Genomic DNA, 144,179 nt, shown 5'->3' on the forward strand with positions numbered 1-144,179 from the left:
ACATTTTGTGGATGTCCCTTTTGACCGGTGGGAAATGATACTTCTTTGTAGTGCAGATTTGCATTGCCCGCTTGCTTGCTTGGCCAAAAAAGGGCGTATGCGTTTTCTCCTGAATATATTCAGGAGAAAACGCATACGCCCTTTTTTGGCCAAGTGCACCATTGTCCAAGTTGTGCCCCTATTCCTGTGCTTTACAGGCGATTCCAAGGTACCTCTTGAAATCTGTTTCCTGCTATTTTGCCTCGCTTTCAAGTCCGCCTCGTTGACTTCCCTCAACAGATTTTTGGACGATAGTTGTCCTTTATCACTCTGCCAGTTTGTGAATTGCTGTGCCCCTGAGCTCCATTTCTCAACTCGTTTTTTGTGAGCTGAACGCAAGTCCAAAATTTTCGATCATGTCCTATACTGGTTCCCGGTGGGTGGCTGAGACTTTGGTTAATTCTTCTTCCTGCCGGGAAATTAGAGTGACATGTGCCCGTCCAAATGCCTAACAGCTACTCTCTCATGGGTTCTCCCTCGTCCCTTTCATCCTCTGCCAAATTGGGAATCTGTGCAAACCAGGAGGTTAAAGGGCCTGTCTCTCCAAATTGGGAGATTGATAGTAAGGCAGTTGGAAAGTCAAACTGGAGCACCAGGAGAGGGACTATTCGTTGAGTTTTAGAAACCTTTCGTATTCACAGTGTGTCCATTCTCTAGGTTTCCTGTACATGTTATAGCTGTAGTGATATTCCCTTGAACATGGAGAGTTGGGACCCATGGAATGGGGGCCATGCATTATTGCTTGAAAGGGTCTGCATTTGCTCACCCAATCTCACCAATCCTCTCAGTCCCAAGTGTCCAGCCTTATGCCACATCCAGCTGTCATTGTAGATAGGGTCTTTCCAGGTTTCCTCAGACACCCTGAAGGAATTGTAAAGAATTTCCCTGTTTTTTGGTTTTGCTTTTGAAATTCCTTTTTATAGTGGGTTTGAGCTGATTCTCGCTGCCATGTTTATGCCACTCTAGACACACTTGATTCCCTTATGGAGTCATATCAATACATAGGTTTTAAGATTCTTACTAGTCAGATATATTCCTCTGTGGGAAATATGGGGTTTTGAGTCTCTTTCACTGAGGAAGGTGTAGGTCTTGTCTATTCCAAAGTTGGTTTTTGGAACGGTCCCTGTGCTTATATCAAACTCTGGTTTTATGCATCACCCCACCTCTCCTTCCCCTTTAAGCAGGCATAAGAGTGTTTTCTAAATGTGAGACTCTGTTCTCTTTCCTAACTCAGTTCACGTGTAGCCATGTTCACAGGATCTTCATAACTGATATCTTATGATAAGTTTCTTTTTCTGTGTGACTTATTTCACTTAGAATCATCGTACCTGAATCCACTCACTTTGCTGCTACTGGTCTTATGACATTGATTTCATGGCTGAGGGATATTCCATCGTACGTAAGTACCACAATGTTTTGAACCATTTTTATATTTCCTGGGATATTTAAGGTGTACCCATGTTGAGGTTCTTGTAGTCAGTGCAGCCTTAAATTTGGAGGTGGCACTTTCTTATTGATTTTCAGTTTTCCCAAGGTATATTCCCTAGACTGGAAGTGGCCTTGGCTCTGTAGCTCTGTTGTTTACTTGTTTTAGGGAACACAATGCACTCCTCCAGTGAGGCAGTTGGCAATTGACATCCCACCCATCAGCATGACAAGGCTCCCTGTTCTCCAGGGCCTGTCTTGCCTTTCTGGTTTTTACACATTTTGTGGATATCCCTTTTGACCGGTGGGAAGTGATACATCTTTGTAGTGCAGATTTGCATTGCCCACTTGCTTGCTTGTCCAAAAAGGGCGTATGCTTTTTCTCCTGAATATATTCAGGAGAAAACGCATACGCCCTTTTTGGCCAAGTGCACCATTGTCCAAGTTGTGCCCCTCTTCCTGTGCTTTACAGGAGATTCCAAGGTACCTCTTGAAATCTGTTTCCTGCTATTTTGCCTCACTTTCAAGTCCGCTCGTTGTCTTCCCTCAACAGATTTTTGGACGATAGTTGTCCTTTATCACTCTGCCAGTTTGTGAATTGCTGTGCCCCTGAGCTCCATTTCTCAACTCGTTTTTTGTGAGCTGAACGCAAGTCCAAAATTTTGGATCATGTCCTATACTGGTTCCCGGTGGGTGGCTGAGACTTTGGTTAATTCTTCTTCCTGCCGGGAAATTAAAGTGACATGTGCCCGTCCAAATGCCTAACAGCTACTCTCTCATGGGTTCTCCCTCGTCCCTTCCATCCTCTGCCAAATTGGGAACCTGTGCAAACCAGGAGGTTAAAGGGCCTGTCTCTCCAAGTTGGGAGATTGATAGTAAGGCAGTTGGAAAGTCAAACTGGAGCACCAGGAGAGGGACTATTCGTTGAGTTTTAGAAACCTTTCGTATTCACAGTGTGTCCATTCTCTAGGTTTCCTGTACATGTTATAGCTGTAGTAATATTCCCTTGAACCTGGAGAGTTGGGACCCATGGAATGGGGGCCATGCATTATTGCTTGAAAGGGTCTGCATTTGGTCACCCAATCTCACCAATCCTCTCAGTCCCAAGTGTCCAGCCTTGTGCCACATCCAGCTGTCATTGTAGATAGGGTCTTTCCAGGTTTCCTCAGACACCCTGAAGGAATTGTAAAGAATTTCCCTGTTTTTTGGTTTTGCTTTTGAAATTCCTTTTTATAGTGGGTTTGAGCTGATTCTCGCTGCCATGTTTATGCCACTCTAGATACACTTGATTCCCTTATGGAGACATATCAATACATAGGTTTTAAGATTCTTTCTAGTCAGATATATTCCTCTGTGGGAAATATGGGGTTTTGAGTCTCTTTCACTGAGGAAGGTGTAGGTCTTGTCTATTCCAAAGTTGGTTTTTGAAACGGTCCCTGTGCTTATATCAAACTCTGGTTTTATGCATCACCCCACCTCTCCTTCCCCTTTATGCAGGCATAAGAGTGTTTTCTAAATGTGAGACTCTGTTCTCTTTCCTAACTCAGTTCACGTGTAGCCATGTTTACAGGATCTTCCTAAGTGATATCTTATGATAAGTTTCTTTTTCTGTGTGACTTATTTCACTTAGAATCATCGTACCTGAATCCACTCACTTTGCTGCTACTGGTCTTATGACATTGATTTCATGGCTGAGGGATATTCCATCGTACGTAAGTACCACAATGTTTTGAACCATTTTTATATTTCCTGGGATATTTAAGGTGTACCCAAGTTGAGGTTCTTGTAGCCAGTGCAGCCCTAAATTTGGAGGTGGCTCTTTCTTATTGATTTTCAGTTTTTCCAAGGTATATTCCCTAGACTGGATGTGGCCTTGGCTCTGTAGCTCTGTTGTTTACTTGTTTTAGGGAACACAATGCACTCCTCCAGTGAGGCAGTTGGCAGTTTACATCCCTCCCATCAGCATAACAAGGCTTCCAGTTCTCCAGGGCCTGTCTTGCCTTTCTGGTTTTTACACATTTTGTGGATGTCCCTTTTGACCGGTGGGAAATGATACTTCTTTGTAGTGCAGATTTGCATTGCCCGCTTGCTTGCTTGGCCAAAAAAGGGCGTATGCGTTTTCTCCTGAATATATTCAGGAGAAAACGCATACGCCCTTTTTTGGCCAAGTGCACCATTGTCCAAGTTGTGCCCCTATTCCTGTGCTTTACAGGCGATTCCAAGGTACCTCTTGAAATCTGTTTCCTGCTATTTTGCCTCACTTTCAAGTCCGCTCGTTGACTTCCCTCAACAGATTTTTGGACGATAGTTGTCCTTTATCACTCTGCCAGTTTGTGAATTGCTGTGCCCCTGAGCTCCATTTCTCAACTCGTTTTTTGTGAGCTGAACGCAAGTCCAAAATTTTGGATCATGTCCTATACTGGTTCCCGGTGGGTGGCTGAGACTTTGGTTAATTCTTCTTCCTGCCGGGAAATTAGAGTGACATGTGCCCGTCCAAATGCCTAACAGCTACTCTCTCATGGGTTCTCCCTCGTCCCTTCCATCCTCTGCCAAATTGGGAACCTGTGCAAACCAGGAGGTTAAAGGGCCTGTCTCTCCAAGTTGGGAGATTGATAGTAAGGCAGTTGGAAAGTCAAACTGGAGCACCAGGAGAGGGACTATTCGTTGAGTTTTAGAAACCTTTCGTATTCACAGTGTGTCCATTCTCTAGGTTTCCTGTACATGTTATAGCTGTAGTAATATACCCTTGAACATGGAGAGTTGGGACCCATGGAATGGGGGCCATGCATTATTGCTTGAAAGGGTCTGCATTTGCTCACCCAATCTCACCAATCCTCTCAGTCCCAAGTGTCCAGCCTTATGCCACATCCAGCTGTCATTGTAGATAGGGTCTTTCCAGGTTTCCTCAGACACCCTGAAGGAATTGTAAAGAATTTCCCTGTTTTTTGGTTTTGCTTTTGAAATTCCTTTTTATAGTGGGTTTGAGCTGATTCTCGCTGCCATGTTTATGCCACTCTAGACACACTTGATTCGCTTATGGAGACATATCAATACATAGGTTTTAAGATTCTTACTAGTCAGATATATTCCTCTGTGGGAAATATGGGGTTTTGAGTCTCTTTCACTGAGGAAGGTGTCGGTTTTGTCAATTCCAAAGTTGGTTTTTGGAACGGTCCCTGTGCTTATATCAAACTCTGCTTTTATGCATCACCCCACCTCTCCATCCCCTTTATGCAGGCATAAGAGTGTTTTCTAAATGTGAGACTCTGTTCTCTTTCCTAACTCAGTTCACGTGTAGCCATGTTTACAGGATCTTCATAAGTGATATCTTATGATAAGTTTCTTTATCTGTGTGACTTATTTCACTTAGAATCATCTTACCTGAATCCACTCACTTTGCTGCTACTGGTCTTATGACATTGATTTCATGGCTGAGGAATATTCCATCGTACGTAAGTACCACAATGTTTTGAACTATTTTTATATTTCCTGGTATATTTAAGGTGTACCCAAGTTTAGGTTCTTGTAGTCAGTGCAGCCCTAAATTTGGAGGTGGCTCTTTCTTATTGATTTTCAGTTTTCCCAAGGTATATTCCCTAGACTGGAAGTGGCCTTGGCTCTGTAGCTCTGTTGTTTACTTGTTTTAGGGAACACAATGCACTCCTCCAGTGAGGCAGTTGGCAATTGACATCCCGCCCATCAGCATGACAAGGCTCCCTGTTCTCCAGGGCCTGTCTTGCCTTTCTGGTTTTTACACATTTTGTGGATATCCCTTTTGACCGGTGGGAAGTGATACTTCTTTGTAGTGCAGATTTGCATTGCCCACTTGCTTGCTTGGCCAAAAAGGGCGTATGCTTTTTCTCCTGAATATATTCAGGAGAAAACGCATACGCCCTTTTTGGCCAAGTGCACCATTGTCCAAGTTGTGCCCCTCTTCCTGTGCTTTACAGGCGATTCCAACGTACCTCTTGAAATCTGTTTCCTGCTATTTTGCCTCACTTTCAAGTCCACCTCGTTGAATTCCCTCAACAGATTTTTGGACGATAGTTGATCTTTATCACTCTGCCAGTTTGTGAATTGCTGTGCCCCTGAGCTCCATTTCTCAACTCGTTTTTTGTGAGCTGAACGCAAGTCCAAAATTTTGGATCATGTCCTATACTGGTTCCCGGTGGGTGGCTGAGACTTTGGTTAATTCTTCTTCCTGCCGGGAAAATAGAGTGACATGCGCCCGTCCAAATGCCTAACAGCTACTCTCTCATGGGTTCTCCCTCGTCCCTTCCATCCTCTGCCAAATTGGGAACCTGTGCAAACCAGGAGGTTAAAGGGCCTGTCTCTCCAAGTTGGGAGATTGATAGTAAGGCAGTTGGAAAGTCAAACTGGAGCACCAGGAGAGGGACTATTCGTTGAGTTTTAGAAACCTTTCGTATTCACAGTGTGTCCATTCTCTAGGTTTCCTGTACATGTTATAGCTGTAGTAATATTCCCTTGAACCTGGAGAGTTGGGACCCATGGAATGGGGGCCATGCATTATTGCTTGAAAGGGTCTGCATTTGCTCACCCAATCTCACCAATCCTCTCAGTCCCAAGTGTCCAGCCTTATGCCACATCCAGCTGTCATGGTAGATAGGGTCTTTCCAGGTTTCCTCAGACACCCTGAAGGAATTGTAAAGAATTTCCCTGTTTTTTGGTTTTGCTTTTGAAATTCCTTTTTATAGTGGGTTTGAGCTGATTCTCGCTGCCATGTTTATGCCACTCTAGACACACTTGATTCCCTTATGGAGACATATCAATACATAGGTTTTAAGATTCTTACTAGTCAGATATATTCCTCTGTGGGAAATATGGGGTTTTGAGTCTCTTTCACTGAGGAAGGTTTCGGTTTTGTCAATTCCAAAGTTGGTTTTTGGAACGGTCCCTGTGCTTATATCAAACTCTGGTTTTATGCATCACCCCACCTCTCCATCCCCTTTATGCAGGCATAAGAGTGTTTTCTAAATGTGAGACTCTGTTCTCTTTCCTAACTCAGTTCACGTGTAGCCATGTTTACAGGATCTTCATAAGTGATATCTTATGATAAGTTTCTTTATCTGTGTGACTTATTTCACTTAGAATCATCGTACCTGAATCCACTCACTTTGCTGCTACTGGTCTTATGACATTGATTTCATGGCTGAGGAATATTCCATCGTACGTAAGTACCACAATGTTTTGAACCATTTTTATATTTCCTGGGATATTTAAGGTGTACCCAAGTTTAGGTTCTTGTAGTCAGTGCAGCCCTAATTTTGGAGGTGGCTCTTTCTTATTGATTTTCAGTTTTCCCAAGGTATATTCCCTAGACTGGAAGTGGCCTTGGCTCTGTAGCTCTGTTGTTTACTTGTTTTAGGGAACACAATGCACTCCTCCAGTGAGGCAGTTGGCAATTTACATCCCGCCCATCAGCATAACAAGGCTCCCTGTTCTCCAGGGCCTGTCTTGCCTTTCTGGATTTTACACATTTTGTGGATGTCCCTTTTGACCGGTGGGAAGTGATACTTCTTTGTAGTGCAGATTTGCATTGCCCGCTTGCTTGCTTGGCCAAAAAGGGCGTATGCGTTTTCTCCTGAATATATTCAGGAGAAAACGCATACGCCCTTTTTGGCCAAGTGCACCATTGTCCAAGTTGTGCCCCTCTTCCTGTGCTTTACAGGCGATTCCAACGTACCTCTTGAAATCTGTTTCCTGCTATTTTGCCTCACTTTCAAGTCCACCTCGTTGAATTCCCTCAACAGATTTTTGGACGATAGTTGATCTTTATCACTCTGCCAGTTTGTGAATTGCTGTGCCCCTGAGCTCCATTTCTCAACTCGTTTTTTGTGAGCTGAACGCAAGTCCAAAATTTTGGATCATGTCCTATAGTGGTTCCCGGTGGGTGGCTGAGACTTTGGTTAATTCTTCTTCCTGCCGGGAAATTAGAGTGACATGTGCCCGTCCAAATGCCTAACAGCTACTCTCTCATGGGTTCTCCCTCGTCCCTTCCATCCTCTGCCAAATTGGGAACCTGTGCAAACCAGGAGGTTAAAGGGCCTGTCTCTCCAAGTTGGGAGATTGATAGTAAGGCAGTTGGAAAGTCAAACTGGAGCACCAGGAGAGGGACTATTCGTTGAGTTTTAGAAACCTTTCGTATTCACAGTGTGTCCATTCTCTAGGTTTCCTGTACATGTTATAGCTGTAGTAATATTCCCTTGAACCTGGAGAGTTGGGACCCATGGAATGGGGGCCATGCATTATTGCTTGAAAGGGTCTGCATTTGCTCACCCAATCTCACCAATCCTCTCAGTCCCAAGTGTCCAGCCTTATGCCACATCCAGCTGTCATTGTAGATAGGGTCTTTCCAGGTTTCCTCAGACACCCTGAAGGAATTGTAAAGAATTTCCCTGTTTTTTGGTTTTGCTTTTGAAATTCCTTTTTATAGTGGGTTTGAGCTGATTCTCGCTGCCATGTTTATTCCACTCTAGACACACTTGATTCCCTTATGGAGTCATATCAATACATAGGTTTTAAGATTCTTACTAGTCAGATATATTCCTCTGTGGGAAATATGGGGTTTTGAGTCTCTTTCACTGAGGAATGTGTAGGTCTTGTCTATTCCAAAGTTGGTTTTTGGAACGGTCCCTGTGCTTATATCAAACTCTGGTTTTATGCATCACCCCACCTCTCCATCCCCTTTATGCAGGCATAAGAGTGTTTTCTAAATGTGAGACTCTGTTCTCTTTCCTAACTCAGTTCACGTGTAGCCATGTTTACAGGATCTTCATAAGTGATATCTTATGATAAGTTCGTTTTTCTGTGTGACTTATTTCACTTAGAATCATCGTACCTGAATCCACTCACTTTGCTGCTTCTGGTCTTATGACATTGATTTCATGGCTGAGGGATATTCCATCGTACGTAAGTACCACAATGTTTTGAACCATTTTTATATTTCCTGGGATATTTAAGGTGTACCCAAGTTGAGGTTCTTGTAGTCAGTGCAGCCTTAAATTTGGAGGTGGCACTTTCTTATTGATTTTCAGTTTTCCCAAGGTATATTCCCTAGACTGGAAGTGGCCTTGGCTCTGTAGCTCTGTTGTTTACTTGTTTTAGGGAACACAATGCACTGCTCCAGTGAGGCAGTTGGCAATTTACATCCCGCCCATCAGCATAACAAGGCTCCCTGTTCTCCAGGGCCTGTCTTGCCTTTCTGAATTTTACACATTTTGTGGATGTCCCTTTTGACCGGTGGGAAGTGATACTTCTTTGTAGTGCAGATTTGCATTGCCCACTTGCTTGCTTGGCCAAAAAGGGCGTATGCTTTTTCTCCTGAATATATTCAGGAGAAAACGCATACGCCCTTTTTGGCCAAGTGCACCATTGTCCAAGTTGTGCCCCTCTTCCTGTGCTTTACAGCCGAATCCAAGGTACCTCTTGAAATCTGTTTCCTGCTATTTTGCCTCACTTTCAAGTCCGCCTCGTTGACTTCCCTCAACAGATTTTTGGACGATAGTTGTCCTTTATCACTGTGCCAGTTTGTGAATTGCTGTGCCCCTGAGCTCCATTTCTCAACTCGTTTTTTGTGAGCTGAACGCAAGTCCAAAATTTTGGATCATGTCCTATACTGGTTCCCGGTGGGTGGCTGAGACTTTGGTTAATTCTTCTTCCTGCCGGGAAATTAGAGTGACATGTGCCCATCCAAATGCCTAACAGCTACTCTCACATGGGTTCTCCCTTGTCCCTTCCATCCTCTGCCAAATTGGGAACCTGTGCAAACCAGGAGGTTAAAGGGCCTGTCTCTCCAAGTTGGGAGATTGATAGTAAGGCAGTTGGAAAGTCAAACTGGAGCACCAGGAGAGGGACTATTCGTTGAGTTTTAGAAACCTTTTGTATTCACAGTGTGTCCATTCTCTAGGTTTCCTGTACATGTTATAGCTGTAGTAATATTCCCTTGAACCTGGAGAGTTGGGACCCATGGAATGGGGGCCATGCATTATTGCTTGAAAGGGTCTGCATTTGCTCACCCAATCTCAACAATCCTCTCAGTCCCAAGTGTCCAGCCTTATGCCACATCCAGCTGTCATTGTAGATAGGGTCTTTCCAGGTTTCCTCAGACACCCTGGAGGAATTGTAAAGAATTTCCCTGTTTTTTTTGGTTTTGCTTTTGAAATTCCTTTTTATAGTGGGTTTGAACTGATTCTCGCTGCCATGTTTATGCCACTCTAGACACACTTGATTCCCTTATGGAGACATATCAATACATAGGTTTTAAGATTCTTACTAGTCAGATATATTCCTCTGTGGGAAATATGGGGTTTTGAGTCTCTTTCACTGAGGAAGGTGTCGGTTTTGTCAATTCCAAAGTTGGTTTTTGGAACGGTCCCTGTGCTTATATCAAACTCTGGTTTTATGCATCACCCCACCTCTCCATCCCCTTTATGCAGGCATAAGAGTGTTTTCTAAATGTGAGACTCTGTTCTCTTTCCTAACTCAGTTCACGTGTAGCCATGTTTACAGGATCTTCATAAGTGATATCTTATGATAAGTTTCTTTATCTGTGTGACTTATTTCACTTAGAATCATCGTACCTGAATCCACTCACTTTGCTGCTACTGGTCTTATGACATTGATTTCATGGCTGAGGAATATTCCATCGTACGTAAGTACCACAATGTTTTGAACTATTTTTATATTTCCTGGGATATTTAAGGTGTACCCAAGTTTAGGTTCTTGTAGTCAGTGCAGCCCTAAATATGGAGGTGGCTCTTTCTTATTGATTTTCAGTTTTCCCAAGGTATATTCCCTAGACTGGAAGTGGCCTTGGCTCTGTAGCTCTGTTGTTTACTTGTTTTAGGGAACACAATGCACTCCTCCAGTGAGGCAGTTGGCAATTGACATCCCGCCCATCAGCATGACAAGGCTCCCTGTTCTCCAGGGCCTGTCTTGCCTTTCTGGTTTTTACACATTTTGTGGATATCCCTTTTGACCGGTGGGAAGTGATACTTCTTTGTAGTGCAGATTTGCATTGCCCACTTGCTTGCTTGGCCAAAAAGGGCGTATGCTTTTTCTCCTGAATATATTCAGGAGAAAACGCATACGCCCTTTTTGGCCAAGTGCACCATTGTCCAAGTTGTGCCCCTCTTCCTGTGCTTTACAGGCGATTCCAAGGTACCTCTTGAAATCTGTTTCCTGCTATTTTGCCTCACTTTCAAGTCCACCTCGTTGAATTCCCTCAACAGATTTTTGGACGATAGTTGATCTTTATCACTCTGCCAGTTTGTGAATTGCTGTGCCCCTGAGCTCCATTTCTCAACTCGTTTTTTGTGAGCTGAACGCAAGTCCAAAATTTTGGATCATGTCCTATACTGGTTCCCGGTGGGTGGCTGAGACTTTGGTTAATTCTTCTTCCTGCCGGGAAATTAGAGTGACATGTGCCCGTCCAAATGCCTAACAGCTACTCTCTCATGGGTTCTCCCTCGTCCCTTCCATCCTCTGCCAAATTGGGAACCTGTGCAAACTAGGAGGTTAAAGGGCCTGTCTCTCCAAGTTGGGAGATTGATAGTAAGGCAGTTGGAAAGTCAAACTGGAGCACCAGGAGAGGGACTATTCGTTGAGTTTTAGAAACCTTTCGTATTCACAGTGTGTCCATTCTCTAGGTTTCCTGTACATGTTATAGCTGTAGTGATATTCCCTTGAACCTGGAGAGTTGGGACCCATGGAATGGGGGCCATGCATTATTGCTTGAAAGGGTCTGCATTTGCTCACCCAATCTCACCAATCCTCTCAGTCCCAAGTGTCCAGCCTTATGCCACATCCAGCTGTCATTGTAGATAGGGTCTTTCCAGGTTACCTCAGACACCCTGAAGGAATTGTAAAGAATTTCCCTGTTTTTTGGTTTTGCTTTTGAAATTCCTTTTTATAGTGGGTTTGAGCTGATTCTCGCTGCCATGTTTATGCCACTCTAGACACACTTGATTCCCTTATGGAGTCATATCAATACATAGGTTTTAAGATTCTTACTAGTCAGATATATTCCTCTGTGGGAAATATGGGGTTTTGAGTCTCTATCACTGAGGAAGGTGTAGGTCTTGTCTATTCCAAAGTTGGTTTTTGGAACGGTCCCTGTGCTTATATCAAACTCTGGTTTTATGCATCACCCCACCTCTCCATCCCCTTTATGCAGGCATAAGAGTGTTTTCTAAATGTGAGACTCTGTTCTCTTTCCTAACTCAGTTCACATGTAGCCATGTTTACAGGATCTTCATAAGTGATATCTTATGATAAGTTTCTTTTTCTGTGTGACTTATTTCACTTAGAATCATCGTACCTGAATCCACTCACTTTGCTGCTACTGGTCTTATGACATTGATTTCATGGCTGAGGAATATTCCATCGTACGTAAGTACCACAATGTTTTGAACCATTTTTATATTTCCTGGGATATTTAAGGTGTACCCAAGTTGAGGTTCTTGTAGTCAGTGCAGCCCTAAATTTGGAGGTGGCTCTTTCTTATTGATTTTCAGTTTTCCCAAGGTATATTCCCTAGACTGGAAGTGGCCTTGGCTCTGTAGCTCTGTTGTTTACTTGTTTTAGGGAACACAATGCACTCCTCCAGTGAGGCAGTTGGCAATTGACATCCCGCCCATCAGCATAACAAGGCTTCCAGTTCTCCAGGGCCTGTGTTGCCTTTCTGGTTTTTACACATTTTGTGGATGTCCCTTTTGACCGGTGGGAAGTGATACTTCTTTGTAGTGCAGATTTGCATTGCCCGCTTGCTTGCTTGGCCAAAAAGGGCGTATGCGTTTTCTCCTGAATATATTCAAGAGAAAACGCATACGCCCTTTTTGGCCAAGTGCATCATTGTCCAAGTTGTGCCCCTCTTCCTGTGCTTTACAGGCGATTCCAACGTACCTCTTGAAATCTGTTTCCTGCTATTTTGCCTCGCTTTCAAGTCCACCTCGTTGACTTCCCTCAACAGATTTTTGGACGATAGTTGTCCTTTATCACTCTGCCAGTTTGTGAATTGCTGTGCCCCTGAGCTCCATTTCTCAACTCGTTTTTTGTGAGCTGAACGCAAGTCCAAAATTTTGGATCATGTCCTATACTGGTTCCTGGTGGGTGGCTGAGACTTTGGTTAATTCTTCTTCCTGCCGGGAAATTAGAGTGACATGTGCCCGTCCAAATGCCTAACAGCTACTCTCTCATGGGTTCTCCCTCGTCCCTTCCATCCTCTGCCAAATTGGGAACCTGTGCAAACCAGGAGGTTAAAGGGCCTGTCTCTCCAAGTTGGGAGATTGATAGTAAGGCAGTTGGAAAGTCAAACTGGAGCACCAGGAGAGGGACTATTCGTTGAGTTTTAGAAACCTTTCGTATTCACAGTGTGTCCATTCTCTAGGTTTCCTGTACATGTTATAGCTGTAGTAATATTCCCTTGAACCTGGAGAGTTGGGACCCATGGAATGGGGGCCATGCATTATTGCTTGAAAGGGTCTGCATTTGCTCACCCAATCTCACCAATCCTCTCAGTCCCAAGTGTCCAGCCTTATGCCACATCCAGCTGTCATTGTAGATAGGGTCTTTCCAGGTTTCCTCAGACACCCTGAAGGAATTGTAAAGTATTTCCCTGTTTTTTGGTTTTGCTTTTGAAATTCCTTTTTATAGTGGGTTTGAGCTGATTCTCGCTGCCATGTTTATGCCACTCTAGACACACTTGATTCCCTTATGGAGTCATATCAATACATAGGTTTTAAGATTCTTACTAGTCAGATATATTCCTCTGCGGGAAATATGGGGTTTTGAGTCTCTTTCACTGAGGAAGGTGTAGGTCTTGTCTATTCCAAAGTTGGTTTTTGAAACGGTCCCTGTGCTTATATCAAACTCTGGTTTTATGCATCACCCCACCTCTCCTTCCCGTTTATGCAGGCATAAGAGTGTTTTCTAAATGTGAGACTCTGTTCTCTTTCCTAACTCAGTTCACGTGTAGCCATGTTTACAGGATCTTCATAAGTGATAACTTATGATAAGTTTCTTTATCTGTGTGACTTATTTCACTTAGAATCATCGTACCTGAATCCACTCACTTTGCTGCTACTGGTCTTATGACATTGATTTCATGGCTGAGGAATATTCCATCGTACGTAAGTACCACAATGTTTTGAACCATTTTTATATTTCCTGGGATATTTAAGGTGTACCCAAGTTGAGGTTCTTGTAGTCAGTGCAGCCCTAAATTTGGAGGTGGCACTTTCTTATTGATTTTCAGTTTTCCCAAGGTATATTCCCTAGACTGGAAGTGGCCTTGGCTCTGTAGCTCTGTTGTTTACTTGTTTTAGGGAACACAATGCACTCCTCCAGTGAGGCAGTTGGCAATTTACATCCCGATCATCAGCATAACAAGGCTCCCTGTTCTTCAGGGCCTGTCTTGCCTTTCTGGTTTTTACACATTTTGTGGATGTCCCTTTTGACCGGTGGGAAATGATACTTCTTTGTAGTGCAGATTTGCATTGCTCGCTTGCTTGCTTGGCCAAAAAGGGCGTATGCGTTTTCTCCTGAATATATTCAGGAGAAAACGCATACGCCCTTTTTGGCCAAGTGCACCATTGTCCAAGTTGTGCCCCTCTTCCTGTGCTTTACAGGCGATTCCAACGTACCTCTTGAAATCTGTTTCCTGCTATTTTGCCTCGCTTTCAAGTCCGCCTCGTTGACTTCCCTCAACAGATTTTTGGACGATAGTTGTCCTTTATCACTCTGCCAGTTTGTGAATTGCTGTGCCCTTGAGCTCCATTTCTCAACTCGTTTTTTGTGAGCTGAACGCAAGTCCAAAATTTTGGATCATGTCCTATACTGGTTTCCGGTGGGTTGCTGAGACTTTGGTTAATTCTTCTTCCTGCCGGGAAATTAGAGTGACATGTGTCCGTCCAAATGCCTAACAGCTACTCTCTCATGGGTTCTCCCTCGTCCCTTCCATCCTCTGCCAAATTGGGAACCTGTGCAAACCAGGAGGTTAAAGGGCCTGTCTCTCCAAGTTGGGAGATTGATAGTAAGGCAGTTGGAAAGTCAAACTGAAGCACCAGGAGAGGGACTATTCGTTGAGTTTTAGAAACTTTTCGTATTCACAGTGTGTCCATTCTCTAGGTTTCCTGTACATGTTATAGCTGTAGTAATATTCCCTTGAACCTGGAGAGTTGGGACCCATGGAATGGGGGCCATGCATTATTGCTTGAAAGGGTCTGCATTTGCTCACCCAATCTCACCAATCCTCTCAGTCCCAAGTGTCCAGCCTTATGCCACATCCAGCTGTCATTGTAGATAGGGTCTTTCCAGGTTTCCTCAGACACCCTGAAGGAATTGTAAAGAATTTCCCTGTTTTTTGGTTTTGCTTTTGAAATTCCTTTTTATAGTGGGTTTGAGCTGATTCTCGCTGCCATGTTTATGCCACTCTAGACACACTTGCTTCCCTTATGGAGTCATATCAATACATAGGTTTTAAGATTCTTATTAGTCAGATATATTCCTCTGTGGGAAATATGGGGTTTTGAGTCTCTTTCACTGAGGATGGTGTCGGTCTTGTCTATTCCAAAGTTGGTTTTTGGAACGGTCCCTGTGCTTATATCAAACTCTGGTTTTATGCATCACCCCACCGCTCCATCCTCTTTATGCAGGCATAAGAGTGTTTTCTAAATGTGAGACTCTGTTCTCTTTCCTAACTCAGTTCACGTGTAGCCATGTTTACAGGATCTTCATAAGTGATATCTTATGATAAGTTTCTTTTTCTGTGTGACTTATTTCACTTAGAATCATCGTACCTGAATCCACTCACTTTGCTGCTACTGGTCTTATGACATTGATTTCATGGCTGAGGAATATTCCATCGTACGTAAGTACCACAATGTTTTGAACCATTTTTATATTTCCTGGGATATTTAAGGTGTACCCAAGTTTAGGTTCTTGTAGTCAGTGCATCCCTAAATTTGGAGGTGGCTCTTTCTTATTGATTTTCAGTTTTCCCAAGGTATATTCCCTAGACTGGAAGTGGCCTTGGCTCTGTAGCTCTGTTGTTTACTTGTTTTAGGGAACACAATGCACTCCTCCAGTGAGGCAGTTGGCAATTGACATCCCGCCCATCAGCATAACAAGGCCCCCTGTTTTCCAGGGCCTGTCTTGCCTTTCTGGTTTTTACACATTTTGTGGATGTCCCTTTTGACCGGTGGGAAGTGATACTTCTTTGTAGTGCAGATTTGCATTGCCCGCTTGCTTGCTTGGCCAAAAAGGGCGTATGCGTTTTCTCCTGAATATATTCAGGGAAAAACGCATACGCCCTTTTTGGCCAAGTGCATCATTGTCGAACTTGTGCCCCTCTTCCTGTGCTTTACAGGTGATTCCAACGTACCTCTTTAAATCTGTTTCCTGCTATTCTGCATCGCATTAAAGTCCGCCTCGTTGCCTTCCCTCAACAGATTTTTGGACGATAGTTGTCCTTTATCACTCTGCCAGTTTGTGAATTGCTGTGCCCCTGAGCTCCATTTTTCAACTCGTTTTTAGTGAGCTGAACGCAAGTCCAAAATTTTGGTTCAGGACCTATACTGGTTCCCGGTGGGTGGCTGAGACTTTGGTTAATTCTTCTTCCTACCGGTATATTAGAGTGACACGTGCCCGTCCAAATGCCTAACAGCTACTCTCTCATTGGTTCTCCCTCTTCCCTTTCATCCTCTGCCAAATTGGCAACCTATTCGAACCAGGAGGTAAATGGCGCTGTGTCTCCAAGTTTGGAGATTTATAGTAAAGCAGTTGGAAAGTCAAACCAGAGCACCAGGAGAGGGACTATTCATTGAGATTTAGAAACATTTCGTATTCACAGTGTGTCCATTCTCTAGGTTTCCTGTACCAGTTCTTGCTGTATTAATATTCCCTTCAACCTCGAGAGTTGGGACCCATGGAATGGGGGCCACGCATTCTTGCTTTAATGGGTCTGCATTTGCTCACCCAATCTCACCAATCCTCTCAGTCCCAAGTGTCCAGCCTTATGCCATATCCAGCTGTCATTGTAGATAGGTTCATTCCACGTTTCATCAGAGACCCTGAAGGAATTGTAAAGACTTTCCCTGTTTTTTTGTTTTGTTTTTGAAATTCCTTTTTATAGTGTGTTTGAGCTGATTCTCGCTGCCATGTTTATGCCAGTCAAGACACACTTGATAACCTTATGGAGACATATCAATACATAGGTTTTAAGATTCTTACTAGTCAGATCTATTCCTCTGCGGGAAATATGTGGTTTTGAGTCCCTTTCACTGAGGAAGGTGTAGGTCTTATCTATTCCATATTAAGTTTTTGGAACGTTCCCTGTGATTATATCAAACTCTGGTTTTATGCATTACCCCACCTCTCTTTCTCCCTTAAGCATGCATACGAGTTTTTTTCTAATTGTGAGACACTGTTCTCTTGCCTAACTCAGTTCATATGTAGCCATGTTTACAGGATCTGCAAAAGTCATATCTTATGATAAGTTTCTTTTTCTGTGTGACTTATTTCACTTAGAATCATCGTACCTGAATCGACTCATTTTGCTGCTACTGGTCTTATGACATTGATTTCATGGATGAGGGATATTACATCTTTCGTATGTACCACAATTTTTTGAATCCATTTTATATTTCCTGGGATATTTAAGGTGTACCCAAGTTGAGGTTCTTGTAAGCAGTGCAGGCCTAAATTTTGGGGTGACTCTGTCTTATTGATTTTTAGTTTTCCCAAGATATATTCCCTAGACTGAAAGTTTCCTTGGCTCTGTAGCTCTGTTGTTTACTTGTTTTAGGGAACACAGTGCACTCCTCCAGAGAGGCAGTTGGCAATTTACATCCGGACCATCAGCATAAAAAGGCTCCGTGTTCTCCAGGCCCTGTCATACCTTTCTGGTTTTTACACATTTTGTGGATGTCCCTTTTGACCGGTGGGAAGTGACACTTCTTTGTAGTGCAAATTTGCATTGCCCGCTTGCTTGCTTGGCCAAAAAGGGCGTATGCATTTTCTCCTGAATATATTCAGGAGAAAACGCATACGCCCTTTTTCTCCAATTGCAACAGTGTCAAAGTTGTGCCTCTCTTCCTGTGCTTTAAAGGCGATTCCAACGTACCTCTTGAAATCTGTTTCCTGCTATTCGGCATCGCTTTCAAGTCCGCCTCGTTTCCTTCCCTCAACAGATTTATGGACGATAGATGTCCTGTATTACTCTGCCAGTTTGTGAATTGCTGTCCCCCTGAGCTCCATTTAACAACTCGATTTTTGTGAGCTGAACGCAATTCCAAAATTTTGATTCAGGATCTATACTGGTTCCCGGTGGGTGGCTCAGACTTTGGTTAATTCTTCTTCCTGCCGGGAAATTAGTATGAAATGTGCCTGTCCAAATGCCTAACAGCTACTCTCTCATTGTTTCTTCCTCTTCCCTTTCATCCTCTGCCAAATTGACAACCTGTGCGAACCAGGAGGTTAAAGGGCCTGTCTCTCCTAGTTGGTTGATTGATAGTAAAGCAGTTGGAAAGTCAAACCAAAGCAGCAGTAGAGGGACTATTCGTTGAGTTTTAGAAATCTTTCATAATCACAGTGTGTCTATTCTCTAGGTTTCACGTACATGTTATAGCTGTAGTAATATTCCCTTCAACATGAAGAGTTGGGACCCATGGAAGAGGTGGCATGCATTATTGCTTTAAAGGGACTGCCTTTGCTCACCCAATCTCACCAATTTTCTCAGTCCCAAGTGTCCAGCCTTATGCCACATCCAGCTGTCATTGTAGATAGGGTCATTCCAGGTTTCATCAGAGACCCCGAAGGAATTTTAAAGAATTTCCCGTTTTTTTTGTTTTGTTTTTGTAATTCCTTTTTATTGTGTGTTTGAGCTGATTCTCGCTGCCATGTTTATGCCATTCTAGACTCAGTAGATTCCCTTATGGATACATATCAATAAATAAGTTTTATGATTCTTACTCGTGAGAAATATTCATCTGTGGGAAATATGGGGTTTTGAGTCCATTTCACTGAGGAAGGTGTAGGTCTTGTCTATTCCATAGTTGGTTTTTGGAATGGTACCTGTGCTTATATCAAACTCTGGTTTTATGCATCACCACACCTCTCCTTCCCCCTTAAGAAGGCATAAGAGTGTTTTCTAAATGTGAGACTCTGTTCTCTTTCCTAACTCAGTTCATGTGTAGCCATGTTTACAGGATCTTCATAAGTGATATCTTATGATAAGTTTCATTTTCTGTGTGACATATTTCACTTAGAATCATCGTACCTGAATCCACTCATTTTGGTGCAACTGGTCTTATGACATTGATTTCATGGCTGAGGGATATTCCATCGTACGTAAGTACCACAATTTTTTGAACCAATTTTATATTTCCTAGGATATTTAAGGTGTACCCATGTTGAGGTTCTTGTAAGCAGTGCAGCCCTAAATTTTGGGGTGGCTCTGTCTTATTGATTTTCAGTTTTCCCAAGGTATATTCCCTAGACTGGAAGCGCCCTTGGCTCTGTAGCTCTGTTGTTTACTTGTTTTAGGGAACACAATGCACTCTTACAGAGAGGCAGTTGGCAATTTACATCCCGCCAATCAGCATAACAAGGCTCCTTGTTCTCCAGGGCCTGTCTTGCCTTTCAGGCTTTTACACATTTTGTGGATGTCCCTTTTTACCGTTGGGAAGTGATACTTCTTTGTAGTGCAGATTTGCATTGCCCGCTTGCTTGCTTGGCCAAAAAGGGCGTATGCGTTTTCTCCTGAATATATTCAGGAGAAAACGCATACGCCCTTTTTGGCCAAGTGCATCATTGTCCAAGTTGTGCCCCTCTTCCTGTGCTTTAAAGGTGATTCCAACGTACCTCTTGAAATCTGTTTCCTGCCATTCTGTCTCACATTCAAGACCGCCTCGTTGCCTTCCCTCAAAAGATTTTTGGACGATAGTTGTCCTTTATTACTCTGCCAGTTTGTGAATTGCTGTGCCCCTGAGCTCCATTTTTCAACTCGTTTTTTGTGAGCTGAACGCAAGTCCAAAATTTTGGTTCAGGACTTATACTGGTTCCCGGTGGGTGGGAGAGATTTTGGTTAATTCTTCTTCCTGCCGGGAAATTAGAGTGACATGTGCCCGTCCAAATGCCTAACAGCTACTCTCTCATTGGATCTCCCTCTTCCATTCCTCCTCAGCCAAATTGGCAAGCTGTGCAAACCAGGAGGTAAAAGGGGCTGTCTCTCCATGTTGGGAGATTGATAGTAAATCAGTTGGAAAGTCAAACCAGAGCACCAGGAGAGGGACAATTCATTGAGTTTTAGTAACCTTTCGTATTCCCAGTGTGTCCATTCTCTAGGTTTCCCGTACATGTTATAGCTGTCGTAATATTCACTTCAATCTGAAGAGTTGGGACCCATGGAATGGGTCCATGCATTATTGCTTTAAAGGGTCTGCTTTTGCTCACCCAATCTCACCAGTCCTCTCAGTCCCAAGTGTCCAGCCTTATGCCACATCCAGCTGTCATTGTAGATAGAGTCATATAAGGGTTCATCAGAGACCCTGAGGGAATTATAAAGAATTTCCCTGTTTTTTTCTTTTGTTTTTGAAATTACTTTTTATAGTGGGTTTGAGCTGATTCTCGCTGCCATGTTTATGCCACTCTAGACACACTTGTTTCCCTTATGCAGATATATCAATAGATTGGTTTTAATATTCTTACAAGTGAAATATATTCCTCTGCAGGAAATATGGGGTTTTGATTCCCTTTCACTGAGGAAGGTGTAGGTCTTGTCTATTCAAGAGTTGGTTTTTGGAACGTCGCCTGAGCTTATATCAAACTCTGGTTTTATTCGTCACCCCACCTCTCCTTCCCCTTTATGCAGGCATAAGAGTGCTTTCTAAATGTGAGACTCTGTTCTCTTTCCCAACTCAGTTCACGTGTAGCCATGTTTACAGGATCTTCCTAAGTGATATCTTATGATAAGTTTCTTTTTCTGTGTGACTTATTTCACTTAGAATCATCGTACCTGAATCCACTCACTTTGCTGCTACTGGTCTTATGACATTGATTTCATGGCTTAGGGGTATTCCATCGTACGTAAATACCACAATGTTTTGAACCATTTTTATATTTCCTGGGATATTTAAGGTGTACCCAAGTTGAGGTTCTTGTAGCCAGTGCAGCCCGAAATTTGGAGGTGGCTCTTTCTTATTGATTTTCAGTTTTCCCAAGGTATATTCCCTAGACTAGAAGTGGCCTTGGCTCTGTAGCTCTGTTGTTTACTTGTTTTAGGGAACACAATGCACTCCTCCAGTGAGGGAGTTGGCAATTGACATCCCGCCCATTAGCATAACAAGGCTCCCTGTTCTCCAGGGCCTGTCTTGCCTTTCTGGTATTTACACATTTTGTGGATGTCCCTTTTGACCGGTGGGAAGTGATACTTCTTTGTAGTGCAGATTTGCATTGCCCGCTTGCTTGCTTGGCCAAAAAGGGCGTATGCGTTTTCTCCTGAATATATTCAGGAGAAAACTCATACGCCCTTTTTAGCCAAGTGCACCATTGTCCAAGTTGTGCCCCTCTTCCTGTGCTTTACAGGCGATTCCAAGGTACCTCTTGAAATCTGTTTCCTGCTATTTTGCCTCGCTTTCAAGTCCGCCTCGTTGACTTCCCTCAACAGATTTTTGGACGATAGTTGTCCTTTATCACTCTGCCAGTTTGTGAATTGCTGTGCCCCTGAGCTCCATTTCTCAACTCGTTTTTTGTGTGCTGAACGCAAGTCCAAAATTTTGGATCATGTCCTATACTGGTTCCCAGTGGGTGGCTGAGACTTTGGTTAATTCTTCTTCCTGCCGGGAAATTAGAGTGACATGTGCCCGTCCAAATGCCTAACAGCTACTCTCTCATGGGTTCTCCCTCGTCCCTTCCATCCTCTGCCAAATTGGGAACCTGTGCAAACCAGGAGGTTAAAGGGCCTGTCTCTCCAAGTTGGGAGATTGATAGTAAGGCAGTTGGAAAGTCAAACTGGAGCACCAGGAGAGGGACTATTCGTTGAGTTTTAGAAACCTTTCGTATTCACAGTGTGTCCATTCTCTAGGTTTCCTGTACATGTTATAGCTGTAGTAATATTCCCTTGAACCTGGAGAGTTGGGACCCATGGAATGGGGGCCATGCATTATTGCTTGAAAGGGTCTGCATTTGCTCACACAATCTCACCAATCCTCTCAGTCCCAAGTGTCCAGCCTTATGCCACATCCAGCTGTCATTGTAGATAGGGTCTTTCCAGGTTTCCTCAGACACCCTGAAGGAATTGTAAAGAATTTCCCTGTTTTTTGGTTTTGCTTTTGAAATTCCTTTTTATAGTGGGTTTGAGCTGATTCTCGCTGCCATGTTTATGCCACTCTAGACACACATGATTCCCTTATGGAGACATATCAATACATAGGTTTTAAGATTCTTACTAGTCAGATATATTCCTCTGTGGGAAATATGGGGTTTTGAGTATCTTTCACTGAGGAAGGTGTCGGTTTTGTCAATTCCAAAGTTGGTTTTTGAAACGGTCCCTGTGCTTATATCAAACTCTGGTTTTATGCATCACCCCACCTCTCCTTCCCCTTTATGCAGGCATAAGAGTGTTTTCTAAATGTGAGACTCTGTTCTCTTTTCCAACTCAGTTCACGTGTAGCCATGTTTACAGGATCTTCCTAAGTGATATCTTATGATAAGTTTCTTTTTCTGTGTGACTTATTTCACTTAGAATCATCGTACCTGAATCCACTCACTTTGCTGCTACTGGTCTTATGACATTGATTTCATGGCTGAGGGATATTCCATCGTACGTAAGTACCACAATGTTTTGAACCATTTTTATATTTCCTGGGATATTTAAGGTGTACCCAAGTTGAGGTTCTTGTAGCCAGTGAAGCCCTAAATTTGGAGGTGGCTCTTTCTTATTGATTTTCAGTTTTCCCAAGGTATATTCCCTAGACTGGAAGTGGCCTTGGCTCTGTAGCTCTGTTGTTTACTTCTTTTAGGGAACACAATGCACTCCTCCAGTGAGGCAGTTGGCAATTTACATCCCGCCCATCAGCATAACAAGGCTCCCTGTTCTCCAGGGCCTGTCTTGCCTTTCTGGTTTTTACACATTTGGTGGATGTCCCTTTTGACCGGTGGGAAGTGATACTTCTTTGTAGTGCAGATTTGCATTGCCCGCTTGCTTGCTTGGCCAAAAAGGGCGTATGCGTTTTCTCCTGAATATATTCAGGAGAAAACGCATACGCCCTTTTTGGCCAAGTGCACCATTGTCCAAGTTGTGCCCCTCTTCCTGTGCTTTACAGGCGATTCCAACGTACCTCTTGAAATCTGTTTCCTGCTATTTTGCCTCACTTTCAAGTCCGCCTCGTTGACTTCCCTCAACAGATTTTTGGACGATAGTTGTCCTTTATCACTCTGCCAGTATGTGAATTGCTGTGCCCCTGAGCTCCATTTCTCAACTCGTTTTTTGGGAGCTGAACGCAAGTCCAAAATTTTGGATCATGTCCTATACTGGTTCCCGGTGGGTGGCTGAGACTTTGGTTAATTCTTCTTCCTGCCGGGAAATTAGAGTGACATGTGCCCGTCCAAATGCCTAACAGCTACTCTCTCATGGGTTCTCCCTCGTCCCTTCCATCCTCTGCCAAATTGGGAACCTGTGCAAACCAGGAGGTTAAAGGGCCTGTCTCTCCAAGTTGGGAGATTGATAGTAAGGCAGTTGGAAAGTCAAACTGGAGCACCAGGAGAGGGACTATTCGTTGAGTTTTAGAAACCTTTCATATTCACCATGTGTCCATTCTCTAGGTTTCCTGTACATGTTATAGCTGTAGTAATATTCCCTTGAACCTGGAGAGTTGGGACCCATGGAATGGGGGCCATGCATTATTGCTTGAAAGGGTCTGCATTTGCTCACCCAATCTCACCAATCCTCTCAGTCCCAAGTGTCCAGGCTTATGCCACATACAGCTGTCATTGTAGATATGGTCTTTCCAGGTTTCCTCAGACACGCTGAAGGAATTGTAAAGAATTTCCCTGTTTTTTGGTTTTGCTTTTGAAATTCCTTTTTATAGTGGGTTTGAGCTGATTCTCGCTGCCATGTTTATGCCACTCTAGACACACATGATTCCCTTATGGAGACATATCAATACATAGGTTTTAAGATTCTTACTAGTCAGATATATTCCTCTGTGGGAAATATGGGGTTTTGAGTCTCTTTCACTGAGGAAGGTGTCGGTTTTGTCAATTCCAAAGTTGGTTTTTGAAACGGTCCCTGTGCTTATATCAAACTCTGGTTTTATGCATCACCCCACCTCTCCTTCCCCTTTATGCAGGCATAAGAGTGTTTTCTAAATGTGAGACTCTGTTCTCTTTTCCAACTCAGTTCACGTGTAGCCATGTTTACAGGATCTTCCTAAGTGATATCTTATGATAAGTTTCTTTTTCTGTGTGACTTATTTCACTTAGAATCATCGTACCTGAATCCACTCACTTTGCTGCTACTGGTCTTATGACATTGATTTCATGGCTGAGGGATATTCCATCGTACGTAAGTACCACAATGTTTTGAACCATTTTTATATTTCCTGGGATATTTAAGGTGTACCCAAGTTGAGGTTCTTGTAGCCAGTGAAGCCCTAAATTTGGAGGTGGCTCTTTCTTATTGATTTTCAGTTTTCTCAAGGTATATTCCCTAGACTGGAAGTGGCCTTGGCTCTGTAGCTCTGTTGTTTACTTGTTTTAGGGAACACAATGCACTCCTCCAGTGAGGCAGTTGGCAATTTACATCCCGCCCATCAGCATAACAAGGATCCCTGTTCTCCAGGGCCTGTCTTGCCTTTCTGGTTTTTACACATTTTGTGGATGTCCCTTTTGACCGGTGGGAAGTGATACTTCATTGTAGTGCAGATTTGCATTGCCCGCTTGCTTGCTTGGCCAAAAAGGGCGTATGCGTTTTCTCCTGAATATATTCAGGAGAAAACGCATACGCCCTTTTTGGCCAAGTGCACCATTGTCCAAGTTGTGCCCCTCTTCCTGTGCTTTACAGGCGATTCCAACGTACCTCTTGAAATCTGTTTCCTGCTATTTTGCCTCACTTTCAAGTCCGCCTCGTTGACTTCCCTCAACAGATTTTTGGACGATAGTTGTCCTTTATCACTCTGCCAGTATGTGAATTGCTGTGCCCCTGAGCTCCATTTCTCAACTCGTTTTTTGGGAGCTGAACGCAAGTCCAAAATTTTGGATCATGTCCTATACTGGTTCCCGGTGGGTGGCTGAGACTTTGGTTAATTATTCTTCCCGCCGGGATATTAGAGTGACATGTGCCTGTCCAAATGCCTAACAGCTACTCTCTCATGGGTTCTCCCTCGTCCCTTCCATCCTCTGCCAAATTGGGAACCTGTGCAAACCAGGAGGTTAAAGGGCCTGTCTCTCCAAGTTGGGAGATTGATAGTAAGGCAGTTGGAAAGTCAAACTGGAGCACCAGGAGAGGGACTATTCGTTGAGTTTTAGAAACCTTTCGTATTCACAGTGTGTCCATTCTCTAGGTTTCCTGTACATGTTATAGCTGTAGTAATATTCCCTTGAACCTGGAGAGTTGGGACCCATGGAATGGGGGCCATGCATTATTGCTTGAAAGGGTCTGCATTTGCTCACCCAATCTCACCAATCCTCTCAGTCCCAAGTGTCCAGCCTTATGCCACATCCAGCTGTCATTGTAGATAGGGTCTTTCCAGGTTTCCTCAGACACCCTGAAGGAATTGTAAAGAATTTCCCTGTTTTTTGGTTTTGCTTTTGAAATTCCTTTTTATAGTGGGTTTGAGCTGATTCTCGCTGCCATGTTTATGCCACTCTAGACACACTTGATTCCCTTATGGAGACATATCAATACATAGGTTTTAAGATTCTTACTAGTCAGATATATTCCTCTGCGGGAAATATGGGGTTTTGAGTCTCTTTCACTGAGGAAGGTGTCGGTCTTGTCTATTCCAAAGTTGGTTTTCGGAACGGTCCCTGTGCTTATATCAAACTCTGGTTTTATGCATCACCCCACCTCTCCTTCCCCTTTAAGCAGGCATAAGAGTGTTTTCTAAATGTGAGACTCTGTTCTGTTTCCTAACTCAGTTCACGTGTAGCCATGTTTACAGGATCTTCATAAGTGATATCTTATGATAAGTTTCTTTTTCTGTGTGACTTATTTCACTTAGAATCATCGTACCTGAATCCACTCACTTTGCTGCTACTGGTCTTATGACATTGATTTCATGGCTGTGGGATATTCCATCGTACGTAAGTACCACAATGTTTTGAACCATTTTTATATTTCCTGGGATATTTAAGGTGTACCCAAGTTGAGGTTCTTGTAGCCAGTGCAGCCCTAAATTTGGAGGTGGCTCTTTCTTATTGATTTTCAGTTTTCCCCAGGTATATTCCCTAGACTGGAAGTGGCCTTGGCTCTGTAGCTCTGTTGTTTACTTGTTTTAGGGAACACAATGCACTCCTCCAGTGAGGCAGTTGGCAATTTAGATCCCGCCCATCAGCATAACAAGGCTCCCTGTTCTCCAGGGCCTGTCTTGCCTTTCTGGTTTTTACACATTTTGTGGATGTCCCTTTTGACCGGTGGGAAGTGATACTTCTTTGTAGTGCAGATTTGCATTGCCCGCTTGCTTGCTTGGCCAAAAAGGCCGTATGCGTTTTCTCCTGAATATATTCAGGAGAAAACTCATACGCCCTTTTTAGCCAAGTGCACCATTGTCCAAGTTGTGCCCCTCTTCCTGTGCTTTACAGGCGATTCCAAGGTACCTCTTGAAATCTGTTTCCTGCTATTTTGCCTCGCTTTCAAGTCCGCCTCGTTGACTTCCCTCAACAGATTTTTGGACGATAGTTGTCCTTTATCACTCTGCCAGTTTGTGAATTGCTGTGCCCCTGAGCTCCATTTCTCAACTCGTTTTTTGTGAGCTGAACGCAAGTCCAAAATTTTGGATCATGTCCTATACTGGTTCCCGGTGGGTGGCTGAGACTTTGGTTAATTCTTCTTCCTGCCGGGAAATTAGAGTGACATGTGCCCGTCCAAATGCCTAACAGCTACTCTCTCATGGGTTCTCCCTCGTCCCTTCCATCCTCTGCCAAATTGGGAACCTGTGCAAACCAGGAGGTTAAAGGGCCTGTCTCTCCAAGTTGGGAGATTGATAGTAAGGCAGTTGGAAAGTCAAACTGGAGCACCAGGAGAGAGACTATTCGTTGAGTTTTAGAAACCTTTCGTATTCACAGTGTGTCCATTCTCTAGGTTTCCTGTACATGTTATAGCTGTAGTAATAATCCCTTGAACCTGGAGAGTTGGGACCCATGGAATGGGGGCCATGCATTATTGCTTGAAAGGGTCTGCATTTGCTCACCCAATCTCACCAATCCTCTCAGTCCCAAGTGTCCAGCCTTATGCCACATCCAGCTGTCATTGTAGATAGGGTCTTTCCAGGTTTCCTCAGACACCCTGAAGGAATTGTAAAGAATTTCCCTGTTTTTTGGTTTTGCTTTTGAAATTCCTTTTTATAGTGGGTTTGAGCTGATTCTCGCTGCCATGTTTATGCCACTCTAGACACACATGATTCCCTTATGGAGACATATCAATACATAGGTTTTAAGATTCTTACTAGTCAGATATATTCCTCTGTGGGAAATATGGGGTTTTGAGTCTCTTTCACTGAGGAAGGTGTCGGTTTTGTCAATTCCAAAGTTGGTTTTTGAAACGGTCCCTGTGCTTATATCAAACTCTGGTTTTATGCATCACCCCACCTCTCCTTCCCCTTTATGCAGGCATAAGAGTGTTTTCTAAATGTGAGACTCTGTTCTCTTTTCCAACTCAGTTCACGTGTAGCCATGTTTACAGGATCTTCCTAAGTGATATCTTATGATAAGTTTCTTTTTCTGTGTGACTTATTTCACTTAGAATCATCGTACCTGAATCCACTCACTTTGCTGCTACTGGTCTTATGACATTGATTTCATGGCTGAGGGATATTCCATCGTACGTAAGTACCACAATGTTTTGAACCATTTTTATATTTCCTGGGATATTTAAGGTGTACCCAAGTTGAGGTTCTTGTAGCCAGTGAAGCCCTAAATTTGGAGGTGGCTCTTTCTTATTGATTTTCAGTTTTCCCAAGGTATATTCCCTAGACTGGAAGTGGCCTTGGCTCTGTAGCTCTGTTGTTTACTTGTTTTAGGGAACACAATGCACTCCTCCAGTGAGGCAGTTGGCAATTTACATCCCGCCCATCAGCATAACAAGGCTCCCTGTTCTCCAGGGCCTGTCTTGCCTTTCTGGTTTTTACACATTTGGTGGATGTCCCTTTTGACCGGTGGGAAGTGATACTTCTTTGTAGTGCAGATTTGCATTGCCCGCTTGCTTGCTTGGCCAAAAAGGGCGTATGCGTTTTCTCCTGAATATATTCAGGAGAAAACGCATACGCCCTTTTTGGCCAAGTGCACCATTGTCCAAGTTGTGCCCCTCTTCCTGTGCTTTACAGGCGATTCCAACGTACCTCTTGAAATCTGTTTCCTGCTATTTTGCCTCACTTTCAAGTCCGCCTCGTTGACTTCCCTCAACAGATTTTTGGACGATAGTTGTCCTTTATCACTCTGCCAGTATGTGAATTGCTGTGCCCCTGAGCTCCATTTCTCAACTCGTTTTTTGGGAGCTGAACGCAAGTCCAAAATTTTGGATCATGTCCTATACTGGTTCCCGGTGGGTGGCTGAGACTTTGGTTAATTCTTCTTCCTGCCGGGAAATTAGAGTGACATGTGCCCGTCCAAATGCCTAACAGCTACTCTCTCATGGGTTCTCCCTCGTCCCTTCCATCCTCTGCCAAATTGGGAACCTGTGCAAACCAGGAGGTTAAAGGGCCTGTCTCTCCAAGTTGGGAGATTGATAGTAAGGCAGTTGGAAAGTCAAACTGGAGCACCAGGAGAGGGACTATTCGTTGAGTTTTAGAAACCTTTCATATTCACCATGTGTCCATTCTCTAGGTTTCCTGTACATGTTATAGCTGTAGTAATATTCCCTTGAACCTGGAGAGTTGGGACCCATGGAATGGGGGCCATGCATTATTGCTTGAAAGGGTCTGCATTTGCTCACCCAATCTCACCAATCCTCTCAGTCCCAAGTGTCCAGGCTTATGCTATATACAGCTGTCATTGTAGATATGGTCTTTCCTGGTTTCCTCAGACACGCTGAAGGAATTGTAAAGAATTTCCCTGTTTTTTGGTTTTGCTTTTGAAATTCCTTTTTATAGTGGGTTTGAGCTGATTCTCGCTGCCATGTTTATGCCACTCTAGACCTACATGATTCCCTTATGGAGACATATCAATACATAGGTTTTAAGATTCTTACTAGTCAGATATATTCCTCTGTGGGAAATATGGGGTTTTGAGTCTCTTTCACTGAGGAAGGTGTCGGTTTTGTCAATTCCAAAGTTGGTTTTTGAAACGGTCCCTGTGCTTATATCAAACTCTGGTTTTATGCATCACCCCACCTCTCCTTCCCCTTTATGCAGGCATAAGAGTGTTTTCTAAATGTGAGACTCTGTTCTCTTTTCCAACTCAGTTCACGTGTAGCCATGTTTACAGGATCTTCATAAGTGATATCTTATGATAAGTTTCTTTTTCTGTGTGACTTATTTCACTTAGAATCATCGTACCTGAATCCACTCACTTTGCTGCTACTGGTCTTATGACATTGATTTCATGGCTGAGGGATATTCCATCGTACGTAAGTACCACAATGTTTTGAACCATTTTTATATTTCCTGGGATATTTAAGGTGTACCCAAGTTGAGGTTCTTGTAGCCAGTGAAGCCCTAAATTTGGAGGTGGCTCTTTCTTATTGATTTTCAGTTTTCTCAAGGTATATTCCCTAGACTGGAAGTGGCCTTGGCTCTGTAGCTCTGTTGTTTACTTGTTTTAGGGAACACAATGCACTCCTCCAGTGAGGCAGTTGGCAATTTACATCCCGCCCATCAGCATAACAAGGCTCCCTGTTCTCCAGGGCCTGTCTTGCCTTTCTGGTTTTTACACATTTTGTGGATGTCCCTTTTGACCGGTGGGAAGTGATACTTCATTGTAGTGCAGATTTGCATTGCCCGCTTGCTTGCTTGGCCAAAAAGGGCGTATGCGTTTTCTCCTGAATATATTCAGGAGAAAACGCATATGCCCTTTTTGGCCAAGTGCACCATTGTCCAAGATGTGCCCCTCTTCCTGTGCTTTACAGGCGATTCCAACGTACCTCTTGAAATCTGTTTCCTGCTATTTTGCCTCACTTTCAAGTCCGCCTCGTTGACTTCCCTCAACAGATTTTTGGACGATAGTTTTCCTTTATCACTCTGCCAGTATGTGAATTGCTGTGCCCCTGAGCTCCATTTCTCAACTCGTTTTTTGGGAGCTGAACGCAAGTCCAAAATTTTGGATCATGTCCTATACTGGTTCCCGGTGGGTGGCTGAGACTTTGGTTAATTCTTCTTCCTGCCGGGATATTAGAGTGACATGTGCCCGTCCAAATGCCTAACAGCTACTCTCTCATGGGTTCTCCCTCGTCCCTTCCATCCTCTGCCAAATTGGGAACCTGTGCAAACCAGGAGGTTAAAGGGCCTGTCTCTCCAAGTTGGGAGATTGATAGTAAGGCAGTTGGAAAGTCAAACTGGAGCACCAGGAGAGGGACTATTCGTTGAGTTTTAGAAACCTTTCGTATTCACAGTGTGTCCATTCTCTAGGTTTCCTGTACATGTTATAGCTGTAGTGATATTCCCTTGAACATGGAGAGTTGGGACCCATGGAATGGGGGCCATGCATTATTGCTTGAAAGGGTCTGCATTTGCTCACCCAATCTCACCAATCCTCTCAGTCCCAAGTGTCCAGCCTTATGCCACATCCAGCTGTCATTGTAGATAGGGTGTTTCCAGGTTTCCTCAGACACCCTGAAGGAATTGTAAAGAATTTCCCTGTTTTTTGGTTTTGCTTTTGAAATTCCTTTTTATAGTGGGTTTGAGCTGATTCTCGCTGCCATGTTTATGCCACTCTAGACACACTTGATTCCCTTATGGAGACATATCAATACATAGGTTTTAAGATTCTTAGTAGTCAGATATATTCCTCTGCGGGAAATATGGGGTTTTGAGTCTCTTTCACTGAGGAAGGTGTCGGTCTTGTCTATTCCAAAGTTGGTTTTCGGAACGGTCCCTGTGCTTATATCAAACTCTGGTTTTATGCATCACCCCACCTCTCCTTCCCCTATAAGCAGGCATAAGAGTGTTTTCTAAATGTGAGACTCTGTTCTGTTTCCTAACTCAGTTCACGTGTAGCCATGTTTACAGGATCTTCATAAGTGATATCTTATGATAAGTTTCTTTTCTGTGTGACTTATTTCACTTAGAATCATCGTACCTGAATCCACTCACTTTGCTGCTACTGGTCTTATGACATTGATTTCATGGCTGTGGGATATTCCATCGTACGTAAGTACCACAATGTTTTGAACCATTTTTATATTTCCTGGGATATTTAAGGTGTACCCAAGTTGAGGTTCTTGTAGCCAGTGCAGCCCTAAATTTGGAGGTGGCTCTTTCTTACTGATTTTCAGTTTTCCCCAGGTATATTCTCTAGACTGGAAGTGGCCTTGGCTCTGTAGCTCTGTTGTTTACTTGTTTTAGGGAACACAATGCACTCCTCCAGTGAGGCAGTTGGCAATTGACATCCCGCCCATCAGCATCACAAGTCCCCCTGTTCTCCAGGGCCTGTCTTGCCTTTCTGGTTTTTACACATTTTGTGGATGTCCCTTTTGACCGGTGGGAAGTGATACTTCTTTGTAGTGCAGATTTGCATTGCCCGCTTGCTTGCTTGGCCAAAAAGGGCGTATGCGTTTTCTCCTGAATATATTCAGGAGAAAACTCATACGCCCTTTTTAGCCAAGTGCACCATTGTCCAAGTTGTGCCCCTCTTCCTGTGCTTTACAGGCGATTCCAAGGTACCTCTTGAAATCTGTTTCCTGCTATTTTGCCTCACTTTCAAGTCCGCCTCGTTGACTTCCCTCAACAGATTTTTGGACGATAGTTGTCCTTTATCACTCTGCCAGTTTGTGAATTGCTGTGCCCCTGAGCTCCATTTCTCAACTCGTTTTTTGTGAGCTGAACGCAAGTCCAAAATTTTGGATCATGTCCTATACTGGTTCCCGGTGGGTGGCTGAGACTTTGGTTAATTCTTCTTCCTGCCGGGAAATTAGAGTGACATGTGCCCGTCCAAATGCCTAACAGCTACTCTCTCATGGGTTCTCCCTCGTCCCTTCCATCCTCTGCCAAATTGGGAACCTGTGCAAACCAGGAGGTTAAAGGGCCTGTCTCTCCAAGTTGGGAGATTGATAGTAAGGCAGTTGGAAAGTCAAACTGGAGCACCAGGAGAGGGACTATTCGTTGAGTTTTAGAAACCTTTCGTATTCACAGTGTGTCCATTCTCTAGGTTTCCTGTACATGTTATAGCTGTAGTAATAATCCCTTGAACCTGGAGAGTTGGGACCCATGGAATGGGGGCCATGCATTATTGCTTGAAAGGGTCTGCATTTGCTCACCCAATCTCACCAATCCTCTCAGTCCCAAGTGTCCAGCCTTATGCCACATCCAGCTGTCATTGTAGATAGGGTCTTTCCAGGTTTCCTCAGACACCCTGAAGGAATTGTAAAGAATTTCCCTGTTTTTTGGTTTTGCTTTTGAAATTCCTTTTTATAGTGGGTTTGAGCTGATTCTCGCTGCCATGTTTATGCCACTCTAGACACACATGATTCCCTTATGGAGACATATCAATACATAGGTTTTAAGATTCTTACTAGTCAGATATATTCCTCTGTGGGAAATATGGGGTTTTGAGTCTCTTTCACTGAGGAAGGTGTCGGTTATGTCAATTCCAAAGTTGGTTTTTGAAACGGTCCCTGTGCTTATATCAAACTCTGGTTTTATGCATCACCCCACCTCTCCTTCCCCTTTATGCAGGCATAAGAGTGTTTTCTAAATGTGAGACTCTGTTCTCTTTTCCAACTCAGTTCACGTGTAGCCATGTTTACAGGATCTTCCTAAGTGATAGCTTATGATAAGTTTCTTTTTCTGTGTGACTTATTTCACTTAGAATCATCGTACCTGAATCCACTCACTTTGCTGCTACTGGTCTTATGACATTGATTTCATGGCTGAGGGATATTCCATCGTACGTAAGTACCACAATGTTTTGAACCATTTTTATATTTCCTGGGATATTTAAGGTGTACCCAAGTTGAGGTTCTTGTAGCCAGTGAAGCCCTAAATTTGGAGGTGGCTCTTTCTTATTGATTTTCAGTTTTCTCAAGGTATATTCCCTAGACTGGAAGTGGCCTTGGCTCTGTAGCTCTGTTGTTTACTTGTTTTAGGGAACACAATGCACTCCTCCAGTGAGGCAGTTGGCAATTTACATCCCGCCCATCAGCATAACAAGGCTCCCTGTTCTCCAGGGCCTGTCTTGCCTTTCTGGTTTTTACACATTTTGTGGATGTCCCTTTTGACCGGTGGGAAGTGATACTTCATTGTAGTGCAGATTTGCATTGCCCGCTTGCTTGCTTGGCCAAAAAGGGCGTATGCGTTTTCTCCTGAATATATTCAGGAGAAAACGCATATGCCCTTTTTGGCCAAGTGCACCATTGTCCAAGATGTGCCCCTCTTCCTGTGCTTTACAGGCGATTCCAACGTACCTCTTGAAATCTGTTTCCTTCTATTTTGCCTCACTTTCAAGTCCGCCTCGTTGAGTTCCCTCAACAGATATTTGGACGATAGTTTTCCTTTATCACTCTGCCAGTATGTGAATTGCTGTGCCCCTGAGCTCCATTTCTCAACTCGTTTTTTGGGAGCTGAACGCAAGTCCAAAATTTTGGATCATGTCCTATACTGGTTCCCGCTGGGTGGCTGAGACTTTGGTTAATTCTTCTTCCTGCCGGGATATTAGAGTGACATGTGCCTGTCCAAATGCCTAACAGCTACTCTCTCATGGGTTCTCCCTCGTCCCTTCCATCCTCTGCCAAATTGGGAACCTGTGCAAACCAGGAGGTTAAAGGGCCTGTCTCTCCAAGTTGGGAGATTGATAGTAAGGCAGTTGGAAAGTCAAACTGGAGCACCAGGAGAGGGACTATTCGTTGAGTTTTAGAAACCTTTCGTATTCACAGTGTGTCCATTCTCTAGGTTTCCTGTACATGTTATAGCTGTAGTAATAATCCCTTGAACCAGGAGAGTTGGGACCCATGGAATGGGGGCCATGCATTATTGCTTGAAAGGGTCTGCATTTGCTCACCCAATCTCACCAATCCTCTCAGTCCCAAGTGTCCAGCCTTATGCCACATCCAGCTGTCATTGTAGATAGGGTCTTTCCAGGTTTCCTCAGACACCCTGAAGGAATTGTAAAGAATTTCCCTGTTTTTTGGTTTTGCTTTTGAAATTCCTTTTTATAGTGGGTTTGAGCTGATTCTCGCTGCCATGTTTATGCCACTCTAGACACACATGATTCCCTTATGGAGACATATCAATACATAGGTTTTAAGATTCTTACTAGTCAGATATATTCCTCTGTGGGAAATATGGGGTTTTGAGTCTCTTTCACTGAGGAAGGTGTCGGTTTTGTCAATTCCAAAGTTGGTTTTTGAAACGGTCCCTGTGCTTATATCAAACTCTGGTTTTATGCATCACCCCACCTCTCCTTCCCCTTTAAGCAGGCATAAGAGTGTTTTCTAAATGTGAGACTCTGTTCTCTTTTCCAACTCAGTTCACGTGTAGCCATGTTTACAGGATCTTCCTAAGTGATATCTTATGATAAGTTTCTTTTTCTGTGTGACTTATTTCACTTAGAATCATCGTACCTGAATCCACTCACTTTGCTGCTACTGGTCTTATGACATTGATTTCATGGCTGAGGGATATTCCATCGTACGTAAGTACCACAATGTTTTGAACCATTTTTATATTTCCTGGGATATTTAAGGTGTACCCAAGTTGAGGTTCTTGTAGCCAGTGAAGCCCTAAATTTGGAGGTGGCTCTTTCTTATTGATTTTCAGTTTTCTCAAGGTATATTCCCTAGACTGGAAGTGGCCTTGGCTCTGTAGCTCTGTTGTTTACTTGTTTTAGGGAACACAATGCACTCCTCCAGTGAGGCAGTTGGCAATTTACATCCCGCCCATCAGCATAACAAGGCTCCCTGTTCTCCAGGGCCTGTCTTGCCTTTCTGGTTTTTACACATTTTGTGGATGTCCCTTTTGACCGGTGGGAAGTGATACTTCATTGTAGTGCAGATTTGCATTGCCCGCTTGCTTGCTTGGCCAAAAAGGGCGTATGCGTTTTCTCCTGAATATATTCAGGAGAAAACGCATACGCCCTTTTTGGCCAAGTGCACTATTGTCCAAGATGTGCCCCTCTTCCTGTGCTTTACAGGCGATTCCAACGTACCTCTTGAAATCTGTTTCCTGCTATTTTGCCTCACTTTCAAGTCCGCCTCGTTGACTTCCCTCAACAGATTTTTGGACGATAGTTTTCCTTTATCACTCTGCCAGTATGTGAATTGCTGTGCCCCTAAGCTCCATTTCTCAACTCGTTTTTTGGGAGCTGAACGCAAGTCCAAAATTTTGGATCATGTCCTATACTGGTTCCCGGTGGGTGGCTGAGACTTTGGTTAATTCTTCTTCCTGCCGGGATATTAGAGTGACATGTGCCTGTCCAAATGCCTAACAGCTACTCTCTCATGGGTTCTCCCTCGTCCCTTCCATCCTCTGCCAAATTGGGAACCTGTGCAAACCAGGAGGTTAAAGGGCCTGTCTCTCCAAGTTGGGAGATTGATAGTAAGGCAGTTGGAAAGTCAAACTGGAGCACCAGGAGAGGGACTATTCGTTGAGTTTTAGAAACCTTTCGTATTCACAGTGTGTCCATTCTCTAGGTTTCCTGTACATGTTATAGCTGTAGTGATATTCCCTTGAACATGGAGAGTTGGGACCCATGGAATGGGGGCCATGCATTATTGCTTGAAAGGGTCTGCATTTGCTCACCCAATCTCACCAATCCTCTCAGTCCCAAGTGTCCAGCCTTATGCCACATCCAGCTGTCATTGTAGATAGGGTGTTTCCAGGTTTCCTCAGACACCCTGAAGGAATTGTAAAGAATTTCCCTGTTTTTTGGTTTTGCTTTTGAAATTCCTTTTTATAGTGGGTTTGAGCTGATTCTCGCTGCCATGTTTATGCCACTCTAGACACACTTGATTCCCTTATGGAGACATATCAATACATAGGTTTTAAGATTCTTACTAGTCAGATATATTCCTCTGCGGGAAATATGGGGTTTTGAGTCTCTTTCACTGAGGAAGGTGTCGGTCTTGTCTATTCCAAAGTTGGTTTTTGGAACGGTCCCTGTGCTTATATCAAACTCTGGTTTTATGCATCACCCCACCTCTCCTTCCCCTTTAAGCAGGCATAAGAGTGTTTTCTAAATGTGAGACTCTGTTCTGTTTCCTAACTCAGTTCACGTGTAGCCATGTTTACAGGATCTTCATAAGTGATATCTTATGATAAGTTTCTTTTTCTGTGTGACTTATTTCACTTAGAATCATCGTACCTGAATCCACTCACTTTGCTGCTAGTGGTCTTATGACATTGATTTCATGGCTGTGGGATATACCATCGTACGTAAGTACCACAATGTTTTGAACCATTTTTATATTTCCTGGGATATTTAAGGTGTACCCAAGTTGAGGTTCTTGTAGCCAGTGCAGCCCTAAATTTGGAGGTGGCTCTTTCTTATTGATTTTCAGTTTTCCCCAGGTATATTCCCTAGACTGGAAGTGGCCTTGGCTCTGTAGCTCTGTTGTTTACTTGTTTTAGGGAACACAATGCACTCCTCCAGTGAGGCAGTTGGCAATTTACATCCCGCCCATCAGCATAATAAGGCTCCCTGTTCTCCAGGGCCTGTCTTGCCTTTCTGGTTTTTACACATTTTGTGGATGTCCCTTTTGACCGGTGGGAAGTGATACTTCTTTGTAGTGCAGATTTGCATTGCCCGCTTGCTTGCTTGGCCAAAAAGGGCGTATGCGTTTTCTCCTGAATATATTCAGGAGAAAACTCATACGCCCTTTTTAGCCAGGTGCACCATTGTCCAAGTTGTGCCCCTCTTCCTGTGCTTTACAGGCGATTCCAAGGTACCTCTTGAAATCTGTTTCCTGCTATTTTGCCTCACTTTCAAGTCCGCCTCGTTGACTTCCCTCAACAGATTTTTGGACGATAGTTGTCCTTTATCACTCTGCCAGTTTGTGAATTGCTGTGCCCCTGAGCTCCATTTCTCAACTCGTTTTTTGTGAGCTGAACGCAAGTCCAAAATTTTGGATCATGTCCTATACTGGTTCCCGGTGGGTGGCTGAGACTTTGGTTAATTCTTCTTCCTGCCGGGAAATTAGAGTGACATGTGCCCGTCCAAATGCCTAACAGCTACTCTCTCATGGGTTCTCCCTCGTCCCTTCCATCCTCTGCCAAATTGGGAACCTGTGCAAACCAGGAGGTTAAAGGGCCTGTCTCTCCAAGTTGGGAGATTGATAGTAAGGCAGTTGGAAAGTCAAACTGGAGCACCAGGAGAGGGACTATTCGTTGAGTTTTAGAAACCTTTCGTATTCACAGTGTGTCCATTCTCTAGGTTTCCTGTACATGTTATAGCTGTAGTAATAATCCCTTGAACCTGGAGAGTTGGGACCCATGGAATGGGGGCCATGCATTATTGCTTGAAAGGGTCTGCATTTGCTCACCCAATCTCACCAATCCTCTCAGTCCCAAGTGTCCAGCCTTATGCCACATCCAGCTGTCATTGTAGATAGGGTCTTTCCAGGTTTCCTCAGACACCCTGAAGGAATTGTAAAGAATTTCCCTGTTTTTTGGTTTTGCTTTTGAAATTCCTTTTTATAGTGGGTTTGAGCTGATTCTCGCTGCCATGTTTATGCCACTCTAGACACACATGATTCCCTTATGGAGACATATCAATACATAGGTTTTAAGATTCTTACTAGTCAGATATATTCCTCTGTGGGAAATATGGGGTTTTGAGTCTCTTTCACTGAGGAAGGTGTCGGTTTTGTCAATTCCAAAGTTGGTTTTTGAAACGGTCCCTGTGCTTATATCAAACTCTGGTTTTATGCATCACCCCACCTCTCCTTCCCCTTTATGCAGGCATAAGAGTGTTTTCTAAATGTGAGACTCTGTTCTCTTTTCCAACTCAGTTCACGTGTAGCCATGTTTACAGGATCTTCCTAAGTGATATCTTATGATAAGTTTCTTTTTCTGTGTGACTTATTTCACTTAGAATCATCGTACCTGAATCCACTCACTTTGCTGCTACTGGTCTTATGACATTGATTTCATGGCTGAGGGATATTCCATCGTACGTAAGTACCACAATGTTTTGAACCATTTTTATATTTCCTGGGATATTTAAGGTGTACCCAAGTTGAGGTTCTTGTAGCCAGTGAAGCCCTAAATTTGGAGGTGGCTCTTTCTTATTGATTTTCAGTTTTCCCAAGGTATATTCCCTAGACTGGAAGTGGCCTTGGCTCTGTAGCTCTGTTGTTTACTTGTTTTAGGGAACACAATGCACTCCTCCAGTGAGGCAGTTGGCAATTTACATCCCGCCCATCAGCATAACAAGGCTCCCTGTTCTCCAGGGCCTGTCTTGCCTTTCTGGTTTTTACACATTTGGTGGATGTCCCTTTTGACCGGTGGGAAGTGATACTTCTTTGTAGTGCAGATTTGCATTGCCCGCTTGCTTGCTTGGCCAAAAAGGGCGTATGCGTTTTCTCCTGAATATATTCAGGAGAAAACGCATACGCCCTTTTTGGCCAAGTGCACCATTGTCCAAGTTGTGCCCCTCTTCCTGTGCTTTACAGGCGATTCCAAGGTACCTCTTGAAATCTGTTTCCTGCTATTTTGCCTCACTTTCAAGTCCGCCTCGTTGACTTCCCTCAACAGATTTTTGGACGATAGTTGTCCTTTATCACTCTGCCAGTATGTGAATTGCTGTGCCCCTGAGCTCCATTTCTCAACTCGTTTTTTGGGAGCTGAACGCAAGTCCAAAATTTTGGATCATGTCCTATACTGGTTCCCGGTGGGTGGCTGAGACTTTGGTTAATTCTTCTTCCTGCCGGGAAATTAGAGTGACATGTGCCCGTCCAAATGCCTAACAGCTACTCTCTCATGGGTTCTCCCTCGTCCCTTCCATCCTCTGCCAAATTGGGAACCTGTGCAAACCAGGAGGTTAAAGGGCCTGTCTCTCCAAGTTGGGAGATTGATAGTAAGGCAGTTGGAAAGTCAAACTGGAGCACCAGGAGAGGGACTATTCGTTGAGTTTTAGAAACCTTTCATATTCACCATGTGTCCATTCTCTAGGTTTCCTGTACATGTTATAGCTGTAGTAATATTCCCTTGAACCTGGAGAGTTGGGACCCATGGAATGGGGGCCATGCATTATTGCTTGAAAGGGTCTGCATTTGCTCACCCAATCTCACCAATCCTCTCAGTCCCAAGTGTCCAGGCTTATGCCACATACAGCTGTCATTGTAGATATGGTCTTTCCAGGTTTCCTCAGACACGCTGAAGGAATTGTAAAGAATTTCCCTGTTTTTTGGTTTTGCTTTTGAAATTCCTTTTTATAGTGGGTTTGAGCTGATTCTCGCTGCCATGTTTATGCCACTCTAGACACACATGATTCCCTTATGGAGACATATCAATACATAGGTTTTAAGATTCTTACTAGTCAGATATATTCCTCTGTGGGAAATATGGGGTTTTGAGTCTCTTTCACTGAGGAAGGTGTCGGTTTTGTCAATTCCAAAGTTGGTTTTTGAAACGGTCCCTGTGCTTATATCAAACTCTGGTTTTATGCATCACCCCACCTCTCCTTCCCCTTTATGCAGGCATAAGAGTGTTTTCTAAATGTGAGACTCTGTTCTCTTTTCCAACTCAGTTCACGTGTAGCCATGTTTACAGGATCTTCATAAGTGATATCTTATGATAAGTTTCTTTTTCTGTGTGACTTATTTCACTTAGAATCATCGTACCTGAATCCACTCACTTTGCTGCTACTGGTCTTATGACATTGATTTCATGGCTGAGGGATATTCCATCGTACGTAAGTACCACAATGTTTTGAACCATTTTTATATTTCCTGGGATATTTAAGGTGTACCCAAGTTGAGGTTCTTGTAGCCAGTGAAGCCCTAAATTTGGAGGTGGCTCTTTCTTATTGATTTTCAGTTTTCTCAAGGTATATTCCCTAGACTGGAAGTGGCCTTGGCTCTGTAGCTCTGTTGTTTACTTGTTTTAGGGAACACAATGCACTCCTCCAGTGAGGCAGTTGGCAATTTACATCCCGCCCATCAGCATAACAAGGATCCCTGTTCTCCAGGGCCTGTCTTGCCTTTCTGGTTTTTACACATTTTGTGGATGTCCCTTTTGACCGGTGGGAAGTGATACTTCTTTGTAGTGCAGATTTGCATTGCCCGCTTGCTTGCTTGGCCAAAAAGGGCGTATGCGTTTTCTCCTGAATATATTCAGGAGAAAACGCATATGCCCTTTTTGGCCAAGTGCACTATTGTCCAAGATGTGCCCCTCTTCCTGTGCTTTACAGGCGATTCCAACGTACCTCTTGAAATCTGTTTCCTGCTATTTTGCCTCACTTTCAAGTCCGCCTCGTTGACTTCCCTCAACAGATTTTTGGACGATAGTTGTCCTTTATCACTCTGCCAGTTTGTGAATTGCTGTGCCCCTGAGCTCCATTTCTCAACTCGTTTTTTGTGAGCTGAACGCAAGTCCAAAATTTTGGATCATGTCCTATACTGGTTCCCGGTGGGTGGCTGAGACTTTGGTTAATTCTTCTTCCTGCCGGGAAATTAGAGTGACATGTGCCCGTCCAAATGCCTAACAGCTACTCTCTCATGGGTTCTCCCTCATCCCTTCCATCCTCTGCCAAATTGGGAACCTGTGCAAACCAGGAGGTTAAAGGGCCTGTCTCTCCAAGTTGGGAGATTGATAGTAAGGCAGTTGGAAAGTCAAACTGGAGCACCAGGAGAGGGACTATTCGTTGAGTTTTAGAAACCTTTCGTATTCACAGTGTGTCCATTCTCTAGGTTTCCTGTACATGTTATAGCTGTAGTCATATTCCCTTGAACATGGAGAGTTGGGACCCATGGAATGGGGGCCATGCATTATTGCTTGAAAGGGTCTGCATTTGCTCACCCAATCTCACCAATCCTCTCAGTCCCAAGTGTCCAGCCTTATGCCACATCCAGCTGTCATTGTAGATAGGGTCTTTCCAGGTTTCCTCAGACACCCTGAAGGAATTGTAAAGAATTTCCCTTTTTTTTTGGTTTTGCTTTTGAAATTCCTTTTTATAGTGGGTTTGAGCTGATTCTCGCTGCCATGTTTATGCCACTCTAGACACACTTGATTCCCTTATGGAGACATATCAATACATAGGTTTTAAGATTCTTACTAGTCAGATATATTCCTCTGTGGGAAATATGGGGTTTTGAGTCTCTTTCACTGAGGAAGGTGTCGGTCTTGTCAATTCCAAAGTTGGTTTTTGAAACGGTCCCTGTGCTTATATCAAACTCTGGTTTTATGCATCACCCCACCTCTCCTTACCCTTTATGCAGGCATAAGAGTGTTTTCTAAATGTGAGACTCTGTTCTCTTTCCTAACTCAGTTCACGTGTAGCCATGTTTACAGGATCTTCATAAGTGATATCTTATGATAAGTTTCTTTTTCTGTGTGACTTATTTCACTTAGAATCATCGTACCTGAATCCACTCACTTTGCTGCTACTGGTCTTATGACATTGATTTCATGGCTGAGGGATATTCCATCTTACGTAAGTACCACAATGTTTTGAACCATTTTTATATTTCCTGGGATATTTAAGGTGTACCCAAGTTGAGGTTCTTGTAGCCAGTGCAGCCCTAAATTTGGAGGTGGCTCTTTCTTATTGATTTTCAGTTTTCCCCAGGTATATTCCCTAGACTGGAAGTGGCCTTGGCTCTGTAGCTCTGTTGTTTACTTGTTTTAGGGAACACAATGCACTCCTCCAGTGAGGCAGTTGGCAATTTACATCCCACCCATCAGCATAACAAGGCTCCCTGTTCTCCAGGGCCTGTCTTGCCTTTCTGGTTTTTACACATTTTGTGGATGTCCCTTTTGACCGGTGGGAAGTGATACTTCTTTGTAGTGCAGATTTGCATTGCCCGCTTGCTTGCTTGGCCAAAAAGGGCGTATGCGTTTTCTCCTGAATATATTCAGGAGAAAACGCATACGCCCTTTTTGGCCAAGTGCACCATTGTCCAAGTTGTGCCCCTCTTCCTGTGCTTTACAGGCGATTCCAACGTACCTCTTGAAATCTGTTTCCTGCTATTTTGCCTCACTTTCAAGTCCGCCTCGTTGACTTCCCTCAACAGATTTTTGGACGATAGTTGTCCTTTATCACTCTGCCAGTTTGTGAATTGCTGTGCCCCTGAGCTCCATTTCTCAACTCGTTTTTTGTGAGCTGAACGCAAGTCCAAAATTTTGGATCATGTCCTATACTGGTTCCCGGTGGGTGGCTGAGACTTTGGTTAATTCTTCTTCCTGCCGGGAAATTAGAGTGACATGTGCCCGTCCAAATGCCTAACAGCTACTCTCTCATGGGTTCTCCCTCGTCCCTTCCATCCTCTGCCAAATTGGGAACCTGTGCAAACCAGGAGGTTAAAGGGCCTGTCTCTCCAAGTTGGGAGATTGATAGTAAGGCAGTTGGAAAGTCAAACTGGAGCACCAGGAGAGGGACTATTCGTTGAGTTTTAGAAACCTTTCGTATTCACAGTGTGTCCATTCTCTAGGTTTCCTGTACATGTTATAGCTGTAGTAATATTCCCTTGAACATGGAGAGTTGGGACCCATGGAATGAGGGCCATGCATTATTGCTTGAAAGGGTCTGCATTTGCTCACCCAATCTCACCAATCCTCTCAGTCCCAAGTGTCCAGCCTTATGCCACATCCAGCTGTCATTGTAGATAGGGTCTTTCCAGGTTTCCTCAGACACCCTGAAGGAATTGTAAAGAATTTCCCTGTTTTTTGGTTTTGCTTTTGAAATTCCTTTTTATAGTGGGTTTGAGCTGATTCTCGCTGCCATGTTTATGCCACTCTAGACACACATGATTCCCTTATGGAGACATATCAATACATAGGTTTTAAGATTCTTACTAGTCAGATATATTCCTCTGTGGGAAATATGGGGTTTTGAGTCTCTTTCACTGAGGAAGGTGTCGGTTTTGTCAATTCCAAAGTTGGTTTTTGAAACGGTCCCTGTGCTTATATCAAACTCTGGTTTTATGCATCACCCCACCTCTCCTTCCCCTTTATGCAGGCATAAGAGTGTTTTCTAAATGTGAGACTCTGTTCTCTTTCCCAACTCAGTTCACGTGTAGCCATGTTTACAGGATCTTCCTAAGTGATATCTTATGATAAGTTTCTTTTTCTGTGTGACTTATTTCACTTAGAATCATCGTACCTGAATGCACTCACTTTGCTGCTACTGGTCTTATGACATTGATTTCATGGCTGAGGGATATTCCATCGTACGTAAGTACCACAAGGCTTTGAACCATTTTTATATTTCCTGGGATATTTAAGGTGTACCCAAGTTGAGGTTCTTGTAGCCCGTGAAGCCCTAAATTTGGAGGTGGCTCTTTCTTATTGATTTTCAGTTTTCCCAAGGTATATTCCCTAGACTGGAAGTGGCCTTGGCTCTGTAGCTCTGTTGTTTACTTGTTTTAGGGAACACAATGCACTCCTCCAGTGAGGCAGTTGGCAATTTACATCCCGCCCATCAGCATAACAAGGCTCCCTGTTCTCCAGGGCCTGTCTTGCCTTTCTGGTTTTTACACATTTTGTGGATGTCCCTTTTGACCGGTGGGAAGTGATACTTCTTTGTAGTGCAGATTTGCATTGCCCGCTTGCTTGCTTGGCCAAAAAGGGCGTATGCGTTTTCTCCTGAATATATTCAGGAGAAAACGCATACGCCCTTTTTGGCCAAGTGCACCATTGTCCAAGTTGTGCCCCTCTTCCTGTGCTTTACAGGCGATTCCAACGTACCTCTTGAAATCTGTTTCCTGCTATTTTGCCTCACTTTCAAGTCCGCCTCGTTGACGTCCCTCAACAGATTTTTGGACGATAGTTGTCCTTTATCACTCTGCCAGTATGTGAATTGCTGTGCCCCTGAGCTCCATTTCTCAACTCGTTTTTTGGGAGCTGAACGCAAGTGCAAAATTTTGGATCATGTCCTATACTGGTTCCCGGTGGGTGGCTGAAACTTTGGTTAATTCTTCTTCCTGCCGGGAAATTAGAGTGACATGTGCCCGTCCAAATGCCTAACAGCTACTCTCTCACTGGTTCTCCCTCGTCCCTTCCATCCTCTGCCAAATTGGGAACCTGTGCAAACCAGGAGGTTAAAGGGTCTGTCTCTCCAAGTTGGGAGATTGATAGTAAGGCAGTTGGAAAGTCAAACTGGAGCACCAGGAGAGGGACTATTCGTTGAGTTTTAGAAACCTTTCGTATTCACAGTGTGTCCATTCTCTAGGTTTCCTGTACATGTTATAGCTGTAGTAATATTCCCTTGAACCTGGAGAGTTGGGACCCATGGAATGGGGGCCATGCATTATTGCTTGAAAGGGTCTGCATTTGCTCACCCAATCTCACCAATCCTCTCAGTCCCAAGTGTCCAGCCTTATGCCACATCCAGCTGTCATTGTAGACAGGGTCTTTCCAGGTTTCCTCAGACACCCTGAAGGAATTGTAAAGAATTTCCCTGTTTTTTGGTTTTGCTTTTGAAATTCCTTTTTATAGTGGGTTTTAGCTGATTCTCGCTGCCATGTTTATGCCACTCTAGACACACTTGATTCCCTTATGGAGACATATCAATACATAGGTTTTAAGATTCTTACTAGTCAGATATATTCCTCTGTGGGAAATATGGGGTTTTGAGTCTCTTTCACTGAGGAAGGTGTCGGTCTTGTCAATTCCAAAGTTGGTTTTTGAAACGGTCCCTGTGCTTATATCAAACTCTGGTTTTATGCATCACCCCACCTCTCCTTACCCTTTATGCAGGCATAAGAGTGTTTTCTAAATGTGAGACTCTGTTCTCTTTCCTAACTCAGTTCACGTGTAGCCATGTTTACAGGATCTTCATAAGTGATATCTTATGATAAGTTTCTTTTTCTGTGTGACTTATTTCACTTAGAATCATCGTACCTGAATCCACTCACTTTGCTGCTACTGGTCTTATGACATTGATTTCATGGCTGAGGGATATTCCCTCGTACGTAAGTACCACAATGTTTTGAACCATTTTTATATTTCCTGGGATATTTAAGGTGTACCCAAGTTGAGGTTCTTGTAGCCAGTGCAGCCCTAAATTTGGAGGTGGCTCTTTCTTATTGATTTTCAGTTTTCCCCAGGTATATTCCCTAGACTGGAAGTGGCCTTGGCTCTGTAGCTCTGTTGTTTACTTGTTTTAGGGAACACAATGCACTCCTCCAGTGAGGCAGTTGGCAATTTACATCCCACCCATCAGCATAACAAGGCTCCCTGTTCTCCAGGGCCTGTCTTGCCTTTCTGGTTTTTACACATTTTGTGGATGTCCCTTTTGACCGGTGGGAAGTGATACTTCTTTGTAGTGCAGATTTGCATTGCCCGCTTGCTTGCTTGGCCAAAAAGGGCGTATGCGTTTTCTCCTGAATATATTCAGGAGAAAACGCATACGCCCTTTTTGGCCAAGTGCACCATTGTCCAAGTTGTGCCCCTCTTCCTGTGCTTTACAGGCGATTCCAACGTACCTCTTGAAATCTGTTTCCTGCTATGTTGCCTCACTTTCAAGTCCGCCTCGTTGACTTCCCTCAACAGATTTTTGGACGATAGTTGTCCTTTATCACTCTGCCAGTTTGTGAATTGCTGTGCCCCTGAGCTCCATTTCTCAACTCGTTTTTGTGAGCTGAACGCAAGTCCAAAATTTTGGATCATGTCCTATACTGGTTCCCGGTGGGTGGCTGAGACTTTGGTTAATTCTTCTTCCTGCCGGGAAATTAGAGTGACATGTGCCCGTCCAAATGCCTAACAGCTACTCTCTCATGGGTTCTTCCTCGTCCCTTCCATCCTCTGCCAAATTGGGAACCTGTGCAAACCAGGAGGTTAAAGGGCCTGTCTCTCCAAGTTGGGAGATTGATAGTAAGGCAGTTGGAAAGTCAAACTGGAGCACCAGGAGAGGGACTATTCGTTGAGTTTTAGAAACCTTTCGTATTCACAGTGTGTCCATTCTCTAGGTTTCCTGTACATGTTATAGCTGTAGTAATATTCCCTTGAACATGGAGAGTTGGGACCCATGGAATGAGGGCCATGCATTATTGCTTGAAAGGGTCTGCATTTGCTCACCCAATCTCACCAATCCTCTCAGTCCCAAGTGTCCAGCCTTATGCCACATCCAGCTGTCATTGTAGATAGGGTCTTTCCAGGTTTCCTCAGACACCCTGAAGGAATTGTAAAGAATTTCCCTGTTTTTTGGTTTTGCTTTTGAAATTCCTTTTTATAGTGGGTTTGAGCTGATTCTCGCTGCCATGTTTATGCCACTCTAGACACACTTGATTACCTTATGGAGTCATATCAATACATAGGTTTTAAGATTCTTACTAGTCAGATATATTCCTCTGAGGGAAATATGGGGTTTTGAGCCTCTTTCACTGAGTAAGGTGTAGGTCTTGTCTATTCCAAAGTTGGTTTTTGGAACGGTCCATTTGCTTATATCAAACTCTGGTTTTATGCATCACCCCACCTCTCCATCCCCTTTATGCAGGCATAAGAGTGTTTTCTAAATGTGAGACTCTGTTCTATTTCCTAACTCAGTTCACGTGTAGCCATGTTTACAGGATCTTCATAAGTGATATCTTATGATAAGTTCCTTTTTCTCTGTGACTTATTTCACTTAGAATCATCGTACCTGAATCCACTCACTTTGCTGCTACTGGTTTTATGACATTGATTTCATGGCTGAGGGATATTCCATCGTACGTAAGTACCACAATGTTTTGAAACATTTTTATATTTCCTGGGATATTTAACGTGTACCCAAGTTGAGGTTCTTGTAGCCAGTGCAGCCCTAAATTTGGAGGTGGCTCTTTCTTATTGATTTTCAGTTTTCCCCAGGTATATTCCCTAGACTGGATGTGGCCTTGGCTCTATAGCTCTGTTGTTTACTTGTTTTAGGGAACACAATGCACTCCTCCAGTGAGGCAGTTGGCAATTTACATCCCGCCCATCAGCATAACAAGGCTCCCATTTTCCAGGGCCTGTCTTGTCTTTCTGGTTTTTACAAATTTTGTGGATGTCCCTTTTGACCGGTGGGAAGTGATACTTCTTTGTAGTGCAGATTTGCATTGCCCGCTTGCTTGCTTGGCCAAAAAGGGCGTATGCGTTTTCTCCTGAATATATTCAGGAGAAAACGCATACGCCCTTTTTGGCCAAGTGCACCATTGTCCAAGTTGTGCCCCTCTTCCTGTGCTTTACAGGCGATTCCAACGTACCTCTTGAAATCTGTTTCCTGCTATTTTGCCTCACTTTCAAGTCCGCCTCGTTGACTTCCCTCAACAGATTTTTGGACGATAGTTGTCCTTTATCACTCTGCCAGTTTGTGAATTGCTGTGCCCCTGAGCTCCATTTCTCAACTCGTTTTTTGTGAGCTGAACGCAAGTCCAAAATTTTGGATCATGTCCTATACTGGTTCCCGGTGGGTGGCTGAGACTTTGGTTAATTCTTCTTCCTGCCGGGAAATTAGAGTGACATGTGCCCGTCCAAATGCCTAACAGCTACTCTCTCATGGGTTCTCCCTCGTCCCTTCCATCCTCTGCCAAATTGGGAACCTGTGCAAACCAGGAGGTTAAAGGGCCTGTCTCTCCAAGTTGGGAGATTGATAGTAAGGCAGTTGGAAAGTCAAACTGGAGCACCAGGAGAGGGACTATTCGTTGAGTTTTAGAAACCTTTCGTATTCACAGTGTGTCCATTCTCTAGGTTTCCTGTACATGTTATAGCTGTAGTGATATTCCCTTGAACCTGGAGAGTTGGGACCCATGGAATGGGGGCCATGCATTATTGCTTGAAAGGGTCTGCATTTGCTCACCCAATCTCACCAATCCTCTCAGTCCCAAGTGTCCAGCCTTATGCCACATCCAGCTGTCATTGTAGATAGGGTGTTTCCAGGTTTCCTCAGACACCCTGAAGGAATTGTAAAGAATTTCCCTGTTTTTTGGTTTTGCTTTTGAAATTCCTTTTTATAGTGGGTTTGAGCTGATTCTCGCTGCCATGTTTATGCCACTCTAGACACACTTGATTCCCTTATGGAGACATATCAATACATAGGTTTTAAGATTCTTACTAGTCAGATATATTCCTCTGTGGGAAATATGGGGTTTTGAGTCTCTTTCACTGAGGAAGGTGTCGGTCTTGTCAATTCCAAAGTTGGTTTTTGAAACGGTCCCTGTGCTTATATCAAACTCTGGTTTTATGCATCACCCCACCTCTCCTTACCCTTTATGCAGGCATAAGAGTGTTTTCTAAATGTGAGACTCTGTTCTCTTTCCTAACTCAGTTCACGTGTAGCCATGTTTACAGGATCTTCATAAGTGATATCTTATGATAAGTTTCTTTTTCTGTGTGACTTATTTCACTTAGAATCATCGTACCTGAATCCACTCACTTTGCTGCTACTGGTCTTATGACATTGATTTCATGGCTGAGGGATATTCCATCGTACGTAAGTACCACAATGTTTTGAACCATTTTTATATTTCCTGGGATATTTAAGGTGTACCCAAGTTGAGGTTCTTGTAGCCAGTGCAGCCCTAAATTTGGAGGTGGCTCTTTCTTATTGATTTTCAGTTTTCCCCAGGTATATTCCCTAGACTGGAAGTGGCCTTGGCTCTGTAGCTCTGTTGTTTACTTGTTTTAGGGAACACAATGCACTCCTCCAGTGAGGCAGTTGGCAATTTACATCCCACCCATCAGCATAACAAGGCTCCCTGTTCTCCAGGGCCTGTCTTGCCTTTCTGGTTTTTACACATTTTGTGGATGTCCCTTTTGACCGGTGGGAAGTGATACTTCTTTGTAGTGCAGATTTGCATTGCCCGCTTGCTTGCTTGGCCAAAAAGGGCGTATGCGTTTTCTCCTGAATATATTCAGGAGAAAACGCATACGCCCTTTTTGGCCAAGTGCACCATTGTCCAAGTTGTGCCCCTCTTCCTGTGCTTTACAGGCGATTCCAACGTACCTCTTGAAATCTGTTTCCTGCTATTTTGCCTCACTTTCAAGTCCGCCTCGTTGACTTCCCTCAACAGATTTTTGGACGATAGTCGTCCTTTATCACTCTGCCAGTTTGTGAATTGCTGTGCCCCTGAGCTCCATTTCTCAACTCGTTTTTTGTGAGCTGAACGCAAGTCCAAAATTTTGGATCATGTCCTATACTGGTTCCCGGTGGGTGGCTGAGACTTTGGTTAATTCTTCTTCCTGCCGGGAAATTAGAGTGACATGTGCCCGTCCAAATGCCTAACAGCTACTCTCTCATGGGTTCTCCCTCGTCCCTTCCATCCTCTGCCAAATTGGGAACCTGTGCAAACCAGGAGGTTAAAGGGCCTGTCTCTCCAAGTTGGGAGATTGATAGTAAGGCAGTTGGAAAGTCAAACTGGAGCACCAGGAGAGGGACTATTCGTTGAGTTTTAGAAACCTTTCGTATTCACAGTGTGTCCATTCTCTAGGTTTCCTGTACATGTTATAGCTGTAGTAATATTCCCTTGAACATGGAGAGTTGGGACCCATGGAATGGGGGCCATGCATTATTGCTTGAAAGGGTCTGCATTTGCTCACCCAATCTCACCAATCCTCTCAGTCCCAAGTGTCCAGCCTTATGCCACATCCAGCTGTCATTGTAGATAGGGTCTTTCCAGGTTTCCTCAGACACCCTGAAGGAATTGTAAAGAATTTCCCTGTTTTTTGGTTTTGCTTTTGAAATTCCTTTTTATAGTGGGTTTGAGCTGATTCTCGCTGCCATGTTTATGCCACTCTATACACACATGATTCCCTTATGGAGACATATCAATACATAGGTTTTAAGATTCTTACTAGTCAGATATATTCCTCTGTGGGAAATATGGGGTTTTGAGTCTCTTTCACTGAGGAAGGTGTCGGTTTTGTCAATTCCAAAGTTGGTTTTTGAAACGGTCCCTGTGCTTACATCAAACTCTGGTTTTATGCATCACCCCACCTCTCCTTCCCCTTTATGCAGGCATAAGAGTGTTTTCTAAATGTGAGACTCTGTTCTCTTTCCCAACTCAGTTCACGTGTAGCCATGTTTACAGGATCTTCCTAAGTGATATCTTATGATAAGTTTCTTTTTCTGTGTGACTTATTTCACTTAGAATCATCGTACCTGAATCCACTCACTTTGCTGCTACTGGTTTTATGACATTGATTTCATGGCTGAGGGATATTCCATCGTACGTAAGTACCACAATGTTTTGAAACATTTTTATATTTCCTGGGATATTTAAGGTGTACCCAAGTTGAGGTTCTTGTAGCCAGTGCAGCCCTAAATTTGGAGGTGGCTCTTTCTTATTGATTTTCAGTTTTCCCCAGGTATATTCCCTAGACTGGATGTGGCCTTGGCTCTATAGCTCTGTTGTTTACTTGTTTTAGGGAACACAATGCACTCCTCCAGTGAGGCAGTTGGCAATTTACATCCCGCCCATCAGCATAACAAGGCTCCCAGTTCTCCAGGGCCTGTCTTGTCTTTCTGGTTTTTACACATTTTGTGGATGTCCCTTTTGACCGGTGGGAAGTGATACTTCTTTGTAGTGCAGATTTGAATTGCCCGCTTGCTTGCTTGGCCAAAAAGGGCGTATGCGTTTTCTCCTGAATATATTCAGGAGAAAACGCATACGCCCTTTTTGGCCAAGTGCACCATTGTCCAAGTTGTGCCCCTCTTCCTGTGCTTTACAGGCGATTCCAACGTACCTCTTGAAATCTGTTTCCTGCTATTTTGCCTCACTTTCAAGTCCGCCTCGTTGACTTCCATCAACAGATTTTTGGACGATAGTTGTCCTTTATCACTGTGCCAGTTTGTGAATTGCTGTGCCCCTGAGCTCCATTTCTCAACTCGTTTTTTGTGAGCTGAACGCAAGTCCAAAATTTTGGATCATGTCCTATACTGGTTCCCGGTGGGTGGCTGAGACTTTGGTTAATTCTTCTTCCTGCCGGGAAATTAGAGTGACATGTGCCCGTCCAAATGCCTAACAGCTACTCTCTCATGGGTTCTCCCTCGTCCCTTCCATCCTCTGCCAAATTGGGAACCTTTGCAAACCAGGAGGTTAAAGGGCCTGTCTCTCCAAGTTGGGAGATTGATAGTAAGGCAGTTGGAAAGTCAAACTGGAGCACCAGGAGAGGGACTATTCGTTGAGTTTTAGAAACCTTTCGTATTCACAGTGTGTCCATTCTCTAGGTTTCCTGTACATGTTATAGCTGTAGTCATATTCCCTTGAACCTGGAGAGTTGGGACCCATGGAATGGGGGCCATGCATTATTGCTTGAAAGGGTCTGCATTTGCTCACCCAATCTCACCAATCCTCTCAGTCCCAAGTGTCCAGCCTTATGCCACATCCAGCTGTCATTGTAGATAGGGTCTTTCCAGGTTTCCTCAGACACCCTGAAGGAATTGTAAAGAATTTCCCTGTTTTTTGGTTTTGCTTTTGAAATTCCTTTTTATAGTGGGTTTGAGCTGATTCTCGCTGCCATGTTTATGCCACTCTAGACACACTTGATTCCCTTATGGAGACATATCAATACATAGGTTTTAAGATTCTTACTAGTCAGATATATTCCTCTGTGGGAAATATGGGGTTTTGAGTCTCTTTCACTGAGGAAGGTGTCGGTCTTGTCAATTCCAAAGTTAGTTTTTGAAACGGTCCCTGTGCTTATATCAAACTCTGGTTTTATGCATCACCCCACCTCTCCTTACCCTTTATGCAGGCATAAGAGTGTTTTCTAAATGTGAGACTCTGTTCTCTTTCCTAACTCAGTTCACGTGTAGCCATGTTTACAGGATCTTCATAAGTGATATCTTATGATAAGTTTCTTTTTCTGTGTGACTTATTTCACTTAGAATCATCGTACCTGAATCCACTCACTTTGCTGCTACTGGTCTTATGACATTGATTTCATGGCTGAGGGATATTCCATCGTACGTAAGTACCACAATATTTTGAACCATTTTTATATTTCCTGGGATATTTAAGGTGTACCCAAGTTGAGGTTCTTGTAGCCAGTGCAGCCCTAAATTTGGAGGTGGCTCTTTCTTATTGATTTTCAGTTTTCCCCAGGTATATTCCCTAGACTGGAAGTGGCCTTGGCTCTGTAGCTCTGTTGTTTACTTGTTTTAGGGAACACAATGCACTCCTCCAGTGAGGCAGTTGGCAATTTACATCCCACCCATCAGCATAACAAGGCTCCCTGTTCTCCAGGGCCTGTCTTGCCTTTCTGGTTTTTACACATTTTGTGGATGTCCCTTTTGACAGGTGGGAAGTGATACTTCTTTGTAGTGCAGATTTGCATTGCCCGCTTGCTTGCTTGGCCAAAAAGGGCGTACGCGTTTTCTCCTGAATATATACAGGAGAAAACGCATACGCCCTTTTTGGCCAAGTGCACCATTGTCCAAGTTGTGCCCCTCTTCCTGTGCTTTACAGGCGATTCCAACGTACCTCTTGAAATCTGTTTCCTGCTATTTTGCCTCACTTTCAAGTCCGCCTCGTTGACTTCCCTCAACAGATTTTTGGACGATAGTTGTCCTTTATCACTCTGCCAGTTTGTGAATTGCTGTGCCCCTGAGCTCCATTTCTCAACTCGTTTTTTGTGAGCTGAACGCAAGTCCAAAATTTTGGATCATGTCCTATACTGGTTCCCGGTGGGTGGCTGAGACTTTGGTTAATTCTTCTTCCTGCCGGGAAATTAGAGTGACATGTGCCCATCCAAATGCCTAACAGCTACTCTCTCATGGGTTCTCCCTCGTCCCTTCCATCCTCTGCCAAATTGGGAACCTGTGCAAACCAGGAGGTTAAAGGGCCTGTCTCTCCAAGTTGGGAGATTGATAGTAAGGCAGTTGGAAAGTCAAACTGGAGCACCAGGAGAGGGACTATTCGTTGAGTTTTAGAAACCTTTCGTATTCACAGTGTGTCCATTCTCTAGGTTTCCTGTACATGTTATAGCTGTAGTAATATTCCCTTGAACTTGGAGAGTTGGGACCCATGGAATGAGGGCCATGCATTATTGCTTGAAAGGGTCTGCATTTGCTCACCCAATCTCACCAATCCTCTCAGTCCCAAGTGTCCAGCCTTATGCCACATCCAGCTGTCATTGTAGACAGGGTCTTTCCAGGTTTCCTCAGACACCCTGAAGGAATTGTAAAGAATTTCCCTGTTTTTTGGTTTTGCTTTTGAAATTCCTTTTTATAGTGGGTTTGAGCTGATTCTCGCTGCCATGTTTATGCCACTCTAGACACACTTGATTACCTTATGGAGTCATATCAATACATAGGTTTTAAGATTCTTACTAGTCAGATATATTCCTCTGAGGGAAATATGGGGTTTTGAGCCTCTTTCACTGAGTAAGGTGTAGGTCTTGTCTATTCCAAAGTTGGTTTTTGGAACGGTCCATTTGCTTATATCAAACTCTGGTTTTATGCATCACCCCACCTCTCCATCCCCTTTATGCAGGCATAAGAGTGTTTTCTAAATGTGAGACTCTGTTCTATTTCCTAACTCAGTTCACGTGTAGCCATGTTTACAGGATCTTCATAAGTGATATCTTATGATAAGTTCCTTTTTCTGTGTGACTTATTTCACTTAGAATCATCGTACCTGAATCCACTCACTTTGCTGCTACTGGTTTTATGACATTGATTTCATGGCTGAGGGATATTCCATCGTACGTAAGTACCACAATGTTTTGAAACATTTTTATATTTCCTGGGATATTTAAGGTGTACCCAAGTTGAGGTTCTTGTAGCCAGTGCAGCCCTAAATTTGGAGGTGGCTCTTTCTTATTGATTTTCAGTTTTCCCCAGGTATATTCCCTAGACTGGATGTGGCCTTGGCTCTATAGCTCTGTTGTTTACTTGTTTTAGGGAACACAATGCACTCCTCCAGTGAGGCAGTTGGCAATTTACATCCCGCCCATCAGCATAACAATGCTCCCAGTTCTCCAGGGCCTGTCTTGTCTTTCTGGATTTTACACATTTTGTGGATGTCCCTTTTGACCGGTGGGAAGTGATACTTCTTTGTAGTGCAGATTTGCATTGCCCGCTTGCTTGCTTGGCCAAAAAGGGCGTATGCGTTTTCTCCTGAATATATTCAGGAGAAAACGCATACGCCCTTTTTGGCCAAGTGCACCATTGTCCAAGTTGTGCCCCTCTTCCTGTGCTTTACAGGCGATTCCAACGTACCTCTTGAAATCTGTTTCCTGCTATTTTGCCTCACTTTCAAGTCCGCCTCGTTGACTTCCCTCAACAGATTTTTGGACGATAGTTGTCCTTTATCACTCTCCCAGTATGTGAATTGCTGTGCCCCTGAGCTCCATTTCTCAACTCGTTTTTTGTGAGCTGAACGCAAGTCCAAAATTTTGGATCATGTCCTATACTGGTTCCCGGTGGGTGGCTGAGACTTTGGTTAATTCTTCTTCCTGCCGGGAAATTAGAGTGACATGTGCCCGTCCAAATGCCTAACAGCTACTCTCTCATGGGTTCTCCATCATCCCTTCCATCCTCTGCCAAATTGGGAACCTGTGCAAACCAGGAGGTTAAAGGGCCTGTCTCTCCAAGTTGGGAGATTGATAGTAAGGCAGTTGGAAAGTCAAACTGGAGCACCAGGAGAGGGACTATTCGTTGAGTTTTAGAAACCTTTCGTATTCACAGTGTGTCCATTCTCTAGGTTTCCTGTACATGTTATAGCTGTAGTAATATTCCCTTGAACCTGGAGAGTTGGGACCCATGGAATGGGGGCCATGCATTATTGCTTGAAAGGGTCTGCATTTGCTCACCCAATCTCACCAATCCTCTCAGTCCCAAGTGTCGAGCCTTATGCCACATCCAGCTGTCATGGTAGATAGGGTCTTTCCAGGTTTCCTCAGACACCCTGAAGGAATTGTAAAGAATTTCCCTGTTTTTTGCTTTTGCTTTTGAAATTCCCTTTTATAGTGGGTTTGAGCTGATTCTCGCTGCCATGTTTATGCCACTCTAGACACACTTGATTCCCTTATGGAGACATATCAATACATAGGTTTTAAGATTCTTACTAGTCAGATATATTCCTCTGCGGGAAATATGGGGTTTTGAGTCTCTTTCACTGAGGAAGGTTTAGGTCCTGTGTATTCCAAAGTTGGTTTTTGGAACGGTCCCTGTGCTTATATCAAACTCTGGTTTTATGCATCACCCCACCTCTCCTTCCCCTTTAAGCAGGCATAAGAGTGTTTTCTAAATGTGAGACTCTGTTCTGTTTCCTAACTCAGTTCACGTGTAGCCATGTTTACAGGATCTTCATAAGTGATATCTTATGATAAGTTTCTTTTTCTGTGTTACTTATTTCACTTAGAATCATCGTACCTGAATCCACTCACTTTGCTGCTACTGGTCTTATGACATTGATTTCATGGCTGAGGGATATTCCATCGTACGTAAGTACCACAATGTTTTGAACCATTTTTATATTTCCTGGGATATTTAAGGTGTACCCAAGTTGAGGTTCTTGTAGCCCGTGAAGCCCTAAATTTGGAGGTGGCTCTTTCTTATTGATTTTCAGTTTTCCCAAGGTATATTCCCTAGACTGGAAGTGGCCTTGGCTCTGTAGCTCTGTTGTTTACTTGTTTTAGGGAACACAATGCACTCCTCCAGTGAGGCAGTTGGCAATTTACATCCCGCCCATCAGCATAACAAGGCTCCCTGTTCTCCAGGGCCTGTCTTGCCTTTCTGGTTTTTACACATTTTGTGGATGTCCCTTTTGACCGGTGGGAAGTGATACTTCTTTGTAGTGCAGATTTGCATTGCCCGCTTGCTTGCTTGGCCAAAAAGGGCGTATGCGTTTTCTCCTGAATATATTCAGGAGAAAACGCATATGCCCTTTTTGGCCAAGTGCACCATTGTCCAAGTTGTGCCCCTCTTCCTGTGCTTTTTAGGCGATTCCAACGTACCGCTTGAAATCTGTTTCCTGCTATTTTGCCTCACTTTCAAGTCTGCCTCGTTGACGTCCCTCAACAGATTTTTGGACGATAGTTGTCCTTTATCACTCTGCCAGTATGTGAATTGCTGTGCCCCTGAGCTCCATTTCTCAACTCGTTTTTTGGGAGCTGAACGCAAGTGCAAAATTTTGGATCATGTCCTATACTGGTTCCCGGTGGGTGGCTGAGACTTTGGTTAATTCTTCTTCCTGCCGGGAAATTAGAGTGACATGTGCCCGTCCAAATGCCTAACAGCTACTCTCTCACTGGTTCTCCCTCGTCCCTTCCATCCTCTGCCAAATTGGGAACCTGTGCAAACCAGGAGGTTAAAGGGCCTGTCTCTCCAAGTTGGGAGATTGATAGTAAGGCAGTTGGAAAGTCAAACTGGAGCACCAGGAGAGGGACTATTCGTTGAGTTTTAGAAACCTTTCATATTCACAGTGTGTCCATTCTCTAGGTTTCCTGTACATGTTATAGCTGTAGTGATATTCCCTTGAACATGGAGAGTTGGGACCCATGGAATGGGGGCCATGCATTATTGCTTGAAAGGGTCTGCATTTGCTCACCCAATCTCACCAATCCTCTCAGTCCCAAGTGTCCAGCCTTATGCCACATCCAGCTGTCATTGTAGACAGGGTCTTTCCAGGTTTCCTCAGACACCCTGAAGGAATTGTAAAGAATTTCCCTGTTTTTTGGTTTTGCTTTTGAAATTCCTTTTTATAGTGGGTTTGAGCTGATTCTCGCTGCCATGTTTATGCCACTCTAGACACACTTGATTCCCTTATGGAGTCATATCAATACATAGGTTTTAAGATTCTAACTAGTCAGATATATTCCTCTGAGGGAAATATGGGGTTTTGAGCCTCTTTCACTGAGTAAGGTGTAGGTCTTGTCTATTCCAAAGTTGGTTTTTGGAACGGTCCATTTGCTTATATCAAACTCTGGTTTTATGCATCACCCCACCTCTCCATCCCCTTTATGCAGGCATAAGAGTGTTTTCTAAATGTGAGACTCTGTTCTATTTCCTAACTCAGTTCACGTGTAGCCATGTTTACAGGATCTTCATAAGTGATATCTTATGATAAGTTCCTTTTTCTGTGTGACTTATTTCACTTAGAATCATCGTACCTGAATCCACTCACTTTGCTGCTACTGGTTTTATGACATTGATTTCATGGCTGAGGGATATTCCATCGTACGTAAGTACCACAATGTTTTGAAACATTTTTATATTTCCTGGGATATTTAAGGTGTACCCAAGTTGAGGTTCTTGTAGCCAGTGCAGCCCTAAATTTGGAGGTGGCTCTTTCTTATTGATTTTCAGTTTTCCCCAGGTATATTCCCTAGACTGGATGTGGCCTTGGCTCTATAGCTCTGTTGTTTACTTGTTTTAGGGAACACAATGCACTCCTCCAGTGAGGCAGTTGGCAATTTACATCCCGCCCATCAGCATAACAAGGCTCCCAGTTCTCCAGGGCCTGTCTTGTCTTTCTGGTTTTTACACATTTTCTGGATGTCCCTTTTGACCGGTGGGAAGTGATATTTCTTGTAGTGCAGATTTGCATTGCCCGCTTGCTTGCTTGGCCAAAAAGGGCGTATGCGTTTTCTCCTGAATATATTCAGGAGAAAACGCATACGCCCTTTTTGGCCAAGTGCACCATTGTCCAAGTTGTGCCCCTCTTCCTGTGCTTTACAGGCGATTCCAAGGTACCTCTTGAAATCTGTTTCCTGCTATTTTGCCTCGCTTTCAAGTCCGCCTCGTTGACTTCCCTCAACAGATTTTTGGATGATAGTTGTCCTTTATCACTCTGCCAGTTTGTGAATTGCTGTGCCCCTGAGCTCCATTTCTCAACTCGTTTTTTGTGAGCTGAACCCAAGTCCAAAATTTTGGATCATGTCCTATACTGGTTCCCGGTGGGTGGCTGAGACTTTGGTTAATTCTTCTTCCTGCCGGGAAATTAGAGTGACATGTGCCCGTCCAAATGCCTAACAGCTACTCTCTCATGGGTTCTCCCTCGTCCCTTCCATCCTCTGCCAAACTGGGAACCTGTGCAAACCAGGAGGTTAAAGGGCCTGTCTCTCCAAGTTGGGAGACTGATAGTAAGGCAGTTGGAAAGTCAAACTGGAGCACCAGGAGAGGGACTATTCGTTGAGTTTTAGAAACCTTTCGTATTCACAGTGTGTCCATTCTCTAGGTTTCCTGTACATGTTATAGCTGTAGAAATATTCCCTTGAACCTGGAGAGTTGGGACTCATGGAATGGGGGCCATGCATTATTGCTTGAAAGGGTCTGCATTTGCTCACCCAATCTCACCAATCCTCTCAGTCCCAAGTGTCCAGCCTTATGCCACATCCAGCTGTCATTGTAGATAGGGTCTTTCCAGGTTTCCTCAGACACCCTGAAGGAATTGTAAAGAATTTCCCTGTTTTTTGGTTTTGCTTTTGAAATTCCTTTTTATAGTGGGTTTGAGCTGATTCTCGCTGACATGTTTATGCCACTCTAGACACACTTGATTCCCTTATGGAGACATATCAATACATAGGTTTTAATTTTCTTACTAGTCAGATATATTCCTCTGTGGGAAATATGGGGTTTTGAGTCTCTTTCACTGAGGAAGGTGTCGGTCTTGTCAATTCCAAAGTTGGTTTTTGAAACGGTCCCTGTGCTTATATCAAACTCTGGTTTTATGCATCACCCCACCTCTCCTTCCCCTTTATGCAGGCATAAGAGTGTTTTCTAAATGTGAGACTCTGTTCTCTTTCCTAACTCAGTTCACGTGTAGCCATGTTTACAGGATCTTCATAAGTGATATCTTATGATAAGTTTCTTTTTCTGTGTGACTTATTTCACTTAGAATCATCGTACCTGAATCCACTCACTTTGCTGCTACTGGTCTTATGACATTTATTTCATGGCTGAGGGATATTCCATCGTACGTAAGTACCACAATGTTTTGAACCATTTTTATATTTCCTGGCATATTTAAGGTGTACCCAAGTTGAGGTTCTTGTAGCCAGTGCAGCCCTAAATTTGGAGGTGGCTCTTTCTTATTGATTTTCAGTTTTCCCCAGGTATATTCCCTAGACTGGAAGTGGCCTTGGCTCTGTAGCTCTGTTGTTTACTTGTTTTAGGGAACACAATGCACTCCTCCAGTGAGGCAGTTGGCAATTTACATCCCGCCCATCAGCATAACAAGGCTCCCTGTTATCCAGGGCCTGTCTTGCCTTTCTGGTTTTTACACATTTTGTGGATGTCCCTTTTGACCGGTGGGAAGTGATACTTCTTTGTAGTGCAGATTTGCATTGCCCGCTTGCTTGCTTGGCCAAAAAGGGCGTATGTGTTTTCTTCTGAATATATTCAGGAGAAAACGCATACGCCCTTTTTGGCCAAGTGCACCATTGTCCAAGTTGTGCCCCTCTTCCTGTGCTTTACAGGCGATTCCAATGTACCTCTTGAAATCTGTTTCCTGCTATTTTGCCTCACTTTCAAGTCCGCCTCGTTGACTTCCCTCAACAGATTTTTGGACGATAGTTGTCCTTTATCACTCTGCCAGTTTGTGAGTTGCTGTGCCCCTGAGCTCCATTTCTCAACTCGTTTTTTGTGAGCTGAACGCAAGTCCAAAATTTTGGATCATGTCCTATACTGGTTCCCGGTGGGTGGCTGATACTTTGGTTCATTCTTCTTCCTGCCAGGAAATTAGAGTGACATGTGCCCGTCCAAATGCCTAACAGCTACTCTCTCATGGGTTCTCCCTCGTCCCTTCCATCCTCTGCCAAATTGGGAACCTGTGCAAACCAGGAGGTTAAAGGGCCTGTCTCTCCAAGTTGGGAGATTGATAGTAAGGCAGTTGGAAAGTCAAACTGGAGCACCAGGAGAGGGACTATTCGTTGAGTTTTAGAAACCTTTCGTATTCACAGTGTGTCCATTCTCTAGGTTTCCTGTACATGTTATAGCTGTAGTAATATTCCCTTGAACCTGGAGAGTTGGGACCCATGGAATGGGGGCCATGCATTATTGCTTGAAAGGGTCTGCATTTGCTCACCCAATCTCACCAATCCTCTCAGTCCCAAGTGTCCAGCCTTATGCCACATCCAGCTGTCATTGTAGATAGGGTCTTTCCAGGTTTCCTCAGACACCGTGAAGGAATTGTAAAGAATTTCCCTGTTTTTTGGTTTTGCTTTTGAAATTCCTTTTTATAGTGGGTTTGAGCTGATTCTCGCTACCATGTTTATGCCACTCTAGACACACTTGATTCCCTTATGGAGACATATCAATACATAGGTTTTAAGATTCTTACTAGTCAGATATATTCCTCTGTGGGAAATATGGGGTTTTGAGTCTCTTTCACTGAGGAAGGTGTCGGTCTTGTCAATTCCAAAGTTGGTTTTTGAAACGGTCCCTGTGCTTATATCAAACTCTGGTTTTATGCATCACCCCACCTCTCCTTCCCCTTTATGCAGGCATAAGAGTGTTTTATAAATGTGAGACTCTGTTCTCTTTCCTAACTCAGTTCACGTGTAGCCATGTTTACAGGATCTTCATAAGTGATATCTGATGATAAGTTCCTTTTTCTGTGTGACTTATTTCACTTAGAATCATCATACCTGAATCCACTCACTTTGCTGCTACTGGTCTTATGACATTGATTTCATCGCTGAGGAATATTCCATCGTACGTAAGTACCACAATGTTTTGAACCATTTTTATATTTCCTGGGATATTTAAGGTGTACCCAAGTTGAGGTTCTTGTAGCCAGTGCAGCCCTAAATTTGGAGGTGGCTCTTTCTTATTGATTTTCAGTTTTCCCCAGGTATATTCCCTAGACTGGAAGTGGCCTTGGCTCTGTAGCTCTGTTGTTTACTTGTTTTAGGGAACACAATGCACTCCTCCAGTGAGGCAGTTGGCAATTTACATCCCGCCCATCAGCATAACAAGGCTCCCAGTTCTCCAGGGCCTGTCTTGCCTTTCTGGTTTTTACACATTTTGTGGATGTCCCTTTTGACCGGTGGGAAGTGATACTTCTTTGTAGTGCAGATTTGCATTGCCCGCTTGCTTGCTTGGCCAAAAAGGGCATATGCGTTTTCTCCTGAATATATTCAGGAGAAAACGCATATGCCCTTTTTGGCCAAGTGCACCATTGTCCAAGTTGTGCCCCTCTTCCTGTGCTTTACAGGCGATTCCAAGGTACCTCTTGAAATCTGTTTCCTGCTATTTTGCCTCGCTTTCAAGTCCACCTCGTTGACTTCCCTCAACAGATTTTTGGACGATAGTTGTCCTTTATCACTCTGCCAGTTTGTGAATTGCTGTGCCCCTGAGCTCCATTTCTCAACTCGTTTTTTTGTGAGTTGAACGCAAGTCCAAAATTTTGGATCATGTCCTATACTGGTTCCCGGTGGGTGGCTGAGACTTTGGTTAATTCTTCTTCCTGCCGGGAAATTAGAGTGACATGTGCCCGTCCAAATGCCTAACAGCTACTCTCTCATGGGTTCTCCCTCATCCCTTCCATCCTCTGCCAAACTGGGAACCTGTGCAAACCAGGAGGTTAAAGGGCCTGTCTCTCCAAGTTGGGAGATTGATAGTAAGGCAGTTGGAAAGTCAAACTGGAGCACCAGGAGAGGGACTATTCGTAGAGTTTTAGAAACTTTTCGTATTCACAGTGTGTCCATTCTCTAGGTTTCCTGTACATGTTATAGCTGTAGTAATATTCCCTTGAACCTGGAGAGTTGGGACCCATGGAATGGGGGCCATGCATTATTGCTTGAAAGGGTCTGCATTTGCTCACCCAATCTCACCAATCCTCTCAGTCCCAAGTGTCCAGCCTTATGCCACATCCAGCTGTCATTGTAGATAGGGTCTTTCCAGGTTTCCTCAGACACCCTGAAGGAATTGGAAAGAATTTCCCTGTTTTTTGGTTTTGCTTTTGAAATTCCTTTTTATAGTGGGTTTGAGCTGATTCTCGCTACCAAGTTTATGCCACTCTAGACACACTTGATTCCCTTATGGATACATATCAATACATAGGTTTTAAGATTCTTACTAGTCAGATATATTCCTCTGTGGGAAATATGGGGTTTTGAGTCTCTTTCACTGAGGAAGGTGTCGGTCTTGTCAATTCCAAAGTTGGTTTTTGAAACGGTCCCTGTGTTTATATCAAACTCTGGTTTTATGCATCACCCCACCTCTCCTTAACCTTTATGCAGGCATAAGAGTGTTTTCTAAATGTGAGACTCTGTTCTCTTTCCTAACTCAGTTTACGTGTAGCCATGTTTACAGGATCTTCATAAGTGATATCTTATGATAAGTTCCTTTTTCTGTGTGACTTATTTCAATTAGAATCATCGTACCTGAATCCACTCACTTTGCTGCTACTGGTCTTATGACATTGATTTCATCGCTGAGGGATATTCCATCGTACGTAAGTACCACAATGTTTTGAACCATTTTTATATTTCCTGGGATATTTAAGGTGTACCCAAGTTGAGGTTCTTGTAGCCAGTGCAGCCCTAAATTTGGAGGTGGCTCTTTCTTATTGATTTTCAGATTTCCCCAGGAATATTCCCTAGACTGGAAGTGGCCTTGGCTCTGTAGCTCTGTTGTTTACTTGTTTTAGGGAACACAATGCACTCCTCCAGTGAGGCAGTTGGCAATTTACATCCCGCCCATCAGCATAACAAGGCTCCCAGTTCTCCAGGGCCTGTCTTGCCTTTCTGATTTTTACATATTTTGTGGATGTCCCTTTTGACCTGTAGGAAGTGATACTTCTTTGTAGTGCAGATTTGCATTGCCCGCTTGCTTGCTTGGCCAAAAAGGGCGTATGCGTTTTCTCCTGAATATATTCAGGAGAAAACGCATACGCCCTTTTTGGCCAAGTGCACCATTGTCCAAGTTGTGCCCCTCTTCCTGTGCTTTACCGGCGATTCCAAGGTACCTCTTGAAATCTGTTTCCTGCTATTTTGCCTCGCTTTCAAGTCCGCCTCGTTGACTTCCCTCAACAGATTTTTGGACGATAGTTGTCCTTTATCACTCTGCCAGTTTGTGAATTGCTGTGCCCCTGAGCTCCATTTCTCAACTCGTTTTTTGTGAGCTGAACGCAAGTCCAAAATTTTGGATCATGTCCTATACTGGTTCCCGGTGGGTGGCTGAGACTTTGGTTAATTCTTCTTCCTGCCGGGAAATTAGAGTGACATGTGCCCGTCCAAATGCCTAACAGCTACTCTCTCATGGGTTCTCCCTCGTCCCTTCCATCCTCTGCCAAACTGGGAACCTGTGCAAACCAGGAGGTTAAAGGTCCTGTCTCTCCAAGTTGGGAGATTGATAGTAAGGCAGTTGGAAAGTCAAACTGGAGCACCAGGAGAGGGACTATTCGTTGAGTTTTAGAAACCTTTCGTATTCACAGTGTGTCCATTCTCTAGGTTTCCTGTACATGTTATAGCTGTAGTAATATTCCCTTGAACCTGGAGAGTTGGGACCCATGGAATGGGGGCCATGCATTATTGCTTGAAAGGGTCTGCATTTGCTCACCCAATCTCACCAATCCTCTCAGTCCCAAGTGTCCAGCCTTATGCCACATCCAGCTGTCATTGTAGATAGGGTCTTTCCAGGTTTCCTCAGACACCCTGAAGGAATTGTAAAGAATTTCCCTGTTTTTTGGTTTTGCTTTTGAAATTCCTTTTTATAGTGGGTTTGAGCTGATTCTCGCTGACATGTTTATGCCACTCTAGACACACTTGATTCCCTTATGGAGACATATCAATACATAGGTTTTAATTTTCTTACTAGTCAGATATATTCCTCTGTGGGAAATATGGGGTTTTGAGTCTCTTTCACTGAGGAAGGTGTCGGTCTTGTCAATTCCAAAGTTGGTTTTTGAAACGGTCCCTGTGCTTATATCAAACTCTGGTTTTATGCATCACCCCACCTCTCCTTCCCCTTTATGCAGGCATAAGAGTGTTTTCTAAATGTGAGACTCTGTTCTCTTTCCTAACTCAGTTCACGTGTAGCCATGTTTACAGGATCTTCATAAGTGATATCTTATGATAAGTTTCTTTTTCTGTGTGACTTATTTCACTTAGAATCATCGTACCTGAATCCACTCACTTGGCTGCTACTGGTCTTATGACATTGATTTCATGGCTGAGGGATATTCCATCGTACGTAAGTACCACAATGTTTTGAACCATTTTTATATTTCCTGGGATATTTAAGGTGTACCCAAGTTGAGGTTCTTGTAGCCAGTGCAGCCCTAAATTTGGAGGTGGCTCTTTCTTATTGATTTTCAGTTTTCCCAAGGTATATTCCCTAGACTGGAAGTGGCCTTGGCTCTGTAGCTCTGTTGTTTACTTGTTTTAGGGAACACAATGCACTCCTCCAGTGAGGCAGTTGGCAATTTACATCCCGCCCATCAGCATAACAAGGCTCCCTGTTATCCAGGGCCTGTCTTGCCTTTCGGGTTTTTACACATTTTGTGGATGTCCCTTTTGACCGGTGGGAAGTGATACTTCTTTGTAGTGCAGATTTGCTTGCCCGCTTGCTTGCTTGGCCAAAAAGGGCGTATGCCTTTTCTTCTGAACATATTCAGGAGAAAACGCATACGCCCTTTTTGGCCAAGTGCACCATTGTCCAAGTTGTGCCCCTCTTCCTGTGCTTTACAGGCGATTCCAAGGTACCTCTTGAAATCTGTTTCCTGCTATTTTGCCTCGCTTTCAAGTCCGCCTCGTTGACTTCCCTCAACAGATTTTTGGACGATAGTTGTCCTTTATCACTCTGCCAGTTTGTGAATTGCTGTGCCCCTGAGCTCCATTTCTCAACTCGTTTTTTGTGAGCTGAACGCAAGTCCAAAATTTTGGATCATGTCCTATACTGGTTCCCGGTGGGTGGCTGAGACTTTGGTTAATTCTTCTTCCTGCCGGGAAATTAGAGTGACATGTGCCCGTCCAAATGCCTAACAGCTACTCTCTCATGGGTTCTCCCTCGTCCCTTCCATCCTCTGCCAAACTGGGAACCTGTGCAAACCAGGAGGTTAAAGGGCCTGTCTCTCCAAGTTGGGAGACTGATAGTAAGGCAGTTGGAAAGTCAAGCTGGAGCACCAGGAGAGGGACTATTCGTTGAGTTTTAGAAACCTTTCGTATTCACAGTGTGTCCATTCTCTAGGTTTCCTGTACATGTTATAGCTGTAGTAATATTCCCTTGAACCTGGAGAGTTGGGACCCATGGAATGGGGGCCATGCATTATTGCTTGAAAGGGTCTGCATTTGCTCACCCAATCTCACCAATCCTCTCAGTCCCAAGTGTCCAGCCTTATGCCACATCCAGCTGTCATTGTAGATAGGGTCTTTCCAGTTTTCCTCAGACACCCTGAAGGAATTGTAAAGAATTTCCCTGTTTTTTGGTTTTGCTTTTGAAATTCCTTTTTATAGTGGGTTTGAGCTGATTCTCGCTGCCATGTTTATGCCACTCTAGACAACTTGATTCCCTTATGGAAACATATCAATACATAGGTTTTAAGATTCTTACTAGTCAGATATATTCCTCTGTGGGAAATATGGGGTTTTGAGTCTCTTTCACTGAGGAAGGTGTCGGTCTTGTCAATTCCAAAGTTGGTTTTTGAAACGGTCCCTGTGCTTATATCAAACTCTGGTTTTATGCATCACCCCACCTCTCCTTCCCCTTTATGCAGGCATAAGAGTGTTTTCTAAATGTGAGACTCTGTTCTCTTTCCTAACTCAGTTCATGTGTAGCCATGTTTACAGGATCTTCATAAGTGATATCTTATGATAAGTTTCTTTTTCTGTGTGACTTATTTCACTTAGAATCATCGTACCTGAATCCATTCACTTTGCTGCTACTGGTCTTATGACATTGATTTCATGGCTGAGGGATATTCCATCGTACGTAAGTACCACAATGTTTTGAACCATTTTTATATTTCCTGGCATATTTAGGGTGTACCCAAGTTGAGGTTCTTGTAGCCAGTGCAGCCCTAAATTTGGAGGTGGCTCTTTCTTATTGATTTTCAGTTTTCCCCAGGTATATTCCCTAGACTGGAAGTGGCCTTGGCTCTGTAGCTCTGTTGTTTACTTGTTTTAGGGAACACAATGCACTCCTCCAGTGAGGCAGTTGGCAATTTACATCCCGCCCATCAGCATAACAAGGCTCCCAGTTCTCCAGGGCCTGTCTTGCCTTTCTGGTTTTTACACATTTTGTGGATGTCCCTTTTGACCGGTGGGAAGTGATACTTCTTTGTAGTGCAGATTTGCATTGCCCGCTTGCTTGCTTGGCCAAAAAGGGCGTATGCGTTTTCTCCTGAATATATTCAGGAGAAAACGCATACGCCCTTTTTGGCCAAGTGCACCATTGTCCAAGTTGTGCCCCTCTTCCTGTGCTTTACAGGCGATTCCAACGTAACTCTTGAAATCTGTTTCCTGCTATTTTTCCTCGCTTTCAAGTCCGCCTCGTTGACTTCCCTCAACAGATTTTTGGACGATAGTTGTCCTTTATCACTCTGCCAGTTTGTGAATTGCTGTGCCCCTGAGCTCCATTTCTCAACTCGCTTTTTGTGAGCTGAACGCAAGTCCAAAATTTTGGATCATGTCCTATACTGGTTCCCGGTGGGTGGCTGAGACTTTGGTTAATTGTTCTTCCTGCCGGGAAATTAGAGTGACATGTGCCCGTCCAAATGCCTAACAGCTACTCTCTCATGGGTTCTCCCTCGTCCCTTCCATCCTCTGCCAAATTGGGAACCTGTGCAAACCAGGAGGTTAAAGGGCCTGTCTCTCCAAGTTGGGAGATTGATAGTAAGGCAGTTGGAAAGTCAAACTGGAGCACCAGGAGAGGGACTATTCGTTGAGTTTTAGAAACCTTTCGTATTCACAGTGTGTCCATTCTCTAGGTTTCCTGTACATGTTATAGCTGTAGTCATATTCCCTTGAACATGGAGAGTTGGGACCCATGGAATGGGGGCCATGCATTATTGCTTGAAAGGGTCTGCATTTGCTCACCCAATCTCACCAATCCTCTCAGTCCCAAGTGTCCAGCCTTATGCCACATACAGCTGTCATTGTAGATAGGGTCTTTCCAGGTTTCCTCAGACACCCTGAAGGAATTGTAAAGAATTTCCCTGTTTTTTGGTTTTGCTTTTGAAATTCCTTTTTATAGTGGGTTTGAGCTGATTCTCGCTGCCATGTTTATGCCACTCTAGACACACATGATTCCCTTATGGAGACATATCAATACATAGGTTTTAAGATTCTTACTAGTCAGATATATTCCTCTGTGGGAAATATGGGGTTTTGAGTCTCTTTCACTGAGGAAGGTGTCGGTCTTGTCAATTCCAAAGTTGGTTTTTGAAACGGTCCCTGTGCTTATATCAAACTCTGGTTTTATGCATCACCCCACCTCTCCTTCCCCTTTATGCAGGCATAAGAGTGTTTTCTAAATGTGAGACTCTGTTCTCTTTCCTAACTCAGTTCACGTGTAGCCATGTTTACAGGATCTTCATAAGTGATATCTTATGATAAGTTTCTTTTTCTGTGTGACTTATTTCACTTAGAATCATCGTACCTGAATCCACTCACTTTGCTGCTACTGGTCTTATGACATTGATTTCATGGCTGAGGGATATTCCATCGTACGTAAGTACCACAATGTTTTGAACCATTTTTATATTTCCTGGGATATTTAAGGTGTACCCAAGTTGAGGTTCTTGTAGCCAGTGCAGCCCTAAATTTGGAGGTGGCTCTTTCTTATTGATTTTCAGTTTTCCCCAGGTATATTCCCTAGACTGGAAGTGGCCTTGGCTCTGTAGCTCTGTTGTTTACTTGTTTTAGGGAACACAATGCACTCCTCCAGTGAGGCAGTTGGCAATTTACATCCCGCCCATCAGCATAACAAGGCTCCCTGTTCTCCAGGGCCTGTCTTGCCTTTCTGGTTTTTACACATTTTGTGGATATCCCTTTTGACCGGTGGGAGGTGATACTTCTTTGTAGTGCAGATTTGCATTGCCCGCTTGCTTGCTTGGCCAAAAAGGGCGTATGCGTTTTCTCCTGAATATATTCAGGAGAAAACGCATACGCCCTTTTTGGCCAAGTGCACCATTGTCCAAGTTGTGCCCCTCTTCCTGTGCTTTACAGGCGATTCCAACGTAACTCTTGAAATCTGTTTCCTGCTATTTTGCCTCACTTTCAAGTCCGCCTCGTTGACTTCCCTCAACAGATTTTTGGACGATAGTTGTCCTTTATCACTCTGCCAGTTTGTGAATTGCTGTGCCCCTGAGCTCCATTTCTCAACTCGTTTTTTGTGAGCTGAACGCAAGTCCAAAATTTTGGATCATGTCCTATACTGGTTCCCGGTGGGTGGCTGAGACTTTGGTTAATTCTTCTTCCTGCCGGGAAATTAGAGTGACATGTGCCCGTCCAAATGCCTAACAGCTATTCTCTCATGGGTTCTCCCTCGTCCCTTCCATCCTCTGCCAAATTGGGAACCTGTGCAAACCAGGAGGTTAAAGGGCCTGTCTCTCCAAGTTGGGAGATTGATAGTAAGGCAGTTGGAAAGTCAAACTGGAGCACCAGGAGAGGGACTATTCGTTGAGTTTTAGAAACCTTTCGTATTCACAGTGTGTCCATTCTCTAGGTTTCCTGTACATGTTATAGCTGTAGTCATATTCCCTTGAACATGGAGAGTTGGGACCCATGGAATGGGGGCCATGCATTATTGCTTGAAAGGGTCTGCATTTGCTCACCCAATCTCACCAATCCTCTCAGTCCCAAGTGTCCAGCCTTATGCCACACACAGCTGTCATTGTAGATAGGGTCTTTCCAGGTTTCCTCAGACACCCTGAAGGAATTGTAAAGAATTTCCCTGTTTTTTGGTTTTGCTTTTGAAATTCCTTTTTATAGTGGGTTTGAGCTGATTCTCGCTGCCATGTTTATGCCACTCTAGACACACATGATTCCCTTATGGAGACATATCAATACATAGGTTTTAAGATTCTTACTAGTCAGATATATTCCTCTGTGGGAAATATGGGGTTTTGAGTCTCTTTCACTGAGGAAGGTGTCGGTTTTGTCAATTCCAAAGTTGGTTTTTGAAACGGTCCCTGTGCTTATATCAAACTCTGGTTTTATGCATCACCCCACCTCTCCTTCCCCTTTATGCAGGCATAAGAGTGTTTTCTAAATGTGAGACTCTGTTCTCTTTCCCAACTCAGTTCACGTGTAGCCATGTTTACAGGATCTTCCTAAGTGATATCTTATGATAAGTTTCTTTTTCTGTGTGACTTATTTCACTTAGAATCATCGTACCTGAATCCACTCACTTTGCTGCTACTGGTCTTATGACATTGATTTCATGGCTGAGGGATATTCCATCGTACGTAAGTACCACAATGTTTTGAACCATTTTTATATTTCCTGGGATATTTAAAGTGTACCCAAGTTGAGGTTCTTGTAGCCCGTGAAGCCCTAAATTTGGAGGTGGCTCTTTCTTATTGATTTTCAGTTTTCCCAAGGTATATTCCCTAGACTGGAAGTGGCCTTGGCTCTGTAGCTCTGTTGTTTACTTGTTTTAGGGAACACAATGCACTCCTCCAGTGAGGCAGTTGGCAATTTACATCCCGCCCATCAGCATAACAAGGCTCCCTGTTCTCCAGGGCCTGTCTTGCCTTTCTGGATTTTACACATTTTGTGGATGTCCCTTTTGACCGGTGGGAAGTGATACTTCTTTGTAGTGCAGATTTGCATTGCCCGCTTGCTTGCTTGGCCAAAAAGGGCGTATGCGTTTTCTCCTGAATATATTCAGGAGAAAACGCATACGCCCTTTTTGGCCAAGTGCACCATTGTCCAAGTTGTGCCCCTCTTCCTGTGCTTTACAGGCGATTCCAACGTACCTCTTGAAATCTGTTTCCTGCTATTTTGCCTCACTTTCAAGTCCACCTCGTTGACTTCCCTCAACAGATTTTTGGACGATAGTTGTCCTTTATCACTCTGCCAGTATGTGAATTGCTGTGCCCCTGAGCTCCATTTCTCAACTCGTTTATTGGGAGCTGAACGCAAGTGCAAAATTTTGGATCATGTCCTATACTGGTTCCCGGTGGGTGGCTGAGACTTTGGTTAATTCTTCTTCCTGCCGGGAAATTAGAGTGACATGTGCCCGTCCAAATGCCTAACAGCTACTCTCTCACTGGTTCTCCCTCGTCCCTTCCATCCTCTGCCAAATTGGGAACCTGTGCAAACCAGGAGGTTAAAGGGCCTGTCTCTCCAAGTTGGGAGATTGATAGTAAGGCAGTTGGAAAGTCAAACTGGAGCACCAGGAGAGGGACTATTCGTTGAGTTTTAGAAACCTTTCGTATTCACAGTGTGTCCATTCTCTAGGTTTCCTGTACATGTTATAGCTGTAGTGATATTCCCTTGAACCTGGAGAGTTGGGACCCATGGAATGGGGGCCATGCATTATTGCTTGAAAGGGTCTGCATTTGCTCACCCAATCTCACCAATCCTCTCAGTCCCAAGTGTCCAGCCTTATGCCACATCCAGCTGTCATTGTAGACAGGGTCTTTCCAGGTTTCCTCAGACACCCTGAAGGAATTGTAAAGAATTTCCCTGTTTTTTGGTTTTGCTTTTGAAATTCCTTTTTATAGTGGGTTTGAGCTGATTCTCGCTGACATGTTTATGCCACTCTAGACACACTTGATTCCCTTATGGAGTCATATCAATACATAGGTTTTAAGATTCTTACTAGTCAGATATATTCCTCTGCGGGAAATATGGGGTTTTGAGCCTCTTTCACTGAGTAAGGTGTAGGTCTTGTCTATTCCAAAGTTGGTTTTTGGAACGGTCCATTTGCTTATATGAAACTCTGGTTTTATGCATCACCCCACCTCTCCATCCCCTTTATGCAGGCATAAGAGTGTTTTCTAAATGTGAGACTCTGTTCTATTTCCTAACTCAGTTCACGTGTAGGCATGTTTACAGGATCTTCATAAGTGATATCTTATGATAAGTTCCTTTTTCTGTGTGACTTATTTCACTTAGAATCATCGTACCTGAATCCACTCACTTTGTTGCTACTGGTCTTATGACATTGATTTCATGGCTGAGGAATATTCCATCGTACGTAAGTACCACAATGTTTTGAACCATTTTTATATTTCCTGGGATATTTAAGGTGTACCCAAGTTGAGGTTCTTGTAGTCAGTGCAGCCCTAAATTTGGAGGTGGCTCTTTCTTATTGATTTTCAGTTTTCCCAAGGTATATTCCCTAGACTGGAAGTGGCCTTGGCTCTGTAGCTCTGTTGTTTACTTGTTTTAGGGAACACAATGCACTCCTCCAGTGAGGCAGTTGGCAATGTACATCCCGCCCATCAGCATAACAAGGCTCCCAGTTCTCCAGGGCCTGTCTTGCCTTTCTGGTTTTTACACATTTTGTGGATGTCCCTTTTGACCGGTGGGAAGTGATACTTCTTTGTAGTGCAGATTTGCATTGCCCGCTTGCTTGCTTGGCCAAAAAGGGCGTATGCGTTTTCTCCTGAATATATTCAGGAGAAAACGCATACGCCCTTTTTGGCCAAGTGCACCATTGTCCAAGTTGTGCCCCTCTTCCTGTGCTTTACAGGCGATTCCAAGGTACCTCTTGAAATCTGTTTCCTGCTATTTTGCCTCGCTTTCAAGTCCGCCTCGTTGACTTCCCTCAACAGATTTTTGGACGATAGTTGTCCTTTATCACTCTGCCAGTTTGTGAATTGCTGTGCCCCTGAGCTCCGTTTCTCAACTCGTTTTTTGTGAGCTGAACGCAAGTCCAAAATTTTGGATCATGTCCTATACTGGTTCCCGGTGGGTGGCTGAGACTTTGGTTAATTCTTCTTCCTGCCGGGAAATTAGAGTGACATGTGCCCGTCCAAATGCCTAACAGCTACTCTCTCATGGGTTCTCCCTCGTCCCTTCCATCCTCTGCCAAACTGGGAACCTGTGCAAACCAGGAGGTTAAAGGGCCTGTCTCTCCAAGTTGGGAGATTGATAGTAAGGCAGTTGGAAAGTCAAACTGGAGCACCAGGAGAGGGACTATTCGTTGAGTTTTAGAAACCTTTCGTATTCACAGTGTGTCCATTCTCTAGGTTTCCTGTACATGTTATAGCTGTAGTAATATTCCCTTGAACCTGGAGAGTTGGGACCCATGGAATGGGGGCCATGCATTATTGCTTGAAAGGGTCTGCATTTGCTCACCCAATCTCACCAATCCTCTCAGTCCCAAGTGTCCAGCCTTATGCCACATCCAGCTGTCATTGTAGATAGGGTCTTTCCAGGTTTCCTCAGACACCCTGAAGGAATTGTAAAGAATTTCCCTGTTTTTTGGTTTTGCTTTTGAAATTCCTTTTTATAGTGGGTTTGAGCTGATTCTCGCTGACATGTTTATGCCACTCTAGACACACTTGTTTCCCTTATGGAGACATATCAATACATAGGTTTTAATTTTCTTACTAGTCAGATATATTCCTCTGTGGGAAATATGGGGTTTTGAGTCTCTTTCACTGAGGAAGGTGTCGGTCTTGTCAATTCCAAAGTTGGTTTTTGAAACGGTCCCTGTGCTTATATCAAACTCTGGTTTTATTCATCACCCCACCTCTCCTTCCCCTTTATGCAGGCATAAGAGTGTTTTCTAAATGTGAGACTCTGTTCTCTTTCCTAACTCAGTTCACGTGTAGCCATGTTTACAGGATCTTCATAAGTGATATCTTATGATAAGTTTCTTTTTCTGTGTGACTTATTTCACTTAGAATCATCGTACCTGAATCCACTCACTTTGCTGCTACTGGTCTTATGACATTGATTTCATGGCTGAGGGATATTCCATCGTACGTAAGTACCACAATGTTTTGAACCATTTTTATATTTCCTGGGATATTTAAGGTGTACCCAAGTTGAGGTTCTTGTAGCCAGTGCAGCCCTAAATTTGGAGGTGGCTCTTTCTTATTGATTTTCAGTTTTCCCCAGGTATATTCCCTAGACTGGAAGTGGCCTTGGCTCTGTAGCTCTGTTGTTTACTTGTTTTAGGGAACACAATGCACTCCTCCAGTGAGGCAGTTGGCAATTTACATCCCGCCCATCAGCATAACAAGGCTCCCTGTTATCCAGGGCCTGTCTTGCCTTTCTGGTTTTTACACATTTTGTGGATGTCCCTTTTGACCGGTGGGAAGTGATACTTCTTTGTAGTGCAGATTTGCATTGCCCGCTTGCTTGCTTGGCCAAAAAGGGCGTATGCGTTTTCTCCTGAATATATTCAGGAGAAAACGCATACGCCCTTTTTGGCCAAGTGCACCATTGTCCAAGTTGTGCCCCTCTTCCTGTGCTTTACAGGCGATTCCAAGGTACCTCTTGAAATCTGTTTCCTGCTATTTTGCCTCACTTTCAAGTCCGCCTCGTTGACTTCCCTCAACAGATTTTTGGACGATAGTTGTCCTTTATCACTCTGCCAGTTTGTGAGTTGCTGTGCCCCTGAGCTCCATTTCTCAACTCGTTTTTTGTGAGCTGAACGCAAGTCCAAAATTTTGGATCATGTCCTATACTGGTTCCCGGTGGGTGGCTGAGACTTTGGTTAATTCTTCTTCCTGCCGGGAAATTTGAGTGACATGTGCCCGTCCAAATGCCTAACAGCTACTCTCTCATGGGTTCTCCCTCGTCCCTTCCATCCTCTGCCAAACTGGGAACCTGTGCAAACCAGGAGGTTAAAGGGCCTGTCTCTCCAAGTTGGGAGATTGATAGTAAGGCAGTTGGAAAGTCAAACTGGAGCACCAGGAGAGGGACTATTCGTTGAGTTTTAGAAACCTTTCGTATTCACAGTGTGTCCATTCTCTAGGTTTCCTGTACATGTTATAGCTGTAGTAATATTCCCTTGAACCTGGAGAGTTGGGACTCATGGAATGGGGGCCATGCATTATTGCTTGAAAGGGTCTGCATTTGCTCACCCAATCTCACCAATCCTCTCAGTCCCAAGTGTCCAGCCTTATGCCACATCCAGCTGTCATTGTAGATAGGGTCTTTCCAGGTTTCCTCAGACACCCTGAAGGAATTGTAAAGAATTTCCCTGTTTTTTGGTTTTGCTTTTGAAATTCCTTTTTATAGTGGGTTTGAGCTGATTCTCGCTGCCATGTTTATGCCACTCTAGACACACATGATTCCCTTATGGAGACATATCAATACATAGGTTTTAAGATTCTTACTAGTCAGATATATTCCTCTGTGGGAAATATGGGGTTTTGAGTCTCTTTCACTGAGGAAGGTGTCGGTCTTGTCAATTCCAAAGTTGGTTTTTGAAACGGTCCCTGTGCTTATATCAAACTCTGGTTTTATGCATCACCCCACCTCTCCTTCCCCTTTATGCAGGCATAAGAGTGTTTTCTAAATGTGAGACTCTGTTCTCTTTCCTAACTCAGTTCACGTGTAGCCATGTTTACAGGATCTTCATAAGTGATATCTTATGATAAGTTTCTTTTTCTGTGTGACTTATTTCACTTAGAATCATCGTACCTGAATCCACTCACTTTGCTGCTACTGGTCTTATGACATTGATTTCATGGCTGAGGGATATTCCATCGTACGTAAGTACCACAATGTTTTGAACCATTTTTATATTTCCTGGGATATTTAAGGTGTACCCAAGTTGAGGTTCTTGTAGCCAGTGCAGCCCTAAATTTGGAGGTGGCTCTTTCTTATTGATTTTCAGTTTTCCCCAGGTATATTCCCTAGACTGGAAGTGGCCTTGGCTCTGTAGCTCTGTTGTTTACTTGTTTTAGGGAACACAATGCACTCCTCCAGTGAGGCAGTTGGCAATTTACATCCCGCCCATCAGCATAACAAGGCTCCCTGTTCTCCAGGGCCTGTCTTGCCTTTCTGGTTTTTACACATTTTGTGGATATCCCTTTTGACCGGTGGGAGGTGATACTTCTTTGTAGTGCAGATTTGCATTGCCTGCTTGCTTGCTTGGCCAAAAAGGGCGTATGCGTTTTCTCCTGAATATATTCAGGAGAAAACGCATACGCCCTTTTTGGCCAAGTGCACCATTGTACAAGTTGTGCCCCTCTTCCTGTGCTTTACAGGCGATTCCAACGTAACTCTTGAAATCTGTTTCCTGCTATTTTGCCTCACTTTCAAGTCCGCCTCGTTGACTTCCCTCAACAGATTTTTGGACGATAGTTGTCCTTTATCACTCTGCCAGTTTGTGAATTGCTGTGCCCCTGAGCTCCATTTCTCAACTCGTTTTTTGTGAGCTGAACGCAAGTCCAAAATTTTGGATCATGTCCTATACTGGTTCCCGGTGGGTGGCTGAGACTTTGGTTAATTCTTCTTCCTGCCGGGAAATTAGAGTGACATGTGCCCGTCCAAATGCCTAACAGCTATTCTCTCATGGGTTCTCCCTCGTCCCTTCCATCCTCTGCCAAATTGGGAACCTGTGCAAACCAGGAGGTTAAAGGGCCTGTCTCTCCAAGTTGGGAGATTGATAGTAAGGCAGTTGGAAAGTCAAACTGGAGCACCAGGAGAGGGACTATTCGTTGAGTTTTAGAAACCTTTCGTATTCACAGTGTGTCCATTCTCTAGGTTTCCTGTACATGTTATAGCTGTAGTCATATTCCCTTGAACATGGAGAGTTGGGACCCATGGAATGGGGGCCATGCATTATTGCTTGAAAGGGTCTGCATTTGCTCACCCAATCTCACCAATCCTCTCAGTCCCAAGTGTCCAGCCTTATGCCACACACAGCTGTCATTGTAGATAGGGTCTTTCCAGGTTTCCTCAGACACCCTGAAGGAATTGTAAAGAATTTCCCTGTTTTTTGGTTTTGCTTTTGAAATTCCTTTTTATAGTGGGTTTGAGCTGATTCTCGCTGCCATGTTTATGCCACTCTAGACACACATGATTCCCTTATGGAGACATATCAATACATAGGTTTTAAGATTCTTACTAGTCAGATATATTCCTCTGTGGGAAATATGGGGTTTTGAGTCTCTTTCACTGAGGAAGGTGTCGGTTTTGTCAATTCCAAAGTTGGTTTTTGAAACGGTCCCTGTGCTTATATCAAACTCTGGTTTTATGCATCACCCCACCTCTCCTTCCCCTTTATGCAGGCATAAGAGTGTTTTCTAAATGTGAGACTCTGTTCTCTTTCCCAACTCAGTTCACGTGTAGCCATGTTTACAGGATCTTCCTAAGTGATATCTTATGATAAGTTTCTTTTTCTGTGTGACTTATTTCACTTAGAATCATCGTACCTGAATCCACTCACTTTGCTGCTACTGGTCTTATGACATTGATTTCATGGCTGAGGGATATTCCATCGTACGTAAGTACCACAATGTTTTGAACCATTTTTATATTTCCTGGGATATTTAAAGTGTACCCAAGTTGAGGTTCTTGTAGCCCGTGAAGCCCTAAATTTGGAGGTGGCTCTTTCTTATTGATTTTCAGTTTTCCCAAGGTATATTCCCTAGACTGGAAGTGGCCTTGGCTCTGTAGCTCTGTTGTTTACTTGTTTTAGGGAACACAATGCACTCCTCCAGTGAGGCAGTTGGCAATTTACATCCCGCCCATCAGCATAACAAGGCTCCCTGTTCTCCAGGGCCTGTCTTGCCTTTCTGGATTTTACACATTTTGTGGATGTCCCTTTTGACCGGTGGGAAGTGATACTTCTTTGTAGTGCAGATTTGCATTGCCCGCTTGCTTGCTTGGCCAAAAAGGGCGTATGCGTTTTCTCCTGAATATATTCAGGAGAAAACGCATACGCCCTTTTTGGCCAAGTGCACCATTGTCCAAGTTGTGCCCCTCTTCCTGTGCTTTACAGGCGATTCCAACGTACCTCTTGAAATCTGTTTCCTGCTATTTTGCCTCACTTTCAAGTCCACCTCGTTGACGTCCCTCAACAGATTTTTGGACGATAGTTGTCCTTTATCACTCTGCCAGTATGTGAATTGCTGTGCCCCTGAGCTCCATTTCTCAACTCGTTTATTGGGAGCTGAACGCAAGTGCAAAATTTTGGATCATGTCCTATACTGGTTCCCGGTGGGTGGCTGAGACTTTGGTTAATTCTTCTTCCTGCCGGGAAATTAGAGTGACATGTGCCCGTCCAAATGCCTAACAGCTACTCTCTCACTGGTTCTCCCTCGTCCCTTCCATCCTCTGCCAAATTGGGAACCTGTGCAAACCAGGAGGTTAAAGGGCCTGTCTCTCCAAGTTGGGAGATTGATAGTAAGGCAGTTGGAAAGTCAAACTGGAGCACCAGGAGAGGGACTATTCGTTGAGTTTTAGAAACCTTTCGTATTCACAGTGTGTCCATTCTCTAGGTTTCCTGTACATGTTATAGCTGTAGTGATATTCCCTTGAACCTGGAGAGTTGGGACCCATGGAATGGGGGCCATGCATTATTGCTTGAAAGGGTCTGCATTTGCTCACCCAATCTCACCAATCCTCTCAGTCCCAAGTGTCCAGCCTTATGCCACATCCAGCTGTCATTGTAGACAGGGTCTTTCCAGGTTTCCTCAGACACCCTGAAGGAATTGTAAAGAATTTCCCTGTTTTTTGGTTTTGCTTTTGAAATTCCTTTTTATAGTGGGTTTGAGCTGATTCTCGCTGCCATGTTTATGCCACTCTAGACACACTTGATTCCCTTATGGAGTCATATCAATACATAAGTTTTAAGATTCTTACTAGTCAGATATATTCCTCTGCGGGAAATATGGGGTTTTGAGCCTCTTTCACTGAGTAAGGTGTAGGTCTTGTCTATTCCAAAGTTGGTTTTTGGAACGGTCCATTTGCTTATATCAAACTCTGGTTTTATGCATCACCCCACCTCTCCATCCCCTTTATGCAGGCATAAGAGTGTTTTCTAAATGTGAGACTCTGTTCTATTTCCTAACTCAGTTCACGTGTAGGCATGTTTACAGGATCTTCATAAGTGATATCTTATGATAAGTTCCTTTTTCTGTGTGACTTATTTCACTTAGAATCATCGTACCTGAATCCACTCACTTTGTTGCTACTGGTCTTATGACATTGATTTCATGGCTGAGGAATATTCCATCGTACGTAAGTACCACAATGTTTTGAACCATTTTTATATTTCCTGGGATATTTAAGGTGTACCCAAGTTGAGGTTCTTGTAGTCAGTGCAGCCCTAAATTTGGAGGTGGCTCTTTCTTATTGATTTTCAGTTTTCCCAAGGTATATTCCCTAGACTGGAAGTGGCCTTGGCTCTGTAGCTCTGTTGTTTACTTGTTTTAGGGAACACAATGCACTCCTCCAGTGAGGCAGTTGGCAATGTACATCCCGCCCATCAGCATAACAAGGCTCCCAGTTCTCCAGGGCCTGTCTTGCCTTTCTGGTTTTTACACATTTTGTGGATGTCCCTTTTGACCGGTGGGAAGTGATACTTCTTTGTAGTGCAGATTTGCATTGCCCGCTTGCTTGCTTGGCCAAAAAGGGCGTATGCGTTTTCTCCTGAATATATTCAGGAGAAAACGCATACGCCCTTTTTGGCCAAGTGCACCATTGTCCAAGTTGTGCCCCTCTTCCTGTGCTTTACAGGCGATTCCAAGGTACCTCTTGAAATCTGTTTCCTGCTATTTTGCCTCGCTTTCAAGTCCGCCTCGTTGACTTCCCTCAACAGATTTTTGGACGATAGTTGTCCTTTATCACTCTGCCAGTTTGTGAATTGCTGTGCCCCTGAGCTCCGTTTCTCAACTCGTTTTTTGTGAGCTGAACGCAAGTCCAAAATTTTGGATCATGTCCTATACTGGTTCCCGGTGGGTGGCTGAGACTTTGGTTAATTCTTCTTCCTGCCGGGAAATTAGAGTGACATGTGCCCGTCCAAATGCCTAACAGCTACTCTCTCATGGGTTCTCCCTCGTCCCTTCCATCCTCTGCCAAACTGGGAACCTGTGCAAACCAGGAGGTTAAAGGGCCTGTCTCTCCAAGTTGGGAGATTGATAGTAAGGCAGTTGGAAAGTCAAACTGGAGCACCAGGAGAGGGACTATTCGTTGAGTTTTAGAAACCTTTCGTATTCACAGTGTGTCCATTCTCTAGGTTTCCTGTACATGTTATAGCTGTAGTAATATTCCCTTGAACCTGGAGAGTTGGGACCCATGGAATGGGGGCCATGCATTATTGCTTGAAAGGGTCTGCATTTGCTCACCCAATCTCACCAATCCTCTCAGTCCCAAGTGTCCAGCCTTATGCCACATCCAGCTGTCATTGTAGATAGGGTCTTTCCAGGTTTCCTCAGACACCCTGAAGGAATTGTAAAGAATTTCCCTGTTTTTTGGTTTTGCTTTTGAAATTCCTTTTTATAGTGGGTTTGAGCTGATTCTCGCTGACATGTTTATGCCACTCTAGACACACTTGATTCCCTTATGGAGACATATCAATACATAGGTTTTAATTTTCTTACTAGTCAGATATATTCCTCTGTGGGAAATATGGGGTTTTGAGTCTCTTTCACTGAGGAAGGTGTCGGTCTTGTCAATTCCAAAGTTGGTTTTTGAAACGGTCCCTGTGCTTATATCAAACTCTGGTTTTATTCATCACCCCACCTCTCCTTCCCCTTTATGCAGGCATAAGAGTGTTTTCTAAATGTGAGACTCTGTTCTCTTTCCTAACTCAGTTCACGTGTAGCCATGTTTACAGGATCTTCATAAGTGATATCTTATGATAAGTTTCTTTTTCTGTGTGACTTATTTCACTTAGAATCATCGTACCTGAATCCACTCACTTTGCTGCTACTGGTCTTATGACATTGATTTCATGGCTGAGGGATATTCCATCGTACGTAAGTACCACAATGTTTTGAACCATTTTTATATTTCCTGGGATATTTAAGGTGTACCCAAGTTGAGGTTCTTGTAGCCAGTGCAGCCCTAAATTTGGAGGTGGCTCTTTCTTATTGATTTTCAGTTTTCCCCAGGTATATTCCCTAGACTGGAAGTGGCCTTGGCTCTGTAGCTCTGTTGTTTACTTGTTTTAGGGAACACAATGCACTCCTCCAGTGAGGCAGTTGGCAATTTACATCCCGCCCATCAGCATAACAAGGCTCCCTGTTATCCAGGGCCTGTCTTGCCTTTCTGGTTTTTACACATTTTGTGGATGTCCCTTTTGACCGGTGGGAAGTGATACTTCTTTGTAGTGCAGATTTGCATTGCCCGCTTGCTTGCTTGGCCAAAAAGGGCGTATGCGTTTTCTCCTGAATATATTCAGGAGAAAACGCATACGCCCTTTTTGGCCAAGTGCACCATTGTCCAAGTTGTGCCCCTCTTCCTGTGCTTTACAGGCGATTCCAATGTACCTCTTGAAATCTGTTTCCTGCTATTTTGCCTCACTTTCAAGTCCGCCTCGTTGACTTCCCTCAACAGATTTTTGGACGATAGTTGTCCTTTATCACTCTGCCAGTTTGTGAGTTGCTGTGCCCCTGAGCTCCATTTCTCAACTCGTTTTTTGTGAGCTGAACGCAAGTCCAAAATTTTGGATCATGTCCTATACTGGTTCCCGGTGGGTGGCTGAGACTTTGGTTAATTCTTCTTCCTGCCGGGAAATTTGAGTGACATGTGCCCGTCCAAATGCCTAACAGCTACTCTCTCATGGGTTCTCCCTCGTCCCTTCCATCCTCTGCCAAACTGGGAACCTGTGCAAACCAGGAGGTTAAAGGGCCTGTCTCTCCAAGTTGGGAGATTGATAGTAAGGCAGTTGGAAAGTCAAACTGGAGCACCAGGAGAGGGACTATTCGTTGAGTTTTAGAAACCTTTCGTATTCACAGTGTGTCCATTCTCTAGGTTTCCTGTACATGTTATAGCTGTAGTAATATTCCCTTGAACCTGGAGAGTTGGGACTCATGGAATGGGGGCCATGCATTATTGCTTGAAAGGGTCTGCATTTGCTCACCCAATCTCACCAATCCTCTCAGTCCCAAGTGTCCAGCCTTATGCCACATCCAGCTGTCATTGTAGATAGGGTCTTTCCAGGTTTCCTCAGACACCCTGAAGGAATTGTAAAGAATTTCCCTGTTTTTTGGTTTTGCTTTTGAAATTCCTTTTTATAGTGGGTTTGAGCTGATTCTCGCTGACATGTTTATGCCACTCTAGACACACTTGATTCCCTTATGGAGACATATCAATACATAGGTTTTAATTTTCTTACTAGTCAGATATATTCCTCTGTGGGAAATATGGGGTTTTGAGTCTCTTTCACTGAGGAAGGTGTCGGTCTTGTCAATTCCAAAGTTGGTTTTTGAAACGGTCCCTGTGCTTATATCAAACTCTGGTTTTATGCATCACCCCACCTCTCCTTCCCCTTTATGCAGGCATAAGAGTGTTTTCTAAATGTGAGACTCTGTTCTCTTTCCTAACTCAGTTCACGTGTAGCCATGTTTACAGGATCTTCCTAAGTGATATCTTATGATAAGTTTCTTTTTCTGTGTGACTTATTTCACTTAGAATCATCATACCTGAATCCACTCACTTTGCTGCTACTGGTCTTATGACATTGATTTCATCGCTGAGGAATATTCCATCGTACGTAAGTACCACAATGTTTTGAACCATTTTTATATTTCCTGGGATATTTAAGGTGTACCCAAGTTGAGGTTCTTGTAGCCAGTGCAGCCCTTAATTTGGAGGTGGCTCTTTCTTATTGATTTTCAGTTTTCCCCAGGTATATTCCCTAGACTGGAATTGGCCTTGGCTCTGTAGCTCTGTTGTTTACTTGTTTTAGGGAACACAATGCACTCCTCCAGTGAGGCAGTTGGCAATTTACATCCCGCCCATCAGCATAACAAGGCTCCCAGTTCTCCAGGGCCTGTCTTGCCTTTCTGGTTTTTACACATTTTGTGGATGTCCCTTTTGACCGGTGGGAAGTGATACTTCTTTGTAGTGCAGATTTGCATTGCCCGCTTGCTTGCTTGGCCAAAAAGGGCATATGCGTTTTCTCCTGAATATATTCAGGAGAAAACGCATATGCCCTTTTTGGCCAAGTGCACCATTGTCCAAGTTGTGCCCCTCTTCCTGTGCTTTACAGGCGATTCCAAGGTACCTCTTGAAATCTGTTTCCTGCTATTTTGCCTCGCTTTCAAGTCCGCCTCGTTGACTTCCCTCAACAGATTTTTGGACGATAGTTGTCCTTTATCACTCTGCCAGTTTGTGAATTGCTGTGCCCCTGAGCTCCATTTCTCAACTCGTTTTTTGTGAGCTGAACGCAAGTCCAAAATTTTGGATCATGTCCTATACTGGTTCCCGGTGGGTGGCTGAGACTTTGGTTAATTCTTCTTCCTGCCGGGAAATTAGAGTGACATGTGCCCGTCCAAATGCCTAACAGCTACTCTCTCATGGGTTCTCCCTCGTCCCTTCCATCCTCTGCCAAACTGGGAACCTGTGCAAACCAGGAGGTTAAAGGGCCTGTCTCTCCAAGTTGGGAGATTGATAGTAAGGCAGTTGGAAAGTCAAACTGGAGCACCAGGAGAGGGACTATTCGTTGAGTTTTAGAAACCTTTCGTATTCACAGTGTGTCCATTCTCTAGGTTTCCTGTACATGTTATAGCTGTAGTAATATTCCCTTGAACCTGGAGAGTTGGGACCCATGGAATGGGGGCCATGCATTATTGCTTGAAAGGGTCTGCATTTGCTCACCCAATCTCACCAATCCTCTCAGTCCCAAGTGTCCAGCCTTATGCCACATCCAGCTGTCATTGTAGATAGGGTCTTTCCAGGTTTCCTCAGACACCCTGAAGGAATTGTAAAGAATTTCCCTGTTTTTTGGTTTTGCTTTTGAAATTCCTTTTTATAGTGGGTTTGAGCTGATTCTCGCTGCCATGTTTATGCCACTCTAGACACACTTGATTCCCTTATGGAGACATATCAATACATAGGTTTTAAGATTCTTACTAGTCAGATATATTCCTCTGTGGGAAATATGGGGTTTTGAGTCTCTTTCACTGAGGAAGGTGTCGGTCTTGTCAATTCCAAAGTTGGTTTTTGAAACGGTCCCTGTGCTTCTATCAAACTCTGGTTTTATGCATCACCCCACCTCTCCTTACCCTTTATGCAGGCATAAGAGTGTTTTCTAAATGTGAGACTCTGTTCTCTTTCCTAACTCAGTTCACCTGTAGCCATGTTTACAGGATCTTCATAAGTGATATCTTATGATAAGTTTCTTTTTCTGTGTGACTTATTTCACTTAGAATCATCGTACCTGAATCCACTCACTTTGCTGCTACTGGTCTTATGACATTGATTTCATGGCTGAGGGATATTCAATCGTACGTAAGTACCACAATGTTTTGAACCATTTTTATATTTCCTGGCATATTTAGGGTGTACCCAAGTTGATGTTCTTGTAGCCAGTGCAGCCCTAAATTTGGAGGTGGCTCTTTCTTATTGATTTTCAGTTTTCCCCAGGTATATTCCCTAGACTGGAAGTGGCCTTGGCTCTGTAGCTCTGTTGTTTACTTGTTTTAGGGAACACAATGCACTCCTCCAGTGAGGCAGTTGGCAATTTACATCCCGCCCATCAGCATAACAAGGCTCCCAGGTCTCCAGGGCCTGTCTTGCCTTTCTGGTTTTTACACATTTTGTGGATGTCCCTTTTGACCGGTGGGAAGTGATACTTCTTTGTAGTGCAGATTTGCATTGCCCGCTTGCTTGCTTGGCCAAAAAGGGCGTATGCGTTTTCTCCTGAATATATTCAGGAGAAAACGCATACGCCCTTTTTGGCCAAGTGCACCATTGTCCAAGTTGTGCCCCTCTTCCTGTGCTTTACAGGCGATTCCAACGTAACTCTTGAAATCTGTTTCCTGCTATTTTGCCTCACTTTCAAGTCCGCCTCGTTGACTTCCCTCAACAGATTTTTGGACGATAGTTGTCCTTTATCACTCTGCCAGTTTGTGAGTTGCTGTGCCCCTGAGCTCCATTTCTCAACTCGTTTTTTGTGAGCTGAACGCAAGTCCAAAATTTTGGATCATGTCCTATACTGGTTCCCGGTGGGTGGCTGAGACTTTGGTTAATTCTTCTTCCTGCCGGGAAATTAGAGTGACATGTGCCCGTCCAAATGCCTAACAGCTACTCTCTCATGGGTTCTCCCTCGTCCCTTCCATCCTCTGCCAAATTGGGAACCTGTGCAAACCAGGAGGTTAAAGGGCCTGTCTCTCCAAGTTGGGAGATTGATAGTAAGGCAGTTGGAAAGTCAAACTGGAGCACCAGGAGAGGGACTATTCGTTGAGTTTTAGAAACCTTTCGTTTTCACAGTGTGTCCATTCTCTAGGTTTCCTGTACATGTTATAGCTGTAGTCATATTCCCTTGAACATGGAGAGTTGGGACCCATGGAATGGGGGCCATGCATTATTGCTTGAAAGGGTCTGCATTTGCTCACCCAATCTCACCAATCCTCTCAGTCCCAAGTGTCCAGCCTTATGCCACATACAGCTGTCATTGTAGATAGGGTCTTTCCAGGTTTCCTCAGACACCCTGAAGGAATTGTAAAGAATTTCCCTGTTTTTTGGTTTTGCTTTTGAAATTCCTTTTTATAGTGGGTTTGAGCTGATTCTCGCTGCCATGTTTATGCCACTCTAGACACACATGATTCCCTTATGGAGACATATCAATACATAGGTTTTAAGATTCTTACTAGTCAGATATATTCCTCTGTGGGAAATATGGGGTTTTGAGTCTCTTTCACTGAGGAAGGTGTCGGTCTTGTCAATTCCAAAGTTGGTTTTTGAAACGGTCCCTGTGCTTATATCAAACTCTGGTTTTATGCATCACCCCACCTCTCCTTCCCCTTTATGCAGGCATAAGAGTGTTTTCTAAATGTGAGACTCTGTTCTCTTTCCTAACTCAGTTCACGTGTAGCCATGTTTACAGGATCTTCATAAGTGATATCTTATGATAAGTTTCTTTTTCTGTGTGACTTATTTCACTTAGAATCATCGTACCTGAATCCACTCACTTTGCTGCTACTGGTCTTATGACATTGATTTCATGGCTGAGGGATATTCCATCGTACGTAAGTACCACAATGTTTTGAACCATTTTTATATTTCCTGGGATATTTAAGGTGTACCCAAGTTGAGGTTCTTGTAGCCAGTGCAGCCCTAAATTTGGAGGTGGCTCTTTCTTATTGATTTTCAGTTTTCCCCAGGTATATTCCCTAGACTGGAAGTGGCCTTGGCTCTGTAGCTCTGTTGTTTACTTGTTTTAGGGAACACAATGCACTCCTCCAGTGAGGCAGTTGGCAATTTACATCCCGCCCATCAGCATAACAAGGCTCCCTGTTCTCCAGGGCCTGTCTTGCCTTTCTGGTTTTTACACATTTTGTGGATGTCCCTTTTGACCGGTGGGAGGTGATACTTCTTTGTAGTGCAGATTTGCATTGCCCGCTTGCTTGCTTGGCCAAAAAGTTCGTATGCGTTTTCTCCTGAATATATTCAGGAGAAAACGCATACGCCCTTTTTGGCCAAGTGCACCATTGTCCAAGTTGTGCCCCTCTTCCTGTGCTTTACAAGCGATTCCAACGTAACTCTTGAAATCTGTTTCCTGCTATTTTGCCTCACTTTCAAGTCCGCCTCGTCGACTTCCCTCAACAGATTTTTGGACGATAGTTGTCCTTTATCACTCTGCCAGTTTGTGAATTGCTGTGCCCCTGAGCTCCATTTCTCAACTCGTTTTTTGTGAGCTGAACGCAAGTCCAAAATTTTGGATCATGTCCTATACTGGTTCCCGGTGGGTGGCTGAGACTTTGGTTAATTCTTCTTCCTGCCGGGAAATTAGAGTGACATGTGCCCGTCCAAATGCCTAACAGCTACTCTCTCATGGGTTCTCCCTCTTCCCTTCCATCCTCTGCCAAATTGGGAACCTGTGCAAACCAGGAGGTTAAAGGGCCTGTCTCTCCAAGTTGGGAGATTGATAGTAAGGCAGTTGGAAAGTCAAACTGGAGCACCAGGAGAGGGACTATTCGTTGAGTTTTAGAAACCTTTCGTATTCACAGTGTGTCCATTCTCTAGGTTTCCTGTACATGTTATAGCTGTAGTAATATTCCCTTGAACCTGGAGAGTTGGGACCCATGGAATGGGGGCCATGCATTATTGCTTGAAAGGGTCTGCATTTGCTCACCCAATCTCACCAATCCTCTTAGTCCCAAGTGTCCAGCCTTATGCCACATCCAGCTGTCATTGTAGACAGGGTCTTTCCAGGTTTCCTCAGACACCCTGAAGGAATTGTAAAGAATTTCCCTGTTTTTTGGTTTTGCTTTTGAAATTCCTTTTTATAGTGGGTTTGAGCTGATTCTCGCTGCCATGTTTATGCCACTCTAGACACACTTGATTCCCTTATGGAGTCATATCAATACATAGGTTTTAAGATTCTTACTAGTCAGATATATTCCTCTGCGGGAAATATGGGGTTTTGAGCCTCTTTCACTGAGTAAGTGTAGGTCTTGTCTATTCCAAAGTTGGTTTTTGGAACGGTCCATTTGCTTATATCAAACTCTGGTTTTATGCATCACCCCACCTCTCCATCGCCTTTATGCAGGCATAAGAGTGTTTTCTAAATGTGAGACTCTGTTCTATTTCCTAACTCAGTTCACGTGTAGCCATGTTTACAGGATCTTCATAAGTGATATCTTATGATAAGTTCCTTTTTCTGTGTGACTTATTTCACTTAGAATCATCGTACCTGAATCCACTCACTTTGCTGCTACTGGTTTTATGACATTGATTTCATGGCTGAGGGATATTCCATCGTACGTAAGTACCACAATGTTTTGAAACATTTTTATATTTCCTGGGATATTTAAGGTGTACCCAAGTTGAGGTTCTTGTAGCCAGTGCAGCCCTAAATTTGGAGGTGGCTCTTTCTTATTGATTTTCAGTTTTCCCAAGGTATATTCCCTAGACTGGATGTGGCTTTGGCTCTATAGCTCTGTTGTTTACTTGTTTTAGGGAACACAATGCACTCCTCCAGTGAGGCAGTTGGCAATTTACATCCCGCCCATCAGCATAAAAAGGCTCCCAGTTCTCCAGGGCCTGTCTTGTCTTTCTGGTTTTTACACATTTTCTGGATGTCCCTTTTGACTGGTGGGAAGTGATACTTCTTTGTAGTGCAGATTTGCATTGCCCGCTTGCTTGCTTGGCCAAAAAGGGCGTATGCGTTTTCTCCTGAATATATTCAGGAGAAAACGCATACGCCCTTTTTGGCCAAGTGCACCATTGTCCAAGTTGTGCCCCTCTTCCTGTGCTTTACAGGCGATTCCAACGTACCTCTTGAAATCTGTTTCCTGCTATTTTGCCTCACTTTCAAGTCCGCCTCGTTGACTTCCCTCAACAGATTTTTGGACGATAGTTGTCCTTTATCACTCTGCCAGTATGTGAATTGTTGTGCCCCTGAGCTCCATTTCTCAACTCGTTTTTTGTGAGCTGAACGCAAGTCCAAAATTTTGGATCATGTCCTATACTGGTTCCCGGTGGGTGGCTGAGACTTTGGTTAATTCTTCTTCCTGCCGGGAAATTAGAGTGACATGTGCCCGTCCAAATGCCTAACAGCTACTCTCTCATGGGTTCTCCTTCGTCCCTTCCATCCTCTGCCAAATTGGGAACCTGTGCAAACCAGGAGGTTAAAGGGCCTGTCTCTCCAAGTTGGGAGATTGATAGTAAGGCAGTTGGAAAGTCAAACTGGAGCACCAGGAGAGGGACTATTCGTTGAGTTTTAGAAACCTTTCGTATTCACAGTGTGTCCATTCTCTAGGTTTCCTGTACATGTTATAGCTGTAGTAATATTCCCTTGAACCTGCAGAGTTGGGACCCATGGAATGGGGGCCATGCATTATTGCTTGAAAGGGTCTGCATTTGCTCACCCAATCTCACCAATCCTCTCAGTCCCAAGTGTCCAGCCTTATGCCACATCCAGCTGTCATGGAAGATAGGGTCTTTCCAGGTTTCCTCAGACACCCTGAAGGAATTGTAAAGAATTTCCCTGTTTTTTGGTTTTGCTTTTGAAATTCCTTTTTATAGTGGGTTTGAGCTGATTCTCGTTGCCATGTTTATGCCACTCTAGACACACTTGATTCCCTTATGGAGACATATCAATACATAGGTTTTAAGATTCTTACTAGTCAGATATATTCCTCTGCGGGAAATATGGGGTTTTGAGTCTCTTTCACTGAGGAAGGTGTCGGTCTTGTCTATTCCAAAGTTGGTTTTTGGAACGGTCCCTGTGCTTATATCAAACTCTGGTTTTATGCATCACCCAACCTCTCCTTCCCCTTTAAGCAGGCATAAGAGTGTTTTCTAAATGTGAGACTCTGTTCTGTTTCCTAACTCAGTTCACGTGTAGCCATGTTTAGAGGATCTTCATAAGTGATATCTTATGATAAGTTTCTTTTTCTGTGTGACTTATTTCACTTAGAATCATCGTACCTGAATCCACTCACTTTGCTGCTACTGGTCTTATGACATTGATTTCATGGCTGAGGGATATTCCATCGTACGTAAGTACCACAATGTTTTGAACCATTTTTATATTTCCTGGGATATTTAAGGTGTACCCAAGTTGAGGTTCTTGTAGTCAGTGCAGCCCTAAATTTGGAGGTGGCTCTTTCTTATTGATTTTCAGTTTTCCCAAGGTATATTCCCTAGACTGGAAGTGGCCTTGGCTCTGTAGCTCTGTTGTTTACTTGTTTTAGGGAACACAATGCACTCCTCCAGTGAGTCAGTTGGCAATTTACATCCCGCCCATCAGCATAACAAGGCTCCCAGTTCTCCAGGGCCTGTCTTGCCTTTCTGGTTTTTACACATTTTCTGGATGTCCCTTTTGACCGGTGGGAAGTGATACTTCTTTGTAGTGCAGATTTGCATTGCCCGCTTGCTTGCTTGGCCAAAAAGGGCGTATGCGTTTTCTCCTGAATATATTCAGGAGAAAACGCATACGCCCTTTTTGGCCAAGTGCACCATTGTCCAAGTTGTGCCCCTCTTCCTGTGCTTTACAGGCGATTCCAAGGTACCTCTTGAAATCTGTTTCCTGCTATTTTGCCTCGCTTTCAAGTCCGCCTCGTTGACTTCCCTCAACAGATTTTTGGACGATAGTTGTCCTTTATCACTCTGACTGTTTGTGAATTGCTGTGCCCCTGAGCTCCGTTTCTCAACTCGTTTTTTGTGAGCTGAACGCAAGTCCAAAATTTTGGATCATGTCCTATACTGGTTCCCGGTGGGTGGCTGAGACTTTGGTTAATTCTTCTTCCTGCCGGGAAATTAGAGTGACATGTGCCCGTCCAAATGCCTAACAGCTACTCTCTCATGGGTTCTCCCTCGTCCCTTCCATCCTCTGCCAAACTGGGAACCTGTGCAAACCAGGAGGTTAAAGGGCCTGTCTCTCCAAGTTGGGAGATTGATAGTAAGGCAGTTGGAAAGTCAAACTGGAGCACCAGGAGAGGGACTATTCGTTGAGTTTTAGAAACCTTTCGTATTCACAGTGTGTCCATTCTCTAGGTTTCCTGTACATGTTATAGCTGTAGTAATATTCCCTTGAACCTGGAGAGTTGGGACCCATGGAATGGGGGCCATGCATTATTGCTTGAAAGGGTCTGCATTTGCTCACCCAATCTCACCAATCCTCTCAGTCCCAAGTGTCCAGCCTTATGTCACATCCAGCTGTCATTGTAGATAGGGTCTTTCCAGGTTTCCTCAGACACCCTGAAGGAATTGTAAAGAATTTCCCTGTTTTTTGGTTTTGCTTTTGAAATTCCTTTTTATAGTGGGTTTGAGCTGATTCTCGCTGACATGTTTATGCCACTCTAGACACACTTGATTCCCTTATCGAGACATATCAATACATAGGTTTTAATTTTCTTACTAGTCAGATATATTCCTCTGTGGGAAATATGGGGTTTTGAGTCTCTTTCACTGAGGAAGGTGTCGGTCTTGTCAATTCCAAAGTTGGTTTTTGAAACGGTCCCTGTGCTTATATCAAACTCTGGTTTTATGCATCACCCCACCTCTCCTTCCCCTTTATGCAGGCATAAGAGTGTTTTCTAAATGTGAGACTCTGTTCTCTTTCCTAACTCAGTTCACGTGTAGCCATGTTTACAGGATCTTCATAAGTGATATCTTATGATAAGTTTCTTTTTCTGTGTGACTTATTTCACTTAGAATCATCGTACCTGAATCCACTCACTTTGCTGCTACTGGTCTTATGACATTGATTTCATGGCTGAGGGATATTCCATCGTACGTAAGTACCACAATGTTTTGAACCATTTTTATATTTCCTGGGATATTTAAGGTGTACCCAAGTTGAGGTTCTTGTAGCCAGTGCAGCCCTAAATTTGGAGGTGGCTCTTTCTTATTGATTTTCAGTTTTCCCCAGGTATATTCCCTAGACTGGAAGTGGCCTTGGCTCTGTAGCTCTGTTGTTTACTTGTTTTAGGGAACACAATGCACTCCTCCAGTGAGGCAGTTGGCAATTTACATCCCGCCCATCAGCATAACAAGGCTCCCTGTTATCCAGGGCCTGTCTTGCCTTTCTGGTTTTTACACATTTTGTGGATGTCCCTTTTGACCGGTGGGAAGTGATACTTCTTTGTAGTGCAGATTTGCATTGCCCGCTTGCTTGCTTGGCCAAAAAGGGCGTATGCGTTTTCTCCTGAATATATTCAGGAGAAAACGCATACGCCCTTTTTGGCCAAGTGCACCATTGTCCAAGTTGTGCCCCTCTTCCTGTGCTTTACAGGCGATTCTAATGTACCTCTTGAAATCTGTTTCCTGCTATTTTGCCTCACTTTCAAGTCCGCCTCGTTGACTTCCCTCAACAGATTTTTGGACGATAGTTGTCCTTTATCACTCTGCCAGTTTGTGAGTTGCTGTGCCCCTGAGCTCCATTTCTCAACTCGTTTTTTGTGAGCTGAACGCAAGTCCAAAATTTTGGATCATGTCCTATACTGGTTCCCGGTGGGTGGCTGAGACTTTGGTTAATTCTTCTTCCTGCCGGGAAATTAGAGTGACATGTGCCCGTCCAAATGCCTAACAGCTACTCTCTCATGGGTTCTCCCTAGTCCCTTCCATCCTCTGCCAAATTGGGAACCTGTGCAAACCAGGAGGTTAAAGGGCCTGTCTCTCCAAGTTGGGAGATTGATAGTAAGGCAGTTGGAAAGTCAAACTGGAGCACCAGGAGAGGGACTATTCGTTGAGTTTTAGAAACCTTTCGTATTCACAGTGTGTCCATTCTCTAGGTTTCCTGTACATGTTATAGCTGTAGTAATATTCCCTTGAACCTGGAGAGTTGGGACCCATGGAATGGGGGCCATGCATTATTGCTTGAAAGGGTCTGCATTTGCTCACCCAATCTCACCAATCCTCTCAGTCCCAAGTGTCCAGCCTTATGTCACATCCAGCTGTCATTGTAGATAGGGTCTTTCCAGGTTTCCTCAGACACCCTGAAGGAATTGTAAAGAATTTCCCTGTTTTTTGGTTTTGCTTTTGAAATTCCTTTTTATAGTGGGTTTGAGCTGATTCTCGCTGACATGTTTATGCCACTCTAGACACACTTGATTCCCTTATGGAGACATATCAATACATAGGTTTTAATTTTCTTACTAGTCAGATATATTCCTCTGTGGGAAATATGGGGTTTTGAGTCTCTTTCACTGAGGAAGGTGTCGGTCTTGTCAATTCCAAAGTTGGTTTTTGAAACGGTCCCTGTGCTTATATCAAACTCTGGTTTTATGCATCACCCCACCTCTCCTTCCCCTTTATGCAGGCATAAGAGTGTTTTCTAAATGTGAGACTCTGTTCTCTTTCCTAACTCAGTTCACGTGTAGCCATGTTTACAGGATCTTCATAAGTGATATCTTATGATAAGTTTCTTTTTCTGTGTGACTTATTTCACTTAGAATCATCGTACCTGAATCCACTCACTTTGCTGCTACTGGTCTTATGACATTGATTTCATGGCTGAGGGATATTCCATCGTACGTAAGTACCACAATGTTTTGAACCATTTTTATATTTCCTGGGATATTTAAGGTGTACCCAAGTTGAGGTTCTTGTAGCCAGTGCAGCCCTAAATTTGGAGGTGGCTCTTTCTTATTGATTTTCAGTTTTCGCCAGGTATATTCCCTAGACTGGAAGTGGCCTTGGCTCTGTAGCTCTGTTGTTTACTTGTTTTAGGGAACACAATGCACTCCTCCAGTGAGGCAGTTGGCAATTTACATCCCGCCCATCAGCATAACAAGGCTCCCTGTTATCCAGGGCCTGTCTTGCCTTTCTGGTTTTTACACATTTTGTGGATGTCCCTTTTGACCGGTGGGAAGTGATACTTCTTTGTAGTGCAGATTTGCATTGCCCGCTTGCTTGCTTGGCCAAAAAGGGCGTATGCGTTTTCTCCTGAATATATTCAGGAGAAAACGCATACGCCCTTTTTGGCCAAGTGCACCATTGTCCAAGTTGTGCCCCTCTTCCTGTGCTTTACAGGCGATTCTAATGTACCTCTTGAAATCTGTTTCCTGCTATTTTGCCTCACTTTCAAGTCCGCCTCGTTGACTTCCCTCAACAGATTTTTGGACGATAGTTGTCCTTTATCACTCTGCCAGTTTGTGAGTTGCTGTGCCCCTGAGCTCCATTTCTCAACTCGTTTTTTGTGAGCTGAACGCAAGTCCAAAATTTTGGATCATGTCCTATACTGGTTCCCGGTGGGTGGCTGAGACTTTGGTTAATTCTTCTTCCTGCCGGGAAATTAGAGTGACATGTGCCCGTCCAAATGCCTAACAGCTACTCTCTCATGGGTTCTCCCTAGTCCCTTCCATCCTCTGCCAAATTGGGAACCTGTGCAAACCAGGAGGTTAAAGGGCCTGTCTCTCCAAGTTGGGAGATTGATAGTAAGGCAGTTGGAAAGTCAAACTGGAGCACCAGGAGAGGGACTATTCGTTGAGTTTTAGAAACCTTTCGTATTCACAGTGTGTCCATTCTCTAGGTTTCCTGTACATGTTATAGCTGTAGTAATATTCCCTTGAACCTGGAGAGTTGGGACCCATGGAATGGGGGCCATGCATTATTGCTTGAAAGGGTCTGCATTTGCTCACCCAATCTCACCAATCCTCTCAGTCCCAAGTGTCCAGCCTTATGCCACATCCAGCTGTCATTGTAGATAGGTTCTTTCCAGGTTTCCTCAGACACCCTGAAGGAATTGTAAAGAATTTCCCTGTTTTTTGGTTTTGCTTTTGAAATTCCTTTTTATAGTGGGTTTGAGCTGATTCTCGCTACCATGTTTATGCCACTCTAGACACACTTGATTCCCTTATGGAGACATATCAATACATAGGTTTTAAGATTCTTACTAGTCAGATATATTCCTCTGTGGGAAATATGGGGTTTTGAGTCTCTTTCACTGAGGAAGGTGTCGGTCTTGTCAATTCCAAAGTTGGTTTTTGAAACGGTCCCTGTGCTTATATCAAACTCTGGTTTTATGCATCACCCCACCTCTCCTTCCCCTTTATGCAGGCATAAGAGTGTTTTCTAAATGTGAGACTCTGTTCTCTTTCCTAACTCAGTTCACGTGTAGCCATGTTTACAGGATCTTCATAAGTGATATCTTATGATAAGTTCCTTTTTCTGTGTGACTTATTTCACTTAGAATCATCGTACCTGAATCCACTCACTTTGCTGCTACTGGTCTTATGACATTGATTTCATCGCTGAGGAATATTCCATCGTACGTAAGTACCACAATGTTTTGAACCATTTTTATATTTACTGGGATATTTAAGGTGTACCCAAGTTGAGGTTCTTGTAGTCAGTGCAGCCCTAAATTTGGAGGTGGCTCTTTCTTATTGATTTTCAGTTTTCCCCAGGTATATTCCCTAGACTGGAAGTGGCCTTGGCTCTGTAGCTCTGTTGTTTACTTGTTTTAGGGAACACAATGCACTCCTCCAGTGAGGCAGTTGGCAATTTACATCCCGCCCATCAGCATAACAAGGCTCCCAGTTCTCCAGGGCCAGTCTTCCTTTCTGGTTTTTACACATTTTGTGGATTTCCCTTTTGACCGGTGGGAAGTGATACTTCTTTGTAGTGCAGATTTGCATTGCCCGCTTGCTTGCTTGGCCAAAAAGGGCGTATACGTTTTCTCCTGAATATATTCAGGAGAAAACGCATACGCCCTTTTTGGCCAAGTGCACCATTGTCCAAGTTGTGCCCCTCTTCCTGTGCTTTACAGGCGATTTCAAGGTACCTCTTGAAATCTGTTTCCTGCTATTTTGCCTCGCTTTCAAGTCCGCCTCGTTGACTTCCCTCAACAGATTTTTGGACGATAGTTGTCCTTTATCACTCTGCCAGTTTGTGAATTGCTGTGCCCCTGAGCTCCATTTCTCAACTCGTTTTTTGTGAGCTGAACGCAAGTCCAAAATTTTGGATCATGTCCTATACTGGATCCCGGTGGGTGGCTGAGACTTTGGTTAATTCTTCTTCCTGCCGGGAAATTAGAGTGACATGTGCCCGTCCAAATGCCTAACAGCTACTCTCTCATGGGTTCTCCCTCGTCCCTTCCATCCTCTGCCAAACTGGGAACCTGTGCAAACCAGGAGGTTAAAGGGCCTGTCTCTCCAAGTTGGGAGATTGATAGTAAGGCAGTTGGAAAGTCAAACTGCAGCACCAGGAGAGGGACTATTCGTTGAGTTTTAGAAACCTTTCGTATTCACAGTGTGTCCATTCTCTAGGTTTCCTGTACATGTTATAGCTGTAGTAATATTCCCTTGAACCTGGAGAGTTGGGACTCATGGAATGGGGGCCATGCATTATTGCTTGAAAGGGTCTGCATTTGCTCACCCAATCTCACCAATCCTCTCAGTCCCAAGTGTCCAGCCTTATGCCACATCCAGCTGTCATTGTAGATAGGGTCTTTCCAGGTTTCCTCAGACACCCTGAAGGAATTGTAAAGAATATCCCTGTTTTTTGGTTTTGCTTTTGAAATTCCTTTTTATAGTGGGTTTGAGCTGATTCTCGCTGACATGTTTATGCCACTCTAGACACACTTGATTCCCTTATGGAGACATATCAATACATAGGTTTTAATTTTCTTACTAGTCAGATATATTCCTCTGTGGGAAATATGGGGTTTTGAGTCTCTTTCACTGAGGAAGGTGTCGGTCTTGTCAATTCCAAAGTTGGTTTTTGAAACGGTCCCTGTGCTTATATCAAACTCTGGTTTTATGCATCACCCCACCTCTCCTTCCCCTTTATGCAGGCATAAGAGTGTTTTCTAAATATGAGACTCTGTTCTCTTTCCTAACTCAGTTCACGTGTAGCCATGTTTACAGGATCTTCATAAGTGATATCTTATGATAAGTTTCTTTTTCTGTGTGACTTATTTCACTTAGAATCATCGTACCTGAATCCACTCACTTTGCTGCTACTGGTCTTATGACATTGATTTCATGGCTGAGGGATATTCCATCGTACGTAAGTACCACAATGTTTTGAACCATTTTTATATTTCCTGGCATATTTAAGGTGTACCCAAGTTGAGGTTCTTGTAGCCAGTGCAGCCCTAAATTTGGAGGTGGCTCTTTCTTATTGATTTTCAGTTTTCCGCAGGTATATTCCCTAGACTGGAAGTGGCCTTGGCTCTGTAGCTCTGTTGTTTACTTGTTTTAGGGAACACAATGCACTCCTCCAGTGAGGCAGTTGGCAATTTACATCCCGCCCATCAGCATAACAAGTCTCCCTGTTCTCCAGGGCCTGTCTTGCCTTTCTAGTTTTTACACATTTTGTGGATGTCCCTTTTGACCGGTGGGAAGTGATACTTCTTTGTAGTGCAGATTTGCATTGCCCGCTTGCTTGCTTGGCCAAAAAGGGCGTATACGTTTTCTTCTGAATATATTCAGGAGAAAACGCATATGCCCTTTTTGGCCAAGTGCACCATTGTCCAAGTTGTGCCCCTCTTCCTGTGCTTTACAGGCGATTCCAATGTACCTCTTGAAATCTGTTTCCTGCTATTTTGCCTCACTTTCAAGTCCGCCTCGTTGACTTCCCTCAACAGATTTTTGGACAATAGTTGTCCTTTATCACTCTGCCAGTTTGTGAGTTGCTGTGCCCCTGAGCTCCATTTCTCAACTCGTTTTTTGTGAGCTGAACGCAAGTCCAAAATTTTGGATCATGTCCTATACTGGTTCCCGGTGGGTGGCTGAGACTTTGGTTAATTCTTCTTCCTGCCGGGAAATTAGAGTGACATGTGCCCGTCCAAATGCCTAACAGCTACTCTCTCATGGGTTCTCCCTCGTCCCTTCCATCCTCTGCCAAATTGGGAACCTGTGCAAACCAGGAGGTTAAAGGGCCTGTCTCTCCAAGTTGGGAGATTGATAGTAAGGCAGTTGGAAAGTCAAACTGGAGCACCAGGAGAGGGACTATTCGTTGAGTTTTAGAAACCTTTCGTATTCACAGTGTGTCCATTCTCTAGGTTTCCTGTACATGTTATAGCTGTAGTAATATTCCCTTGAACCTGGAGAGTTGGGACCCATGGAATGGGGGCCATGCATTATTGCTTGAAAGGGTCTGCATTTGCTCACCCAATCTCACCAATCCTCTCAGTCCCAAGTGTCCAGCCTTATGCCACATCCAGCTGTCATTGTAGATAGGGTCTTTCCAGGTTTCCTCAGACACCGTGAAGGAATTGTAAAGAATTTCCCTGTTTTTTGGTTTTGCTTTTGAAATTCCTTTTTATAGTGGGTTTGAGCTGATTCTCGCTACCATGTTTATGCCACTCTAGACACACTTGATTCCCTTATGGTGACATATCAATACATAGGTTTTAAGATTTTTACTAGTCAGATATATTCCTCTGTGGGAAATATGGGGTTTTGAGTCTCTTTCACTGAGGAAGGTGTCGGTCTTGTCAATTCCAAAGTTGGTTTTTGAAACGGTCCCTGTGCTTATATCAAACTCTGGTTTTATGCATCACCCCACCTCTCCTTCCCCTTTATGCAGGCATAAGAGTGTTTTCTAAATGTGAGACTCTGTTCTCTTTCCTAACTCAGTTCACGTGTAGCCATGTTTACAGGATCTTCATAAGTGATATCTTATGATAAGTTCCTTTTTCTGTGTGACTTATTTCACTTAGAATCATCATACCTGAATCCACTCACTTTGCTGCTACTGGTCTTATGACATTGATTTCATCGCTGAGGAATATTCCATCGTACGTAAGTACCACAAAGTTTTGAACCATTTTTATATTTCCTGGGATATTTAAGGTGTACCCAAGTTGAGGTTCTTGTAGCCAGTGCAGCCCTAAATTTGGAGGTGGCTCTTTCTTATTGATTTTCAGTTTTCCCCAGGTATATTCCCTAGACTGGAAGTGGCCTTGGCTCTGTAGCTCTGTTGTTTACTTGTTTTAGGGAACACAATGCACTCCTCCAGTGAGGCAGTTGGCAATTTACATCCCGCCCATCAGCATAACAAGGCTCCCAGTTCTCCAGGGCCAGTCTTCCTTTCTGGTTTTTACACATTTTGTGGATTTCCCTTTTGACCGGTGGGAAGTGATACTTCTTTGTAGTGCAGATTTGCATTGCCCGCTTGCTTGCTTGGCCAAAAAGGGCGTATACGTTTTCTCCTGAATATATTCAGGAGAAAACGCATACGCCCTTTTTGGCCAAGTGCACCATTGTCCAAGTTGTGCCCCTCTTCCTGTGCTTTACAGGCGATTTCAAGGTACCTCTTGAAATCTGTTTCCTGCTATTTTGCCTCGCTTTCAAGTCCGCCTCGTTGACTTCCCTCAACAGATTTTTGGACGATAGTTGTCCTTTATCACTCTGCCAGTTTGTGAATTGCTGTGCCCCTGAGCTCCATTTCTCAACTCGTTTTTTGTGAGCTGAACGCAAGTCCAAAATTTTGGATCATGTCCTATACTGGATCCCGGTGGGTGGCTGAGACTTTGGTTAATTCTTCTTCCTGCCGGGAAATTAGAGTGACATGTGCCCGTCCAAATGCCTAACAGCTACTCTCTCATGGGTTCTCCCTCGTCCCTTCCATCCTCTGCCAAACTGGGAACCTGTGCAAACCAGGAGGTTAAAGGGCCTGTCTCTCCAAGTTGGGAGATTGATAGTAAGGCAGTTGGAAAGTCAAACTGCAGCACCAGGAGAGGGACTATTCGTTGAGTTTTAGAAACCTTTCGTATTCACAGTGTGTCCATTCTCTAGGTTTCCTGTACATGTTATAGCTGTAGTAATATTCCCTTGAACCTGGAGAGTTGGGACTCATGGAATGGGGGCCATGCATTATTGCTTGAAAGGGTCTGCATTTGCTCACCCAATCTCACCAATCCTCTCAGTCCCAAGTGTCCAGCCTTATGCCACATCCAGCTGTCATTGTAGATAGGGTCTTTCCAGGTTTCCTCAGACACCCTGAAGGAATTGTAAAGAATATCCCTGTTTTTTGGTTTTGCTTTTGAAATTCCTTTTTATAGTGGGTTTGAGCTGATTCTCGCTGACATGTTTATGCCACTCTAGACACACTTGATTCCCTTATGGAGACATATCAATACATAGGTTTTAATTTTCTTACTAGTCAGATATATTCCTCTGTGGGAAATATGGGGTTTTGAGTCTCTTTCACTGAGGAAGGTGTCGGTCTTGTCAATTCCAAAGTTGGTTTTTGAAACGGTCCCTGTGCTTATATCAAACTCTGGTTTTATGCATCACCCCACCTCTCCTTCCCCTTTATGCAGGCATAAGAGTGTTTTCTAAATATGAGACTCTGTTCTCTTTCCTAACTCAGTTCACGTGTAGCCATGTTTACAGGATCTTCATAAGTGATATCTTATGATAAGTTTCTTTTTCTGTGTGACTTATTTCACTTAGAATCATCGTACCTGAATCCACTCACTTTGCTGCTACTGGTCTTATGACATTGATTTCATGGCTGAGGGATATTCCATCGTACGTAAGTACCACAATGTTTTGAACCATTTTTATATTTCCTGGCATATTTAAGGTGTACCCAAGTTGAGGTTCTTGTAGCCAGTGCAGCCCTAAATTTGGAGGTGGCTCTTTCTTATTGATTTTCAGTTTTCCGCAGGTATATTCCCTAGACTGGAAGTGGCCTTGGCTCTGTAGCTCTGTTGTTTACTTGTTTTAGGGAACACAATGCACTCCTCCAGTGAGGCAGTTGGCAATTTACATCCCGCCCATCAGCATAACAAGTCTCCCTGTTCTCCAGGGCCTGTCTTGCCTTTCTAGTTTTTACACATTTTGTGGATGTCCCTTTTGACCGGTGGGAAGTGATACTTCTTTGTAGTGCAGATTTGCATTGCCCGCTTGCTTGCTTGGCCAAAAAGGGCGTATACGTTTTCTTCTGAATATATTCAGGAGAAAACGCATATGCCCTTTTTGGCCAAGTGCACCATTGTCCAAGTTGTGCCCCTCTTCCTGTGCTTTACAGGCGATTCCAATGTACCTCTTGAAATCTGTTTCCTGCTATTTTGCCTCACTTTCAAGTCCGCCTCGTTGACTTCCCTCAACAGATTTTTGGACAATAGTTGTCCTTTATCACTCTGCCAGTTTGTGAGTTGCTGTGCCCCTGAGCTCCATTTCTCAACTCGTTTTTTGTGAGCTGAACGCAAGTCCAAAATTTTGGATCATGTCCTATACTGGTTCCCGGTGGGTGGCTGAGACTTTGGTTAATTCTTCTTCCTGCCGGGAAATTAGAGTGACATGTGCCCGTCCAAATGCCTAACAGCTACTCTCTCATGGGTTCTCCCTCGTCCCTTCCATCCTCTGCCAAATTGGGAACCTGTGCAAACCAGGAGGTTAAAGGGCCTGTCTCTCCAAGTTGGGAGATTGATAGTAAGGCAGTTGGAAAGTCAAACTGGAGCACCAGGAGAGGGACTATTCGTTGAGTTTTAGAAACCTTTCGTATTCACAGTGTGTCCATTCTCTAGGTTTCCTGTACATGTTATAGCTGTAGTAATATTCCCTTGAACCTGGAGAGTTGGGACCCATGGAATGGGGGCCATGCATTATTGCTTGAAAGGGTCTGCATTTGCTCACCCAATCTCACCAATCCTCTCAGTCCCAAGTGTCCAGCCTTATGCCACATCCAGCTGTCATTGTAGATAGGGTCTTTCCAGGTTTCCTCAGACACCGTGAAGGAATTGTAAAGAATTTCCCTGTTTTTTGGTTTTGCTTTTGAAATTCCTTTTTATAGTGGGTTTGAGCTGATTCTCGCTACCATGTTTATGCCACTCTAGACACACTTGATTCCCTTATGGTGACATATCAATACATAGGTTTTAAGATTTTTACTAGTCAGATATATTCCTCTGTGGGAAATATGGGGTTTTGAGTCTCTTTCACTGAGGAAGGTGTCGGTCTTGTCAATTCCAAAGTTGGTTTTTGAAACGGTCCCTGTGCTTATATCAAACTCTGGTTTTATGCATCACCCCACCTCTCCTTCCCCTTTATGCAGGCATAAGAGTGTTTTCTAAATGTGAGACTCTGTTCTCTTTCCTAACTCAGTTCACGTGTAGCCATGTTTACAGGATCTTCATAAGTGATATCTTATGATAAGTTCCTTTTTCTGTGTGACTTATTTCACTTAGAATCATCATACCTGAATCCACTCACTTTGCTGCTACTGGTCTTATGACATTGATTTCATCGCTGAGGAATATTCCATCGTACGTAAGTACCACAAAGTTTTGAACCATTTTTATATTTCCTGGGATATTTAAGGTGTACCCAAGTTGAGGTTCTTGTAGCCAGTGCAGCCCTAAATTTGGAGGTGGCTCTTTCTTATTGATTTTCAGTTTTCCCCAGGTATATTCCCTAGACTGGAAGTGGCCTTGGCTCTGTAGCTCTGTTGTTTACTTGTTTTAGGGAACACAATGCACTCCTCCAGTGAGGCAGTTGGCAATTTACATCCCGCCCATCAGCATAACAAGGCTCCCAGTTCTCCAGGGCCTGTCTTGCCTTTCTGGTTTTTACACATTTTGTGGATGTCCCTTTTGACCGGTGGGAAGTGATACTTCTTTGTAGTGCAGATTTGCATTGCCCGCTTGCTTGCTTGGCCAAAAGGGGCGTATGCGTTTTCTCCTGAATATATTCAGGAGAAAACGCATATGCCCTTTTTGGCCAAGTGCACCATTGTCCAAGTTGTGCCCCTCTTCCTGTGCTTTACAGGCGATTCCAAGGTACCTCTTGAAATCTGTTTCCTGCTATTTTGCCTCGCTTTCAAGTCCGCCTCGTTGACTTCCCTCAACAGATTTTTGGACGATAGTTGTCCTTTATCACTCTGCCAGTTTGTGAATTGCTGTGCCCCTGAGCTCCATTTCTCAACTCGTTTTTTGTGAGCTGAACGCAAGTCCAAAATTTTGGATCATGTCCTATACTGGTTCCCGGTGGGTGGCTGAGACGTTGGTTAATTCTTCTTCCTGCCGGGAAATTAGAGTGACATGTGCCCGTCCAAATGCCTAACAGCTACTCTCTCATGGGTTCTCCCTCATCCCTTCCATCCTCTGCCAAACTGGGAACCTGTGCAAACCAGGAGGTTAAAGGGCCTGTCTCTCCAAGTTGGGAGATTGATAGTAAGGCAGTTGGAAAGTCAAACTGGAGCACCAGGAGAGGGACTATTCGTTGAGTTTTAGAAACCTTTCGTATTCACAGTGTGTCCATTCTCTAGGTTTCCTGTACATGTTATAGCTGTAGTAATATTCCCTTGAACCTGGAGAGTTGGGACCCATGGAATGCGGGCCATGCATTATTGCTTGAAAGGGTCTGCATTTGCTCACCCAATCTCACCAATCCTCTCAGTCCCAAGTGTCCAGCCTTATGCCACATCCAGCTGTCATTGTAGATAGGGTCTTTCCAGGTTTCCTCAGACACCCTGAAGGAATTGTAAAGAATTTCCCTGTTTTTTGGTTTTGCTTTTGAAATTCCTTTTTATAGTGGGTTTGAGCTGATTCTCGCTACCATGTTTATGCCACTCTAGACACACTTGATTCCCTTATGGAGACATATCAATACATAGGTTTTAAGATTCTTACTAGTCAGATATATTCCTCTGTGGGAAATATGGGGTTTTGAGTCTCTTTCACTGAGGAAGGTGTCGGTCTTGTCAATTCCAAAGTTGGTTTTTGAAACGGTCCCTGTGCTTATATCAAACTCTGGTTTTATGCATCACCCCACCTCTCCTTACCCTTTATGCAGGCATAAGAGTGTTTTCTAAATGTGAGACTCTGTTCTCTTTCCTAACTCAGTTCACGTGTAGCCATGTTTACAGGATCTTCATAAGTGATATCTTATGATAAGTTCCTTTTTCTGTGTGACTTATTTCACTTAGAATCATCGTACCTGAATCCACTCACTTTGCTGCTACTGGTCTTATGACATTGATTTCATGGCTGTGGGATATTCCATCGTACGTAAGTACCACAATGTTTTGAACCATTTTTATATTTCCTGGGATATTTAAGGTGTACCCAAGTTGAGGTTCTTGTAGCCAGTGCAGCCCTAAATTTGGAGGTGGCTCTTTCTTATTGATTTTCAGTTTTCCCAAGGTATATTCCCTAGACTGGAAGTGGCCTTGGCTCTGTAGCTCTGTTGTTTACTTGTTTTAGGGAACACAATGCACTCCTCCAGTGAGGCAGTTGGCAATTTACATCCCGCCCATCAGCATAACAAGGCTCCCTGTTCTCCAGGGCCTGTCTTGCCTTTCTGGTTTTTACACATTTTGTGGATGTCCCTTTTGACCGGTGGGAAGTGATACTTCTTTGTAGTGCAGATTTGCATTGCCCGCTTGCTTGCTTGGCCAAAAAGGGTGTATGCCTTTTCTTCTGAATATATTCAGGAGAAAACGCATACGCCCTTTTTGGCCAAGTGCACCATTGTCCAAGTTGTGCCCCTCTTCCTGTGCTTTACAGGCGATTCCAAGGTACCTCTTGAAATCTGTTTCCTGCTATTTTGCCTCGCTTTCAAGTCCGCCTCGTTGACTTCCCTCAACAGATTTTTGGACGATAGTTGTCCTTTATCACTCTGCCAGTTTGTGAATTGCTGTGCCCCTGAGCTCCATTTCTCAACTCGTTTTTTGTGAGCTGAACGCAAGTCCAAAATTTTGGATCATGTCCTATACTGGTTCCCGGTGGGTGGCTGAGACTTTGGTTAATTCTTCTTCCTGCCGGGAAATTAGAGTGACATGTGCCCGTCCAAATGCCTAACAGCTACTCTCTCATGGGTTCTCCCTCGTCCCTTCCATCCTCTGCCAAATTGGGAACCTGTGCAAACCAGGAGGTTAAAGGGCCTGTCTCTCCAAGTTGGGAGATTGATAGTAAGGCAGTTGGAAAGTCAAACTGGAGCACCAGGAGAGGGACTATTCGTTGAGTTTTAGAAACCTTTCGTATTCACAGTGTGTCCATTCTCTAGGTTTCCTGTACATGTTATAGCTGTAGTCATATTCCCTTGAACATGAGGAGTTGGGACCCATGGAATGGGGGCCATGCATTATTGCTTGAAAGGGTCTGCATTTGCTCACCCAATCTCACCAATCCTCTCAGTCCCAAGTGTCCAGCCTTATGCCACATCCAGCTGTCATTGTAGATAGGGTCTTTCCAGGTTTCCTCAGACACACTGAAGGAATTGGAAAGAATTTCCCTGTTTTTTGGTTTTGCTTTTGAAATTCCTTTTTATAGTGGGTTTGAGCTGATTCTCGCTGACATGTTTATGCCACTCTAGACACACTTGATTCCCTTATGGAGACATATCAATACATAGGTTTTAAGATTCTTACTAGTCAGATATATTCCTCTGTGGGAAATATGGGGTTTTGAGTCTCTTTCACTGAGGAAGGTGTCGGTCTTGTCAATTCCAAAGTTGGTTTTTGAAACGGTCCCTGTGCTTATATCAAACTCTGGTTTTATGCATCACCCCACCTCTCCTTCCCCTTTATGCAGGCATAAGAGTGTTTTCTAAATGTGAGACTCTGTTCTCTTTCCTAACTCAGTTCACGTGTAGCCATGTTTACAGGATCTTCATAAGTGATATCTTATGATAAGTTTCTCTTTCTGTGTGACTTATTTCACTTAGAATCATCGAACCTGAATCCACTCACTTTGCTGCTACTGGTCTTATGACATTGATTTCATGGCTGAGGGATATTCCATCGTACGTAAGTACCACAATGTTTTGAACCATTTTTATATTTCCTGGCATATTTAAGGTGTACCCAAGTTGAGGTTCTTGTAGCCAGTGCAGCCCTAAATTTGGAGGTGGCTCTTTCTTATTGATTTTCAGTTTTCCCCAGGTATATTCCCTAGACTGGAAGTGGCCTTGGCTCTGTAGCTCTGTTGTTTACTTGTTTTAGGGAACACAATGCACTCCTCCAGTGAGGCAGTTGGCAATTTACATCCCGCCCATCAGCATAACAAGGCTCCCAGTTCTCCAGGGCCTGTCTTGCCTTTCTGGTTTTTACACATTTTGTGGATGTCCCTTTTGACTGGTGGGAAGTGATACTTCTTTGTAGTGCAGATTTGCATTGCCCGCTTGCTTGCTTGGCCAAAAAGGGCGTATGCGTTTTCTCCTGAATATATTCAGGAGAAAACGCATACGCCCTTTTTGGCCAAGTGCACCATTGTCCAAGTTGTGCCCCTCTTCCTGTGCTTTACAGGCGATTCCAACGTACCTCTTGAAATCTGTTTCCTGCTATTTTGCCTCACTTTCAAGTCCGCCTCGTTGACTTCCCTCAACAGATTTTTGGACGATAGTTGTCCTTTATCACTCTGCCAGTTTGTGAATTGCTGTGCCCCTGAGCTCCATTTCTCAACTCGTTTTTTGTGAGCTGAACGCAAGTCCAAAATTTTGGATCATGTCCTATACTGGTTCCCGGTGGGTGGCTGAGACTTTGGTTATTTCTTCTTCCTGCCGGGAAATTAGATTGACATGTGCCCGTCCAAATGCCTAACAGCTACTCTCTCATGGGTTCTCCCTCGTCCCTTCCATCCTCTGCCAAATTGGGAACCTGTGCAAACCAGGAGGTTAAAGGGCCTGTCCCTCCAAGTTGGGAGATTGATAGTAAGGCAGTTGGAAAGTCAAACTGGAGCACCAGGAGAGGGACTATTCGTTGAGTTTTAGAAACCTTTCGTATTCACAGTGTGTCCATTCTCTAGGTTTCCTGTACATGTTATAGCTGTAGTCATATTCCCTTGAACATGGAGAGTTGGGACCCATGGAATGGGGGCCATGCATTATTGCTTGAAAGGGTCTGCATTTGCTCACCCAATCTCACCAATCCTCTCAGTCCCAAGTGTCCAGCCTTATGCCACATCCAGCTGTCATTGTAGATAGGGTCGTTCCAGGTTTCCTCAGACACCCTGAAGGAATTGTAAAGAATTTCCCTGTTTTTTGGTTTTGCTTTTGAAATTCCTTTTTATAGTGGGTTTGAGCTGATTCTCGCTGCCATGTTTATGCCACTCTAGACACACTTGATTCCCTTATGGAGACATATCAATACATAGGTTTTAAGATTCTTACTAGTCAGATATATTCCTCTGTGGGAAATATGGGGTTTTGAGTCTCTTTCACTGAGGAAGGTGTCGGTCTTGTCAATTCCAAAGTTGGTTTTTGAAACGGTCCCTGTGCTTATATCAAACTCTGGTTTTATGCATCACCCCACCTCTCCTTACCCTTTATGCAGGCATAAGAGTGTTTTCTAAATGTGAGACTCTGTTCTCTTTCCTAACTCAGTTCACGTGTAGCCATGTTTACAGGATCTTCATAAGTGATATCTTATGATAAGTTTCTTTTTCTGTGTGACTTATTTCACTTAGAATCATCGTACCTGAATCCACTCACTTTGCTGCTACTGGTCTTATGACATTGATTTCATGGCTGAGGGATATTCCATCGTACGTAAGTACCACAATGTTTTGAACCATTTTTATATTTCCTGGGATATTTAAGGTGTACCCAAGTTGAGGTTCTTGTAGCCAGTGCAGCCCTAAATTTGGAGGTGGCTCTTTCTTATTGATTTTCAGTTTTCCCAAGGTATATTCCCTAGACTGGAAGTGGCCTTGGCTCTGTAGCTCTGTTGTTTACTTGTTTTAGGGAACACAATGCACTCCTCCAGTGAGGCAGTTGGCAATTTACATCCCGCCCATCAGCATAACAAGGCTCCCTGTTCTCCAGGGCCTGTCTTGCCTTTCTGGTTTTTACACATTTTGTGGATGTCCCTTTTGACCGGTGGGAAGTGATACTTCTTTGTAGTGCAGATTTGCATTGCCCGCTTGCTTGCTTGGCCAAAAAGGGCGTATGCGTTTTCTCCTGAATATATTCAGGAGAAAACGCATACGCCCTTTTTGGCCAAGTGCACCATTGTCCAAGTTGTGCCCCTCTTCCTGTGCTTTACAGGCGATTCCAACGTACCTCTTGAAATCTGTTTCCTGCTATTTTGCCTCACTTTCAAGTCCGCCTAGTTGACTTCCCTCAACAGATTTTTGGACGATAGTTGTCCTTTATCACTCTGCCAGTTTGTGAATTGCTGTGCCCCTGAGCTCCATTTCTCAACTCGTTTTTTGTGAGCTGAACGCAAGTCCAAAATTTTGGATCATGTCCTATACTGGTTCCCGGTGGGTGGCTGAGACTTTGGTTAATTCTTCTTCCTGCCGGGAAATTAGAGTGACATGTGCCCGTCCAAATGCCTAACAGCTACTCTCTCATGGGTTCTCCCTCGTCCCTTCCATCCTCTGCCAAATTGGGAACCTGTGCAAACCAGGAGGTTAAAGGGCCTGTCTCTCCAAGTTGGGAGATTGATAGTAAGGCAGTTGGAAAGTCAAACTGGAGCACCAGGAGAGGGACTATTCGTTGAGTTTTAGAAACCTTTCGTATTCACAGTGTGTCCATTCTCTAGGTTTCCTGTACATGTTATAGCTGTAGTCATATTCCCTTGAACATGGAGAGTTGGGACCCATGGAATGGGGGCCATGCATTATTGCTTGAAAGGGTCTGCATTTGCTCACCCAATCTCACCAATCCTCTCAGTCCCAAGTGTCCAGCCTTATGCCACATCCAGCTGTCATTGTAGATAGGGTCTTTCCAGGTTTCCTCAGACACCCTGAAGGAATTGTAAAGAATTTCCCTGTTTTTTGGTTTTGCTTTTGAAATTCCTTTTTATAGTGGGTTTGAGCTGATTCTCGCTGCCATGTTTATGCCACTCTAGACACACTTGATTCCCTTATGGAGACATATCAATACATAGGTTTTAAGATTCTTACTAGTCAGATATATTCCTCTGTGGGAAATATGGGGTTTTGAGTCTCTTTCACTGAGGAAGGTGTCGGTCTTGTCAATTCCAAAGTTGGTTTTTGAAACGGTCCCTGTGCTTATATCAAACTCTGGTTTTATGCATCACCCCACCTCTCCTTACCCTTTATGCAGGCATAAGAGTGTTTTCTAAATGTGAGACTCTGTTCTCTTTCCTAACTCAGTTCACGTGTAGCCATGTTTACAGGATCTTCATAAGTGATATCTTATGATAAGTTTCTTTTTCTGTGTGACTTATTTCACTTAGAATCATCGTACCTGAATCCACTCACTTTGCTGCTACTGGTCTTATGACATTGATTTCATGGCTGAGGGATATTCCATCGTACGTAAGTACCACAATGTTTTGAACCATTTTTATATTTCCTGGGATATTTAAGGTGTACCCAAGTTGAGGTTCTTGTACTCAGTGCAGCCCTAAATTTGGAGGTGGCTCTTTCTTATTGATTTTCAGTTTTCCCAAGGTATATTCCCTAGACTGGCAGTGACCTTGGCTCTGTAGCTCTCTTGTTTACTTGTTTTAGGGAACACAATGCACTCCTCCAGTGAGGCAGTTGGCAATTTACATCCCGCCCATCAGCATAACAAGGCTCCCTGTTCTCCAGGGCCTGTCTTGCCTTTCTGGTTTTTACACATTTTGTGGATGTCCCTTTTGACCGGTGGGAAGTGATACTTCTTTGTAGTGCAGATTTGCATTGCCCGCTTGCTTGCTTGGCCAAAAAGGGCGTATGCGTTTTCTCCTGAATATATTCAGGAGAAAACGCATACGCCCTTTTTGGCCAAGTGCACCATTGTCCAAGTTGTGCCCCTCTTCCTGTGCTTTACAGGCGATTCCAAGGTACCTCTTGAAATCTGTTTCCTGCTATTTTGCCTCACTTTCAAGTCCGCCTCGTTGACTTCCCTCAACAGATTTTTGGACGATAGTTGTCCTTTATCACTCTGCCAGTTTGTGAATTGCTGTGCCCCTGAGCTCCATTTCTCAACTCGTTTTTTGTGAGCTGAACACAAGTCCAAAATTTTGGATCATGTCCTATACTCGTTCCCGGTGGGTGGCTGAGACTTTGGTTAATTCTTCTTCCTGCCGGGAAATTAGAGTGACATGTGCCCGTCCAAATGCCTAACAGCTACTCTCTCATGGGTTCTCCCTCGTCCCTTCCATCCTCTGCCAAATTGGGAACCTGTGCAAACCAGGAGGTTAAAGGGCCTGTCTCTCCAAGTTGGGAGATTGATAGTAAGGCAGTTGGAAAGTCAAACTGGAGCACCAGGAGAGGGACTATTCGTTGAGTTTTAGAAACCTTTCGTATTCACAGTGTGTCCATTCTCTAGGTTTCCTGTACATGTTACAGCTGTTGTGATATTCCCTTGAACATGGAGAGTTGGGACCCATGGAATGGGGGCCATGCATTATTGCTTGAAAGGGTCTGCATTTGCTCACCCAATCTCACCAATCCTCTCAGTCCCAAGTGTCCAGCCTTATGCCACATCCAGCTGTCATTGTAGATAGGGTCTTTCCAGGTTTCCTCAGACACCCTGAAGGAATTGTAAAGAATTTCCCTGTTTTTTGGTTTTGCTTTTGAAATTCCTTTTTATAGTGGGTTTGAGCTGATTCTCGCTGCCATGTTTATGCCACTCTAGACACACTTGATTCCCTTATGGAGTCATATCAATACATAGGTTTTAAGATTCTTACTAGTCAGATATATTCCTCTGCGGGAAATATGGGGTTTTGAGCCTCTTTCACTGAGGAAGGTGTACGTCTTGTCTATTCCAAAGTTGGTTGTTGGAACGGTACATGTGCTTATATCAAACTCTGGTTTTATGCATCACCCCACCTCTCCATCCCCTTTATGCAGGCATAAGAGTGTTTTCTAAATGTGAGACTCTGTTCTATTTCCTAACTCAGTTCACGTGTAGCCATGTTTACAGGATCTTCATAAGTGATATCTTATGATAAGTTCCTTTTTCTGTGTGACTTATTTCACTTAGAATCATCGTACCTGAATCCACTCACTTTGCTGCTACAGGTTTTATGACATTGATTTCATCGCTGAGGGATATTCCATCGTACGTAAGTACCACAATGTTTTGAACCATTTTTATATTTCCTGGGATATTTAAGGTGTACCCAAGTTGAGGTTCTTGTAGCCAGTGCAGCCCTAAATTTGGAGGTGGCTCTTTCTTATTGATTTTCAGTTTTCCCAAGGTATATTCCCTAGACTGGATGTGGCCTTGGCTCTATAGCTCTGTTGTTTACTTGTTTTAGGGAACACAATGCACTCCTCCAGTGAGGCAGTTGGCAATTTACATCCTGCCCATCAGCATAACAAGGCTCCCAGTTCTCCAGGGCCTGTCTTGCCTTTCTGGTTTTTACACATTTTGTGGATGTCCCTTTTGACCTGTGGGAAATGATACTTCTTTGTAGTGCAGATTTGCATTGCCCGCTTGCTTGCTTGGCCAAAAAGGGCGTATGCGTTTTCTCCTGAATATATTCAGGAGAAAACGCATACGCCCTTTTTGGCCAAGTGCACCATTGTCCAAGTTGTGCCCCTCTTCCTGTGCTTTACAGGCGATTCCAAGGTACCTCTTGAAATCTGTTTCCTGCTATTTTGCCTCACTTTCAAGTCTGCCTTGTTGACTTCCCTCAACAGATTTTTGGACGATAGTTGTCCTTTATCACTCTGCCAGTATGTGAATTGCTGTGCCCCTGAGCTCCATTTCTCAACTCGTTTTTTGGGAGCTGAACGCAAGTCCAAAATTTTGGCTCATGTCCTATACTGGTTCCCGGTGGGTGGCTGAGACTTTGGTTAATTCTTCTTCCTGCCGGGAAATTAGAGTGACATGTGCCCGTCCAAATGCCTAACAGCTACTCTCTCATGGGTTCTCCCTCGTCCCTTCCATCCTCTGCCAAATTGGGAACCTGTGCAAACCAGGAGGTTAAAGGGCCTGTCTCTCCAAGTTGGGAGATTGATAGTAAGGCAGTTGGAAAGTCAAACTGGAGCACCAGGAGAGGGACTATTCGTTGAGTTTTAGAAACCTTTCGTATTCACAGTGTGTCCATTCTCTAGGTTTCCTGTACATGTTATAGCTGTAGTAATATTCCCTTGAACATGGAGAGTTGGGACCCATGGAATGGGGGCCATGCATTATTGCTTGAAAGGGTCTGCATTTGCTCACCCAATCTCACCAATCCTCTCAGTCCCAAGTGTCCAGACTTATGCCACATCCAGCTGTCATTGTAGATAGGGTCTTTCCAGGTTTCCTCAGACACCCTGAAGGAATTGTAAAGAATTTCCCTGTTTTTTGGTTTTGCTTTTGAAATTCCTTTTTATAGTGGGTTTGAGCTGATTCTCGCTGCCATGTTTATGCCACTCTAGACACACTTGATTCCCTTATGGAGTCATATCAATACATAGGTTTTAATTTTCTTACTAGTCAGATATATTCCTCTGCGGGAAATATGGGGTTTTGAGTCTCTTTCACTGAGGAAGGTGTAGGTCTTGTCTATTCCATAGTTGGTTTTTGGAACGGTCCCTGTGCTTATATCAAACTCTGGTTTTATTCATCACCCCACCTCTCCATCCCCTTTATGCAGGCATAAGAGTGTTTTCTAAATGTGAGACTCTGTTCTCTTTCCTAACTCAGTTCACGTGTAGCCATGTTTACAGGATCTTCATAAGTGATATCTTATGATAAGTTTCTTTTTCTGTGTGACTTATTTCACTTAGAATCATCGTACCTGAATCCACTCACTTTGCTGCTACTGGTCTTATGACATTGATTTCATGGCTGAGGGATATTCCATCGTACGTAAGTACCACAATGTTTTGAACCATTTTTATATTTCCTGGGATATTTAAGGTGTACCCAAGTTGAGGTTCTTGTAGCCAGTGCAGCCCTAAATTTGGAGGTGGCTCTTTCTTATTGATTTTCAGTTTTCCCCAGGTATATTCCCTAGACTGGAAGTGGCCTTGGCTCTGTAGCTCTGTTGTTTACTTGTTTTAGGGAACACAATGCACTCCTCCAGTGAGGCAGTTGGCAATTTACATCCCGCCCATCAGCATAACAAGGCTCCCTGTTATCCAGGGCCTGTCTTGCCTTTCTGGTTTTTACACATTTTGTGGATGTCCCTTTTGACCGGTGGGAAGTGATACTTCTTTGTAGTGCAGATTTGCATTGCCCGCTTGCTTGCTTGGCCAAAAAGGGCGTATGCCTTTTCTTCTGAATATATTCAGGAGAAAACGCATACGCCCTTTTTGGCCAAGTGCACCATTGTCCAAGTTGTGCCCCTCTTCCTGTGCTTTACAGGCGATTCCAAGGTACCTCTTGAAACCTGTTTCCTGCTATTTTGCCTCGCTTTCAAGTCCGCCTCGTTGACTTCCCTCAACAGATTTTTGGACGATAGTTGTCCTTTATCACTCTGCCAGTTTGTGAATTGCTGTGCCCCTGAGCTCCATTTCTCAACTCGTTTTTTGTGAGCTGAACGCAAGTCCAAAATTTTGGATCATGTCCTATACTGGTTCCCGGTGGGTGGCTGAGACTTTGGTTAATTCTTCTTCCTGCCGGGAAATTAGAGTGACATGTGCCCGTCCAAATGCCTAACAGCTACTCTCTCATGGGTTCTCCCTCGTCCCTTCCATCCTCTGCCAATCTGGGAACCTGTGCAAACCAGGAGGTTAAAGGGCCTGTCTCTCCAAGTTGGGAGATTGATAGTAAGGCAGTTGGAAAGTCAAACTGGAGCACCAGGAGAGGGACTATTCGTTGAGTTTTAGAAACCTTTCGTATTCACAGTGTGTCCATTCTCTAGGTTTCCTGTACATGTTATAGCTGTAGTAATATTCCCTTGAACCTGGAGAGTTGGGACCCATGGAATGGGGGCCATGCATTATTGGTTGAAAGGTTCTGCATTTGCTCACCCAATCTCACCAATCCTCTCAGTCCCAAGTGTCCAGCCTTATGCCACATCCAGCTGTCATTGTAGATAGGGTCTTTCCAGGTTTCCTCAGACACCCTGAAGGAATTGTAAAGAATTTCCCTGTTTTTTGGTTTTGCTTTTGAAATTCCTTTTTATAGTGGGTTTGAGCTGATTCTCGCTGCCATGTTTATGCCACTCTAGACACACTTGATTCCCTTATGGAGACATATCAATACATAGGTTTTAAGATTCTTACTAGTCAGATATATTCCTCTGTGGGAAATATGGGGTTTTGAGTCTCTTTCACTGAGGAAGGTGTCGGTCTTGTCAATTCCAAAGTTGGTTTTTGAAACGGTCCCTGTGCTTATATCAAACTCTGGTTTTATGCATCACCCCACCTCTCCTTCCCCTTTATGCAGGCATAAGAGTGTTTTCTAAATGTGAGACTCTGTTCTCTTTCCTAACTCAGTTCACGTGTAGCCATGTTTACAGGATCTTCATAAGTGATATCTTATGATAAGTTTCTTTTTCTGTGTGACTTATTTCACTTAGAATCATCGTACCTGAATCCACTCACTTTGCTGCTACTGGTCTTATGACATTGATTTCATGGCTGAGGGATATTCCATCGTACGTAAGTACCACAATGTTTTGAACCATTTTTATATTTCCTGGCATAATTAAGGTGTACCCAAGTTGAGGTTCTTGTAGCCAGTGCAGCCCTAAATTTGGAGGTGGCTCTTTCTTATTGATTTTCAGTTTTCCCCAGGTATATTCCCTAGACTGGAAGTGGCCTTGGCTCTGTAGCTCTGTTGTTTACTTGTTTTAGGGAACACAATGCACTCCTCCAGTGAGGCAGTTGGCAATTGACATCCCGCCCATCAGCATGACAAGGCTCCCTGTTCTCCAGGGCCTGTCTTGCCTTTCTGGTTTTTACACATTTTGTGGATGTCCCTTTTGACCGGTGGGAAGTGATACTTCTTTGTAGTGCAGATTTGCATTGCCCGCTTGCTTGCTTGGCCAAAAAGGGCGTATGCGTTTTCTCCTGAATATATTCAGGAGAAAACGCATACGCCCTTTTTGGCCAAGTGCACCATTGTCCAAGTTGTGCCCCTCTTCCTGTGCTTTACAGGCGATTCCAAGGTACCTCTTGAAATCTGTTTCCTGCTATTTTGCCTCACTTTCAAGTCCGCCTCGTTGACTTCCCTCAACAGATTTTTGGACGATAGTTGTCCTTTATCACTCTGCCAGTTTGTGAATTGCTGTGCCCCTGAGCTCCATTTCTCAACTCGTTTTTTGTGAGCTGAACGCAAGTCCAAAATTTTGGATCATGTCCTATACTCGTTCCCGGTGGGTGGCTGAGACTTTGGTTAATTCTTCTTCCTGCCGGGAAATTAGAGTGACATGTGCCCGTCCAAATGCCTAACAGCTACTCTCTCATGGGTTCTCCCTCGTCCCTTCCATCCTCTGCCAAATTGGGAACCTGTGCAAACCAGGAGGTTAAAGGGCCTGTCTCTCCAAGTTGGGAGATTGATAGTAAGGCAGTTGGAAAGTCAAACTGGAGCACCAGGAGAGGGACTATTCGTTGAGTTTTAGAAACCTTTCGTATTCACAGTGTGTCCATTCTCTAGGTTTCCTGTACATGTTATAGCTGTAGTCATATTCCCTTGAACCTGGACAGTTGGGACCCATGGAATGGGGGCCATGCATTATTGCTTGAAAGGGTCTGCATTTGCTCACCCAATCTCACCAATCCTCTCAGTCCCAAGTGTCCAGCCTTATGCCACATCCAGCTGTCATGGTAGATAGGGTCTTTCCAGGTTTCCTCAGACACCCTGAAGGAATTGTAAAGAATTTCCCTGTTTTTTGGTTTTGCTTTTGAAATTCCTTTTTATAGTGGGTTTGAGCTGATTCTCGCTACCATGTTTATGCCACTCTAGACACACTTGATTCCCTTATGGAGACATATCAATACATAGGTTTTAAGATTATTACTAGTCAGATATATTCCTCTGTGGGAAATATGGGGTTTTGAGTCTCTTTCACTGAGGAAGGTGTCGGTCTTGTCAATTCCAAAGTTGGTTTTTGAAACGGTCCCTGTGCTTATATCAAACTCTGGTTTTATGCATCACCCCACCTCTCCTTCCCCTTTATGCAGGCATAAGAGTGTTTTCTAAATGTGAGACTTTGTTCTCTTTCCTAACTCAGTTCACGTGTAGCCATGTTTACAGGATCTTCATAAGTGATATCTTATGATAAGTTCCTTTTTCTGTGTGACTTATTTCACTTAGAATCATCGTACCTGAATCCACTCACTTTGCTGCTACTGGTCTTATGACATTGATTTCATCGCTGAGGAATATTCCATCGTACGTAAGTACCACAATGTTTTGAACCATTTTTATATTTCCTGGGATATTTAAGGTGTACCCAAGTTGAGGTTCTTGTAGCCAGTGCAGCCCTAAATTTGGAGGTGGCTCTTTCTTATTGATTTTCAGTTTTCCCCAGGTATATTCCCTAGACAGGAAGTGGCCTTGGCTCTGTAGCTCTGTTGTTTACTTGTTTTAGGGAACACAATGCACTCCTCCAGTGAGGCAGTTGGCAATTTACATCCCGCCCATCAGCATAACAAGGCTCCCTGTTCTCCAGGGCCTGTCTTGCCTTTCTGGTTTTTACACATTTTGTGGATGTCCCTTTTGACCGGTGGGAAGTGATACTTCTTTGTAGTGCAGATTTGCATTGCCCGCTTGCTTGCTTGGCCAAAAAGGGCGTATGCCTTTTCTTCTGAATATATTCAGGAGAAAACGCATACGCCCTTTTTGGCCAAGTGCACCATTGTCCAAGTTGTGCCCCTCTTCCTGTGCTTTACAGGCGATTCCAAGGTACCTCTTGAAATCTGTTTCCTGCTATTTTGCCTCGCTTTCAAGTCCGCCTCGTTGACTTCCCTCAACAGATTTTTGGACGATAGTTGTCCTTTATCACTCTGCCAGTTTGTGAATTGCTGTGCCCCTGAGCTCCATTTCTCAACTCGTTTTTTGTGAGCTGAACGCAAGTCCAAAATTTTGGATCATGTCCTATACTGGTTCCCGGTGGGTGGCTGAGACTTTGGTTAATTCTTCTTCCTGCCGGGAAATTAGAGTGACATGTGCCCGTCCAAATGCCTAACAGCTACTCTCTCATGGGTTCTCCCTCGTCCCTTCCATCCTCTGCCAAACTGGGAACCTGTGCAAACCAGGAGGTTAAAGGGCCTGTCTCTCCAAGTTGGGAGATTGATAGTAAGGCAGTTGGAAAGTCAAACTGGAGCACCAGGAGAGGGACTATTCCTTGAGTTTTAGAAACCTTTCGTATTCACAGTGTGTCCATTCTCTAGGTTTCCTGTACATGTTATAGCTGTAGTAATATTCCCTTGAACCTGGAGAGTTGGGACCCATGGAATGGGGGCCATGCATTATTGCTTGAAAGGGTCTGCATTTGCTCACCCAATCTCACCAATCCTCTCAGTCCCAAGTGTCCAGCCTTATGCCACATCCAGCTGTCATTGTAGATAGGGTCTTTCCAGGTTTCCTCAGACACCCTGAAGGAATTGTAAAGAATTTCCCTGTTTTTTGGTTTTGCTTTTGAAATTCCTTTTTATAGTGTGTTTGAGCTGATTCTCGCTGCCATGTTTATGCCACTCTAGACACACTTGATTCCCTTATGGAGACATATCAATACATAGGTTTTAAGATTCTTACTAGTCAGATATATTCCTCTGTGGGAAATATGGGGTTTTGAGTCTCTTTCACTGAGGAAGGTGTCGGTCTTGTCAATTCCAAAGTTGGTTTTTGAAACGGTCCCTGTGCTTATATCAAACTCTGGTTTTATGCATCACCCCACCTCTCCTTACCCTTTATGCAGGCATAAGAGTGTTTTCTAAATGTGAGACTCTGTTCTCTTTCCTAACTCAGTTCACGTGTAGCCATGTTTACAGGATCTTCATAAGTGATATCTTATGATAAGTTTCTTTTTCTGTGTGACTTATTTCACTTAGAATCATCGTACCTGAATCCACTCACTTTGCTGCTACTGGTCTTATGACATTGATTTCATGGCTGAGGGATATTCCATCGTACGTAAGTACCACAATGTTTTGAACCATTTTTATATTTCCTGGGATATTTAAGGTGTACCCAAGTTGAGGTTCTTGTAGCCAGTGCAGCCCTAAATTTGGAGGTGGCTCTTTCTTATTGATTTTCAGTTTTCCCCAGGTATATTCCCTAGACTGGAAGTGGCCTTGGCTCTGTAGCTCTGTTGTTTACTTGTTTTAGGGAACACAATGCACTCCTCCAGTGAGGCAGTTGGCAATTTACATCCCGCCCATCAGCATAACAAGGCTCCCTGTTCTCCAGGGCCTGTCTTGCCTTTCTGGTTTTTACACATTTTGTGGATGTCCCTTTTGACCGGTGGGAAGTGATACTTCTTTGTAGTGCAGATTTGCATTGCCCACTTGCTTGCTTGGCCAAAAAGGGCGTATGCGTTTTCTCCTGAATATATTCAGGAGAAAACGCATACGCCCTTTTTGGCCAAGTGCACCATTGTCCAAGTTGTGCCCCTCTTCCTGTGCTTTACAGGCGATTCCAACGTACCTCTTGATATCTGTTTCCTGCTATTTTGCCTCACTTTCAAGTCCGCCTCGTTGACTTCCCTCAACAGATTTTTGGACGATAGTTGTCCTTTATCACTCTGCCAGTTTGTGAATTGCTGTGTCCCTGAGCTCCATTTCTCAACTCGTTTTTTGTGAGCTGAACGCAAGTCCAAAATTTTGGATCATGTCCTATACTGGTTCCCGGTGGGTGGCTGAGACTTTGGTTAATTCTTCTTCCTGCCGGGAAATTAGATTGACATGTGCCCGTCCAAATGCCTAACAGCTACTCTCTCATGGGTTCTCCCTCGTCCCTTCCATCCTCTGCCAAATTGGGAACCTGTGCAAACCAGGAGGTTAAAGGGCCTGTCTCTCCAAGTTGGGAGATTGATAGTAAGGCAGTTGGAAAGTCAAACTGGAGCACCAGGAGAGGGACTATTCGTTGAGTTTTAGAAACCTTTCGTATTCACAGTGTGTCCATTCTCTAGGTTTCCTGTACATGTTATAGCTGTAGTCATATTCCCTTGAACATGGAGAGTTGGGACCCATGGAATGGGGGCCATGCATTATTGCTTGAAAGGGTCTGCATTTGCTCACCCAATCTCACCAATCCTCTCAGTCCCAAGTGTCCAGCTTTATGCCACATCCAGCTGTCATGGTAGATAGGGTCTTTCCAGGTTTCCTCAGACACCCTGAAGGAATTGTAAAGAATTTCCCTGTTTTTTGGTTTTGCTTTTGAAATTCCTTTTTATAGTGGGTTTGAGCTGATTCTCGCTACCATGTTTATGCCACTCTAGACACACTTGATTCCCTTATGGAGACATATCAATACATAGGTTTTAAGATTATTACTAGTCAGATATATTCCTCTGTGGGAAATATGGGGTTTTGAGTCTCTTTCACTGAGGAAGGTGTCGGTCTTGTCAATTCCAAAGATGGTTTTTGAAACGGTCCCTGTGCTTATATCAAACTCTGGTTTTATGCATCACCCCACCTCTCCTTACCCTTTATGCAGGCATAAGAGTGTTTTCTAAATGTGAGACTTTGTTCTCTTTCCTAACTCAGTTCACGTGTAGCCATGTTTACAGGATCTTCATAAGTGATATCTTATGATAAGTTCCTTTTTCTGTGTGACTTATTTCACTTAGAATCATCGTACCTGAATCCACTCACTTTGCTGCTACTGGTCTTATGACATTGATTTCATCGCTGAGGAATATTCCATCGTACGTAAGTACCACAATGTTTTGAACCATTTTTATATTTCCTGGGATATTTAAGGTGTACCCAAGTTGAGGTTCTTGTAGCCAGTGCAGCCCTAAATTTGGAGGTGGCTCTTTCTTATTGATTTTCAGTTTTCCCCAGGTATATTCCCTAGACAGGAAGTGGCCTTGGCTCTGTAGCTCTGTTGTTTACTTGTTTTAGGGAACACAATGCACTCCTCCAGTGAGGCAGTTGGCAATTTACATCCCGCCCATCAGCATAACAAGGCTCCCTGTTCTCCAGGGCCTGTCTTGCCTTTCTGGTTTTTACACATTTTGTGGATGTCCCTTTTGACCGGTGGGAAGTGATACTTCTTTGTAGTGCAGATTTGCATTGCCCGCTTGCTTGCTTGGCCAAAAAGGGCGTATGCCTTTTCTTCTGAATATATTCAGGAGAAAACGCATACGCCCTTTTTGGCCAAGTGCACCATTGTCCAAGTTGTGCCCCTCTTCCTGTGCTTTACAGGCGATTCCAAGGTACCTCTTGAAATCTGTTTCCTGCTATTTTGCCTCGCTTTCAAGTCCGCCTCGTTGACTTCCCTCAACAGATTTTTGGACGATAGTTGTCCTTTATCACTCTGCCAGTTTGTGAATTGCTGTGCCCCTGAGCTCCATTTCTCAACTCGTTTTTTGTGAGCTGAACGCAAGTCCAAAATTTTGGATCATGTCCTATACTGGTTCCCGGTGGGTGGCTGAGACTTTGGTTAATTCTTCTTCCTGCCGGGAAATTAGAGTGACATGTGCCCGTCCAAATGCCTAACAGCTACTCTCTCATGGGTTCTCCCTCGTCCCTTCCATCCTCTGCCAAACTGGGAACCTGTGCAAACCAGGAGGTTAAAGGGCCTGTCTCTCCAAGTTGGGAGATTGATAGTAAGGCAGTTGGAAAGTCAAACTGGAGCACCAGGAGAGGGACTATTCCTTGAGTTTTAGAAACCTTTCGTATTCACAGTGTGTCCATTCTCTAGGTTTCCTGTACATGTTATAGCTGTAGTAATATTCCCTTGAACCTGGAGAGTTGGGACCCATGGAATGGGGGCCATGCATTATTGCTTGAAAGGGTCTGCATTTGCTCACCCAATCTCACCAATCCTCTCAGTCCCAAGTGTCCAGCCTTATGCCACATCCAGCTGTCATTGTAGATAGGGTCTTTCCAGGTTTCCTCAGACACCCTGAAGGAATTGTAAAGAATTTCCCTGTTTTTTGGTTTTGCTTTTGAAATTCCTTTTTATAGTGTGTTTGAGCTGATTCTCGCTGCCATGTTTATGCCACTCTAGACACACTTGATTCCCTTATGGAGACATATCAATACATAGGTTTTAAGATTCTTACTAGTCAGATATATTCCTCTGTGGGAAATATGGGGTTTTGAGTCTCTTTCACTGAGGAAGGTGTCGGTCTTGTCAATTCCAAAGTTGGTTTTTGAAACGGTCCCTGTGCTTATATCAAACTCTGGTTTTATGCATCACCCCACCTCTCCTTACCCTTTATGCAGGCATAAGAGTGTTTTCTAAATGTGAGACTCTGTTCTCTTTCCTAACTCAGTTCACGTGTAGCCATGTTTACAGGATCTTCATAAGTGATATCTTATGATAAGTTTCTTTTTCTGTGTGACTTATTTCACTTAGAATCATCGTACCTGAATCCACTCACTTTGCTGCTACTGGTCTTATGACATTGATTTCATGGCTGAGGGATATTCCATCGTACGTAAGTACCACAATGTTTTGAACCATTTTTATATTTCCTGGGATATTTAAGGTGTACCCAAGTTGAGGTTCTTGTAGCCAGTGCAGCCCTAAATTTGGAGGTGGCTCTTTCTTATTGATTTTCAATTTTCCCCAGGTATATTCCCTAGACTGGAAGTGGCCTTGGCTCTGTAGCTCTGTTGTTTACTTGTTTTAGGGAACACAATGCACTCCTCCAGTGAGGCAGTTGGCAATTTACATCCCGCCCATCAGCATAACAAGGCTCCCTGTTCTCCAGGGCCTGTCTTGCCTTTCTGGTTTTTACACATTTTGTGGATGTCCCTTTTGACCGGTGGGAAGTGATACTTCTTTGTAGTGCAGATTTGCATTGCCCGCTTGCTTGCTTGGCCAAAAAGGGCGTATGCGTTTTCTCCTGAATATATTCAGGAGAAAACGCATACGCCCTTTTTGGCCAAGTGCACCATTGTCCAAGTTGTGCCCCTCTTCCTGTGCTTTACAGGCGATTCCAACGTACCTCTTGAAATCTGTTTCCTGCTATTTTGCCTCACTTTCAAGTCCGCCTCGTTGACTTCCCTCAACAGATTTTTGGACGATAGTTGTCCTTTATCACTCTGCCAGTTTGTGAATTGCTGTGTCCCTGAGCTCCATTTCTCAACTCGTTTTTTGTGAGCTGAACGCAAGTCCAAAATTTTGGATCATGTCCTATACTGGTTCCCGGTGGGTGGCTGAGACTTTGGTTAATTCTTCTTCCTGCCGGGAAATTAGATTGACATGTGCCCGTCCAAATGCCTAACAGCTACTCTCTCATGGGTTCTCCCTCGTCCCTTCCATCCTCTGCCAAATTGGGAACCTGTGCAAACCAGGAGGTTAAAGGGCCTGTCTCTCCAAGTTGGGAGATTGATAGTAAGGCAGTTGGAAAGTCAAACTGGAGCACCAGGAGAGGGACTATTCGTTGAGTTTTAGAAACCTTTCGTATTCACAGTGTGTCCATTCTCTAGGTTTCCTGTACATGTTATAGCTGTAGTCATATTCCCTTGAACATGGAGAGTTGGGACCCATGGAATGGGGGCCATGCATTATTGCTTGAAAGGGTCTGCATTTGCTCACCCAATCTCACCAATCCTCTCAGTCCCAAGTGTCCAGCCTTATGCCACATCCAGCTGTCATTGTAGATAGGGTCTTTCCAGGTTTCCTCAGACACCCTGAAGGAATTGTAAAGAATTTCCCTGTTTTTTGGTTTTGCTTTTGAAATTCCTTTTTATAGTGGGTTTGAGCTGATTCTCGCTGCCATGTTTATGCCACTCTATACACACTTGATTCCCTTATGGAGACATATCAATACATAGGTTTTAAGATTCTTACTAGTCAGATATATTCCTCTGTGGGAAATATGGGGTTTTGAGTCTCTTTCACTGAGGAAGGTGTCGGTCTTGTCAATTCCAAAGTTGGTTTTTGAAACGGTCCCTGTGCTTATATCAAACTCTGGTTTTATGCATCACCCCACCTCTCCTTACCCTTTATGCAGGCATAAGAGTGTTTTCTAAATGTGAGACTCTGTTCTCTTTCCTAACTCAGTTCACGTGTAGCCATGTTTACAGGATCTTCATAAGTGATATCTTATGATAAGTTTCTTTTTCTGTGTGACTTATTTCACTTAGAATCATCGTACCTGAATCCACTCACTTTGCTGCTACTGGTCTTATGACATTGATTTCATGGCTGAGGGATATTCCATCGTACGTAAGTACCACAATGTTTTGAACCATTTTTATATTTCCTGGGATATTTAAGGTGTACCCAAGTTGAGGTTCTTGTAGCCAGTGCAGCCCTAAATTTGGAGGTGGCTCTTTCTTATTGATTTTCAGTTTTCCCCAGGTATATTCCCTAGACTGGAAGTGGCCTTGGCTCTGTAGCTCTGTTGTTTACTTGTTTTAGGGAACACAATGCACTCCTCCAGTGAGGCAGTTGGCAATTGACATCCCGCCCATCAGCATAACAAGGCTCCCTGTTCTCCAGGGCCTGTCTTGCCTTTCTAGTTTTTACACATTTTGTGGATGTCCCTTTTGACCGGTGGGAAGTGATACTTCTTTGTAGTGCAGATTTGCATTGCCCGCTTGCTTGCTTGGCCAAAAAGGGCGTATGCGTTTTCTCCTGAATATATTCAGGAGAAAACGCATACGCCCTTTTTGGCCAAGTGCACCATTGTCCAAGTTGTGCCCCTCTTCCTGTGCTTTACAGGCGATTCCAAGGTACCTCTTGAAATCTGTTTCCTGCTATTTTGCCTCACATTCAAGTCCGCCTCGTTGACTTCCCTCAACAGATTTTTGGACGATAGTTGTCCTTTATCACTCTGCCAGTTTGTGAATTGCTGTGCCCCTGAGCTCCATTTCTCAACTCGTTTTTTGTGAGCTGAACGCAAGTCCAAAATTTTGGATCATGTCCTATACTGGTTCCCGGTGGGTGGCTGAGACTTTGGTTAATTCTTCTTCCTGCCGGGAAATTAGAGTGACATGTGCCCGTCCAAATGCCTAACAGCTACTCTCTCATGGGTTCTCCCTCGTCCCTTCCATCCTCTGCCAAATTGGGAACCTGTGCAAACCAGGAGGTTAAAGGGCCTGTCTCTCCAAGTTGGGAGATTGATAGTAAGGCAGTTGGAAAGTCAAACTGGAGCACCAGGAGAGGGACTATTCGTTGAGTTTTAGAAACCTTTCGTATTCACAGTGTGTCCATTCTCTAGGTTTCCTGTACATGTTATAGCTGTAGTAATATTCCCTTGAACATGGAGAGTTGGGACCCATGGAATGGGGGCCATGAATTATTGCTTGAAAGGGTCTGCATTTGCTCACCCAATCTCACCAATCCTCTCAGTCCCAAGTGTCCAGCCTTATGCCACATCCAGCTGTCATTGTAGATAGGGTCTTTCCAGGTTTCCTCAGACACCCTGAAGGAATTGTAAAGAATTTCCCTGTTTTTTGGTTTTGCTTTTGAAATTCCTTTTTATAGTGGGTTTGAGCTGATTCTCGCTGCCATGTTTATGCCACTCTAGACACACTTGATTCCCTTATGGAGACATATCAATACATAGGTTTTAAGATTCTTACTAGTCAGATATATTCCTCTGTGGGAAATATGGGGTTTTGAGTCTCTTTCACTGAGGAAGGTGTCGGTCTTGTCAATTCCAAAGTTGGTTTTTGAAACGGTCCCTGTGCTTATATCAAACTCCGGTTTTATGCATCACCCCACCTCTCCTTCCCCTTTATGCAGGCATAAGCGTGTTTTCTAAATGTGAGACTCTGTTCTCTTTCCTAACTCAGTTCACGTGTAGCCATGTTTACAGGATCTTCATAAGTGATATCTTATGATAAGTTTCTTTTTCTGTGTGACTTATTTCACTTAGAATCATCGTACCTGAATCCACTCACTTTGCTGCTACTGGTCTTATGACATTGATTTCATGGCTGAGGGATATTCCATCGTACGTAAGTACCACAATGTTTTGAACCATTTTTATATTTCCTGGGATATTTAAGGTGTACCCAAGTTGAGGTTCTTGTAGTCAGTGCAGCCCTAATTTTGGAGGTGGCTCTTTCTTATTGATTTTCAGTTTTCCCCAGGTATATTCCCTAGACTGGAAGTGGCCTTGGCTCTGTAGCTCTGTTGTTTACTTGTTTTAGGGAACACAATGCACTCCTCCAGTGAGGCAGTTGGCAATTGACATCCCGCCCATCAGCATAACAAGGCTCCCTGTTCTCCAGGGCCTGTCTTGCCTTTCTAGTTTTTACACATTTTGTGGATGTCCCTTTTGACCGGTGGGAAGTGATACTTCTTTGTAGTGCAGATTTGCATTGCCCGCTTGCTTGCTTGGCCAAAAAGGGCGTATGCGTTTTCTCCTGAATATATTCAGGAGAAAACGCATACGCCCTTTTTGGCCAAGTGCACCATTGTCCAAGTTGTGCCCCTCTTCCTGTGCTTTACAGGCGATTCCAAGGTACCTCTTGAAATCTGTTTCCTGCTATTTTGCCTCACTTTCAAGTCCGCCTCGTTGACTTCCCTCAACAGATTTTTGGACGATAGTTGTCCTTTATCACTCTGCCAGTTTGTGAATTGCTGTGCCCCTGAGCTCCATTTCTCAACTCGTTTTTTGTGAGCTGAACGCAAGTCCAAAATTTTGGATCATGTCCTATACTGGTTCCCGGTGGGTGGCTGAGACTTTGGTTAATTCTTCTTCCTGCCGGGAAATTAGAGTGACATGTGCCCGTCCAAATGCCTAACAGCTACTCTCTCATGGGTTCTCCCTCGTCCCTTCCATCCTCTGCCAAATTGGGAACCTGTGCAAACCAGGAGGTTAAAGGGCCTGTCTCTCCAAGTTGGGAGATTGATAGTAAGGCAGTTGGAAAGTCAAACTGGAGCACCAGGAGAGGGACTATTCGTTGAGTTTTAGAAACCTTTCGTATTCACAGTGTGTCCATTCTCTAGGTTTCCTGTACATGTTATAGCTGTAGTAATATTCCCTTGAACATGGAGAGTTGGGACCCATGGAATGGGGGCCATGAATTATTGCTTGAAAGGGTCTGCATTTGCTCACCCAATCTCACCAATCCTCTCAGTCCCAAGTGTCCAGCCTTATGCCACATCCAGCTGTCATTGTAGATAGGGTCTTTCCAGGTTTCCTCAGACACCCTGAAGGAATTGTAAAGAATTTCCCTGTTTTTTGGTTTTGCTTTTGAAATTCCTTTTTATAGTGGGTTTGAGCTGATTCTCGCTGCCATGTTTATGCCACTCTAGACACACTTGATTCCCTTATGGAGACATATCAATACATAGGTTTTAAGATTCTTACTAGTCAGATATATTCCTCTGTGGGAAATATGGGGTTTTGAGTCTCTTTCACTGAGGAAGGTGTCGGTCTTGTCAATTCCAAAGTTGGTTTTTGAAACGGTCCCTGTGCTTATATCAAACTCCGGTTTTATGCATCACCCCACCTCTCCTTCCCCTTTATGCAGGCATAAGCGTGTTTTCTAAATGTGAGACTCTGTTCTCTTTCCTAACTCAGTTCACGTGTAGCCATGTTTACAGGATCTTCATAAGTGATATCTTATGATAAGTTTCTTTTTCTGTGTGACTTATTTCACTTAGAATCATCGTACCTGAATCCACTCACTTTGCTGCTACTGGTCTTATGACATTGATTTCATGGCTGAGGGATATTCCATCGTACGTAAGTACCACAATGTTTTGAACCATTTTTATATTTCCTGGGATATTTAAGGTGTACCCAAGTTGAGGTTCTTGTAGTCAGTGCAGCCCTAATTTTGGAGGTGGCTCTTTCTTATTGATTTTCAGTTTTCCCAAGGTATATTCCCTAGACTGGAAGTGGCCTTCGCTCTGTAGCTCTGTTGTTTACTTGTTTTAGGGAACACAATGCACTCCTCCAGTGAGGCAGTTGGCAATTTACATCTCGCCCATCAGCATAACAAGGCTCCCAGTTCTCCAGGGCCTGTCTTGCCTTTCTGGTTTTTACACATTTTGTGGATGTCCCTTTTGACCGGTGGGAAATGATACTTCTTTGTAGTGCAGATTTGCATTGCCCGCTTGCTTGCTTGGCCAAAAAGGGCGTATGCGTTTTCTCCTGAATATATTCAGGAGAAAACGCATACGCCCTTTTTGGCCAAGTGCACCATTGTCCAAGTTGTGCCCCTCTTCCTGTGCTTTACAGGCGATTCCAAGGTACCTCTTGAAATCTGTTTCCTGCTATTTTGCCTCACTTTCAAGTCCGCCTTGTTGACTTCCCTCAACAGATTTTTGGACGATAGTTGTCCTTTATCACTCTGCCAGTATGTGAATTGCTGTGCCCCTGAGCTCCATTTCTCAACTCGTTTTTTGGGAGCTGAACGCAAGTCCAAAATTTTGGATCATGTCCTATACTGGTTCCCGGTGGGTGGCTGAGACTTTGGTTAATTCTTCTTCCTGCCGGGAAATTAGAGTGACATGTGCCCGTCCAAATGCCTAACAGCTACTCTCTCATGGGTTCTCCCTCGTCCCTTCCATCCTCTGCCAAATTGGGAACCTGTGCAAACCAGGAGGTTAAAGGGCCTGTCTCTCCAAGTTGGGAGATTGATAGTAAGGCAGTTGGAAAGTCAAACTGGAGCACCAGGAGAGGGACTATTCGTTGAGTTTTAGAAACCTTTCGTATTCACAGTGTGTCCATTCTCTAGGTTTCCTGTACATGTTATAGCTGTAGTAATATTCCCTTGAACCTGGAGAGTTGGGACCCATGGAATGGGGGCCATGCATTATTGCTTGAAAGGGTCTGCATTTGCTCACCCAATCTCACCAATCCTCTCAGTCCCAAGTGTCCAGCCTTATGCCACATCCAGCTGTCATTGTAGATAGGGTCTTTCCAGGTTTCCTCAGACACCCTGAAGGAATTGTAAAGAATTTCCCTGTTTTTTGGTTTTGCTTTTGAAATTCCTTTTTATAGTGGGTTTGAGCTGATTCTCGCTGCCATGTTTATGCCACTCTAGACACACTTGATTCCCTTATGGAGTCATATCAATACATAGGTTTTAAGATTCTTACTAGTCAGATATATTCCTCTGCGGGAAATATGGGGTTTTGAGTCTCTTTCACTGAGGAAGGTGTAGGTCTTGTCTATTCCAAAGTTGGTTTTTGGAACGGTCCCTCTGCTTATATCAAACTCTGGTTTTATGCATCACCCCACCTCTCCTTCCCCTTTAAGCAGGCATAAGAGTGTTTTCTAAATGTGAGACTCTGTTCTCTTTCCTAACTCAGTTCACGTGTAGCCATGTTTACAGGATCTTCATAAGTGATATCTTATGATAAGTTTCTTTTTCTGTGTGACTTATTTCACTTAGAATCATCGTACCTGAATCCACTCACTTTGCTGCTACTGGTCTTATGACATTGATTTCATGGCTGAGGGATATTCCATCGTACGTAAGTACCACAATGTTTTGAACCATTTTTATATTTCCTGGGATATTTAAGGTGTACCCAAGTTGAGGTTCTTGTTGTCAGTGCAGCCCTCAATTTGGAGGTGGCTCTTTCTTATTGATTTTCAGTTTTCCCCAGGTATATTCCCTAGACTGGAAGTGGCCTTGGCTCTGTAGCTCTGTTGTTTACTTGTTTTAGGGAACACAATGCACTCCTCCAGTGAGGCAGTTGGCAATTTACATCCCGCCCATCAGCATGACAAGGCTCCCTGTTCTCCAGGGCCTGTCTTGCCTTTCTGGTTTTTACACATTTTGTGGATGTCCCTTTTGACCGGTGGGAAGTGATACTTCTTTGTAGTGCAGATTTGCATTGCCCGCTTGCTTGCTTGGCCAAAAAGGGCGTATGCGTTTTCTCCTGAATATATTCAGGAGAAAACGCATACGCCCTTTTTGGCCAAGTGCACCATTGTCCAAGTTGTGCCCCTCTTCCTGTGCTTTACAGGCGATTCCAAGGTACCTCTTGAAATCTGTTTCCTGCTATTTTGCCTCACTTTCAAGTCCGCCTCGTTGACTTCCCTCAACAGATTTTTGGACGATAGTTGTCCTTTATCACTCTGCCAGTTTGTGAATTGCTGTGTCCCTGAGCTCCATTTCTCAACTCGTTTTTTGTGAGCTGAACGCAAGTCCAAAATTTTGGATCATGTCCTATACTGGTTCCCGGTGGGTGGCTGAGACTTTGGTTAATTCTTCTTCCTGCCGGGAAATTAGAGTGACATGTGCCCGTCCGAATGCCTAACAGCTACTCTCTCATGGGTTCTCTCTCGTCCCTTCCATCCTCTGCCAAATTGGGAACTTGTGCAAACCAGGAGGTTAAAGGGCCTGTCTCTCCAAGTTGGGAGATTGATAGTAAGGCAGTTGGAAAGTCAAACTGGAGCACCAGGAGAGGGACTATTCGTTGAGTTTTAGAAACCTTTCGTATTCACAGTGTGTCCATTCTCTAGGTTTCCTGTACATGTTATAGCTGTAGTAATATTCCCTTGAACATGGAGAGTTGGGACCCATGGAATGGGGGCCATGAATTATTGCTTGAAAGGGTCTGCATTTGGTCACCCAATCTCACCAATCCTCTCAGTCCCAAGTGTCCAGCCTTATGCCACATACAGCTGTCATTGTAGACAGGGTCTTTCCAGGTTTCCTCAGACACCCTAAAGGAATTGTAAAGAATTTCCCTGTTTTTTGGTTTTGCTTTTGAAATTCCTTTTTATAGTGGGTTTGAGCTGATTCTCGCTGCCATGTTTATGCCACTCTAGACACACTTGATTCCCTTATGGAGACATATCAATACATAGGTTTTAAGATTCTTACTAGTCAGATATATTCCTCTGTGGGAAATATGGGGTTTTGAGTCTCTTTCACTGAGGAAGGTGTCGGTCTTGTCAATTCCAAAGTTGGTTTTTGAAACGGTCCCTGTGCTTATATCAAACTCCGGTTTTATGCATCACCCCACCTCTCCTTCCCCTTTATGCAGGCATAAGAGTGTTTTCTAAATGTGAGACTCTGTTCTCTTTCCTAACTCAGTTCACGTGTAGCCATGTTTACAGGATCTTCATAAGTGATATCTTATGATAAGTTTATTTTTCTGTGTGACTTATTTCACTTAGAATCATCGTACCTGAATCCACTCACTTTGCTGCTACTGGTCTTATGACATTGATTTCATGGCTGAGGGATATTCCATCGTACTTAAGTACCACAATGTTTTGAACCATTTTTATATTTCCTGGGATATTTAAGGTGTACCCAAGTTGAGGTTCTTGTAGCCAGTGCAGCCCTAAATTTGGAGGTGGCTCTTTCTTATTGATTTTCAGTTTTCCCAAGGTATATTCCCTAGACTGGAAGTGGCCTTGGCTCTGTAGCTCTGTTGTTTACTTGTTTTAGGGAACACAATGCACTCCTCCAGTGAGGCAGTTGGCAATTTACATCTCGCCCATCAGCATAACAAGGCTCCCAGTTCTCCAGGGCCTGTCTTGCCTTTCTGGTTTTTACACATTTTGTGGATGTCCCTTTTGACCGGTGGGAAATGATACTTCTTTGTAGTGCAGATTTGCATTGCCCGCTTGCTTGCTTGGCCAAAAAGGGTGTATGCGTTTTCTCCTGAATATATTCAGGAGAAAACGCATACGCCCTTTTTGGCCAAGTGCACCATTGTCCAAGTTGTGCCCCTCTTCCTGTGCTTTACAGGCGATTCCAAGGTACCTCTTGAAATCTGTTTCCTGCTATTTTGCCTCACTTTCAAGTCCGCCTTGTTGACTTCCCTCAACAGATTTTTGGACGATAGTTGTCCTTTATCACTCTGCCAGTTTGTGAATTGCTGTGCCCCTGAGCTCCATTTCTCAACTCGTTTTTTGTGAGCTGAACGCAAGTCCAAAATTTTGGATCATGTCCTATACTGGTTACCGGTGGGTGGCTGAGACTTTGGTTAATTCTCCTTCCTGCCGGGAAATTAGAGTGACATGTGCCCGTCCAAATGCCTAACAGCTACTCTCTCATGGGTTCTCCCTCGTCCCTTCCATCCTCTGCCAAATTGGGAACCTGTTCAAACCAGGAGGTTAAAGGGCCTGTCTCTCCAAGTTGGGAGATTGATAGTAAGGCAGTTGGAAAGTCAAACTGGAGCACCAGGAGAGGGACTATTCATTGAGTTTTAGAAACCTTTCGTATTCACAGTGTGTCCATTCTCTAGGTTTCCTGTACATGTTATAGCTGTAGTAATATTCCCTTGAACCTGGACAGTTGGGACCCATGGAATGGGGGCCATGCATTATTGCTTGAAAGGGTCTGCATTTGCTCACCCAATCTCACCAATCCTCTCAGTCCCAAGTGTCCAGCCTTAAGCCACATCCAGCTGTCATGGTAGATAGGGTCTTTCCAGGTTTCCTCAGACACCCTGAAGGAATTGTAAAGAATTTCCCTGTTTTTTGGTTTTGCTTTTGAAATTCCTTTTTATAGTGGGTTTGAGCTGATTCTCGCTGCCATGTTTATGCCACTCTAGACACACTTGATTCCCCTATGGAGACATATCAATACATAGGTTTTAAGATTCTTACTAGTCAGATATATTCCTCTGTGGCAAATATGGGGTTTTGAGTCTCTTTCACCGAGGAAGGTGTCGGTCTTGTCAATTCCAAAGTTGGTTTTTGAAACGGTCCCTGTGCTTATATCAAACTCTGGTTTTATGCATCACCCCACCTCTCCTTCCCCTTTATGCAGGCATAAGCGTGTTTTCTAAATGTGAGACTCTGTTCTCTTTCCTAAGTCAGTTCACGTGTAGCCATGTTTACAGGATCTTCATGAGTGATATCTTATGATAAGTTTCTTTTTCTGTGTGACTTATTTCACTTAGAATCATCGTACCTGAATCCACTCACTTTGCTGCTACTGGTCTGATGACATTGATTTCATGGCTGAGGGATATTCCATCGTACGTAAGTACCACAATGTTTTGAACCATTTTTATATTTCCTGGGATATTTAAGGTGTACCCAAGTTGAGGTTCTTGTAGTCAGTGCAGCCCTAAATTTGGAGGTGGCTCTTTCTTATTGATTTTCAGTTTTCCCAAGGTATATTCCCTAGACTGGAAGTGGCCTTGGCTCTGTAGCTCTGTTGTTTACTTGTTTTAGGGAACACAATGCACTCCTCCAGTGAGGCAGTTGGCAATTTACATCCCGCCCATCAGCATGACAAGGCTCCCAGTTCTCCAGGGCCTGTCTTGCCTTTCTGGTTTTTACACATTTTGTGGATGTCCCTTTTGACCGGTGGGAAGTGATACTTCTTTGTAGTGCAGATTTGCATTGCCCGCTTGCTTGCTTGGCCAAAAAGGGCGTATGCGTTTTCTCCTGAATATATTCAGGAGAAAACGCATACGCCCTTTTTGGCCAAGTGCACCATTGTCCAAGTTGTGCCCCTCTTCCTGTGCTTTACAGGCGATTCCAACGTACCTCTTGAAATCTGTTTCCTGCTATTTTGCCTCACTTTCAAGTCTGCCTCGTTGACGTCCCTCAACAGATTTTTGGACGATAGTTGTCCTTTATCACTCTGCCAGTATGTGAATTGCTGTGCCCCTGAGCTCCATTTCTCAACTCGTTTTTTGGGAGCTGAACGGAAGTGCAAAATTTTGGATCATGTCCTATACTGGTTCCCGGTGGGTGGCTGAGACTTTGGTTAATTCTTCTTCCTGCCGGGAAATTAGAGTGACATGTGCCCGTCCAAATGCCTAACAGCTACTCTCTCACTGGTTCTCCCTCGTCCCTTCCATCCTCTGCCAAATTGGGAACCTGTGCAAACCAGGAGGTTATAGGGCCTGTCTCTCCAAGTTGGGAGATTGATAGTGAGGCAGTTGGAAAGTCAAACTGGAGCACCAGGAGAGGGACTATTCGTTGAGTTTTAGAAACCTTTCGTATTCACAGTGTGTCCATTCTCTAGGTTTCCTGTACATGTTATAGCTGTAGTAATATTCCCTTGAACATGGAGAGTTGGGACCCATGGAATGGGGGCCATGCATTATTGCTTGAAAGGGTCTGCATTTGCTCACCCAATCTCACCAATCCTCTCAGTCCCAAGTGTCCAGCCTTATGCCACATCCAGCTGTCATTGTAGATAGGGTCTTTCCAGGTTTCCTCAGACACCCTGAAGGAATTGTAAAGAATTTCCCTGTTTTTTGGTTTTGCTTTTGAAATTCCTTTTTATAGTGGGTTTGAGCTGATTCTCGCTGCCATGTTTATGCCACTCTAGACACACTTGATTCCCTTATGGAGTCATATCAATACATAGGTTTTAAGATTCTTACTAGTCAGATATATTCCTCTGCGGGAAATATGGGGTTTTGAGTCTCTTTCACTGAGGAAGGTGTAGGTCTTGTCTATTCCAAAGTTGGTTTTTGGAACGGTCCCTCTGCTTATATCAAACTCTGGTTTTATGCATCACCCCACCTCTCCTTCCCCTTTAAGCAGGCATAAGAGTGTTTTCTAAATGTGAGACTCTGTTCTCTTTCCTAACTCAGTTCACGTGTAGCCATGTTTACAGGATCTTCATAAGTGATATCTTATGATAAGTTTCTTTTTCTGTGTGACTTATTTCACTTAGAATCATCGTACCTGAATCCACTCACTTTGCTGCTACTGGTCTTATGACATTGATTTCATGGCTGAGGGATATTCCATCGTACGTAAGTACCACAATGTTTTGAACCATTTTTATATTTCCTGGGATATTTAAGGTGTACCCAAGTTGAGGTTCTTGTTGTCAGTGCAGCCCTCAATTTGGAGGTGGCTCTTTCTTATTGATTTTCAGTTTTCCCCAGGTATATTCCCTAGACTGGAAGTGGCCTTGGCTCTGTAGCTCTGTTGTTTACTTGTTTTAGGGAACACAATGCACTCCTCCAGTGAGGCAGTTGGCAATTTACATCCCGCCCATCAGCATGACAAGGCTCCCTGTTCTCCAGGGCCTGTCTTGCCTTTCTGGTTTTTACACATTTTGTGGATGTCCCTTTTGACCGGTGGGAAGTGATACTTCTTTGTAGTGCAGATTTGCATTGCCCGCTTGCTTGCTTGGCCAAAAAGGGCGTATGCGTTTTCTCCTGAATATATTCAGGAGAAAACGCATACGCCCTTTTTGGCCAAGTGCACCATTGTCCAAGTTGTGCCCCTCTTCCTGTGCTTTACAGGCGATTCCAAGGTACCTCTTGAAATCTGTTTCCTGCTATTTTGCCTCACTTTCAAGTCCGCCTCGTTGACTTCCCTCAACAGATTTTTGGACGATAGTTGTCCTTTATCACTCTGCCAGTTTGTGAATTGCTGTGCCCCTGAGCTCCATTTCTCAACTCGTTTTTTGTGAGCTGAACGCAAGTCCAAAATTTTGGATCATGTCCTATACTGGTTCCCGGTGGGTGGCTGAGACTTTGGTTAATTCTTCTTCCTGCCGGGAAATTAGAGTGACATGTGCCCGTCCAAATGCCTAACAGCTACTCTCTCATGGGTTCTCCCTCGTCCCTTCCATCCTCTGCCAAATTGGGAACTTGTGCAAACCAGGAGGTTAAAGGGCCTGTCTCTCCAAGTTGGGAGATTGATAGTAAGGCAGTTGGAAAGTCAAACTGGAGCACCAGGAGAGGGACTATTCGTTGAGTTTTAGAAACCTTTCGTATTCACAGTGTGTCCATTCTCTAGGTTTCCTGTACATGTTATAGCTGTAGTAATATTCCCTTGAACATGGAGAGTTGGGACCCATGGAATGGGGGCCATGAATTATTGCTTGAAAGGGTCTGCATTTGGTCACCCAATCTCACCAATCCTCTCAGTCCCAAGTGTCCAGCCTTATGCCACATACAGCTGTCATTGTAGACAGGGTCTTTCCAGGTTTCCTCAGACACCCTAAAGGATTTGTAAAGAATTTCCCTGTTTTTTGGTTTTGCTTTTGAAATTCCTTTTTATAGTGGGTTTGAGCTGATTCTCGCTGCCATGTTTATGCCACTCTAGACACACTTGATTCCCTTATGGAGACATATCAATACATAGGTTTTAAGATTCTTACTAGTCAGATATATTCCTCTGTGGGAAATATGGGGTTTTGAGTCTCTTTCACTGAGGAAGGTGTCGGTCTTGTCAATTCCAAAGTTGGTTTTTGAAACGGTCCCTGTGCTTATATCAAACTCCGGTTTTATGCATCACCCCACCTCTCCTTCCCCTTTATGCAGGCATAAGAGTGTTTTCTAAATGTGAGACTCTGTTCTCTTTCCTAACTCAGCTCACGTGTAGCCATGTTTACAGGATCTTCATAAGTGATATCTTATGATAAGTTTATTTTTCTGTGTGACTTATTTCACTTAGAATCATCGTACCTGAATCCACTCACTTTGCTGCTACTGGTCTTATGACATTGATTTCATGGCTGAGGGATATTCCATCGTACGTAAGTACCACAATGTTTTGAACCATTTTTATATTTCCTGGGATATTTAAGGTGTACCCAAGTTGAGGTTCTTGTAGCCAGTGCAGCCCTAAATTTGGAGGTGGCTCTTTCTTATTGATTTTCAGTTTTCCCAAGGTATATTCCCTAGACTGGAAGTGGCCTTGGCTCTGTAGCTCTGTTGTTTACTTGTTTTAGGGAACACAATGCACTCCTCCAGTGAGGCAGTTGGCAATTTACATCTCGCCCATCAGCATAACAAGGCTCCCAGTTCTCCAGGGCCTGTCTTGCCTTTCTGGTTTTTACACATTTTGTGGATGTCCCTTTTGACCGGTGGGAAATGATACTTCTTTGTAGTGCAGATTTGCATTGCCCGCTTGCTTGCTTGGCCAAAAAGGGCGTATGCGTTTTCTCCTGAATATATTCAGGAGAAAACGCATACGCCCTTTTTGGCCAAGTGCACCATTGTCCAAGTTGTGCCCCTCTTCCTGTGCTTTACAGGCGATTCCAAGGTACCTCTTGAAATCTGTTTCCTGCTATTTTGCCTCACTTTCAAGTCCGCCTTGTTGACTTCCCTCAACAGATTTTTGGACGATAGTTGTCCTTTATCACTCTGCCAGTTTGTGAATTGCTGTGCCCCTGAGCTCCATTTCTCAACTCGTTTTTTGTGAGCTGAACGCAAGTCCAAAATTTTGGATCATGTCCTATACTGGTTACCGGTGGGTGGCTGAGACTTTGGTTAATTCTCCTTCCTGCCGGGAAATTAGAGTGACATGTGCCCGTCCAAATGCCTAACAGCTACTCTCTCATGGGTTCTCCCTCGTCCCTTCCATCCTCTGCCAAATTGGGAACCTGTTCAAACCAGGAGGTTAAAGGGCATGTCTCTCCAAGTTGGGAGATTGATAGTAAGGCAGTTGGAAAGTCAAACTGGAGCACCAGGAGAGGGACTATTCATTGAGTTTTAGAAACCTTTCGTATTCACAGTGTGTCCATTCTCTAGGTTTCCTGTACATGTTATAGCTGTAGTAATATTCCCTTGAACCTGGACAGTTGGGACCCATGGAATGGGGGCCATGCATTATTGCTTGAAAGGGTCTGCATTTGCTCACCCAATCTCACCAATCCTCTCAGTCCCAAGTGTCCAGCCTTAAGCCACATCCAGCTGTCATGGTAGATAGGGTCTTTCCAGGTTTCCTCAGACACCCTGAAGGAATTGTAAAGAATTTCCCTGTTTTTTGGTTTTGCTTTTGAAATTCCTTTTTATAGTGGGTTTGAGCTGATTCTCGCTGCCATGTTTATGCCACTCTAGACACACTTGATTCCCCTATGGAGACATATCAATACATAGGTTTTAAGATTCTTACTAGTCAGATATATTCCTCTGTGGGAAATATGGGGTTTTGAGTCTCTTTCACCGAGGAAGGTGTCGGTCTTGTCAATTCCAAAGTTGGTTTTTGAAACGGTCCCTGTGCTTATATCAAACTCTGGTTTTATGCATCACCCCACCTCTCCTTCCCCTTTATGCAGGCATAAGCGTGTTTTCTAAATGTGAGACTCTGTTCTCTTTCCTAAGTCAGTTCACGTGTAGCCATGTTTACAGGATCTTCATGAGTGATATCTTATGATAAGTTTCTTTTTCTGTGTGACTTATTTCACTTAGAATCATCGTACCTGAATCCACTCACTTTGCTGCTACTGGTCTGATGACATTGATTTCATGGCTGAGGGATATTCCATCGTACGTAAGTACCACAATGTTTTGAACCATTTTTATATTTCCTGGGATATTTAAGGTGTACCCAAGTTGAGGTTCTTGTAGTCAGTGCAGCCCTAAATTTGGAGGTGGCTCTTTCTTATTGATTTTCAGTTTTCCCAAGGTATATTCCCTAGACTGGAAGTGGCCTTGGCTCTGTAGCTCTGTTGTTTACTTGTTTTAGGGAACACAATGCACTCCTCCAGTGAGGCAGTTGGCAATTTACATCCCGCCCATCAGCATGACAAGGCTTCCAGTTCTCCAAGGCCTGTCTTGCCTTTCTGGTTTTTACACATTTTGTGGATGTCCCTTTTGACCGGTGGGAAGTGATACTTCTTTGTAGTGCAGATTTGCATTGCCCGCTTGCTTGCTTGGCCAAAAAGGGCGTATGCGTTTTCTCCTGAATATATTCAGGAGAAAACGCATACGCCCTTTTTGGCCAAGTGCACCATTGTCCAAGTTGTGCCCCTCTTCCTGTGCTTTACAGGCGATTCCAACGTACCTCTTGAAATCTGTTTCCTGCTATTTTGCCTCACTTTCAAGTCTGCCTCGTTGACGTCCCTCAACAGATTTTTGGACGATAGTTGTCCTTTATCACTCTGCCAGTATGTGAATTGCTGTGCCCCTGAGCTCCATTTCTCAACTCGTTTTTTGGGAGCTGAACGGAAGTGCAAAATTTTGGATCATGTCCTATACTGGTTCCCGGTGGGTGGCTGAGACTTTGGTTAATTCTTCTTCCTGCCGGGAAATTAGAGTGACATGTGCCCGTCCAAATGCCTAACAGCTACTCTCTCACTGGTTCTCCCTCGTCCCTTCCATCCTCTGCCAAATTGGGAACCTGTGCAAACCAGGAGGTTAAAGGGCCTGTCTCTCCAAGTTGGGAGATTGATAGTGAGGCAGTTGGAAAGTCAAACTGGAGCACCAGGAGAGGGACTATTCGTTGAGTTTTAGAAACCTTTCGTATTCACAGTGTGTCCATTCTCTAGGTTTCCTGTACATGTTATAGCTGTAGTAATATTCCCTTGAACATGGAGAGTTGGGACCCATGGAATGGGGGCCATGCATTATTGCTTGAAAGGGTCTGCATTTGCTCACCCAATCTCACCAATCCTCTCAGTCCCAAGTGTCCAGCCTTATGCCACATCCAGCTGTCATTGTAGATAGGGTCTTTCCAGGTTTCCTCAGACACCCTGAAGGAATTGTAAAGAATTTCCCTGTTTTTTGGTTTTGCTTTTGAAATTCCTTTTTATAGTGGGTTTGAGCTGATTCTCGCTGCCATGTTTATGCCACTCTAGACACACTTGATTCCCTTATGGAGACATATCAATACATAGGTTTTAAGATTCTTACTAGTCAGATATATTCCTCTGCGGGAAATATGGGGTTTTGAGTCTCTTTCACTGAGGAAGGTGTAGGTCTTGTCTATTCCAAAGTTGGTTTTTGGAACGGTCCCTGTGCTTATATCAAACTCTGGTTTTATGCATCACCCCACCTCTCCTTCCCCTTTATGCATGCATAAGAGTGTTTTCTAAATGTGAGACTCTGTTCTCTTTCCTAACTCAGTTCACGTGTAGCCATGTTTACAGGATCTTCATAAGTGATATCTTATGATAAGTTTCTTTTTCTGTGTGACTTATTTCACTTAGAATCATCGTACCTGAATCCACTCACTTTGCTGCTACTGGTCTTATGACATTGATTTCATGGCTGAGGGATATTCCATCTTACGTAAGTACCACAATGTTTTGAACCATTTTTATATTTCCTGGGATATTTAAGGTGTACCCAAGTTGAGGTTCTTGTAGTCAGTGCAGCCCTAAATTTGGAGGTGGCTCTTTCTTATTGATTTTCAGTTTTCCCAAGGTATATTCCCTAGACTGGAAGTGGCCTTGGCTCTGTAGCTCTGTTGTTTACTTGTTTTAGGGAACACAATGCACTCCTCCAGTGAGGCAGTTGGCAATTTACATCCCGCCCATCAGCATGACAAGGCTCCCAGTTCTCCAGGGCCTGTCTTGCCTTTCTGGTTTTTACACATTTTGTGGATGTCCCTTTTGACCGGTGGGAAGTGATACTTCTTTGTAGTGCAGATTTGCATTGCCCGCTTGCTTGCTTGGCCAAAAAGGGCGTATGCGTTTTCTCCTGAATATATTCAGGAGAAAACGCATACGCCCTTTTTGGCCAAGTGCACCATTGTCCAAGTTGTGCCCCTCTTCCTGTGCTTTACAGGCGATTCCAAGGTACCTCTTGAAATCTGTTTCCTGCTATTTTGCCTCACTTTCAATCCGCCTCGTTGACTTCCCTCAACAGATTTTTGGACGATAGTTGTCCTTTATCACTCTGCCAGTTTGTGAATTGCTGTGCCCCTGAGCTCCATTTCTCAACTCGTTTTTTGTGAGCTGAACGCAAGTCCAAAATTTTGGATCATGTCCTATACTGGTTCCCGGTGGGTGGCTGAGACTTTGGTTAATTCTTCTTCCTGCCGGGAAATTAGAGTGACATGTGCCCGTCCAAATGCCTAACAGCTACTCTCTCATGGGTTCTCTCTCATCCCTTCCATCCTCTGCCAAATTGGGAACCTGTGCAAACCAGGAGGTTAAAGGGCCTGTCTCTCCAAGTTGGGAGATTGATAGTAAGGCAGTTGGAAAGTCAAACTGGAGCACCAGGAGAGGGACTATTCGTTGAGTTTTAGAAACCTTTCGTATTCACAGTGTGTCCATTCTCTAGGTTTCCTGTACATGTTATAGCTGTAGTAATATTCCCTTGAACCTGGAGAGTTGGGACCCATGGAATGGGGGCCATGAATTATTGCTTGAAAGGGTCTGCATTCGCTCACCCAATCTCACCAATCCTCTCAGTCCCAAGTGTCCAGCCTTATGCCACATCCAGCTGTCATTGTAGATAGGGTCTTTCCAGGTTTCCTCAGACACCCTGAAGGAATTGTAAAGAATTTCCCTGTTTTTTGGTTTTGCTTTTGAAATTCCTTTTTATAGTGGGTTTGAGCTGATTCTCGCTGACATGTTTATGCCACTCTAGACACACTTGATTCCCTTATGGAGACATATCAATACATAGGTTTTAAGATTCTTACTAGTCAGATATATTCCTCTGTGGGAAATATGGGGTTTTGAGTCTCTTTCACTGAGGAAGGTGTCGGTCTTGTCAATTCCAAAGTTGGTTTTTGAAATGGTCCCTGTGCTTATATCAAACTCTGGTTTTATGCATCACCCCACCTCTCCTTCCCCTTTATGCAGGCATAAGAGTGTTTTCTAAATGTGAGACTCTGTTCTCTTTCCTAACTCAGTTCACGTGTAGCCATGTTTACAGGATCTTCATAAGTGATATCTTATTATAAGTTTCTTTTTCTGTGTGACTTATTTCCCTTAGAATCATCGTACCTGAATCCACTCACTTTGCTGCTACTGGTCTTATGACATTGATTTCATGGCTGAGGGATATTCCATCGTACGTAATTACCACAAAGTTTTGAACCATTTTTATATTTCCTGGGATATTTAAGGTGTACCCAAGTTGAGGTTCTTGTAGTCAGTGCAGCCCTAAATTTGGAGGTGGCTCTTTCTTATTGATTTTCAGTTTTCTCAACGTATATTCCCTAGACTGGAAGTGGCCTTGGCTCTGTAGCTCTGTTGTTTACTTGTTTTAGGGAACACAATGCACTCCTCCAGTGAGGCAGTTGGCAGTTTACATCCCGCCCATCAGCATAACAAGGCTTCCAGTTCTCCAGGGCCTGTCTTGCCTTTCTGGTTTTTACACATTTTGTGGATGTCCCTTTTGACCGGTGGGAAATGATACTTCTTTGTAGTGCAGATTTGCATTGCCCACTTACTTGCTTGGCGAAAAAGGGCGTATGCGTTTTCTCCTGAATATATTCAGGAGAAAACGCATACGCCCTTTTTTGGCCAAGTGCACCATTGTCCAAGTTGTGCCCCTCTTCCTGTGCTTTACAGGCGATTCCAACGTACCTCTTGAAATCTATTTCCTGCTATTTTGCCTCGCTTTCAAGTCCGCCTCGTTGACTTCCCTCAACAGATTTTTGGACGATAGATGTCCTTTATCACTCTGCCAGTTTGTGAATTGCTGTGCCCCTGAGCTCCATTTCTCAACTCGTTTTTTGTGAGCTGAACGCAAGTCCAAAATTTTGGATCATGTCCTATACTGGTTCCCGGTGGGTGGCTGAGACTTTGTTTAATTCTTCTTCCTGCCGGGAAATTAGAGTGACATGTGCCCGTCCAAATGCCTAACAGCTACTCTCTCATGGGTTCTCCCTCGTCCCTTCCATCCTCTGCCAAATTGGGAACCTGTGCAAACCAGGAGGTTAAAGGGCCTGTCTCTCCAAGTTGGGAGATTGATAGTAAGGCAGTTGGAAAGTCAAACTGGAGCACCAGGAGAGGGACTATTCGTTGAGTTTTAGAAACCTTTCGTATTCACAGTGTGTACATTCTCTAGGTTTCCTGTACATGTTATAGCTGTAGTAATATTCCCTTGAACATGGAGAGTTGGGACCCATGGAATGGGGGCCATGCATTATTGCTTGAAAGGGTCTGCATTCGCTCACCCAATCTCACCAATCCTCTCAGTCCCAAGTGTCCAGCCTTATGCCACATCCAGCTGTCATTGTAGATAGGGTCTTTCCAGGTTTCCTCAGACACCCTGAAGGAATTGTAAAGAATTTCCCTGTTTTTTGGTTTTGCTTTTGAAATTCCTTTTTATACTGGGTTTGAGCTGATTCTCGCTGCCATGTTTATGCCACTCTAGACACACTTGATTCCTTTATGGAGACATATCAATACATAGGTTTTAAGATTCTTACTAGTCAGATATATTCCTCTGTGGGAAAAATGTGGTTTTGAGTCTCTTTCACTAAGGAAGGTGTCGGTCTTGTCAATTCCAAAGTTGGTTTTTGGAACGGTCCCTGTGCTTATATCAAACTCTGGTTTTATGCATCACCCCACCTCTCCTTCCCCTTTATGCAGGCATAAGAGTGTTTTCTAAATGTGAGACTCTGTTCTCTTTCCTAACTCAGTTCACGTGTAGCCATGTTTACAGGATCTTCATAAGTGATATCTTATGATAAGTTTCTTTTTCTGTGTGACTTATTTCACTTAGAATCATCGTACCTGAATCCACTCACTTTGCTGCTACTGGTCTTATGACATTGATTTCATGGCTGAGGGATATTCCATCGTACGTAAGTACCACAATATTTTGAACCATTTTTATATTTCCTGGGATATTTAAGGTGTACCCAAGTTGAGGTTCTTGTAGTCAGTGCAGCCCTAAATTTGGAGGTGGCTCTTTCTTATTGATTTTCAGTTTTCCCAAGGTATATTCCCTAGACTGGAAGTGGCCTTGGCTCTGTAGCTCTGTTGTTTACTTGTTTTAGGGAACACAATGCACTCCTCCAGTGAGGCAGTTGGCAGTTTACATCCCGCCCATCAGCATAACAAGGCTCCCAGTTCTCCAGGGCCTGTCTTGCCTTTCTGGTTTTTACACATTTTGTGGATGTCCCTTTTGACTGTTGGGAAGTGATACTTCTTTGTAGTGCAGATTTGCATTGCCCGCTTGCTTGCTTGGCCAAAAAGGGCGTATGCGTTTTCTCCTGAATATATTCAGGAGAAAACGCATACGCCCTTTTTGGCCAAGTGCACCATTGTCCAAGTTGTGCCCCTCTTCCTGTGCTTTACAGGCGATTCCAACGTACCTCTTGAAATCTGTTTCCTGCTATTTTGCCTCGCTTTCAAGTCCGCCTCGTTGACTTCCCTCAACAGATTTTTGGACGATAGTTGTCCTTTATCACTCTGCCAGTTTGTGAATTGCTGTGCCCCTGAGCTCCATTTCTCAACTCGTTTTTTGTGAGCTGAACGCAAGTCCAAAATTTTGGATCATGTCCTATACTGGTTCCCGGTGGGTGGCTGAGACTTTGGTTAATTCTTCTTCCTGCCGGGAAATTAGAGTGACATGTGCCCGTCCAAATGCCTAACAGCTACTCTCTCATGGGTTCTCCCTCGTCCCTTCCATCCTCTGCCAAATTGGGAACCTGTGCAAACCAGGAGGTTAAAGGGCCTGTCTCTCCAAGTTGGGAGATTGATAGTAAGGCAGTTGGAAAGTCAAACTGGAGCACCAGGAGAGGGACTATTCGTTGAGTTTTCGAAACCTTTCGTATTCACAGTGTGTCCATTCTCTAGGTTTCCTGTACATGTTATAGCTGTAGTAATATTCCCTTGAACCTGGAGAGTTGGGACACATGGAATGGGGGCCATGCATTATTGCTTGAAAGGGTCTGCATTTGCTCACCCAATCTCACCAATCCTCTCAGTCCCAAGTGTCCAGCCTTATGCCACATCCAGCTGTCATTGTAGATAGGGTCTTTCCAGGTTTCCTCGGACACCCTGAAGGAATTGTAAAGAATTTCCCTGTTTTTTGGTTTTGCTTTTGAAATTCCTTTTTATAGTGGGTTTGAGCTGATTCTCGCTGCCATGTTTATGCCACTCTAGACACACTTGATTCCCTTATGGAGTCATATCAATACATAGGTTTTAAGATTCTTACTAGTCAGATATATTCCTCTGCGGGAAATATGGGGTTTTGAGTCTCTTTCACTGAGGAAGGTGTAGGTGTTGTCTATTCCAAAGTTGGTTTTTGGAACGGTCCCTGTGCTTATATCAAACTCTGGTTTTATGCATCACCCCACCTCTCCTTCCCCTTTATGCAGGCATAAGAGTGTTTTCTAAATGTGAGACTCTGTTCTCTTTCCTAACTCAGTTCACGTGTAGCCATGTTTACAGGATCTTCATAAGTGATATCTTATGATAAGTTTCTTTTTCTGTGTGACTTATTTCACTTAGAATCATCGTACCTGAATCCACTCACTTTGCTGCTACTGGTCTTATGACATTGATTTCATCGCTGAGGGATATTCCATCATACGTAAGTACCACAATGTTTTGAACCATTTTTATATTTCCTGGGATATTTAAGGTGTACCCAAGTTGAGGTTCTTGTAGTCAGTGCAGCCCTAAATTTGGAGGTGGCTCTTTCTTATTGATTTTCAGTTTACCCAAGGTATATTCCCTAGACTGGAAGTGGCCTTGGCTCTGTAGCTCTGTTGTTTACTTGTTTTAGGGAACACAATGCACTCCTCCAGTGAGGCAGTTGGCAGTTTACATCCCGCCCATCAGCATAACAAGGCTCCCAGTTCTCCAGGGTCTGTCTTGCCTTTCTGATTTTTACACATTTTGTGGATGTCCCTTTTGACCGGTGGGAAGTGATACTTCTTTGTAGTGCAGATTTGCATTGCCCGCTTGCTTGCTTGGCCAAAAAGGGCGTATGCGTTTTCTCCTGAATATATTCAGGAGAAAACGCATACGCCCTTTTTGGCCAAGTGCACCATTGTCCAAGTTGTGCCCCTCTTCCTGTGCTTTACAGGCGATTCCAAGGTACCTCTTGAAATCTGTTTCCTGCTATTTTGCCTCGCTTTCAATCCGCCTCGTTGACTTCCCTCAACAGATTTTTGGACGATAGTTGTCCTTTATCACTCTGCCAGTTTGTGAATTGCTGTGCCCCTGAGCTCCATTTCTCAACTCGTTTTTTGTGAGCTGAACGCAAGTCCAAAATTTTGGATCATGTCCTATACTGGTTCCCGGTGGGTGGCTGAGACTTTGGTTAATTCTTCTTCCTGCCGGGAAATTAGAGTGACATGTGCCCGTCCAAATGCCTAACAGCTACTCTCTCATGGGTTCTCCCTCGTCCCTTCCATCCTCTGCCAAATTGGGAACCTGTGCAAACCAGGAGGTTAAAGGGCCTGTCTCTCCAAGTTGGGAGATTGATAGTAAGGCAGTTGGAAAGTCAAACTGGAGCACCAGGAGAGGGACTATTCGTTGAGTTTTAGAAACCTTTCGTATTCACAGTGTGTCCATTCTCTAGGTTTCCTGTACATGTTATAGCTGTAGTAATATTCCCTTGAACCTGGAGAGTTGGGACCCATGGAATGGGGGCCATGCATTATTGCTTTAAAGGGTCTGCATTTGCTCACCCAATCTCACCAATCCTCTCAGTCCCAAGTGTCCAGCCTTATGCCACATCCAGCTGTCATTGTAGATAGGGTCTTTCCAGGTTTCCTCAGACACCCTGAAGGAATTGTAAAGAATTTCCCTGTTTTTTGGTTTTGCTTTTGAAATTCCTTTTTATAGTGGGTTTGAGCTGATTCTCGCTGCCATGTTTATGCCACTCTAGACACACTTGATTCCCTTATGGAGACATATCAATACATAGGTTTTAAGATTCTTACTAGTCAGATATATTCCTCTGTGGGAAATATGGGATTTTGAGTCTCTTTCACTAAGGAAGGTGTCGGTCTTGTCAATTCCAAAGTTGGTTTTTGAAACGGTCCCTGTGCTTATATCAAACTCTGGTTTTATGCATCACCCCACCTCTCCTTCCCCTTTATGCAGGCATAAGAGTGTTTTCTAAATGTGAGACTCTGTTCTCTTTCCTAACTCAGTTCACGTGTAGCCATGTTTACAGGATCTTCATAAGTGATATCTTATGATAAGTTTATTTTTCGGTGTGACTTATTTCACTTAGAATCATCGTACCTGAATCCACTCACTTTGCTGCTACTGGTCTTATGACATTGATTTCATGGCTGAGGGATATTCCATCGTACGTAAGTACCACAATGTTTTGAACCATTTTTATATTTCCTGGGATATTTAAGGTGTACCCAAGTTGAGGTTCTTGTAGTCAGTGCAGCCCTAAATTTGGAGGTGGCTCTTTCTTATTGATTTTCAGTTTTCCCAAGGTATATTCCCTAGAC

Source organism: Mesoplodon densirostris, chromosome 3 (genome assembly GCF_025265405.1).
Source record: "Mesoplodon densirostris isolate mMesDen1 chromosome 3, mMesDen1 primary haplotype, whole genome shotgun sequence".
Classification (NCBI taxonomy): Eukaryota; Metazoa; Chordata; class Mammalia; order Artiodactyla; family Ziphiidae; genus Mesoplodon; species Mesoplodon densirostris.